Source organism: Amphiura filiformis, chromosome 14, assembly GCF_039555335.1.
Source record: "Amphiura filiformis chromosome 14, Afil_fr2py, whole genome shotgun sequence".
Classification (NCBI taxonomy): domain Eukaryota; kingdom Metazoa; phylum Echinodermata; class Ophiuroidea; order Amphilepidida; family Amphiuridae; genus Amphiura; species Amphiura filiformis.
The window spans coordinates 20,894,563-21,034,629 of NC_092641.1; the positions used below are offsets into that span (position 1 = coordinate 20,894,563).

The 140,067-nt window shown below is 37.1% G+C and overlaps 3 protein-coding genes and 1 long non-coding RNA gene across 5 annotated transcripts; 1 reads left to right on the forward strand and 3 right to left on the reverse strand.

The window, feature by feature from the left end:
• Positions 1 to 41,267: 41,267 nt before the first annotated feature.
• On the reverse strand, positions 41,268 to 88,165 carry LOC140169820 (cholinesterase-like). Of its 2 annotated transcripts, none has more exons than XM_072193123.1 (8): positions 85,816 to 88,165; positions 84,931 to 85,090; positions 84,110 to 84,187; positions 83,499 to 83,617; positions 82,116 to 82,283; positions 81,223 to 81,860; positions 80,591 to 80,772; positions 41,268 to 41,497 (listed from the first exon to the last, which is right to left on the reverse strand). In XM_072193123.1, exons 1-8 carry the CDS (start codon positions 86,167 to 86,169, stop codon positions 41,352 to 41,354), a joined length of 1,845 nt encoding a protein of 614 aa, XP_072049224.1. In that variant the 5' UTR covers positions 86,170 to 88,165; the 3' UTR covers positions 41,268 to 41,351. The 2 variants fall into 2 exon arrangements, with proteins under 2 accessions (XP_072049224.1, XP_072049223.1); XM_072193122.1 differs by lacking the exon at positions 41,268 to 41,497 and adding an exon at positions 79,193 to 80,028.
• On the forward strand, positions 42,225 to 48,219 carry LOC140169819 (uncharacterized). Its single transcript, XR_011861411.1, has 3 exons — positions 42,225 to 42,308; positions 46,122 to 46,295; positions 47,767 to 48,219. It is a non-coding gene; the product is annotated as an uncharacterized lncRNA (long non-coding RNA).
• LOC140170470 (cholinesterase 2-like) lies at positions 65,491 to 75,168 on the reverse strand. Its single transcript, XM_072193831.1, has 6 exons — positions 74,824 to 75,168; positions 71,848 to 72,007; positions 67,519 to 67,596; positions 66,699 to 66,817; positions 66,250 to 66,417; positions 65,491 to 65,943 (listed from the first exon to the last, which is right to left on the reverse strand). Exons 1-6 carry the CDS (start codon positions 75,166 to 75,168, stop codon positions 65,491 to 65,493), a joined length of 1,323 nt encoding a protein of 440 aa, XP_072049932.1.
• LOC140169268 (uncharacterized) lies at positions 85,919 to 109,734 on the reverse strand. Its single transcript, XM_072192525.1, has 25 exons — positions 109,707 to 109,734; positions 107,489 to 107,542; positions 103,469 to 103,612; positions 103,133 to 103,276; positions 102,550 to 102,693; positions 102,085 to 102,228; positions 101,849 to 101,992; positions 101,399 to 101,542; positions 100,817 to 100,960; positions 100,352 to 100,495; positions 100,116 to 100,259; positions 99,477 to 99,610; positions 98,621 to 98,702; positions 98,391 to 98,534; positions 97,924 to 98,067; positions 97,694 to 97,837; positions 97,112 to 97,255; positions 96,644 to 96,787; positions 96,408 to 96,551; positions 96,021 to 96,164; positions 95,633 to 95,776; positions 95,231 to 95,374; positions 94,599 to 94,742; positions 91,312 to 91,997; positions 85,919 to 86,012 (listed from the first exon to the last, which is right to left on the reverse strand). The coding sequence occupies exons 1-24, from the start codon at positions 109,732 to 109,734 to the stop codon at positions 91,450 to 91,452; spliced, it is 3,582 nt and encodes a 1,193-aa protein (XP_072048626.1). The 3' UTR covers positions 85,919 to 86,012; positions 91,312 to 91,449.
• Positions 109,735 to 140,067: the final 30,333 nt, after the last annotated feature.

The window sequence follows — 140,067 nt, forward strand, 5'->3', positions numbered from 1 at the left end:
TCTTTCTCATACAAATGTATGGTCCCTCGTTATTGAAGCATGTACCGGGTCGAAAATTCAGAAATTTTGAAAAGAATAAGTAATTGAAACATAGAGCAAGTACTAAATCATAGCTTTTATACTTTTTGATATATGACGCTAACTAGTTCATCTCCTATATCTACAACACAGCGCTACCAGTAGGGGTCAATTGCCTATTGTGATTGCCCCTGTGTTGTGTACATACATGTAGGCAACAATAACTGCATGATGCACCGAATAAACTTTGAGATGAGTGTTGTGTGAGATGTGTTCAGTCCCACACAGTGTGTCCTGGGCTGTCCCACAATCTTGGTTCGGTTCCGTCTTTGGATAATGGAATGATACATAATTACATACGACCTATGAACAAAAAGTTCTGTAACCCCATTAACCCGCCCCAGTTTCAAATTCCGCTTCTAAAATAGGCCTACTCCGTGCCAAAAATCCATTCTTCTTTCTCCACAAATCAATGTCAATGATTACACACACTGTCGGATCATGCGGCGATCTTTTGTGCGTAATTATAGAGGGCCATGGGATTTACTTTATTTGAAGAAATCAAACAGCCCTAGAAATACAAATTGTAGTGTAATGATTGACAGACACTATTATTTCTTTTAATGAAAACAAATTGTAATCGAAAACCCAGTAACAAGTAACCAAACATTGAGCTGATTAATAATGTTACATAGTCTTCATTACCAGTCATTATCCACGGATCCGAGTGTAGAAGGGTCTAAAAGAAAGCCGGTGGACTGTGATGAAACGCGGGAATAAATTGCATAGAAGAACGAATAAAAGGAGAGAAAACGTAGAGATATAGGCCTAAACAAAGAAAGAACGTGATGGTTAACGTATAAAGAAGAGGGGAAGGAGAAAAGAGAAAACGGAGAGAGACAGGGCGGCCGTAAACAAAATGGACTCTGGTCGGACATAATGACCCCACCCCTTTAGAAGAAAAATGACAGCCCCGTGAGACCACCGCTTCCGAAATTTTATCGGCGCTTGATTCAATTTCGGACTGTATTTTGTGAAAATTTGGGTATAATATTTAGGCCTACATTGTTGACAAATATGAAAAGCACATGAGGCCAATTTCATGTTTAGCGTACAGTCCTTTTAGAAAACAGGACATTGACATGGCCCAAAATGGGGTTAATTTTAAGTCTAAAATAAACCAAAAGGAAATTGCAAACTGTATTTTTTTCACATTTCTGTCGACTGAGCAGGAGAGGGGAACTTGCCACTCTGCCCCAGGGCGATACTCCATTGGTGCTGATTTAGGGTGTGGTGCGGAGGGGTAATCGGACACGCACGTATTTTTTCAATGTTGCTAAATTATTACTTCAGTGTCTATTTCGTGTAATTGATCTTTTCGGTGAACCCATAAGCCTTTGCGATTACACCTGATATGTCGTCATTTGACTTCAGTACGCGTCAGGCCGATCCGAACATCGTTTAGCAAACATCGTTACTGCGATATTGTATATAAGTCGGCGTGACGTCAAGTAACGACATCTCAGGTGTACTCGCAAAGGCTTATGGGATTTACCGAAAAGAATTGGATGTTGGGATATGTTTTTAAACATAAGATACATTTTTATAACTGGTATTGTTGATGTTTGGTTACACATTTTATGTTGTTTCAGTTATAATATGCTAGCATATTAGGCCAAAAAAACTAAATTGTTGTCTTGCCCTCCCAAGCCTAAAATCTGGTGGTACAGCCGGCCGGATTGTTTTAACCAACTCAACCATTTGATACCTACTACAGGGTGTCCCAGAAAAAATTACCGGGCAGATGAATTTGGACGTAAGTCGAGAAATAGACATCAGAATTAGACAATCTAAAAATCAGTGTGCAGCCCATGCTATTCTGCATCTTATACGCTAATTTGACTGGAATCATTTGACTGATTGCGAAGAAATTAGCGATTACATAGCGCATACGTCAATTCACTTCATTCCAAGTTTGAAAGAAAGATCGTTCAACACAATGCGCACTAGTGGTTAACTGTCAATGGGCTTCATATTTTGTTCGGTGAAATCCTTTTCGTTCTTTTTAAATAATTTGTTTCTTGCAAAACATTTCATTAGGGTTTGTTCAAATTTGAAAACTTGCATGATAAAGAAAGCTTGCATGCGCATGTAAGATGATGATCGGTACTTTTTTCGTTAATGTTCATAAATGTTGCAAAAATATAATAGCATAAAGAATTCCATCTGGCTTAAAAAAATTCTCACACACAATAATGTTTTTTGGGATATTTCCAAGAAATTGTAATGCAAATTTAAAAAAATTTAAAACACCAACATTAATGTTACATGGTGTCATAAATCACACGTAAAGCTGAAAAAACTTGTTCATTGTCATTCTTGGTTGTAATGTTTTTTGCACAACCTAAAGAATTAAAGTTGGGAAGCTGTCAGTTGCAGAAAAAAGTTTTCTCAGAAAAATGTTATTCATCTTCAGTGAAAGCATGAATTACATAACACCGTCGGATTATAAAATAGATTGTGTGGACTAAATTTAATGAGATACAAAAGCTTTAGGAAGCGGTGAGCGAGTATGAGAAAAACACCTTTTGATCAAACTTGGAATGAACTGCATTGATTCGCGCATTATGTAATTGTTAATTTCTTCGCAACTACTCAAGCAAATCAAATAAATGATGTCCAGTTCTTGACTTACGTCCAATTTTATTCACTCGGTAATTTTCTGGGACACCCTGTACGTAGCTATGGGTCTTCTAAAGAGACCATCTGCTATGAAGCAGAGCAACTGGGCCATTGACATGATTGGGCAAGTTCCTGAAAAACTGTCAATTACTATGACTTAGTATCTTATATTTTCGACTGACTGCTGACCGCTATACATGTATATGCATTGATTACTATTTGGTCGAACATACTGCAGTTACTGTCCATTTTCCTATACACAATACACAGTGCTCTCACCATTGAGGTGTGACCTCTACAAATAGTGTATGTTAGAAGTATAGGCCATTGCCTAGTTAACGTCACTGTGTGAAAAATAACCGGCCAATATTTAAAGTACTCTCTGAAATTCTAGAAAACATAGTTTTGTAATATTTCCCAAATGTTTAGCTAATTTAGGTGTTTGGAAATATTCGCACTTTGGTGTTTTAGGAAGGATATGTAAACGACAGATAACACCAAAAATATGAAGAAATTATATCCAAACCGTGTTAAGTCTACAACCATTATGTTTCTCATTTTCAAGAATGCTGGTTAACAATATGCAGAATATTGTCTCATTTCGTAAACAAAGGCCCACCAGTATTGTTACCTTGCGTTTGCTTTATAATCGGTTACCCAACTGAAACTATAATACCAGCTCATTACAATACCGCACAGGTAAAACAGAAACATGTGTAGTGTGGATTTAACCAGAGAAGATCTGATTTAACATAGTTGAGCCGTTTCACTGAGTGTTATCTTGGTTTAATAGCTTTAAGTCCTGCAACGTGGTGAATTCTACTGTAGACATGATTTCATCATGAGAAACAATTACTCTTCGTATAAGGGCATTGCCCGAGTGTTTACATTATACGAAAGTTAGATATAAAATATTAATAATTTTGCACAGTACAAATTCACACACCTGGAAAATACACGGGCTGTAATAAAATGGATATTTTACACAATGTCACTTCTATGATATTAGCTCTTTATTGTTGATTTAATATGAAATAGCATTTAAGCTGAAGTATTTATGAATATTATCAATCATCCAGCAGGGGCGGATCCATGAATTTTCAATACGGGGGAGACACCGCTCTGCAAAAATAAAGTCAGGCGCCGCTCTGCAAAAATTAGAGGTGGCTCGTGCCGGTTGCGCACCCTCTAAATCCGCCCCTGTCTAGGTAGATCAAATAGTTGTACTAAGGCTATTTAGTATAGTCACCAGAGGGGGTTCCCATGCACCGAGTGCTTTTTTTTCTAACTTACATTTTTGTAATCCTGAAGGTGTCTAGTAAATGAATTTTGATGTTCCCAAAGTTAAATATTGTCCCATGGGGTTCATTTGGCGGCCATCTTGGATTCCGACAAAATTCAATTAAATTGACATAACTTTTGAACTAGACATCATAGGAAGACAAATGACCCCATTTTTCGGGATAATGCGGACATGAGCAATCAGTTAAAAGGTTTATTTTCATGATTTAAACATGTTGGATACATTAAAATGCAAAATAGTATGTCCCATGGCGTTCATTTGGCGGCCATCTTGGATTCCGACAAAATTCAATGAAATTGACATAACTTTTGAACTAGACGTCATAGGAAGACAAATGACCCCATTTTTCGGGATAATGTGGACATGAGCAATCAATTAAAAGGGTTATTTTCATGATTTAAACATGTTGGATACATTAAAATGCAAGATATTACTAAAGAATAGTATCTTCAAGGCATACTCGTCTGTATATAATAGGAGCTCTTTTGGTACATTGAGAAGGATATTTTGATGTTATTGATTTATTTACTATTTTCTCTTCTAGGTGCATGACTTAACTTATTATTAGCTAGAACTGGTGTTAGTGAACTAAAAATCGTAGCATAGTTATAGTGAAGTGGTGGATAATCATGCCCAAACGCAAGGGTGATAAAGGTACCGAGTCACACTCACTGCAGAAACGTCCACCTGTAAATTGTATTTTACATGTGAGTAGTATTGAGCATCTAGATTATACGCCGCTCAGTAAAGTAAGGGGCTCCGCCACTGACAAGCTGGCTCAGCTACATGACATTTGCGACAAAAGACACATTGGACCTCATGATTCACCCTATCGCATGGATGATGTCTGTAATCACATTCCGGAGAGTCTTGCTGGTGTAGATTTATATAGAAACAATTATCATCGAGGCTGCTACCAAAACTTTACTGAAAATCAATATCGTTTGAAATGTAGTGCAGGAACTAATGAAGCTTCAACATCACAATCCTCTCGTAACCGTAAATTACAATTATCAACTGTCATGCGACTGTTCATCTAGGTGACAAAAGGTATATCACCAACAACCTGGTCTACAGCGGCAGCATCTCTGTCGCAGACGCGGTGACTGGAAACTACCAAAGCACATACTGCTCTGCACTATCATCCGGCACCTCTACAGAAGCAAACAACTCGCCACTATTCTCAGTAAGCTGGTTATAACTGTGTCACTGAGACATATAACTTCGCCTTGGAACTTGAGACAGTGCTGGCCAAGGATCTTGATGAGGTTTCCACATCCCTTACTCCGCAGATCATTACCGGCGAGGGAACGGATGTGTTTCATCTCGAATGGGACAATCTAAACAAAACAATGACAAATATTCATGGGCCAAACGTGGTAAACAGCACTGGTGGGATAATGATACAAGATGTGAAACCCGGCTTTGATACCACTACTAACCAGGATCGGACTATCCCTCTCTACAAGCGTAGATACCGAGACCATGGCTTCTGTTCATATCTGTAGTCAAGTCGGGCCCAAATTTCCTGAGGGAACCGTGTTCACTCCGCCCATGATAAATAGCGAAATGTACTCAACATGCATCTCAAAGAATATCGTGTCTGGTCATTTACACGGGAAGCAGTGGGGAGAAGCAGCCTGTCCCAGGGTTTGGTGGCTTCCTCTCAGCTACCGGTGTGAAACCCCAAAGAAAGTCAACTATCGACTATTTCACCCCTACCCATCACCCCTTCACCATCAAAGTGGGTCAGGAGTATGTCCGTGTCTTCATATGTGACATACTTCACATGCATGGAAAAAGTGGAGGGGTCCTGTAAAGCGAGGTCGAGGGTCTGTACAAGATTCAGCAAGGTCTTGGGGTTGGTGACCTCAACGTTCTCCTCCTCAATGAATCGCTCAATTAACAAGCGCTTCACCGACTTTTTAGAGGCAGAACAGTGCTTTTGCATATGCCTTCCCTGTCAATACACTACGTAGGCAGCCACTGGTAATGAGATCAGCCACCAAACCCTGGGACAGGTTGCTTCTCCCAATAGCTTCCACAGATGTGAACAGGATCAGGAGCCATGGTCTCGGGTGTATCTACCTTTAGGGAACGCACCTTGCTCCGCGCGTAGAGAAGGAGAGTTTGATCCTGGTTAGTGGTATCAAACCCGGGTTTCACATCTTGTATCATTATCCCACCAGTGCTGTTCACAACATTCTAGCCATGGATATTCGTCATTGTTTTGTTTCGATTGTCCCATACAAGATGAAACACGTCGTTTCCCTTGCTGGTAATGATCTGCAGAGTATTATGTGGAAACCTTAGCCAGCACTGTCTCTAGTTCCTAAGGCGAAGTTGCATGTCTCGCAGTGACCAAGCTTACTGAAGATAGTGGTGAGTTGTTTGCTTCTATAGAGGTGCCCGATACTAGTGCAGTATGTGCTTTGGTAGTTTGGTAGAAGAAACAGGGCCACATCCTTATACTTATCTTTGAACCCCAGCTTATATGAATAAATCACCGCGTCTGCGACAGAGATGATGGCGCCGTAGACCAGGTTGTAGCCTTTGTCACCCGGATAAAACTTGGCAAAGGTGATCGAGTCATGAATATCATGGTTCTCAAGTCGGACCTTCAGCTTGTCACTTCTGTACTCTGGATTGGGGAAGCCACTTCTTTTAAACTCTTGTATGATTGTGCAGAAGACTCAGCGATTTAAGTAACATAACCTCCTTCTGCCCAACAACTCGGTCTTGAATGAAATCAAGGACAACAGTGAATGCCAGCAGATGTGCAGCAGCTTTACGATCCTGCTCTGTTTCAATTGTCGCTTTCGCTTCATCACGCAGGTAAGTTGTGTACTTCGTGTTGAAAGAATCGCGACAGGAATAGTGGAAATTCGCCTCTCTTGCAAACAGGTCCTCACCTTGCACCATGCTATGTAGACGATGTAGTCCTAGTTCTAGTGCCCGAGGCTCAATCTGTTTCCAATTAGGCTCCTTAAATGCTCCGTCTTTGTCCTTGAATGCTGGGAATTTGATGCATCTCTCAGTCTTTCCAGACACTTTCATTTCCAGTCTTTCACAAAAGATACATTCTGGAGGGAACAGTCGCATGACAGTTGATAATTGTAATTTACGGTTACGAGAGGATTGTGATGGTGAAGCTTCATTAGTTCCTGCACTACATTTCAAACGATATTAATTTTCAGTAAAGTTTTGGTAGCAGCCTCGATGATACCCAATTGTTTCTATATAAATCTACACCAGCAAGACTCTCCGGAATGTGATTACAGACATCATCCATGCGATAGGGTGAAACATGAGGTTCAATGTGTCTTTTGTAGCAAATGTCATGTAGCTGAGCCAGCTTGTCAGTGGCGGAGCCCCTTACTTTACTGAGCGGCGTATAATCTAGATGCTCAATACTACTCACATGTAAAATACAATTTACAGGTGGACGTTTCTGCAGTGAGTCTGACTCGGTACCTTTATCACCCTTGCGTTTTGGCATGATTATCCACCACTTCACTATAACTATGCTACGATTTTTAGTTCACTAACACCAGTTCTAGCTAATAATAAGTTAAGTCATGCACCTAGAAGAGAAAATAGTAAATAAATCAATAACATCATAATATCCTTCTCAATGTACCAAAAAGAGCACCTATTATATACAGACGAGTATGCCTTGAAGATACTATTCTTAGTAATATTTTGCATTTTAATGTATCCAACATGTTTAAATCATGAAAATAACCCTTTTAATTGATTGCTCATGTCCACATTATCCCGAAAAATGGGGTCATTTGTCTTCCTATGACGTCTAGTTCAAAAGTTATGCCAATTTCATTGAATTTTGTCGGAATCCAAGATGGCCACCAAATGAACGCCATGGGACATAATATTTTGCATTTTAATGTATCCAACATGTTTAAATCATGAAAATAAACCTTTTAATTGATTGTTCATGTCCACATTATAGCGAAAAATGGGGTCATTTGTCTTCCTATGATGTCTAGTTCAAAAGTTATGTCAATTTCATTGAATTTTGTCGGATTTCAAGATGGCCGCCAAATGAACGCCATGGGACATAATATTTTGCATTTTAATGTATCCAACATGTTTAGGCATGAAAATAACCCTTTTAATTGATTGCTCATGTCCACATTATCCCGAAAAATGGGGTCATTTGTCTTCCTATGATGTCTAGTTCAAAAGTTATGTCAATTTAATTGAATTTTGTCGGAATCCAAGATGGCCGCCAAATGAACCCCATGGGACAATATTTAATTTTGGGAACATCAAAATTAATTTACTAGACACCTTCAGGATTACAAAAATGTAAGTTAGAAAAAAAAAGCACTCGGTGCATGGGAACCCCCTCTGGTGACTAATTCAACTGGACTTACTAGTTTGATGGCTACGGTATCACGTCATATCCATGACGCATCATCAGGCCGACTGGTCTTAAATACGCGGATTTAGGGTTTCCCTACCGGAAGTCAATTTGTACCGAAATTTCTTCCCACAATGCAATAAGCGTTTTGCATAACAATGAATACAGTTTGGAGGTTAATCAATATTATTTGTTATGCAATTGATTTCCGATAGAGAAACCCTAAATCCGCGTATTGGCTCTGTATTCTTGACCTGTGACGTCACAGGTCAATAATACAGAGCCAATTCTCGCGTTTCACAATACGATGCGCCGCCAGCGGTTGCTCTTGGCAGTCAAATTTTTTTGACTCCAGAGTCGACGTCGCCGTTCTAGCTGCTATTGAGCAATGTTTGGCAAGACGAGAGGGTGGGGGACAAGTGATTTTTTAAATGAAACGCTCTAAAAAGGCTTAGGAAAACCTAGACTAGTCGAATTTTGATTTAAATAAAAAATATGTTATTATTAATCATGATGAACGCATCCTGTTGGAGCTCAAAATTATACTGATGTGTATAATTAATAGTAAAATAGTCATAAAGAGTATATATAATTAGTGACAGTAAAAGTAAATATACTTATGTTATTGAATGCAACATAATTATGTTGAATAATGGTTCACTTTAATACTGAACAATTCTGATTTGGGAATCTACCAGTTTATTTGCGAAGGCCCGATTAAAATATTTGACCATGTACTTTGACTTTTAAGCAGAACTTTGCTTCGGGACTTCGTTCTCTAAAACACACTGTCAATCATACTTGTTTATCAATTAAATCTAACCACAAGCACAAAGGATGGTGGTACAATACGCGCTAGATACGTACATTCATGAACCAACTTTCGCGCCAGCACAAAAGCGCTCGCAACATGTATATAGACCATTTTAAGGTTTGCAAATTGGAATCTCAAAAATTTGGCATGTGCAAGGGGGAGGGCAAGCGATTTTTGGCAGCCTGAGAGGGGGCAAGCGATTTTGGCGAGCCGTTTGAAATTTACCCCCGAAGGGGGCTCATAATTATTGCACAGCCACTTCATATTCTTCATGGTCAGTTCATATTCTGAATACCAAGTCTGCGTTTCAAAGTAAAAGAAGGCAAAAGAAGAAATAAAGCAAAACTAACACAACAAGTGTTAACTATTGACTGCGCTTCTCCGTTTTGTGATTTGTTTTTAAATTATTTTCCAAATGGGGCAAAGTTTAAAAAAAAGCTGTGTGGGCATTTTTAAAACTTATAAGCTGTTTTCTTTCCGTTTGCAAAATCATCAGGTTATCAAGTAGTTTAAATTAATGAAAATTAATAAAAAGACAAATTGATACTTGATTCGAACTGGGGACTATACACATTGAGTTTATTTGGCATCCCCTTAGCATGTTTTTTTTTCCACCCCTTCATAATAATTATATTCTTCTTGTTTTCAAAATCTACTGAGTTACTGAGTATGTCCAAATGTATTGTTAATTGAATAGCTATTTAATCATAACATATGTTCTATGTAAATATTTGATATAAACTCGTTTTAATATATGATTTCGGAAATTGTATTTGGGATGGCTATTTAAACATGTACTTTTGTATTATGCATCAGATACATCTCATATTTAATTTGAATTTTTTATTTTTATTTTATTTACATAGGCGGCGAAAAACAAACAAAAAAACCTAAATAAGACAAACAATAAGGAAGCGCAGTTGGTATATGTTTCTAGTCCGGGGGGGGGTCACTCCCATTGTGGCCTGTACACCTTCCGCGGTAATGAAAACGCGTAAAAAGGGTAAATTTTTCGTGGGTAGGCACGATACGCGCGTAACGCGTTTAGGGTGTCAAAAACATGAAAAATTGGAAAAAAGGGTAGCAAAATTGCAATTGCTAACACGCAGAAATGAAACTTAGGGTATGAAATTTGATGCAAATAATGAAATCCCTGTTTAGGGTATCGTTTTAGCCAAGGGTTAAATCCTTGTTTAGGTGCTTTTCAAAAGTTGATTATCGCGGATGGTGTACAGGCCACAATGGGAGTGACCCCGGGGTTTCTAGTTACCCTGTGATTGACAGATGGATTTGATCGACATTGTGTTTCTAATTCCAACTTATTATCCCTGACTTAAACGTAACTTTAAATCCCACCAAATGATTGCTCTTTCAAACTCTTCCATGACGGTTTTACTTTACCGAAGAAGTTAAAGGGGTCTCCGGCAAGCATAACGTTATGCCTTATATGTTAGAAAAATAATTATCAAGTACGAATCACGTGGTTTTATTTGAAACAAACTCATATTGATCATAAAAACGAATAAAAACAGGCGGCCTTTCAACACGCGATATTCAAAATTCCCGCGCTGAAATTGTCTAAGTGTAATGACGTTATGGTTATTTGTGCTCAATTGTCGTCAGTCTTTATTGTATTACAAGGACGTCATCGCACTCGACAATTTCAGCGCTCGGGAATTTGAATATCGCGTGTCGAGAGACGGATGTTTTTTTTTTCGTTTTTATAGTCACTATGAGTTTGTTTTAAATAAAACCTTGATAATTATTTTTCTTACATATAAAGCATAATGTTGTGATTGCCGGAGACTTCCTTTAAATCAAAAATGCAAATGATGGTCAGACAATTACATGAGCCTTTTGGCGGTTTGTTCCGGAAAAGACTTTGACAAGAAAAGACTTTCTTTAGACAGGGGTTACCTAATTTTTGGCCATTTTAGGTCACTGGGTCAGCTGCCACTAGAGCAAGTCCAATACGAAGATGTATCTTTAGACCTTTGAGGAGCCGAAACAATTTGTTGTCGAAACTTTACCACCTTCGATTATTATGAGTGTACAATTTTCATAAATATTACGTAATCAAGTTTATTTAGGATAAAAAAAAGCCCGAAAAAAGGACCCAAGGTTCCTGAGGTATCTTGAAGTTCGTGTTGCTGAAATATTTTGGTAAATATCAAAATAATTTAAGAATTTGCATTCACCGTAGTTCAAACATGATTGGTAGATGTCGTCATGTCAAAATACAAAATAAATTTGAGCGGGAGACAGACAGGAGGACGATTAATTTGGATGATGCATTTTGTTTTCAAACAATTTTAATTTAATTTTAATTTTAATTATAATTTTAAAAAGCACCTGCATGCAATATTATTAGTATAACATTTGCATAACCTTTTCGGAATAAATAAATGCATAGAGTTGGGTTTAGTTATTAGCACTTTTAGATTTCGTCAAGTAAGCAGCTCTAGTGCTGAAGTTCAGATATCAGCTTTGAGTGGTGACAGTGAAAATGAAGACATTGTCTGTTCTTCTGTTTATCGGCGTTCTGGCCTACGCTGCTGCCCAAAGTGATGGTGAAGGTAGGTTACAAATTTGCTCTAAATTGTATAATAAATCAAGAACAAAATTGTGGCCAACATAATTATGATTAAATTGTTCTGTTAATTTATATTACATTTATTTTATGAGGAAGTTTATAAATTTGTATTTGTATTTTTATTTTAAATTTTATAAATTTACCCCAAAATTGCTTATTTCTCGCAAATTTTCCCATATTCAGATCTCTAAAACGGATAAAACTATATAGATTATTAAGATGCTAAATGACCAAAAACCGTAAATATAACGTACTGAACCCTAAATACCTTAAAATATAAGTGTTTCCTCGAAGCTGAAAATTCATAAGAAACTTATGTTATGGAACATCTTGCACAGTTTTCCACTTCAGAAAATAGCTAAATAGCCAACAGAGTAGCTATACTGCATTTCCATTCAACCAAATGCAGAATTACCATAGCCAGTGTGGCGGCACCAGGATTTTTTTTTGGGGGGGGGGATTTCAGGAGGGGTAAAATTGCCTAAAAAGTGGAAATTTACGTAATATTGAGGGGATTGCCATACTTGGAGTATGTGGAAGTGGGGCACAAAGTGGGTCACGGTAATTTTAATATTTTTTTAACATAAATATTGAACAAAAAGGGGTGAAAATACCCACTCTGGGCCTTAAATAACCTTAAAATCCATGAGCTTCCTGGGCGCTGACCTTTGGAGCCCCTATGAAGCATCACTGCGAGGTACAGAGTCCTCCCTGGACATGTTGGCACTTCATGAATACCAAAATTGTCCAGTTGGCACTAAATCTAAATTATTTTATATCAAAAGGACATTTTCGTATTCAGAGGAATTTGGTGTGTCTGATGTGCTCTCTGATGTGGTCTTACTGTGCAAACGCTGCTATCCGATTCCTTAAGCACGGTTAAGCTATCAAAATAATTAATAAGCTATTAAATTGAGGTTAGCAACTATTTTAAACTGTTGCGATTTGGTAGTTCACAGCATCTTGCGAATGGTAGTGAGCTTTGGCAAAATTTGAAATGATCATTTTATAGCGAGTGTGTAGAAGAATTCAAATATCACGGATATACTCAGTGCATCTTAAGTTAGGTTGTAAAGAGGGCTGAAACAACAACACTTTTGTAAAACACATCTCATTAACAACAACAAATCAAGCAAGTTTTCAAGGTATATGATTTGTAGAATGAACTTTTGCAAAACATCAAATTGTTATTTTTCAATAATATATTGATTTAGATAATGAAAATCGATCATTTGGCTGCTTGAACCAACAATACCACCCTTAAGCATGTTTTAATAATGCAATAATGCCGAACTTGTACCTTAAAAGTTACAAGTTTGACATTATTGCATGAATGAACACGGACACGGAAAAAATGCTGTTTCTTGTTGTAATATCGTAAAAAACCGTCTACAAGCATATAGAAGCGCCTGTGATGAAAGCGAAATTCATGCAAACGCCCTCCACAATATCACGCCATTATGGAATTTGAGCAAATCAATTACCGACACAAGCAGGTATACAGTCCCTCATTTCAAATCTTTAGTTTTGGTTTCTCAAGGGATTAAAAAGTAGAGCAGATCTGTTCTGCAATCATAACACTATTATGCTGGGAGGACACAATATAGGGTAAATAATATAATTATTATCATGATTGATATCGGAAATCTATCCCGCGGACGACAGTTGATGCTCTCTGTCGAAGGTGGCATATTACACTCACGAGTTCTAGGCCTAGAAATCATATACAGCCTGTCTCAAAAAAAATTGTGCAAGTGAAAAGCGCCCTCTTTGGCAATTACAAAATACAGTTGTGACATAATGCTTACATCTACGTCAAGGGCATAGTCCTAGCTCTCAAATACCGTTTGTTCTGTTCAATTTGCTTTTTTAAATCTCGAGATATGTTTAGTTAACAACGAAAGGGTAAAATCACAATTGTGCCACTTTTACTAGGGAATAGGGCTGTTACATGTAAATCAATGATAGCTGATGTTGATGCGTCTAAGGGAACAACCCAAAAGTTCGATGAAGCCCTATAAACGAAAGTCCTTTCGTTAGAAGGCTAACCCCCTCCCCCCTCCCCTCTAACGTAAGTGACAAATATCGAAAATTCCAACCCATATATTCATAGAGGATACAGGAGCCGTCGCTATATGGTGCATGGGGTGTGGAGGGGGTGCGACAATGCTAGGATATTGATCATGTTTATGGAAGAAACGAATATTGCATTCTATTTTAAAATATGTGTTCATTATCTTTTTGGCACGGAAAAAAATAGGACTTGCTGGATTTTCAAATAAAAAAGAATGTGGTATGAAACACAAAACGTTTTCGACATCATTCGCCAAAGGTTAGAAAAAGTGATCAGAAGACGTTTAAATGTCGGGTTATATAAAGGTATATAAAGGGTAAAAAACATTTTCATATTAAAGATTTGAAAACATTTTGATAACCTCCTGCAAATATTCTAACATAATGTTCTTTAAAAAATATTTTACAATAACTTGTTGAAAACATTTTAGAAATAGTTTTGTGGTACGTAAGTTCATACATAACGTTTTTTCATGACGGTAAAAATGACCTTTATATAACCAGGGGATGAGACTGCTCAGGTTAAATGTCGGGACCTAGGTCACAATTTGAGAAGAAATGATATGCCAAGTTCGAAGTTCCCTAATCGGGCCATGAGTGACCAAACCGTTCCTGGTAAGCCGTATACTTCTATTACAGTATAATGCAGTATACATGTTCTTTGTTGACAAGGCGCAGTATTCAGTGAACAGCTCTCTTTTCCAGAGCCAAATAAACCTTTAAATTTAGCAGATCGGTGAGGTCTGCTTGTTTTCTGTTGACAAGGGGCAATCTTCAGTGAACGGTTCTTTTCAGAGCCACCAAACCTTTACAATCAGCAGATAGGCGAGCTTCTGCTTGTTTCTGTAGACAAGGGGCAGTCTTCAGTGAACGGCTCTTTTCAGAGCCACCAAAACCTTTCAAATTAGCAGATAGGCGAGATCTGCTTAATCTTTGTTGACAAGGGGCAGTCTTCAGTGAACGGCTCTTTTCAGAGCCACCAAACCTTTAAAATCAGCATATAGGCGAGGTCTGCTTGTTTCTGTAGACAAGGGGGTAGTCTTCAGTGAACGGCTCTTTTCAGAGCCACCATAAACCTTTTAAATTAGCAGATAGGCGAGATCAGCTTGTTCTCTGATGACAAGGGACAGTCTTCAGTGAACGGCTCTTTGCAGAGCCATCAGTAGGCAAGGGGGAGGTATACATGTCTCATTCTTAGGCACCGTTGTCATGAAGAAGTCAGAGCTACTCCTGACGAAAGCTTGACAGTTCTAAACTTGTCCGACGGCGAACCCGCTAAAAAAACCCACCAATGTTATGAATCCCCGTAGTAAAAGCCTATCCCACAATTTCCCTGATATAACCCGACATTTTAATGTTATTAAAACGTTTTTACCAAAACCAAAACCCAAAAATATAACATGTTTAAAACGTTTTAAAAACGTTTTGTGTAATACCCGGACAGTTGCTTTAAAATGAACTTACATGACGTTGCACGGTTGCGAGTACTGCACTCCATATTGATTTGAAATAATTTTGAAGAAACCACTGTAAAATCTAAATATCGTAGTACTTCGGAAACTAAAATGTTAAAATTATATTTTAAATCCTTAAAAAAAGATAACCTTTGACCGATGTTTTAACTACTTTTTTTACAAACGTAATCGGACTTTCTGACCCCCTCCCCCCCTAACGAAAGGACTTTCGTTTATAGGGCTTCATCGAACTTTTGGGTTGTTCCCTAACTCTAATACCACTCCCCCAATCGGGGCTCGTGCATTAGATGTATCAACATCAGCGCGCGTGCATTATTTTGTTTAATTTCATTAATTTGTCAAATTGCATGAACTTATCTAAGTTCATTAACCTAAAAGTGTGCAATATCTGTGTGTCTTGAGTGACACAAGAAAACTGTTTTTACAATGATATAAAATCATTGACATGCACATGTATTTCATTTTACAGCAGAATGTGAAATGTTTATTTATCTTTTAATTTGTCGTAAGTGGAAAAAGAGAATCATTATAAAACTGTCAAAACAATCTTGTATTCTTGTGTAATTGATGCATTCTTTTGATTTCCAAAAGGAATTCTCGATAAACTTGATGCTATCATTGATTTACATGTACAGCCCTCTTCCCTATAGTAAAAGTGGCACAATTGTGATTTTACCCTTTCGTTGTTAAGTAAGCATATCTCGAGATTAAAACAAGCAAATTGAACAGAACAAACGGTATTTGAGAGCTAAGACTGTGCCCCTGACGTAGATGTAAGCATTATGGCACAACGGTATTTTCTAATTGCCAAAGAGGGCGCTTTTCACTTGCACAATTTTTTTTGAGACAGGCTGTACATGCGCGTATATTGAAGGATGGGGTGGGGTGGGGGCTTTGTGGGGGAGGGGGCAAGGGGGTATGGGCCGGGAGAAAGAGAAACAGATGAGAGCGAGCATTGGAAGTGAAAGAGAAGGGGGAGTAGAGCTCGAGATGAAGATATCGAATGTAGGGGAGGAGGAGGGGGGAGAAGGAGTCACTTAGGGAAGAGGTGGTTATATGAGGAGGGGAGCCCCCTCTTAATGAGGTATGGGTTGTGTTTCCCGGGGATAATAAACTAATTCATAATCAAATCATCTCCATGCATCGTTTATGTTTCATACAAACAAACAAAGCCCCCACCCCACCCCATCCTTCAATATACGCGCAGGGAATCCCGCATTTCAAATCTTTAGTTTTGGTTTATAATATTTGTTGATCTATTTTGCAGAGAGAGCAGCTCCTCCTATGCATCCTGATACCGAAGGAGGTAGGTGGATTTATTAATTGTTTTATTTGTCCGAGTCTGCTTTTCCTGAAGCTTGTATATACGATTGTTTATTGCTATAGATGAACACACTGAATATAAGGACACACAAGCTGTTAAGTTTCTTCTGCGGCAATCCTGCTTTCTTTTGACTGCCATGAAGCTTACACAATGTTATAATTTTTGGAGCCAAATTGAAAGTTCAGCTTCATTGCCTGAAAGGACACGGAGCATAAAAAATGTGATTTCTTGGTAGTGGCGGCACCAGGATATTTTTTTCGGGATGGGGGAAAAGTGAATTTCAGGGAAGGGGTCAAAAGCAACACATTTTGTGGACAATTGCCGCAAAAAATGAATTTGGTGGTATAAAGGCTAAAAGTTTGGGCAAACTTGGGGGCGCAAGAAAACTATTCGGGGTGGGGTGGGGGTGGAGGAGGGGGGAGGGAAAATTCCTCTTACCCGCTAGTGCCGCCACTGATGCTTGGTTTCTTGTTGTAATAATTACATTACATCGTATCATAGTGATTTTGCTGATAAATTTAATTTCCATTTTTTTCCTTTTTCAGGGAGACGCACCAGTAAGTATACTTTTTGTTATATGTTTCCGTTTCTTTGTAAAGATTAAAACATTGTTTGTTGTTTTACAATATAAATAAAATAGGGCATCGGAAGTTGCATTGTAATCTCTTGACAGTTAAGTTTATAATAATTTATGATCTATTTTGCAGAGAGAGGAGGTTCTTCCGGAGAGATGCTCTCTGATAACGCAGGTAGGCAGATTTATTAATTATTTTAATTGCCTGGGTCTGCTTTTCCTGAAGCTTGTATACACGATTGTTTACACTGTATACACTGAATGCAAGGGGCCACACATAGCAAATAATAATTAACCTATTTGTCCATTTTCTTCTGCGACAATCCTGTTTTTTACTGCCATGAAGGTGACACAATGTTTTACTATCTGGAGCTAAAGCAAATTAAAGTCAGCTTCATTGCCTGAAAGAACACTGATGGGATTGCTTTATTTCTTGTTGTAATAGTAACATTAGATCGCGGCCATATTGATTTTACTGATAGATTTAATTTCCATTTCTTTCCTTTTTCAGAGAGACGCATCAGTAAGTATACTTTTTGCTTTATGTTTCCGGGTTTTTTTTTCAAGATTAAAACATTGTGTTTTACAATATAAAGCAAAAAAGGTGATCGGAAGTTGCATTTGATCTCTTAACAGTATAGTTTATAATAATTTTTGATATATTTTCAGAGAGAGGTAACGTAAATTGAAAGTTCAGCTTCATTTCCTAAAAGGACACGGAATTCTATTCTGGTAAATGCGATTGCTTGGTTTTTGGTTGTAACAATAATAATTATTGGATCGTACTATAGGGATTTATTTGATAGATTTAATTTCCATTTTTTTTTTGCAGAGGGAAGAGGTCCTACCGGACGCGACAGTAATTCTAATTTTTGCTATATATTTCATAAAGACGTTTGTTGACGTAAAATCGAAAAAAAAATATTTGAATTCAAATACAATTGAGCTGCCATCAACAATCACTCGTTCGAATCAAAGAATGAATTCAAACATATTGAATAACGTCGAATACATAGAGTATGAATCGACCCTTATACTCCGATGAATACCACACTTCCATTGGTTAGCTCGTTTATAATCGTAATACGACATTAGGTAACAGAGTATTGTATAATTTAGATATATTAATTATAACATAACATATATAACAACGCGCTTGATATAGCGCAAATACCAAAAATATGAATATTGCGCTTTATAGTCCTGGCCCTGTCCTACAGACCCGTATACAATTTTTCAAGAGGAAAGTTTGAATGTTGATTCGAGTAGGGTATGCATAGGTCTTTCAAATTCTACTAGGTGGAAAATTCCAAAACCGGGCAAACTCTGTATAAACCTTTTTCTCAGACGTCACCAATCAATCGATATTGGGGTCCAGCATTCGAGTCATCAGCACCCAAACGCAAATACCGCGCCGGCGCGCGCGATCAACTTTGCGCCACGCTAGGCGTCCTGCGCGGAACTGTCAGCTCGCAGTACGCGTTTAGTTCGCCACGGTGTAAAAAGTAAACAAAAATGTAAAACAAAACAAAAATTTATTTTCAAATAGCATGGCGGTTTTTCCGTATCTTTTGTATTTTGTGGTATCAAAGCAATCTGAAACAAAGGTAACCAGTATATAGTTCCCTTTAAAAAAATATTTTATGGAAGCTATTATGTGAAAGATGACAAAACAGAGGAGAAAATACGCAGTATTTGGTGTTTTCGCACTGTGGGCACGTGGGAAACGCACGTGTTGTTTGTTTACATCTGAGACCCCAATATCGATTACGTCATCAGAAAAAGGTCTATATGGCCGTTTTTCAAAATGGCCGCCAAAATGTACTTATGAACCAGGTATAATGACAATAATGACAATGACAAATTAAGGCTGTCTAATTGAATGAAGGGGTTTCATGGTTGTCTGAGGTCTAGGACACCTGAATCCAAGATGGCCGCCCGTAGCAACCATAATCATCATATTCGCCAGATGAAATGACAATAATTCGGAATCTGCTTGACCTACAAGGGTCATTAAGGTGTCTATCCCCACCACAGAATTAAAACCAGAGAACCAGGACTCGACCGCCATCTTTATACAGGCATGGAGCTAAAATTGGGGGTATTCGGTTTCCCTCAGAATGCGCTCGAGGCATTCGTTGTCATGCAAGCGCGACATAGATGATGGGCGCATTTGAGAGACGCACTTGAAGCGACCTGCACGCGAGTACCAAGACGCTTCAGATGAGACGCAGAATTGTTTTCGTTCGTCTCCGTGCACCGTCGGCAAGGACCCGAATATCCCCAATTTTCTCCCCATAGCTAATTCTGTGATCCCCACTAAATCAAGGCTTTCTGAATGAATTAAGTTATTCAATTAGACAGCCTTAATTTAGTGGGGATAGACACCTCAATCACCCCTCTAGGTCAAATAGTTTCAGAGTTATTGTCATTATAACTGGTTCATAAGTACATTTTGGCGGCCATTTTGAAAAACGGCCATATACAGAATTTGCCCGGGTTTGGAATTGTCCACCTAGTAGAATTTGAAAGACCTATGCATACCCTACTCGAATCAACATTCAAACTTTCCTCTTGAAAAATTGTATACGGGTCTGTAGGACAGGGCCAGGACTATTACAAATATACAAAAATAACAACAGCAAAATACATTAGAAAATATACGTTTTAAGACCCTTTTTAAAAGATTCAACTGTGAAGTGTAGCCGGTAACTGCAACCTTGGCGAAAAATGTTGCCACACCTGAGCGTTAATTGGCCAACATCCTTCCCCGCTCCCCTATTGCAATGTTGATTTGGACAAAATCGTCATCATTTCTACATTACAGTCTCCCAACATTGGAAAATGGGGGGTGGGGAAGGGGCGAGTGTAATTGCAACTATTATACAAAATAATACGAAACTATCACGTATTTAGCTTCGATTGCGTGCTTTTAACACCAGAACGTGCTGGTGTGGCAACGAATTTCCGCCAGAGTTGTCTGAAATTACGTTTTCGTTCATATCTTTAGAACGGAATGCCGGATTCACGTGTAATTTTCACAAAGTCTTAGCCTGTTTATGCACTCTGTACTAAATATAATTATTTTCATGTAATTTATACATGGCTTGGTCTATGTGTCCTATTATTTATAAAGATGCCAAAATAATGCAAAATATGTGAAAAATATCAATCGCCATTTACATGCTGTCTACTGATAGTACACGCACAATTTTACAACTATTTTAATGATGACGAAATAGCATGAAGTTTAAGTATTAGACCTAACAATAATAATAGCAAGAGGAAAATTATAATGATAGAAAAGTCGGATTCGAACCCCTGATCTCACTGATCTATAGATTTCAAGGCGGTGACTTAACCGCTGAGCCAAGAAGAAGTCGTTGAATTCGTGAGCATTTCTAATGTATTAATGTTAATTTAAAATTATGCAATGCGTATAATGTACACTAAAACAGGTGATTTAATTCTCATTCACCTACAATTCTCGCTATTCGCAATAAGGGCGCCGCCAGCGGTTTGCGATGTAATCGTGATGTATCATGGGAAAGGTCGACATCAAGTCCGCGCAATACGAATATTACCATGCTATTACATAGGAACACGTGACAATATTTTTTAGTTTGTCAAAATAAAGGTGTTACACGCGAATCGATACTCAATAATACTTAATAATGTGATTTGAAATGTGCACAATTAATTTTTTCTCTATCGATTTGCGTGTAATACCGTTATATTGACAAACTAAAAAATATTGTCACGTGTTCCTATGTAATAGCATGGTAATATTCGTATTGCGCGGACTTGGATGTCGACCTTTTCCCATGATACATCACGATTTTCCCATGATACATCACGATTACATCGCAAACCGCTGGCGGCGCCCTTATTGCGAATAGCGAGAATTGCAATTGTTATGCCGTTCTGGTTGGTTCCAGAGGGTTGGACCAGACACACTAAATGAACCATCACCAATTTTTCTCTTACTCCAGGGGATGACAAGGCGAGTAATATCAAGCTCAGAGCGAAGTCCATTCCTAGGTGGAATGTAGTCAGTAAGGTAACGATGTAGTCAGTGAGATATATCGGTGATAGTCCATTTAGCACTTTGAATACGTGAAGAATAATTTTAAAACGAATCCGTTTATCAACCGGTAACCAGCGAAGCGAGTTTAACAAAGGAGATGTAGAATGACGGCGCGGAACTTGGTAAACTATGCGAGCAGCCCGATTTTGTACGCGCTGTAGACGAGCAAGATCTTTTACGTTGCATCCAAACAGGAGTGCATTGCCATAGTCAAGTTTAGATAAAATAAGTGCCCGCATACCATTTGAGGAAGCATCATGATCTATGAATCTGCGTATCTTAGCCAAGTTCCACAGTAAGAAATTAATTGATTTGCACATGGATGTGATTTGATTAGACATAGTCATAGCAGCATCAAAAATGATACCCAGATTTTTAATGGTGGGGGATGGAACAATATCAGCGCAACCAATTTGTATTGTGATCTCAGACAATCTGGTGATATGTTATATTTCGAAGCAGCAATAAAAAATTCTGTCTTAGAGTCATTCAGTTTTAGCATGTTGTTCAATAGCCAAACACGAAGCTCCTCGACACAAGATGTTATTTTGAAAATTGCGCACGCTGCATCCCCTGGTACCTTAGGATTGAAAACCATGTAGGCCTATATCTGAACATCATCAGCATAAATATGAAAATTTAGCCCATGACGACGAATTATGGAAGCTACATATTGTGCATACATGGTAAAAACCCTGGGGCCAATTATAGACCCTTGTGGAACACCGCAATTTAAAACAAATTTATCAGACATTATGCCAGCAAATAGAAACTCTGAAATGACGATTGGTTATATAAGACTGGAACCATTTTAGGGCTGTGCCTTTGATACCAAAGCCATGTTCTAAACGATGAAGCAGGATATCATGGTCAATGGTATCAAAGGCAGCAGAGAGGTCAAGCATAATCAGGAAGGCAGCCATATCATCATCAAGGGCAAGTGTGATATCATTCTTAACTTTGAGCAATGCCGTTTCAGTGCTATGCTTAGTTTTGTAAGCAGACTGATATACTTCTTCAAGATCGTTTGCCTGCATGTGCTCATTTACTTGGACGATGGCTGCCTTCTCAATTATCTTACCCATAAAAGCTATATTTGAAACAGGCCTGTAATTCTTAAATTCATTCCAGTCCAAAGTGATCTTTTTAAGGACTGGAGTCACAATAGCCTGCTTTAAATAATCAGGAAATACACCACAAGTGATAGAAGTATTTACAATCTGGGTAATTCTTGGTAAAACAACATCAATATTTTCTTTAACATGTTTAAGTAACCATGTTGGTAAGCAATCCATATGACACGATTTGTTGGTACAAACCATAATGATATTACGGACTTCCTTTTGCGTAAGCTTTCTAAAGCAAACTAAGTCATTCTGAATAACAACATCATATCATCAGTACAATAGAAATTACTATCAACATTACTATCAGAACTAATACTGGCTCTTATGTTGTCAACCTTCTCAGTAAATAAGTGACCAAACTTATTACTCAGCACATCAGGGGTGTATAATGTAGGCAAGATTCTAACACTTTGATTTAAAAGAACACCTATTATCTGGAAGGTTTCTTTAGCCCCTGCTCCAAGCAACTTTTCATTATAATACTGTTTCTTTGAAGCCTCCACCACTTTGATGTAATGAACGTGTTGTTTTCTGTACGCATCTCTATCCACATCTTGTTTACTTTTCATCCACTTTCTTTCGAGCCTACGTTGCTCTAATTTTGTTTCTTTTTCTATCTTTCCTTTTTTTTAGAGAGAGGTGGACCTATGACCGGATGAATCAGTAAGGGTGATATTTGCTCTATTTTTTGTCTTGTTGCTTTGATTTTTCTTTTGAAATACATGTACTGGTGTGTTGTTAATATGGAACGAAATTGGACGAGTGACGTGTACAGTAGTAACCCACATATTAAAGCAATAATGTGTGACTTGCATAAAGAATAGATTCCTATTTAAATGTTTGTTTTCACTGATCACATTATCCACTTTTAATTTCGAGCCAAACAAATGAGGTTTCATTCCAGCGACTATAATGCGTGCAATACGCTCGCCGATCGTAGTATCGCTCGATGTGTGTACATATCCATGGGACATGAGGGCGTCGCTGTGAAGCAAATCACACATGGTTTTATGCGTGAATACGATTAATGGTTGTATAGGAAGCTAGGCGTATTTAGAACGGCTGCGTTACTTTTTGTGAGGTTTTTAGATAATAAATCTTTGCGCAAGGAACGCTTTGATTCATATAATTTATCATCTTAATTATTCTAATTTCAGAATACAAACGTTGTTTTCATACAGTTCTTCAGGAGGAGCGGCTCCCGGACAATCATTTCATATTAACATGATTAAGTACAGTAAAATACAGTGATGACCAAACTTTTCGATACGATTACGATTTGAAATAATATGTTATATTTGTTATTTTTTAGGAGCTATGTAATAATTATCTGTCCCGCTCTCCGCCTGCCAAGTATTTCATTATTGGGATCCTAATTTGCAAACCTATTGGTCTAAAGCAAGGATATTGGGCATATTTGAAAGTTTCCGTGCTATTTTCCAAAGAATTTTGAATCGCTTTCCCCTTATGTTGAAAGGTTTCTAAAAGTGTTGCTATAATAAAATATGATAATGCTAATTTAATGCTGCGGAAGCCAGATTACCGTTTAGAAATAGCCGATATAATAGGGATATGAATATAGCGTATTGTACATCATAATCTATTCATGTCTACCTTGTTAAATTGAAAATGAAGACTGAGAAGATGGTTAAATATATGTGTAAAACTCTAGAGGGCCCACGAAAGATTATGGTAATCTAATATTTTAATTCATATAATTAAGGGGTGGGGTATGAACCTTTGGACAGTATTTATTGTGGGATATTAGAGCACATCAGACATATCGAATGGCATTCTGAATACAAAGAATGTCCTTTTGATATCAAATAATTTTGATTTTTTGAAATTCACAATGTAATACACATTTTATGGCAAAAGATTAAAAATTGATATTTTTGATATTTAAAAGTACTCGAAGTAAACTTTATAAATCCGATAATATGTACTTAAAGTGTATGTAGGTGGGATGAAAAGCCGACGATCAATTGAAAATTTTGACCTTTCGTATTGAAGATATGGATTTTTTCCCTAAAATAAATAGGTCCTTTTGGGAAAAAAATCCACATCTTCAATATGAAAGGTCAAAATTTTCAATTGATCGTCGGCTTTTCCTCCCAACTACATACACTTTAAGAATATATCATTAGATACTTCGAGGACTGTTATATATCAAAAATGTGAAAAATATCAGCTTTTAATAATTTGTCATAAAATTTGTATTATATCGTGAATTTCAAAAAATGAAAATTATTTGATATCAGAAAGACATTCTTCGTATTCAGATTGCAATTCGATATGTCTGATGTGCTCTCATGTCCCACAACAAATACTGTCGAAACGCTCTTTCCAGATCCCTTAACGTTGGGCCGCAATATAAAAGTAAGGGACATATGTCGAGTGGATCCGGTGAACCTATTTGGAAAAATCATTCTAGGGAAATCAGGCTAGTCGAATTAAAGCATGGCGTAAGATGGTGTGCGATCAATTCACGTTCAAAAATGACTTATAAAATGTCTACCATTACAATAAATTTATGTGTAAAATTTAGTTAAAGATTACTTAAAAGTAATACGTTGATTGGTAATTAAGAAAATAAAACACATACGCTGGTTGGTAATTAAGGAAATAGAACGCATATTATATAGTGTGTGACTCGTTTATATCTCTACATAATCGGTATATACTTGGGTAATTGCGTCGTTCTGCGAGATCTGGTTAGTAAGTTACCAGTGTACTTCGGTTGTACAGGGTGAGTAAAAAAAAGTGCAATAGAACAAAGAATCGATATTTATGTAAGAACCAAGTTGAATTTTCCCATTATTGAAAGTTTTTTTTATAAATGCCACACTCAATAGTCACCTTCTGTGAAAAAATGGAGTGACCCGCTAGTACCGTTTAATTTTTATGAGTCCTTTTGCTGCGATACCCAATTTCATTATTTGATAACGAGGTACCATGTATTTTAAATGAGAGCACACAATGCACGATAAAGGCACCAGCTCTGAAACTGACTTTAATTTAAATAAGGTTGATTTTTGCGTTACTTTACTTTCTTTTTTATGTTCAAAGAAGCTTTCTAACTTTAAGTCCTCATACCTCACTCGACTCCAACTCCAGTTTTTTTTTTCCAATATGTCCAACTTACTGGATATTTTGTAATTCACTCCACTTCAATTTGCGCGCATTTTATTTCGACATTTAAAAAACAAATTTATATGATTTTGAAAGAGAATAAACATCTTTAAAGTAAGGGGAAAATTAATATAACAACAAATAATGTTTCTTCTCCTTAAACAAGACCAATAACAATAACACTTTGGGTGCTCCATTTTATTTCAATGCCAATAAGGTTAAGAAAATGGAAGTTGTTTCAAATATACCTTACACAGAGTGGGCTGACATTCAAATTTTGGATGTCTCTTGGACAGACATTAAAATTGGGTAGCGTTATAAAATGTATCATAAAACAAAACGGTAAATGCTAATTCCTTGATTGTTTCACACAAGATCACTAATGAATATGCTATTTATAAAAATGTTTTAAAACCTAAAAGGTTCAACACGGTTCTTAAATAAAAATGGATTCATTTTACATGCGAAATCAAAATTGTGTACAACTCTATGGAGTAGGCAAACCTAAGTGATGTGTTGAAGCCATCGAGACCCCAAGCCAATATCTTTCAGAAATGTTGTCCAAGGACATATCTTCAACATACCTGAAGTTGATGGTGGGGCAAAATGTCTGACATTGGTTTTCAGGGGTCAAAATGTGCAAAAAATGTACAATTGGGGTTTTGCATGGGTAATATCTCAGCTAAAAGTATTCTAATAGGCTCAATAATAACCAAAAACAGTCTGACGCACGCACAAACTTTGGACCTCAGTGTGTGAGCTCATCGTTCTGGTCAAATTGGCAAATTATAATGAAAGACAAAGATAAAAAGACTAGTTTGCGTCTGACGTCACTGTCAATCAAATTCTCTACGATCCTTGATTGGCTAATAGCGCGTATAAGGAAGGTCGATTCATCTGACTGGTGCCGATCGGAGAAAAGGAATAGCAGTGAATGGCGACAAATTCGAAAAATTACGTACTCTTACAAGACAAAAAGCAACTTTTCTGGCATTGTTGACATGGTCCCTTCACCAAAGAAAGTTTCCTAGTATAAAGACCTAACTTTTGAGATGGTTTGTATGTTTAAAGGTGCAAAATTAACAATAAGGCGCCCGGTTTTACCGCCGAGTTCAGCAACTCATATCATCACAACAAACCGTGGTCGGAGTTTGTTTGACAGATGACGTCAGACGCAAACTAGTCTTTTTATCTTTGTCTTTCATTATAGGATATGGCTCTAATCCGACACACCGCTAATCAAACAACACCAAATTCCCTATACTTTCAGGCGCGTCAGTCGAAAATGGAAAATATTGCACCGTATGGGACGGTAGCAGTGCACTTCATACCGTAAAACCTCGTTTACAAGCATATAGTGTGTTTTTGATGAAAGCTAAATTAAAACGAGACAGCCGCATATATGCCAATACTATAGATTGGTCTTACAATAGTACTTGTTTGTATATGTTTGTATCGGTAATTAATTTGCCCAAACTCAGTAATATTATAATTTTATCGATGGATGACGTCTTTTAGCTTTCATCAAAGTACCCTATATGCTTGTTAGAGTGCTGGAAATAACAAGCATTCACTACAAAATTAAAGATTTTTTTTTTTCTGTAAAGATTTTTTTTTATTCGATCTTTATTTTCGAAGATCAATATTTGACAAGATCTGATCCGATCAGATCAAAGTCGGCATTAATGAAATTGAGATGAAGACAAAACTAATAATAATAACTAATTTAGTAATAACTCAACTTGCAAAATTTTTGGACTTTGGTCTCGTTGGATAAGACCGGGTCATATAATCCTGGGTATTGCTATTCAAGAGTACTGTAATAGGGTTATACCTTCACGTAAGCATTATCATAAATTCTAATGCTTGGTTTTAGGGTTTAGGGTTAAAGTTTCTGGTTTGAATTGAGGTTAGGGTTGATATTAGGGTAAGGGTTATGGTCAGGATTAGGATTAGGGTTAGTGCTAAATATTTAATGATGCTTCCATGAAGGTAACACCAGTAAAATGCAAGTTAAATTGACAATGTGAAGAGTAACGTGTCATAATGTTTATAATTATACGGAATATCACGTGTTTCTCAATAACTGCTGCATTATACATTGAAGTATATTGTGACCAGTGAGTTTATCTTGACTCATTGTCTGCAACAAAATTGCAGAATGATATTCATTGTCGACATGAGATGGCTGACTCTAGAAAACAAAATAACCAAAAACAAAACCAAAAAAAGAAACCACATAAACAAACAAGACAAAATAACAACATCAACAACAACAACAACAACAACAACAACAACATAGGCGCAGTGATTTATAGTGCTACACCTGATTAGGCATTCATCTACAATCCTCATCAACATCACGGCTGTGTTTATAATCTTGTAAGAACACCATCCTGTATTCTATATAGAATAAACAATGTTATCAACATACTGGTGTACTCCAGATAGACAGAACGACCAGGGTCTCATGTTTACTACAATTTAATACTATACCTGTATATTGCGGGGACTTTTACACCTACCTTTGGATTTGGTGCATAAACATTAAGATGCAGACAATCCTCACTAATATTGAAAGGCTCCGTAGTCGTTTGTATTGTGATGTGCCCTGAGTAATTTAATTTGATGATTTATCTTTGTTTACAAAGTTACATGAGTGATGACATTTTAGGGGAATTCCCCTCTCAAATTGAGCAAAACAAGTTGAATCATATCTAATTTGGAATATTTGGAAACCCCCTTCAGATTGTAAAGAGATGACATCATATATGGGATTCCCCTCAGGAAGTGATGTAATGGGATATCCCCTCAGGAAGTGATGTCATGTGAAAGGTTAATGTTATAATTAAGACTTTGGAATTTCCCAGATTGAGCATAATGTGAAGGTAGTAAATGGCCCATAATAGAATGGGGTTTTTCCCATGCTTGATATATAAGAAATGTAAACACAATTATTGACACAGTTGATAGTGTTGATCTGGGCTATGCTTACAGTCCAATTCCTTGAAAGAAAGGAAATTACAAACCAGAATTAATTTATGTAGTCAAAGTACTACTATTTACCAGTGTTGTCGGAGAAGATAAGAATACGTCAAAGAACGTTATTCTTCCAAGAAAGGAAATATATTCTTCTGTCGACTTGCTGAAGTCTGGTATTTTGATTCAACGCAACTGTCAAAATAAGTGGGGACAACTGCATCGCAGTCCTGCTTCCTGAAGATATTGTGTGAAAGGTGGAAATAGCACCAAGTTTGGAGAAAGCAGCGCAAGGAGTTAAATTTGGAGAACTGCGCAAGGAGTTTAGCATAGGAGAACGGCGCAAGGAGTTTAGCATAGGAGAACGGCGCAAGGAGTTTAGCATAGGAGGACGGCGCAAGGAGTTTATAGTTAGGTGAAAAAGTTCAAAAGTTCACTTTGGTGACCACTCTCTGGCTAGTAAGGTTTCACGATTGATTCGACTTCTATGGACCATTTAGAAAAAAATAGCCACCATGTCCCTCATCAAAATCCGGCATTTTCGCTAGAGTCAAAATCCAAAATGTAAGCCACCACCATTTTGAAAATTTAAGTTTTGAACCAGAGCACCTATAATCATGCACAAAGACACTTTTTCGGATATGTCGAGTACGAGGATTCCGATTCTGACATTAGTTTGACATTACGGCATCATTTTCACCCAGAAATCCAAGATGGTGGCCGGCACCATCTTGAAAAATTTAGTTTTGAACAAGAGGACCTTAAATCGTGTACAAAGACACTTTTTTGGATAAGTCGACCACAAGGATGTCAAATTTGACATTACTTTGACATTACGAACTCATATTTACCCAGAAATCCAAGATGGTGGCCGCCGGCGCCATCTTGAAAAAAATAAGTTTTGAACCAGATTACCTAAAATCGTGTACAAAGACACTTTTTCCGGTAAGTCGACCCCAAGAAATCCGAATCTGACTTTAATTTGACGTTACAAAATAATTTTTGCCAAGAAATCCAAGATGGCCCCCATTTGGTCTGGGGTTTATATGCCTTATCTGGGTTTAGACTGCGATATGCTAAGGTTAAGGCATCTTAGCCACAGGTAAGTGAACGTAAACCCAGGATAAGGCCGTCTAAACCACAGATAAGGCGCCTTATCCCTAGATAAGGGATGTAAACCCAAGATAAGGCAGTTGAAACCCCATATAAGAGACATGAACCCCAGATAAGGCGGAAATGACACATTTATGCATCTGCTTTCATTCAAAAATCACATTTACGCTCTACCAAATGGGGGCCATCTTGGATTTCTTGGCAAAAATTATTTTGTAACGTCAAATTAATGTCAGATTCGGATTTCTTGGGGTCGACTTACCGGAAAAAGTGTCTTTGTACACGATTTTAGGTAATCTGTTCAAAACTTATTTTTTTCAAGATGCCGGCGGCCACCATCTTGGATTTCTGGGTAAATATGAGTTCGTAATGTCAAAGTAATGTCAAATTTGAAATCCTTGTGGTCGACTTATCCAAAAAAGTGTCTTTGTACACGATTTAAGGTCCTCTTGTTCAAAACTAAATTTTTCAAGATGGTACCGGCCACCATCTTGGATTCTAGGTGAAAATGATGCCGTAATGTCAAACTAATGTCAGAATCGGAATCCTTGTACTCGACATATCCGAAAAAGTGTCTTTGTGCATGATTATAGGTGCTCTGGTTCAAAACTTAAATTTTCAAAATGGTGGTGGCGGCCATTTTGGATTTTAGCCTCTAGCGAAAAATGCCGGGATTTTCGCGAGGGACATGGTGGCTATTTTTTTTCTAAATGGTCCATAGAAGTCGAATCAATCGTCAAACCTTACTAGCCAGAGAGTGGTCACCAAAGTGAACTTTTTCCCCTAACTATTAGTATAGGAGAATTGCGCAAGGAGTTGTAAACGTGTTTGGAGAACACCATTTTCGTGTAAGGATTTTATACGCAAGGAGTTATCAATGCAAGTGTACAAAGGACTTCGCTGATTGTCGCAGGACAAGTGAATAGGGATATATTACATCAGCCGTCCAGAACATTGCAAGAACTTTATGATCACCAAGAAGAAGAATGCTGGCTAAGTACAAAATAGATAAAGAGTGATTATATTTGATTAATGTATATGTGCATTTGTAGTCATTATATTGTACCAAACGAAACTTGCTTTCAATTAAAGACTTAGATTTTGTTAGCTTAAACGAACAGTGTATTTGTGTTGTGCATTCGTGTGAGTTCGGGGTAAAAGGTGATTTTGGCCTTGAGTCAAGTACGACTCGTAACAAAATTGGGGGCTTGTCGTCCGGGAAGTACACTGTAAAAAAGTTGACATTAATATACTGAGTCTTGAAAGTGAAAGTACAGTATGGCAGAGTTCAAAGCAGAAGAGTTTCTTGAAACTATAAATTGGGAGAAGTTTGATGAGTTGAAGAAGCCTGATTTATTGGCATTTGCCAAACATTATGACTTGAAAGTAAAGCAAGCTACAAGAAAGCAAATAATCAAAAATGCCTTGATTGATGTTTTGGTCGGGAAGACATTTTTGATGAATCCTATTTGGAAGAGAAACTTGCAGTAGAAACTGAAATTGGTGGGGACTCAGCATTTAAATTGAAAGAGTTGGAAATTCAATTAGAAATGAAGAAAATGGAAATGGACCAAAAGAAAATAGAAATGGACCAAAAAGAAAAACTGGAAATGATCAAGTTAGAGAATGAAAATAAAGAAAAACAAGAAAGGCTAGACATGGAAAACAAGAAATTAGAAATGGAAGACAAAGCACGCCACGAAAAGATGGTGCTTGAACAACAAAGATTGGCTATGGAAGAAAAGGAAAAACTAGCTAAAATTGATATGGAAGCACATTTGAAAGAAAAATAAATTGAGTTTGAACAAGAGAAGTTACCAAAACTAGGTGACAAATACTCATCAAGTTTCTCCTCAAAGTCAAAGTCAGGGTTTGATGTTACAAAGTATGTAAAGCTTGTGCCTAAATTCAAAGAGAAAGAAGTTGACGAGTACTTGCAACATTTTGAAAAGGTAGCTACAAATTTGAAATGGCCTAAAGAGCATTGGACCCTACTTTTGCAAAGTAGTTTTGTGGGGAAGGCCAGGGAGACTTACTCAGCTCTACCAATAGAGAAGTGTAATAATTATGAAGAAGTCAAACAAGCAGTCCTGAAGGCCTATGAGCTGGTGCCTGAAGCATATAGACAAAAATTCAGAGATTCAAGAAAGCAAGCAGATCAAACCCATGTAGAATTTGCTAGAGTAAAAGAACAAATGTTTGACAGGTGGCTTGGTTCAAAAGAAGTCAAAGATGATTTCGGCCAACTTAAGCAATTAGTTCTTATAGAAGAGTTCAAGAAATGTGTCCACGTTGACATTAAAACCCATTTGGATGAAAGCGCTAGCAAAATTAAGACCCTAAACGAGGCGGCGACAATGGCGGACGACTATGGCTTAACTCACAAATTGAATGCGAGTAGATTTAGTCATAACAGAAGTTATTCAAAAAGGTTCAGCCATAACCAACCTAGAGCAAATCAGGGTGGTACACAAGAAGGGAGATCTCAGTCTAATCACAGATCCTGGTCTAATTCACAGCGTAGTGCTGGTGGTAGAGGGACCCCATGGAGTTCAGGTACCAGACCAACAGGTGGGACTGAATTTAAATCCCAATTATTTTGCAATTTCTGTAAGAAACCAGGACATACAGTGACCATGTGTCGGAGCTTAAAAGCCAAACAAGATGCACAAAAACAGCAGCAAACTGCTAGTAATACTGTAGGATGTGCAGTGTCACTTGAGTCAAAGAAACAAGTCAGTCAAATCAAAAAACAAGAATTCCCACAAAAGGGAGGTGAGACAGACAAGGTGTGTGAAGAATTTGAACCATTTGTGTTAGAGGGAGTAGTATCACTTGGTGATAATGGTAGTCCAAAGCCCATTAAGATTGTGCGAGATACGTGTTGTGCACGGTCTATGATTCTGGAAGGAACTTTGCCCTTTAATGAGGATAGTTCAGCTGGTAATGCTTTGATCCAGGGTATTGGGATGGAAATACTTAATGTACCTCTCCACAAAATTAACTTGACATCTGACTTAGTTTCTGGTCCTGTAACCATAGGAGTTAGACACGAATTGCCAGTCAAAGGAGTGTCCATGTTGCTAGGAAATGACTTGGCAGGGGGGGAAGGTTTTTCCTGACCCAATAGTTACAGATAAGCCCTGTTTGCAGGATGATAGTAGTGAAGAAAAGGAGATATTTCCTGCATGTGCAGTTACACGGGCAATGAGTAAGAGGGCCTCTGTAGAAACAATTGAGGACAACCAAATTGATGACATAGGCTACAGTTTGGAAGACACATTTGTGTCAAAGTTAAATGAGAAAGAAGATAAACTTCCTTCTCCAGGGGATAAAAGACCCCTCAAAATGACACAGCCTCTGAGCATGAACAAATTGGGGAAACATTGAGAGACCCATTAAGTCATGACAAGCTAATTCTGGAGCAACAAAATGACCCAGAACTCAAAGAGATCAATCAAAGGGCATTGACCCTAGAAGAAGCAGAAGAAAATTCTGTCTGTTTTTACAAACAAGATGATGTGCTAATGAGAAAATGGCGGCCCCCTGATGCACCTGCCGATGAAGAGTGGAAGGTAGTGCACCAAATTGTGGAACAAAAGTCTACCACACTGAAGTTATTAACATAGCACATGATAGTCCCATGGCAGGGCATTTGGGTGTTAAGAAAACTCATGAAAGAATTCTGAGACATTTCTGGTGGCCCACTCTCAGAAAAGATGTTTCTGAATATTGCAAAACATGTCACATATGCCAAGTAGTAGGGAAGCCAAATCAGAAAATACCTCCTGCTCCATTAAAGCCAATTCCAGCCTTTGATGAACCATTTAGTAGGGTTATTATTGATTGTGTAGGCCCCTTACCAAAGACTAAGTCAGGTAATCAGTACCTTCTGACAATTATGTGCGCGTCAACACGCTGAAGCCATACCATTGAGAAATATTAAAGCAGTGACCATAGTGAAAGCTTTAACCAAGTTCTTCACATTTGTGGGGCTCCCCAAGTCCATACAGTCAGACCAGGGATCAAACTTTACTTCTGGAGTATTTCAGCAGGTCATGTATCAATTAGGTATAGAACAGTATACCTCAAGAATCACAAGGTGCACTAGAAAGGTTCCACCAAACATTGAAAAACATGATCAGGACATATTGTTTGGAATTTCAGAGGGACTGGGATGAGGGAGTACACTTGTTGTTGTTTGCTGCTAGGGAAGCAGTTCAGGAAACTTTAGGATTTAGTCCTTTTGAGTTAGTGTTTGGACACACAGTGCGCGGTCCCTTAAAGTTGTTGAAAGAAAAGTGGCTCAATGAGAAATCAGATATCAATTTATTGGATTATGTCTCCAATTTTAAGCATAGGCTTAACAGAGCAACTGATATCGCCAAAGAAAACTTGAAACAGGGTCAGGCCAAAATGAAACAATGGTATGATCAACATGCCAGAGAAAGAGTGTTCAAACCAGGTGACAAAGTTCTAGTATTGTTTCCAATTCCAGGACACCCATTACAAGCCAGATATCATGGCCCATGTGAGGTAGAGTCAAAAGTGGGTGAAGTAGATTATATTATCAAGACTCCTGGTAGACGCAAGAGCAGGCAGTTATGCCACATAAATATGCTCAAAGAGTATGTTGAAAGAAGTGACAGTGGCATTCCAAAACCTGTGTGTACAGTAAAACATGCTAATGTAGACAAACATGCCGATGTAGACAAAATCGCCAATGTAGACAAAAGTAAAGATGACAATTCTGATGTCACACTTGACAAGGATAAAGAGCTGGAGCACAAAGAGTATAATGTAAAATTGAACAATTCTGATGTGCTCATTAATTTGGACTCAAAGTTAGGTCATCTTTCTCAAGATCAACAAAGTCAAATTGCAAATTTGATTCACAAATTTGACAATATATTTCCTGATACGCCAAGTAGAACAAATGCTGCATTTCATGATGTAGATGTTGGTGATACAAAACCAATCAAGCAGCATCCTTACAGAGTCAGTCCATTGAAAATGGAACATCTCAAAAATGAGATCAATTACATGCTAGACAATGATATCATAGAACCAAGTAGTAGTGAATGGAGTTCACCATGCATTCTTGTTCCCAAGCCTGATGGTTTATACCGATTGGTGGCAGACATGAGAGCTGCAAATGTTCATTCAAAGACAGACTCGTACCCAATTCCAAGAATTGATGATTGCATTGACAAAATTGGGAATGCAACATTTGTTAGCAAATTTGATCTTTTGAAAGGGTACTGGCAGGTTCCACTCACAGACCGTGCCAAAGAGATTTCTGCCTTTTGTACACCATTTGGTCTTTACCAATACAAAGTTATGCCATTTGGGTTGAAAAACGCACCTGCAACATTTCAGAGAATGGTAAATCAAATTGTGGCAGACATAGAGGGATGTGAAGCGTATGTAGATGATTTGATTGTTTACAGTCAAACTTGGGAACAACACATGGAACAACTCCATCAATTGTTTAAGAAGCTGTCTGAAGTACAGTTAACAGTCAATCTGGTAAAAGTGAGTTTTGCCATGCCACAGTCACATACTTGGGATATGTTGTAGGTCAAGGTCAGGTGAAACCTATCAAAGCCAAAGTTGAAACAATTGAGCAATACCCCACACCTGTAAACAAGAAGGCACTCATGAGATTTCTAGGAATGGTTGGCTATTATAGAAAGTTCTGTCCAAACTTTTCAGAGATAGCAAGTCCTTTGACTGATTTGTTGAAGAAAGATGCAAAATTCATTTGGTCAGAACAGTGTGAAATTGCTTTTCACAAAGTCAAATCTATACTCATGAGTTCACCGGTGCTTACTGCACCTGATTTTCAGAAGCAGTTTAAGTTGACTGTTGATGCCAGTGACATAGGCTGTGGAGGTGTTGTGATGCAAGAGGGTGAAGATCAAATAGATCACCCCATTTGTTACTTTTCAAGGAAATTCAACAAGCACCAGAGAAATTACTCCACAATTGAGAAGGAGTGTCTAGCATTGCTATTAGCATTGCTACATTTTGATGTGTATTTGGGTACCACAGTGTACTATGTGCTTGTTTTCACAGATCACAATCCCTCACCTTCATCAACAGGATGAAGAACAAAAACCAAAGACTGGTGAGGTGGAGTTTGACCTTGCAAGAGTACAATCTGGACATCAAACATATTAAGGGAAAAGACAATGTAATGGCTGATGCCTTGTCCAGAATTGCATAAAAAAAACCTGACACACAAAAATTCCTTTAAAAAGGAACCTGTGTGACAAGTAGTCACTGTGTATGATGAGTTAAATACTCAAAGTTAATATTATGTTGAAGTTGATGTAAAAGAAGAAAACATTTAAGAAAGTTTTCATTACATTCAAACTTTCTTCTTTTAAGGGGGGAGGGTGTGATGTGCCCTGAGTAATTTAATTTGATGATTTATCTTTGTTTACAAAGTTACATGAGTGATGACATTTTAGGGAATTCCCCTCTCAAATTGAGCAAAACAAGTTGAATCATATCTAATTTGGAATATTTGGAAACCCCCTTCAGATTGTAAAGAGATGACATCATAATATGGGATTCCCCTCAGGAAGTGATGTAATGGGATTTCCCCTCAGGAAGTGATGTCATGTGAAAGGTTAATGTTATAATTAAGACTTAGAATAGGTTTTTTTCCCATGCTTGATATATAAGAAATGTAAACACAATTATTGACACAGTTGATAGTGTTGATCTGGGCTATGCTTACAGTCCAATTCCTTGAAAGAAAGGAAATTACAAACCAGAATTAATTTATGTAGTCAAAGTACTACTATTTACCAGTGTTGTCGGAGAAGATCTAGAATACGTCAAAGAACGTTATTCTTCCAAGAAAGGAAATATATTCTTCTGTCGACTTGCTGAAGTCTGGTATTTTGATTCAACGCAACTGTCAAAATAAGTGGGGACAACTGCATCGCAGTCCTGGTTCCTGAAGATATTGTGTGAAAGGTGGAAATAGCACCAAGTTTGGAGAAAGCAGCGCAAGGAGTTAAATTTGGAGAACTGCGCAAGGAGTTTAGCATAGGAGAACGGCGCAAGGAGTTTAGCATAGGAGAACGGCGCAAGGAGTTTAGCATAGGAGGACGGCGCAAAGAGTTTAGTATAGGAGAATTGCGCAAGGAGTTGTAAACGTGTTTGGAGAACACCATTTTCGTGTAAGGATTTTATACGCAAGGAGTTATCAATGCAAGTGTACAAAGGACTTCGCTGATTGTCGCAGGACAAGTGAATAGGGATATATTACATCAGTCGTCCAGAACATTACAAGAACTTTATGATCACCAAGAAGAAGAATGCTGGCTAAGTACAAAATAGATAAAGAGTGATTATATTTGATTAATGTATATGTGCATTTGTAGTCATTATATTGTACCAAACGAAACTTGCTTTCAATTAAAGACTTAGATTTTGTTAGCTTAAACGAACAGTGTATTTGTGTTGTGCATTCGTGTGAGTTCGGGTAAAAGGTGATTTTGGCCTTGAGTCAAGTACGACTCGTAACAGTATACATATATCTCTGTTGTAAGTAGCATTATAGACATCATCCTTACTCCATGGTTCCTTGGGTAGTGGTGCTTTAAACCGTCTCTCACCAACAGGAGGTTCCGCATATGGGATACCTAAAACACATCAATCTCTTTCTGGATACCGAGATAGTCATTCTCAAAACGAACGGTCTCTCCCAGTATCTTCCCTTGTTCTACGATTACTGTTGGTTGACTAAAGACGAAGAGAATTTGACACAGGATGCACACAATTATAACGGACGTAGTCATCGTGATTAGCTCGATTACTGTTATTTTAGTCTAAATATGTTTAACAAACGGGGTTTGCTGGATATGGTATGTAGAAAAGGCAGACGTGACATGAAGAAGATCTAAGAAGATCTGGTTGAATATTAAGAAGACCTGGTTGAATATTAAGCAGAGTGAAATCTGTTCTGGTAGTTACTAAGCATTTACAAGGACTGTACGGTTGTAGTGTGTTTACTTACTTATATGTGTGTGTTTACTTACTTATGACAACATAGATTATTTAACTAAACTACACGGTGTCCCCGAAAGAACTGTATCGTAGTAAACCTTTAATTTTACGTATTTTATTGCCCAAAACAAACAGAACTAACAAAATGATTTGATTCAGGAATGAAACAGCTATCACATACTTTTTGAATTTTGACAATTGACTGATCCGTTCTTGCAATATAAGAGCCTATTGTTATTGATAGATTTTTGAATCCATGGAACGAATTTTTTAAAAATAAGTCATTTTCGTAATTTCTTATATTTCAAGACCGGAGTTTCAAATGTCAAAATTTAAAACGTATGTAATATCTCTGATATTCTTCAACCACAGTCACTATTTAATTCTGTTTAGTCCTGGCATTAAAGTGCCCATACTTTATTTTTTCGACGATACAATTCTTTCAGAGACACCCTGTAGAGATCGAGATAATAATATACTGTATATGCCCCTCAGTGAACAACATCACTGTGATATAACAGAAACTTATGCAAGCTCTCCGATAGTTTGGAGAATTTTGAAGAATATTTGATCCAAAGCAAACCCAACACATTTATTTAAAATATTAAATTTGGCCATGGAACTTTAGTGGTCGCCATTCAAAAATAGAGTTTGCGAATTGAAGTTTTGACAATTTACTGCAACTTCAACGGCAACTTCACATATTTCTTGCTTAGATTTACTTCAACTCAAATATCTGAATGGTTACTGCACCAATAGTGTCTTGTCGCTTACATTCGACACATATATGTATCAATGGGCAATCAAAGAAGGGCATGTGAAGGCGACTGCTGCAGAATTTCCCCCTTTTGTTTAGTCAAGTGGGTTCTGGTCACACTTCAAGACAAAAAACAAATGACGTTACAATTATGCGAAATACATAAAACGCTTGTTTGGGACAATTTGTCAGCAACCAGTTTGAAAATACCTTGAAGTTTTACTTAACCATTTTTCATGCAACGAAATCGTCTTCTGTGCAAATCACAATATTACATTTGTTGTAATATCATATGGGAGAGCCCGGCTCAGTGGTTAGAACTATCGCTTCTTGTGTATGAGGTCCGGGTTCGATTCCAGGCAGTGTAAAACTTGCTTGGATATTATCCAGAAAAAGTCGCAGAGTCCATACTTTAATATCGCCTCTCCCTATGGTGCGTTTAGAGTTGTGTTAATGCACCATGAAATCATCCCGTCATTAGGAGGGGACGATCCATTGTATAAGGAACTATACATGTACATCTTGCTCGCAGTCAATTCCGAGAATATTTCAGTGTTCAAATAGACCCCATCGGAAGCTTTCTTGGTCAAACTCGAATAAAGCAAATCACGGAAAAAATCGGAATTATCATGATTCTGAAACCTTTGTGCAAATTCTAAACGCTATGAGTATAATATGTACAGTATTTGGCTATAGGTGTTGGTATTTGGCTAGGTTTGGGTGTACGCATAGATTTAGAAACTGGATCAAATCTTATTTTGGTTGACATACGCTCAGAAGTTTTAATATTCATTAATGTTACAGTAGGGAGCGCATCAAATTCAAGATATGCATGTATGTTTTTAAATGTCTTCAGGGTAATGCACCAGTTTATCTCACAAACTTTCTCACTCATAAACTCAAACCTGCTACAGGACCCATGACACGTTCTTCTTCCGATACTACTCTTCTCACCGCTCATGTCGGGAAAAATCGCATTGGAGATAAATCATTTTATGTTTCGGCACCCACACTCTGGAACAGCCTCCCAAGAACCATCAGGGAGGCATGCACACTGCCTAGTTTCAAGAAGGTGTTGAAGTCTCATTTTTATCCATCATATTGACTCTGTTTTTGTTATTGCTTTGTTTTTACGGCGCTTTGATCAAGTTGGAAAGGCGCCCTATTAAATGTTGTTTATGTATGTATTTATGTATGTATAGGTTGAGGCAAAGTAATCAATTATATTGCAAGTATATTGAGTGTTATTCCAGTTGAACGTTGCTGATTTATTAAATTGATTAAATTATAAAATCCTTTGTATTTCATTGTTAGCAACGCGATATCTGTTGTGTTTTTTTAAAATTAATTAATTTATTTCCATGAATATTTAGAGCTATTAAATAGCAGTCTTTTTCTTTTATGACATGCACATGGTCTGTTTATGCATCATTGCTAGACGTAGAAAACTTGGAGTGAGTACCAAATAAATAATTAAAGGAATCGGATTTCAACGTTTGCATAGTATTTTTTGTGGGACCTGAGAGCACATCAGACATATCGAATTGCATTCTGAACACGAAGAATGTCCTTCCGATATCAAATATTTTGATTTTCTGAAATAATATAAATGATATAATACAAAGTTTATTGCAAATTATGAACATTTGATATTTTTGATAATTAACAGTCATCGAAGTAAACTTTATAAATCTAATGATATTTACTTAACCTGCTTAAAGTGTATGTAGCTGGGATGATAAGCCGACCATCAATTGAAAATTTTAATTTTGACCTTTCATATTGAAGATCTACATTTTCCCCCCAAAAACTAATAATTGTTGGCGTTTAAAAATAATATATTTCGTCAATACGAAACGTCAAAATGTTCAAATGATGGACGGCTTTTCATCACAACTACACACGCTATAAGTACATATCATTAGATTCCCAGCAAACACAAAAACGTTTTAAAAACGTTTAAAAAAAGTTATATTTTGGCTTTTGGTTTAGGTAAAAACGTTTTAATAACATTAAAATGTCGGGTTATATACAGGTCATGATAACGTTTTAAAACGTTTAGCATGAAAAACACACTACAACAATATTTTTAAATGTTTTAAAAAAATGTTATTGTAAACTATTTTTGCAAACATTTTTGTCAAATATTGTGTCAATACTTAAATAACATTATGTTAAAATATTTGAACCCAGCAAACACAGAAATGTTATTAAAATGTTTTTTTCAAAACCGTTTAATAACATTTAAATGTCGGGTTATATAAAGGTCATGAAAACGTTTTCAAAACGTTATTGAAAATATTTTGGGCAAAAATTTTCGCAAAATATCTTTTCAACCCCAAAATAACATTCTGTTTAGAATGTTTTGTGTCAAGTTTTCAAGAATGTTTTTGGAATGTTATTAAAACGTTTTTATACCCTTTTTATAACCCGATATTTAAACGTTTTCTGCAAAACATTTTTGTTTGCTGAGCAGTAGATTATCAAAAATGTTTTTAAGGTTATGAAAACGTTTTATACTCTTAATATACCCTTTATATAACCCGACATTTAAACGTTTTCTGACAACCTTTTATAACCTTCTGCGAATGATGTCGAAAACGTTTTGTGTTTGCTGGGTTGATACAATTTAACTCGAGGAGTGTAAATTTGAAAAACACACATTTTTATTCATTTGCCATTTCAAAAACACAAATTTATTTGATATCAGAAGGCCATTCCTCGTTTTCAAAAAGCAATTCGATATGACTGATTTGCTCTCGCTATCGTCACTATCTGAACCCTTAATGTGGACAAGAATACTATATAATAATAAAAAAACGTCTTCATGTTTGAAACAAACATTTTAATGAGGAACAATGCACCTCGCTAATGTTTGAATGTGTCCATGTTTACAATTCATCTCGAGATGACAATATATTCTTGCTGCCAACTACGGCCTCATATTCATCAAAGGCATCTCTCCATTCCTCCATATCTGTGTATTTCCAAGTGTAGAACTCTTCTCTCCATTGTCGCTCTGTCTCTACAAGGTCAGCTGTAAATAAACAGACGTTCAGATAATGATAGAATTAATTATTTACTTCCATATCTTACTTTTTTCTGTATGTTATATTCATGAAAGTTATTATACACCAGGAACAAAACGAAACTCATCAGTTATAGTCATCCTTGCTGTTCAACCAAGAGCTGTAGGCATTCTTGTATTATTTGTGATATTTGTACAATGTGTGAAATAAAATACGTTTTTAACAAATATATAGTGTGAATCTGTCTGATTTTTTACCCTTTCTGATGTTTTAATAAATTTATAATTAGAAGATATCACAAAATATTGTTCATTCCACACAGTAAATGATCATTTTAAATGGTATTCATTTACTTGCCCCTCTCCCCCTGAGAAAAGCACAACCCGATAACCGTGCGTAAGCAGTTGAAGGACTGGTGGATCAAGCCTACACTATATACACGTAGTAAGCGCCATAAACATGATACGATTTGATCGGATGATTTTAACGTGACGATAACATGCATATTCATGATCGATGAATGATGAATTATTCATAGATAGTATTTATTTCCGCATTTTAAATAGAGAAGGGGTGTGCAACACTCGCCGATTGACCAATCAGAGACCCGCATTATCACCTTTCAATTCTGACAACAATGTCACACCGATGACCTCTCAATATTTTGTGTGATTTGCGTGACCTAGAAATTCGAACGCACTTTCACCCGCGATTTTTACAATTTCTTGCCGGAAGTGGAGCAGGTGGGAATTTCACTTTGTTTACAAGTGAGATGCGATCGTGAACAACCGGAGATTCGGATGATGTTTTCTTAATTTTGTGAGTAATACTGTATATTCCAAATGAATTCACTGGGGACTGATACATGAAAATACAAATAACCAACTGAGTAAATTTCACCGAACTGAATAAAATCATGAAATTATTCAGAGACACTGACAAATTTCAGTACAATACATCACTGCATCCGATGTAAGCTTACAAATAAATAAGTGATAAATATAACATAATGGAAATGCTACCGGCCATGCGCGGCGAAATCGACGGCATTCACAATTCTACAAGTAGTCATGGTAGTGCCACTGGTGGTAGTGGCTGTCATCTATGCATCACAGATCCTGGCATGCATGGGCCCAAGCCGCCTACATGCATGCATGGTAGTTCAGTCAGTAGGCCTATAGTCTGTCCACATAGAAGTACAAACCAAATTTGTGGCACCTGGGGTCAATGCTTTGCGTCACATGCACTGCGTGTTAAAAAAATGTGACGCGTAAATAGCGTGGTGCGCTCGGCAAGTACAAATTGTGCAATAGTTGGCGCGCCAAAGAAGCAATTAGGCGCATTGCACTGATGTCTGAAGAATATATTCTCATACCTCCAGTTTCCGAGGTCTATTTACTTTGTACTTCTAAGTGGACAGACTATACCCCATAGTACGTACAGCCACAGCACAGAATAGTCCGCCATGCCCGACTATAGAAAAATTATCAAATTCTTGGACATCGTGGAACATTCAACTACGCTTGTTACTCCGCGACTAATCATGCTAACTACACGCGAGTACAACGCTACTCTACGCGTCCATATTAGCGAGGCTATCTGCGTACAACTGCTTACTACGCACAGCCACGCAAAGAGTATGTTCCACGATGTCCACGAATTTGATAATTTTTCTATAGTACAAGGAACTTATACGATGTCCTCATTCACAAACTGATACTATCTGTGGGCATCGTATAAGGCTATTACCGTACGATAATGTGCTGAAGGAATATTACACAGTCAAGAATAGGCTCCATCATTTTTTTGTTCTGATCCCTCCCAGTCTCCCAAAACATCAAAACAGCTAAAAGCATTGCACATTTACTTACTTAAGACTGTCCTTTTTCATATAACACAGACAAAGTAGGGCAAAGCTACCTAGAAATGGTCAAATTTTGGCAAGAAATATCTCTGTGTAATCCTATGTAAGTCCCATATCACATCGTTATCGGTAAGGCAGTGACTCAAGCCCGGATATTCGAGTACCCGCCCGTTTTTTCCCTACCCGGATACAAATTCCATTTACGGATTACCCGAATTAAAAAAAAAAAAAAATTGAATTTTGCACATTGTTTTGTAATTTTAATATGAAAATTGATACATAGTTTTCATGTCATACTCTATTAATGATATCAAAATGCATTCAAATTTTTTTTTTTTTTTAGGTCAACCATGATCCTAGCATTTAGGTCTAGGTCCAGAGACACTACAAAACCGAAAAAAAACTTTGGAAAAAAAAAAAAAAAAAAAAAAAATATAATAATAATTTTATTTTTTTTTAATTTTTTGAAATTTTTATTTTTTTTGCAATTTTTGGTACCCAGTTACCCGCCCGAAATTTACCTCGGGTACCCGAATACGTCATTACCCGATAGGTCACAGCCTTAGTTATCGGCGATCGTGATTTTTTTTTTGGCTGGTACCCACTAGCGTCATGCACGTGACGCGACACAGCTAAAATAATCGACCGGAAATCGGGGATCATTAAAACGTCAACAAATTTCAAAACACAGAAAGCAGTAAACTTAATGGCGAGCGGTCCGAATTTTGAGCCATACAAGTTTACGTGGTGAACTAATGCCCGACTGTACATCATGACATGTGTATGACTGCCGCAATGCAATAATGATAGTATTATGAAAGTATACATTTTCAGGAAGGAAATTAAATAAAAGTTGTTATGATTATGAATGATAGGGATGTTCATAAAATTTTGAAGTTCAATATTTTTAGCTGAAAGTTCTTTCATTTGAAAGAGAATTGAATTACCTAAACAATAAGGGGTCAATCATGTTTCTAGTGCATATACTTTTGAAGTTACAGACAAAAATAGTGTCATCAATTTGCCCAAAATTTTGTGTGTGACAGCCATGCAGCAGGCACATGTACAATGCACACTACTGTATGTGACCCCAGATGACCTCCTATTCTTTACTGTAAGAAAGCTGTTTTGGATGGTCTTGATTTACACACAAATTGCTTTTGAGCTAAATCAAGCGTCGACTTGGTGGAACATGGATTGCACTATGTGATAGTTTATGAATCCAGTATCATGCCAGTACCAACATATTAAGTCAACATCACTAAAGGTTTTGGTTGTCAAAATTAATTTTTACTGATTTTCTCCAATGAGCCCCACAGTAAAGCCATTTTTGGACCGTACATGCACATTCCACTTCCCTATGGATGAATAGCGCCACCTATAGTGTGTGATGTGAGCTGGCCTATGAATGACCACCACCGCCGCCGTGGTTCGGCGCCCACACAAGTCAGGCGCCGCTCTGCAAAAATACACAGAGTCAGGCGCCGATCTGCAAAAAATAGAGGGGGCACGCGCCAGGTGCGCCCCCTCTAAATCCGCCCCTGATAGAACTTAATAGGACTAATATTTCAAAAAATCACTTTCACCTCGCAAGCTTTGTAAACCTTAAATAGCTCAACCATTGTCTACGGTCTATGCACTGGCACAGCAGCACAAAAAATAGTAAAAACAGTCTCTACAACTACATGGTCTGTATGTACAGACAAGCTCTAGTCTCAGCATAGTATAATTTGGTTCACCTCAAGTTTGGTAGTGATGTCAATTGTCAATGCTTTTGTGCGGTTAGGCCGCAAACGTGTCGACAAGTCACACCTGAATGCGGGCATGTACATTCAGTGAGTTTAAGTTAATGTGCGCGATTCGAAATATGCACATATGTCGATCACTGCCATGTGTACAGTCTTGGGGTGGTCATAATTTTGGTTGCCCTCAGAGACCGACCCAAAAAATTAGAAATTTTGGTTGGGCTTTTTTTTTTTCCATTCACTCTTTTAGAAGCAACCTTAAATTTGGACAGTATTAAGGACATTTTATAATTGTTATTCACTCATTTTATCTATTAAATGCATATTTGATAAAAAACACAAAGTATTTATGTACATTTAAATTCAGTCCAAAAACACACAATTTTTTTCCTTAAAATGATCGAGCATTTGTCAATTGGAGGAAAAACACATGGAAAAAAAAAGATCGATCAACCAACCCTCGAAATTTTTGTCTTGGAAGGGCAACCAAACAATTTACTTTGGCCTCACTAAATTTTGATACTCCTACTTCTATTTTTGGTTCATTTCATTTTATTAGAAAAAGGTATTGAAATCTTTAAAACTAAATACCCAATTACAGCAAAAGTATACATATTTGGAAGCTTATGTTCCAAGCAATGCAACTGTGCAAAATGGAAGTTAGTATTCAGGGTGTGTAAGAAAAAATATAGTGTGATATCATGTAAAAACCCTGGTTTTACTTGAAATTGATAATTTATTGCATTTGCTATTTAGTACTTGTATGAATGAAACAACTCAAAAGAAATCTAATTTTGTTACAGGCCACACTATGAGCTTTAATAAATTGTATCTATAGTTAGTTAGCTACGCAATGAATAACTAAAGTGGTGATACAGGGTGTAAAATAATAAGTAAGTTCATGCACTTACGGGGTACTACACCCCTGCCCAATTCTGTGCCTATTTTTGCATTTTTCTCAGTGCAGAGTGTACTTCCATCATGTATTTAATATTCAATTTCCTGTAAATTTCATGAATACAGGTAATAGTATCATCAACGACAGGCACAATCATGGTCAACCAGAACCAGCACGATGACAGTACATTGTATCTCAGCTGAGCTGTTGAGAATGAACATCTGCAGGGACTTCTTGCTATACTTCATGGATGATGACTTCTGTTCAAAACAGAAGCAGAGGAAGAATACATGCAACAGGTACTTTATTTTTTATGTGTTTTTTTTTGGGGGGGGGGGGGTTGTGAAGGCAAGCATGACAGTGGCATATCACTGGGGCAGAGTCAGAGCCCCTATTGCCCCGAGCTGCCAGCATTTGAATCTTGGAAAAAAGGAGATTTTCTGTTGCAAACCGGGAGATTTGTCAAAATGTGTACATCTTAATGGATGAAACCATTTCCTTTTCAGGGAGATGACCAAAATTAAGGGTTCTGAAGGTTTAAAAGTAGGGAGTCTCCTGCGAAAAGAGGGAGAGTTGGCAGCTCTGTATTGCCAGGCGGTTGATTTAAAGTTTTGGATGCCCATCCTGGGATGCCTATTTTCAAATCACCCATAATATATCAGTTTCTGCTCAAGTTTGTCTGTAGCACTGCATGATGTTTTCGGCTTTGTAGTGTCCCTGGACCTAGAGCTAAATGCTAGGATCATTCATGGTTGACTTATTAAAAAAAAAAAAAAAAATTGTAGGCCTATGTCATTTGAATAAATTTGTACTCATGTCATACTCTATTAATGATTTCAAAATTGATACAAATTCAATGAATGAATAAGTGAACAATGAATTATCCTAGCATTTAGCTCTAGGTCCAGGGACACTACAAACCCGAAAAAATAAATATTTTTTTTTTTTAAATTCGGGTAATCCGTAAATGGAATTTATATCCGGGTATGGAAAAATTTTGCCATTTTGAAATTTAACTGTTGAAATATGGTGCAAAAATGGAATAAATTTGCATGAAGTACGAAGAAATTTGCACTTTGGGGGCTACAATGGTCAAATATGAGGTTAATTTGGTCAGAAACCCACATACAGGCATCAACATTGGGGGATGATTGTATGGACCATTTCCCCTGGCAAAATATTGGGGGGATTTATCCCCCCCATCCCCCCCGGGATCTACGCCTAATCGCCTATGATATATATATTTTTATTCAATGACTTTTTGTTTATTCTTACCAAAAATATACGACTGCTTTTTACCGTGACAGTAGTACTACTTCCAAGCTCTTTCGTGCTCAATCTTATGATGTATACTACATGTAGTAGTTATTAGTTTGACAGGATGTACCCTTCTTAGGTTATAGCAGAGAAAGTCAAAGGTCACATTTTTGGTCTTAGGGGTCAAAAATATCAGAGTGCTCTGATTTGGACAAAAGGTGTATCAAAATGTTTGTTTTCATACAACAATTCAAATAAAGATAGGATTTAACAATTTAATTTCACTTTCTATGTGTTGCAATAGGTGCAGGTTAATAGGCCTCAATGGTACTTGACCTATTTTGCTGTGTTTTGAGAAGCTTGATGTGAAAAAAAAAATGCAGTACTTGGTCAACTATATAGCTTCAACTTGTTTGTGAATGGTGTGTGCCAATGTTATACTGAAAATTTCAACACCTTCTGTAAATAGATTATAATTCCCCCTCTCGCTTTCTCTCTCTCACTGTTTTTCAGAGTCATAGATCCACCATGGATATCCACGTGAGTTCTGATTGATCAGCTCAAGAGCAAATTTCCCTGCTTGTGGTATTAGAGGGTGCATGTGATACATTGTTGTTTGCTGCATTCTCTTCAACATCAGCCAGGATGACTTAAAATGCAGGACCTTACGATTATGTCGGCCATCAATGATGTGGAAGCTTCTGATGCTGATGAAGTAGACCTGATGCCAGACCTGGTCCAGTGCGCTGATGTGACTGACTCTCCATAGTAATAACCAATTGCACTACCCCGCCCCCAGGAACTGAGACATTGTTATTAGCCCTAAGCCCTCGAATTAAGGATCTTAAGGAACTTTTTTTAGGGCAAGTTGGTAATTGCCTTAGTTTCACTGAAAAGGCAAGGCAGCACAGCACTTTGTAATATTTCAAGAGGGCATCATGGGAACTGTTGAAAATTTGAGAAGGGCACCAAGGCAATTTCTCAAAAGTGAAAAACACACAAAACATCAACTTCATTATAGGGCACGGCAAGTAAATTGCCTTGGGTAAAGGACATATTTTGAGGGCATTACGGCAGTAGGGATGGGCACCCACGGCAAAATGCCATGGGTGCTTTGGGTTAATTCGATGGCTGATTGTTATTACCAAGAACAGTGGAAACTTGTTGATATCAAATCTGACAGCATAAAATTCTTGATAACACACTTTTTTTCTAGCGTACATACCGTACATTTAGGGATTCAATCATGTTTCACCGTTGTTCATCACCGATGTGAAATGGATGGGATTCTGTTGCAATTACTCCAGATTCTAGAAAAATGCAACACTATTTTTTTTTTAATTAAAGACAATATCTTTGCCAATTGCAACATAGCTAAATCCTAATCCAGAGGTGTAGCCAGGATTATTTATGGTCCCCAAAGTCAAACCCCAAATTTTTGTCCCCATTTGTCAATTTTGCTATAGTTTGGCTATTCCCTGTCTTAATCCACTTTAGTTAGTTCTATACTTCTAACAATAATGTCCTTTTTTTTTGTTGACAATTTGAGGGGAATTAGCCCAAAACATGCAATTGTCCATGTTTTCTGTCAATTTTAGTCACAAATTCCAAAGACATGGTAGAGTCTAAGTATTCAAAGTCTTTAATACAGACTAAGAGTGAGCTCATAATTAAAAAGTTAATGTTGATTATTTGAGTATAGTTAAGAACAGAAAATCTGTTTACTAAAGAATAGAATGCATTATTAGTCTTTGTACTTGCAAGTCTTTGGCAGGACCCTCCATATATTGGGAATGTGCAAGCTCGGGGATGAACTCTGACCCTCTGCTTTTGGACCTTACTCCTATCCCTGACTACACTGCAAAATATTTTTCACCCCCGAGAATTAATTTTCACCCCATGTATTTGGATTTTCTGCAAGCTCGGGAGTGAAAAACACGGGAAAACAACCCCCTGACTTTCGGGCCTTAATGCTACCCCTGGTCTTTGGGCTTTATTGTCACAGCCAATGAAAAATGCCATAAACATGCATTATTTTGGCCCTTAAATTATTGCCAAAAATTGACCAAAATATTTGAATGATATATAGCAAAGGTGTATCTTGTTCATTTGATCCATGTTTGATCAGATCATGGAAGTACTTACTTCCATGATCAGATATTGATTAATCCAAATTTTTAGTGGTCAAACCTTTTTGAAACAGTATTGCTGATTGATTAAAATTGATTGATTTATTGGGAAAGTCTATCCTGATCAATAATTTTTCTACTACAAACTTTATATTTATTAAATAATATAAGAATTAATTTCCTGAACAATAACCTGGTTTTTGGTGTGAATTTATTTTGCCTCATCATACATGTACATAAGGGTATCAATAAAGCACCATTTCCTTTTGCCAGCCATCACTACGAGGCTGGTCGAGTGCAGATCCGTCGGAACACGCTTTTCAATATGGAATAAATGCTAACCTCATCGTGACATCATCCAAGCAGCAAAGTTCATCCCATTGGAAAAGCGTTATCCAACGGATCTACAGTCGACCATTCTGCTACCCATGGCCAGAAAATTGCTTATCTAAGTTTGTTGCACAACATATATTTATTACTGCAACCACTCGGGTATAAGCCCACCCACCCTAGACGGCAGATTTCACTTCGAAAATGGGGGTGGGCTTATCGGGGAAGGGCTAGTGTTTGAATTTAAAAATAAGAACAATCACCCCCCATTTGTATATGTCTAATGTGCCAGTAATTTCTATCATCTATGTCAATTTCTTAAAATAATAAGGGAATGTTAATTATCAACTGATACTTTTTTTTATATTTGTTCTTAAATATGAGAGCAAAGCATTGATTTGATTTAAAAACTTGGCCAAAATTTAGTAATGGGCTTATACCTGAGTGCACCCTTGTTCCCAGAATGTTTTGAAAATAGGGGGTGGGCTTATAGCTGAAGGTGGGCTTATACCCAGGTGGTTATGGTATTTATCAAATTCCCCAAACTCCTGGTCTGTGACATAAACTTTGACATAATGTGGGAATTGTCACACAATGTATTAAAGCTCATGTAGTGTTGTGTACTTTGCCAATTTTGAAATACCTTGGGATACCGGCTTTTTTTAAATTTGTGATTTTTCTCGCAGTCCTATACATGAATGAACATAATTATTTGAGGATTTATTATTTACGTGGCATGTGTGTTAAGCGGGAAAAGCACAAATATTAATGTTCTGTGAAAATGCCCACTTTTACAGTATTCATGTGCCATGAGGAGGGCTAAATTGGGATGAGCAAGAAATAATTTCTGGCAGGAAAAAACTAAAGTATATGGGATGCTATACAACAGGCTGTATGATTGATACACAAATAGTTGTGATATTTGCAACATAGAATTCTCTTGAAATGACAAAAGTTTATATATTGATCCACAATTGGGTTATTTTGTGTTGCAGTCTTGTACATACTTGTACTTGAAACTTGGGTAATAATCATTTTGATACAACCTTATAGTAGGCCAACATATGGCTATACATAGAGAATAAAAAAACTACCAAATACAAACAAAACTAGCAAAGTTTTAATTTAAAGCATGAGCAAATTTTGGGAGTTATTTTATTTATTACATGGAGACTTCTGGATACACAATTGGAATTTAGAAGTTAGTTAAATCCTGTTAAAACCGATATCAATGTATTGTTCTCATCAAAAGGTTTCAGAAAAAGAATAGTTTAATCTGCCTCCGACATACAGTTCCCGAGTTATAGGCAAAAAGGTCAAATTTTGGGGTCCACAAGTGTCCACAATTGAAAAATGCTCCTTTTTTCATCCAATACATTGTTTTGGATGTTTTGTTCCATATCAATAGGTCAATGGTCAAAATAGGTCATATAATATCAACATGCAGGGCTCAATTGATTTTGATCTTTTTTGCCCATGTTACTAAGATAACAAAGGGGTAACAAAGCACCCGAGATATGGTAAACTTCTTTTTTCCTAACTGTTTTTGCAAGCAGAGCACTCTGAGACCATTTTTATTAAAATCAGAGAATTTTTAAATGTGTGTCCCCCCTGTGGAATCCAAATTTTGACATTTGACCTTTTCCACTATAACTGTACATCTGAGATAGGTCAACCTAAAATTATCCTTATGACAAGAGGAATACATTGACATGGTTTCTAACGAAATTTGACCAACTCTGAAATTTCACCCCTGCATAAACAGCCTTTTTGGATTCATGCAAATTAGGCACTGTTCCACGCTCCTGTGAGATGTTGGCCCAATGGAGTAATATTCTAAGTCCAACATGCTCCAAGAGCATATTTTGAATGCTCCTGGAGCAGTGTGCATTCAAAACATGCTGCTGGAGCATGTTGGACATGCTCCTGAGCATTGTGCATTCAAAACATGCTCCTGGAGCATGTTGGACTTAGAATATTACTCCATATTATTCATGCTCAGAGCAGCTCTTCCTGGAGCATAATTTAGGACCAAAATCTCTTTTGAGATTTTGGCCCAAAATTATGCTCCAGGAGCATGAATAATCTGGAGTAATATTCTAAGTCCAACATGCTCCAAGAGCATGTTTTGAATGCACACTGCTCCAGGAGCATATATATGTTGGACATGCTCCTTGAGCATTGTGCATTCAAAACATGCTCCTGGAGCATGTTGGACTTAGTTAATTACTCCAGATTATTCATGCTCAGAGCAGCTCTTCCTGGAGCATTATTTAGGACCAAAATCTCTTTTGAGATTTTGGCCCAAAATTATGCTCCAAGAGCAGTTGCTCAGGAGCATGAATAATCTGAGTAATATTCTAAGTCCAACATGCTCCAAGAGCATGTTTTGAATGCACACTGCTCCAGGAGCATATATATGTTGGACATGCTCCTTGAGCATTGTGCATTCAAAACATGCTCCTGGAGCATGTTGGACTTAGTTAATTACACCAGATTATTCATGCTCAGAGCAGCTCTTCCTGGAGCATAATTTAGGACCAAAATCTCTTTGAGATTTTGGCCCAAAATTATGCTCCAAGAGCAGTTGCTCCAGGAGCATGAATAATCTGGAGTAATATTCTAAGTCCAACATGCTCCAGGAGCATGTTTTGAATGCACACTGCTCCAGGAGCATATATGTTGGACATGCTCCTTGAGCATTGTGCATTCAAAACATGCTCCTGGAGCATGTTGCACTTAGTTAATTACTCCAGATTATTCATGCTCAGAGCAGGTCTTCCTGGAGCATTATTTAGGACCAAAATCTCTTTTGAGATTTTGGCCCAAAATTATGCTCCAAGAGCAGTTGCTCCAGGAGCATGAATAATCTGAGTATTCTAAGTCCAACATGCTCCAAGAGCATGTTTTGAATGCACACTGCTCCAGGAGCATATATATGTTGGACATGCTCCTTGAGCATTGTGCATTCAAAACATGCTCCTGGAGCATGTTGGACTTAGAATATTACTCCAGATTTATTCATGCTCGGAGCAGCTCTTCCTGGAGCAGCTGTTCCTGGAGCATAATTTAGGACCAAAATCTCACAGAAGTACAACTACTTGGATATTGTGACATTTGATGTTTTTGCAAGCTTTTGGGAGATGGACGCATGTGAAATGGATTCTGTTGCATTTAGTAGTGGGTAATTTCATATTTAGACTGACCTATGATTACACTAGGGGCTATTTTAACGTGCCTCACTGTCACGTTCGTGCAATGAGATAAAAGTGTTGATGAAGTAGAGTGCGTTTCAAAAATAAAAATATTGACATTTTTACCTGCATGTGACCGTAAGAAAGGCTCTACCATTGTCTACTATTAAAGCATATCTACACGGATTGTTAATTGTCACTGTACAAATATTTTATCTCGGCACGTACGTGACAGTGAGACACGTTAAAATAGCCCCTGGATTACACAGTGTATAGTGCTATCTACTGAAGATAACAGACACACTGATCAGCATGCGGTGTAAAGTGCTATCAACTGCAGATAACGTATATACCACTGATTACAGTGTATGGTGTTATCTACTGAAGATAACAGGCACACTGCTGATCATGCAGTGTAAACTACTATCAACTGAAGATAACAGATATACCACTGATTACATACCGTATAGTGCTATCTACTGAAGATAACAGACACACTGCTGATCGTGCAGTGTAAAGTGCTATCAACTGAAGATAACAGTGTACCGTACGGTGCTATCTACTGAAGATAACAGACACACTGCTGATCATGCAGTATGAAGTGCTATCAACTGAAGATAACAGTGTACCGTATGGTGCTATCTACTGAAGATAACAGACACATTGCTGATCATGCAGTATGAAGTGCTATCAACTGAAGATAACAGATATACCACCGATTACAGTGTATGGTGTTATCTACTGAAGATAGCAGACACACTGTTGATCATGCAGTGTAAAGTACTATCTACTGAAGATATTAGATATTACAGTCATCTTGGGCTATTTAAATGCAGGCACTTAATTTAATGCCCCTGTGGCCAGATGGGTGCTGACATTACAGGTTGCAGACAGGATGGGTCACATGGGCATTAAATTAAGTGCCTTAAATAGCCTAGGATGACTGAGAGTGCTGATCTACTGAAGATAGCAGACACACTGCTGATCATGCAGTGTAAAGCCTCAACTGAAGGGTTATTAGTCAATAAATACAGCAACTTAGTTTTAATCCATAAACCTTACCCTAAATGTCACCCTTACCTGTAACCTAAGCCCTAACCCAGACTCTAAAATAGCAGTCAGTTGGTCACTTTTAGTTCCATTCCATGCATGTTTCAGAATTACCACCTACCAGCCCAGTCTACTAAAAAAATGCACCAGAATCTATTACATATTCACCCATCTCCTAAAAGCTCACACAAAAATATCAAAAATTACAGAAAATCCAAGTGGAACATTGCCTAATTGGCATAAATCAAAAATGGCCACTTATACAGGGGTGACATTACAAAGTTGGTCAAATCTTGTTAAAAAGCCGACGATACCAATTTATTCCCCTCGTCATAGGGATTGAGTATACAGCTCTTGAGTAATAGGGAAAAAGGTCAAATGTCAAAATTTGGGTACCACAGGGATAAAGATGTAAAAATTCTATGATTGTGAGAAAAACAAACTCAGATTGCTATGCTTGCAAAAACATTTTAAACAAAGAAAAGTTTGTCATATCTCAGGTGGTTGTTACTTTGGTAACATGCAGTGGGGGTAAAATCAACAAATTATGCTGAAATTTGCCCCTAAAAGTAGACAATTCCCTAATTTTGGGTTTTTAATGGGGAACAAGGGGAAAGAGTTGTGACTGGGGAATAATTTGAAACCAGTTTCATTAAAATTAGAATATTTTTCAACTGCAGCTGCCTGTGGACCCCAAAATTTAACCTATCACCTTTTTGCCTATAACTCAAGAACTGTATGTTGGAGACAGGTCAAACTATACTTTTCCCCATTCTTATATGGATATTATCCAGAGTGGAATAACTTTGAAATCTCACACATGCATAAGTGGCCATTTTGGATTCATGCATAAATTAAGCATTGTTCCACTACTTTGACTTCTGGTGAATTTTATTGATATATTCTTTAATATGTTTTTCTGAAAAGAATGGATGATAAATAGAACTTGCCCAATTTGCAAAACCGCAATGCCCCTCAAATAGCGAGCTAGTTCTATTCGCAAAACGTGATACCCCTCTAATAGCAAGCATCTTAGATCATTGTATGAGGGCCTGCTTGGAAAGCAGTGGTTGCCACTGAAGTAGTTTAAAGATTTCACAAATCAAATCAAACCGGTATAGGAGTCGAGCTCACAGCCTGTCTGTACTAGGTGGTTATATGAATTATGTTGCAATTAGTGGTGGGTTATTCAGGTTAAGCCCTTATTTACCTTTGACTGGGCTACCTCTTCCACAACAGTTTAAAAAAACACAATACAGTTTCATTCATGTGAAGTCACAAATTTAGCACTCCAGTTCTTAAATATAGTCTGATAAAATGTCACTTTAATATATTACCAAAGATAATTCATTTCACCTCTTGATTTTTGCTGAATACTGGTACTTTACATTATACTATAACATTGTTTGCCAAATGTGTAGATTGAATGACCAACAAGAAAATGTACGCTCTATACAAAAAGCATATTTGTTTATGGCAGCTATCATTCATGAGATGCATTGTAGATTGATGTCCTGAGGTCCCTTTTTCAAATCATCATGCCCCTGTGAAACAAAAAAATAAGAAGAAGAACATGATTATTTAAAAAGCTTGAATTATAAAACCATTTGATGTATGAGCAATATTATTGCATGCAATGCATAGATGAAATCTACCAACATGAATTTCAACCAATGAATTTCTTGGATCTTGTATTCTATATCTACCTGTAGAAGTTTAAACTGGAGCTGGAGGTATGATTGGGAGGTCTATTTTTGGAGTCAGGGTACTGTGTCAGAACATTCAGAGCTAGAACAGATTTGAAAGCTGAAGTTGTCTGATGAGTAACGGGGGAAAGGTGGCGCAGCAGTACAGGTTCTACCTCAATAATCAGAGTTTGCAAGTTTGAGCCCCAGCAGTGCCATCGTGTTGTGCCATTGTATTGAACAAGGCGCTTTACTTCACTTGCCTTTCTCTACCCAGGGGTGAAATGGGGAGCTGTTAGGAATATTGTCCATTTAGTGCCGTCCAAAGGTATGAGCATGCTTTAGGCATTGTATGGCAGCTGACACATTCTAACAACAGCGGAATAAATTTAAAGCGCTTTGTTACATGTGAAAGGCGCTGTATAAATGGCAACATTTATTAATATTGGATGTAAGCAAGTTGTTCCACTCTTTTACTGAATGAAAGAATTGAACATTGTACAATTCGTATCGTCTGAACATTTTCCCCAATACTTGACTTGGCTATGAAACTGCTTAACCCTAACCGCCTCAGGGTTTTTTGGCAACAGGAAGGGAAAGAAGGAAGGAATAAAGAGAGAAAACAAAGAGAGAAGTTGTTTGCTCTGGGTGGGATTCAATTTATCCCAATTTTCAACAATTTGTTTTCTGTATTTAGTTTTGATGTTGACTGTAGTCTACTTACCAATTTACAGCAGCAGATCAATTGTATCTTCACAGACTCTTTATAGAGACTAGCGGGATACCCGCGCTTCGCGCGGGTCCCCGCTAGATGAGTAAACGGGAGCGTTCACTATAACAGGAAGAATTACTGGACAGGTAGAATCATCGAAAAGATACATTTTGATTTTTCGTTTCCATGTTATTTATTTATTTAAACCCGTTCCCATTTTTTTCTAAATCTGTTATTTGTTACATTTCCCTTTTAGCTTCATTTTTTATTTGCTGCTTGTGATTTCCCGTTTCCATGTTTTTTATTTAATTCTGTTATCATATAGCTTCTTTTTTTTTTTCTTACATTTCCTGATTAGTTTCTTTCCTTCTTTGTTTCGTTCCCGTTTCATTTAGTTAATTTAACCCGTTGGCCTAATTACTCGTACCTCTTTTGTCATTTTAATTTCATTTTTCTTTATAGTATAGGTCTACCGCTTCATTTTGTTTATACAACACACATATTTTTCCCGTATACGTCCTCTCAGAGCGTGTATGCGGACGTGTTCATCTTTATCATAATCCCGTGACCCGTCCATGTACCTTTTTGTCCTTTAATTTTATTTATTTTTCCTTCTTTCTGTATTATCATGTCCACTGGTCTCTGGCTCGCAAGTCGCGTGGCTCTGCGCCGTTTACTCGCGCATTGGCGTAGTGCGCATTACGCTCGCGCGCCGACGCGCTGCCTGCCAGCTGCAGTGACGCGCAGGCTGGTAACTGATTTTCATAACAAAACCCCGTTTTTACCCATATTTTCACTGTTTTTGCAGCCAATTCTTGACCGATTTCAACCAAATAAAGTCGAGGCAATTTCCCGTATATTCCTCGATCTCCCGTATGAATTTGGCGACATGTGGATCGAAACTGACGGAGCCTTTTACATAAACCACATACATACACACACACAACATTAGCCTATTTATAGTAAGATAATTAATCCATTTCCACATTTCCACACATTGATAAGCTAGGTCAACTGCAAACCAAACACACACAAACATAAAAGCATTTAATATAAAATATGACTAAGGGACCTATCGTTATTTACAGCAGGGGGGAATGGGCGTTTTGGAAAAAAATATCGACAGGAAAATTCGCGTCCACTCAAAAGTTTCGGATACCCCCTTGTTTTCCTGGGGTGCACTGCTCAGTCCGACACGCCGCTAGTCCGACAACACAAATTTCCTATACTTAGAGGTGCGTCAGTCCGAAAATGAAAAGCACGGCGCTAGTCCGAAAAAAAGCATGCGCTAGTCTGAAAATGAAAACCACTGCAACAGTCTGACACGCCGCTAGTCCGAATCTGAAAACAAAGTTTTCATTCCGACACGCCGCTAGTCCGAATCCGAAATACACTGCGCTAGTCCGAATTTGGAAAACACTTCTTCAGTCCGACACTGCGCAAGTCCGAAACTGAAAACCATGGCGCTAGTCCGAAACTGAAAACTACAGCGCTGAAAAACACTGCGCTAGTCCGAATATCAGACTAGCGCAGTGTTTCCCCAATTCAAATTCGGACTAGCGCAGTGCTTTTCAAATTCGGACTAGCGCAATCGTTTTAAGTTTCGTACTGGTGTGCAGTGATTTTAGATTTGGCGCAGTCTCAGACTGAAAGAGTGTTTTCCAGATTCGGACTAGCGCAGTGGTTTTCAATTTCGGACTAGCGCAGTGTTTTTCATTTTCGGACTAGCGGCGTGTCGGACTGGCAAAGTGTATTTTAGATTCGGACTAGCGGCATGTCGGACTGGTGCAGTGCATTTCAGATTCGGACTAGCGGTAGACCATTATCATACGATCATCAAGGATCTACAAGTGTGCTGCTGTTGCGTGTCGGCGCATGCGCGCTGTCTTATGCTGGTTTCATACTTGCCGCTTTGAAGACGATTTTGCTTCACTGCGCAGTTGACACGTAATCGGCCAATCAGATTATCGGTCTGTTGTTATGATTGTGACTTGCCCACTTCTGTGTTTACGCTCTGTAAGCTCTCAAAATGTAAACAAATGCCGTTCTTCTCTGACAAAAACTGTAGTTTGTACCATGGACGAATTAATTTTCAAACATTTTTTTATACCAGGCATTTAATACACAATACCGGTACCTTTTACAGTTCCATGCATCCTTTGATTGCGTGTAGTCATGGTAGTGTTAGTGTTAGGCCTATAATTTGGTTCATCAAGTTCGGTAGTGACCTAGGTGCTTATTTTGCTCGCCGCCCCAGACAAACAAGTACCTAGACCAGTGACTTTGCTTCGTGTAGTGAAGCCGTCGCAGCCGACACTGCTTAGCAACGACTTTGACAAGGACGCATACCCGGACGCAAGCAAGCAGATTATGTTCACGTCTACAGAACATGTTGCATTTGACGCGAGCAATAATGGCGCAACAATCACGCAAACGAGCGTGTCTTTCTCTCCAGACATGCACGCTTATTTCTCCGCGTCCGATCACCCGACCAAAATCACCTTGGATACGTGGCTTCACTTACTGCCATGGTTAAGTATGGGCACTCATAGGTCTAGGTGGTATGTCTATGCTTGCCGCAGTATCGAATCGCGTGCGTAAAGTTAAACGCCACGTACACGCATGCGCAACAGGGGCGATTTGTCAGCACGCTTGCGGCACAACCGCGAAAGAGCATTGACATCACTACCAAACTTGAGGTGAACCCACAGAATTAAAAACAGAGAATCGGGACTCGGCCGCCATCTTGATATATGCATGGAGCAAAAATTAGGGGTATTCGGTTTCCCTCGGAATGCACTCGAGGAATTTGTTGTCATGCAAGCGCGACATGGATGAAGGGCGCATTTGAGAGTCGCACTTGATGCGACCTGCACGCGAGTATCAAGACGCTTCAGATGAGACGCAAAATTGTTTTCGTTCGTCTCCGCGCACCGTCGGCAAGGACCCGAATACCCCCAATTTTCTCCCCGTAGCTAACGGCGCGATTGTATGTGGCGGTAGAGGGAGTCCCGGTTCTCCTTCTGTGGGTGAACCAAATTATAACTTTTCAATTAGAGGTAGTCATTGACATTGTGACGTCAACGCCGCCATCTTCTTGTGGGTATATGAGTACCTTGTCCTTGTTGCTAAGATCACCGCGTTGACGCTTGCCTTGACTGAAGAGGTGCGCAACGCGTTGCGACTACCGCGTAATGACGACGTAATGTCTATCGCATGGCATGCAGTACGGCAGGACCCACTAGATGGCGGATCCCGCGGAAAAGGCTATTGCTGTTGCCGATTGCTCAGACCATTTCGTTCTAATTTCCGGCAGAAACCTAATTAATTAACCATTAGTCAAGGACAATGTCAGGAATACGTGTAAGCTCATGAACATATTAAATGAATACATGAATTACGTCCATGTTAACATGTAACAACTAACATCACCACATGATGAACATAAGTTCATAACATGCCAGTGCATCTCACAATTACAAACATGTAAGCTTACAAAATTAAACATTGGCCCGGGACCGGGCGGGACTCAGTCAGGCCGATCAGACAGTCACATTCTCTCAGAATTCAGCCCCGGCTTCAGCTCACGACAGGCAACTGCAGACAACAAGGCTAGTGGAAAGGTTTGTGTACTCAAAGGAATGATCAATCATGATTTCGATCATACATCAGGCGACAGGAATGCACATCCGTAATAATTTTACCTTCCTTGGCATGACCCGGAAGTTTTTGACTGGTTAAAAAAAAACAAAAAACATTGACAACATCCGATGTCCTCAAAATTTACCCGCAAAAATCAGTTTCTAATTTCGCTTTTATCAACATACGATTCCAAAAACAAGTATAATGTTTTAAATACCTTGTTTCTGCCGTGTGCCCGATTCTGCAGCAATAAAATATAATCCATTTGGCCCGGCCATTTGGTTCATCTTTGTTGACAAACTCCGCTGAAATTGAAATCCGTCGATGTGTGTGCCTGCCAAATCTCTTTGTGTTTCGCCGCCGACCCTTCGCCCCGCCCACAATTTCTTAAAACTTTTTACAGATTTTTATCTGCCCAGGCTCCGACGTCACTCTGCCCTAGCGACCAGGCTGCCCTAGCGACAGTGTGACATGTTGGTCAGATAAAAACTGCCTTCGTTGCTCACCCCATCTATCTAAGAGATCAAGCATTAATTATGCAGAAAAACGTTAAGAGTCCCACGTTACATCGCATGGTAAAAATTGTAAAGAAACTGAACAAAAAGGTGTTGTTCAACGATGTATTTAATATAAAATAATTCACTGACGTTTCGTACAAAAGTACTTTATCAAAGTGATGAAATAGAGAATGTCTGCGAGCGCGGAAAACAAATATGAGAAACGCGATGTTAAAAGGTGCGTACTAGAAATGGCGCAACACGCAAATTAAAGCAGCGCGAGCATACGCGATCGCAGACAAACTCTAGATATTAAATGAAATGCAAAGAAAGAGGAAGAGAGAGAGAAAAATGAAGGAAGAAAGTAAAGAATGAAAAAGAAAGAGAAAAGAAAAAAAAAAAGAAAGAAAGGAGGAAAGAAAGGAAGGAAAAAGAGAAGAAAGAAATAAAGAAAGAAAAAAGAAAAGGAAAGAATGAAAGTAGGCCTATGAAAGAAAGAAAATAAGATAAGAAAGAAAGAAAGAAAAAGAAAGAAAGGGAGGAAAAGGAAAAGAGAAGAAAGAAATAAAGAAAGGAAAAAGAACTAAAAAGGAAAGGAAATAAAGAAAGTAGGCCTATGAAAGAAAAGAAAGAAAAAACGAAAGAAAGGATGAAAGAAAGTAAGAAGAAGGAGAGAAAGAAGGAAGGAAGGAAAGAAAGAAAATGAGAAAACACAGGAAATTAATACAAAAAACTGCTATAATGGAGAGAATGAAGATCTACCAAATGAGTAGGGCGTGACCAAAAGAAAATTAAAGTTTGAATGCAGAAAATTGGACATTAAGTCCGATGCTATCAGGGCCAACAAGGGTGCCGTAATGGTATATAGTATGTTGTTCCTTCAACCAACGCTGGTGATCTGAACCTGAGGTTTGGAGAAGGCCAGTGACTCTGAGATCAGACGGAATATGGGGAATCTCGTTGTAGTGGCGAGTGATGGGCGTGTCACGGTTGTTTTTGGTAGTGTCACGGTTGTTTTTGGTTGTGTCACGGTTGTTTTCGGCCACTCCAACCCTAATTCCAGGATTAGCACAACGATTCATTACAAATCTACAGACTCTCACTCATACTTGTCATACGACTCAAGCCATCCTCGCAAATGCAAAGACTCGATACCATACTCTCAACTTCTACGTTTACGACGTATTTGCTCAGATGATGATGACTTTGTCACTAAGGCAGATGAGATGATGACATTCTTCAAACTTCGTGGATACCCTGAACATGTCATTCAAGCAGCACGGAAGAGGATCTCCAACAACTCCAGTACTGCACACACGGAAAACGCCAACAACACCAGAATCCCGCTTGTTATAACATATCATCCCATCAACAGCTTGGTTGTCAAAACATTGCTGAGTAATTTTAAATTACTTCAGCAATGTAGAGACACCAAGGACATCTTCAAAGACCCACCCCTTGTGGCCTATCGAAGGGACAAAAACCTGTCAGATATGTTGGTTCATTCGGCAGACCCTAAACCTACTTGCCAACCAGGTACCACAACATGCGAAAGACGGGTCTGCAAGACATGCGCACACATTAACTACGCCCCTAGTATTAATGGAACAACTGGATCCTTCTACATCAAAGATTCCTTCAACTGCACGTCTAAGAACATAGTATACGCAGTCACTTGTTCCAAATGCAACAAAGTATATATTGGAGAAACCAAGCGTCGCCTTGGAGACAGATTTGTAGAGCACCTGCGGTATGCTACCAAAAACAACCGTGACACGCCCATCACTCGCCACTACAACGAGATTCCCCATATTCCGTCTGATCTCAGAGTCACTGGCCTTCTCCAAACCTCAGGTTCAGATCACCAGCGTTGGTTGAAGGAACAACATACTATATACCATTACGGCACCCTTGCTGGCCCTGATAGCATCGGACTTAATGTCCAATTTTCTGCATTCAAACTTTAATTTTCTTTTGGTCACGCCCTACTCATTTGGTAGATCTTCATTCTCTCCATTATAGCAGTTTTTTGTATTAATTTCCTGTGTTTTCTCATTTTCTTTCTTTCCTTCCTTCCTTCTTTCTCTCCTTCTTCTTACTTTCTTTCATCCTTTCTTTCGTTTTTCTTTCTTTCTTTCATAGGCCTACTTTCTTTATTTCCTTTCCTTTTTAGTTCTTTTTCCTTTCTTTATTTCTTTCTTCTCTTTTCCTTTTCCTCCCTTTCTTTCTTTTTTTCTTTCTTTCTTTCTCTTATTTTCTTTCTTTCATAGGCCTACTTTCATTCTTTCCTTTTCTTTTTTCTTTCTTTATTTCTTTCTTCTCTTTTTCCTTCCTTTCTTTCCTCCTTTCTTTCTTTCTTTTTTCTTTTCTCTTTCTTTTTCATTCTTTACTTTCTTCCTTCATTTTCATCTCTCTCTCTTCCTCTTTGCATTTCATTTAATATCTAGAGTTTGTCTGCGATCGCGTATGCTCGCGCTGCTTTAATTTGCGTGTTGCGCCATTTCTAGTACGCACCTTTTAACATCGCGTTTCTCATATTTGTTTTCCGCGCTCGCAGACATTCTCTATTTCATCACTTTGATAAAGTACTTTTGTACGAAACGTCAGTGAATTATTTTATATTAAATACATCGTTGAACAACACCTTTTTGTTCAGTTTCTTTACAAGCATTAATTATGCATTCAGAACCGGCAAGACTGATTTACACCGAAGTATTCTGATTGGTCCGCAATGTGAATATGAATATTTATCGCGAAATGTCAATATGAATATTAAGTAGATATCATGCATACTTAATGAAGTTCGGCCATCTTTCATCTTGATCATGTCAAGTATATAGTGATTTATGAAAGGTTCGATCGGGAAAAGTGGTGGCGCTATATTAATAATTAATCAAACCAGCAGGGACACGATACGATGATTCGATATTTATTGAATATTTTTTATGATATTTTCTGATTACTTGTAACAAACAGAAAGAGACAAAAATAAGATAAATGAACACATAATATTTTAAAGATGTATTTTATTTGACAAAACATTTTACAAACAATACAAGAATGCCTACAGCTCTTGGTTCAACAACCTGATAATTTTGTGATTATTCTGAAATATATATTTTGTTAATTGGACTTTTGCTTTCTCATTTGACACCTGTTTGTGAAAATCGAGCGTGTTAAATGAGAAAGCAAAGTCCAATTAACAACATGTATATTTCAGAATAATCCAAAATGATCATGTTGTTGTACAGCAAGGATGACTATAACTGACGAGTTTATGTTTGTGCCTGGTGTACATTGTAAAACAATTCGTATTACATAAGCACACATTATGTAGAATTAAGGCATTTTCCATTTTCCGTTTCACCACCATCCCTAAAAACGGTATTGCAAATTATTTAAATAAAGAAAAAGAAAAAACGAAAAAAAAACACATTCATATCTTACCTGAAAACGTTGTCAGCTGTTTCAGATAGTCGTTCCAAAAGTGGCATTCATCTGCCCTTACTCCTCTACCATTGGGAAGATTCACAGCAATTTCTTTGTATTCCAAGTTGGGGAAGGTGTACGCTGGCCAAGTTCTCTCGTCGTCGTAGGGAAGTGATGCTTCAGTTTCTTGGTTTGGATTTCTGTAAAAAATTTTAAACTTGTTAAAACAGTTTGAAGTTTGAGGAGCGATATACACATAAAACGTTTGTTGGTAGAGCATTACAATTCGGAGGTACCAGAATATGTGACCGTACAGCACGAATGAGCCGTAAATGTCCTCAATTGTATTCTGAGTTACAGTGTAAAATGGGCATGAAGGTCATATTCATAGGTATTTCAATTTGGTGCTACGTGTATCTCATTAAATGAGGTACACGTAGCACCAAACTGAGGTACCTATGAATACGACCTTCATGCCCATTTTACACTGTAACTCAGAATACAATTGAGGACATTTACGGCTCATTCGTGCTGTACGGTCACATATATTCTTTACTATTCCGTGTGTTTAAAAATAGACAATAGAAAAACATTTTAGGGTGATATGGTTAAACGATCGTTATCATTTGCACACTTGCAAATAAATGCGCATGATGGGATGCCTCTTTTGCTCTGGTATTTTGGGGTTATCATTTACTTCGAAAGGAGGGGTCATGAATAGACGCGTGGTCATACAATAGCAAAAAGGGGGTTATTATTATCCCTCTTCCTAAGAAAATGACATCCCGCTTAAAGCGTGATTGATATGACTGAATTATATTTTCAGACCAACGGTTAGGATATTCGACTCAAGTGGCATAAATTAGCCTGAATCCTTCTGGCTTCTAATGGCGACGCCTTTTTAAACCACAATCCTTCACATTGCTTTATGCACAGTGGAGCGGCCGTGCGTGAGTATTCGAGGACTGGAGGGTAAAATGGGGACGTATGGATAGTCATACCAGCACCGTTGGCAGCCAAATAAACTGTGATACCCTAGTAGCAGCAACATGCAAAGGCCGTTGGTATTCGTTTAATTACGGGTCTGTGACGATATAATTATAACATATTAATACATTAATTTAAGTTTTATTTCAAATAATTAGAAAAAAATGAGTATGACGAAATTTTTATAAAATAAATTGTACAAAAGCATTAGTTGTATTGAACATGATCTTTCCCCAAATATTTTTTCAATCAATGCTCTACAGACTTATTGAGGAATTATTGCACCAATTTATACGGTGTAGACAAGAGTTATTCTTTGAAAGGTTTAGATACTATCTTGATTTATATGGTTACATTGCAGATGGCCAAGTATTACGACTATATTGTTCATAACTCACCCAGTTTTGGCAAAGTTAGTCCAGTACTTCATCATATGCTTCGACAGAGACACATCTTCGTCGGCGTACTCATGAAATTCAAGAAATTCTGGAGGATAAAATGGGTACCCGAACACATGTTGAAGCTCTTCGGCGTGACCTGCACCCAACCATCCTGGACCAAAGTTTTCGGTTTGAAACACACTTATACTCGGGACATGCGTAAAAAGTACTGGTAAATATCATATTCACCAGCCATTGCGTGTGGTCGTGTTTCCATTATAGCTGGGCACACAAACTGAGCGTCTCCGGCGAGATAATTGCTGGGGTCAAAATAATCTGCATCCGGGTTTTCAGCGATTGCCCAATCAACGTATTGTTGTTTGATGCTGTCCTCGATAAGATCATTAGTGTAAAATCCCGAAAAGGTAAGAAATTCGTTAACTCCTTTTTCAAATGCTTCTTTAGAAGCATAAGGTTGTGTGGAGCTGTTAAAATATGGACCTCCAAATTCTGAGTAAATCAAATACAGTGTGCCTTCATCTCTATTGAAGCCATCGATTAGGGGACATTTTTTGTAGTTGTCCTTTTCAATAGAGGTCAAAGGTAACTCTACTAGGAAATTGTTGTCGACGCAAGGTGCTGGCGCATATAAAAGCTATTGAAAAACAACAGAAAATGATAAAATTATAATTTTAGCCTAAATAACAACCAGATTGAAATCACGACACTTTTTTCAGATGAAGATTGTATGATTGTTGTGTCTGTGTGTGTGTGTGTGGGAGGGGGGGGGGAGGTGGTATTTGGTGGAGGTGGTATTTAGGTGTGGGTGTGCTAACATTAATCTGGTCATTATGAAGTCTTATCGTTTATATAAGGTGATCTTTACACTGGTATGAGACTGTATGCATATACCCCTGGCCCGAGTCAGTTTTGCGGAACATGTGTATTAGATATTACAAACCGTATTTGCTGCCGTGTCGATTTCTTGGGCGTCGACTTGCCGCATACATGATATGAGTTCTTGGGTGTTAGATGCGGGACATCCGACTTGTTCACCAAACTTGAAGGCCATTTCGCGCTGAGCGTCCAGATCGTTGTGAAAGGCCCATGGAGATAAAATACTGCCACTCTGTGATAATGTAAAATACTTCAGTCGTTTACAGCAGTAGGAGTAACAACAACAACAACAGCAACAACAACAACATAACAACAATAACAACAATAACAAGAGCAACATCATCATCATCATCATCATCTTCATTATCATTATCATCATCATCATCATCATCATCATCATCATCATCATTTTCGGGTCACCACCACAGCCAAATGGCGTGGTTGTGACTGTACAGTGACACCTGTCATACCTGTGCCACAAACATTATTAGTTTAATATTATTTTGCCCTCACTTCTAAAATCGCCTGGTTGAAAAGGTCACGACTCAGTGGAGAAAACAAATGTGCAGACACACTCGACGCGCCTGCGCTTTCACCAAATATGGTAATCATATTAGGATTTCCACCAAAAGCTGACAAGAGAAAACAAGACAGAAAACACACAAAGTTATATCATTCTAGTGCAACTTTCTATGCATATTCCCTACAAGTCACAATGCACAAAAAATGAATTAGGGGTTCATTCATAGGATTGAGGGCATGATCGCTGTTTAATAAATCAACGACCATGCCCGAAATCCTATGAATGAACCCCGTTCATACATACCCAACATTCTGAACATTGTTAGTAATTCAATACAAATGAAAATAATGAGGGTTTACAAGTTTAAATAACATTTCCATACCGTTTTCCTTCAAAAATTGGGAGAAAATGAGTAGGCCTACTTGCAGGAAGCAGCTCGGCTCATAAGGTCAACGGCCGGGAGTCAACGCGTTCATCTTTTGCGCTCCGCGTGAGATGGGCGCGGTGACATGCGCGTGTACGCAACACTAGCAAATCGTTGATCACGTTAATTGGGTTCCAACGCTGCGTGACGCAGCTTGTTTATGCCCTGCGTACTGGTCATAAACGGTATTTATGACCAGCAAAAAAGGGCCCAAATCCAATCAGAAACGTCGTTATATCGTGAGTATGTATGAACTATTATTGAAGACCGAATTAAAAAGACTAGTTTGCGTCAAAAAACAGATGTATGAGTGTTTATAATACCACAACTACCAACAGATACAGTTGTTCGGCGTATTTAATAAAAGTTTAACTATAAAACTATACCTTGTATGTTAGTTTTAACCCATCGGAGAGCTTCTACTTGATCCAGCATTCCATAATTACCAGGCGAAGCTTCGTCACCTGGAGAAATATGAAAAAAAAATAGTTCCCGGGATTCAGTTTTGTGGTATTAATGACTTATCACAGAAAATGTATAGAAACAATGGCAATCACTTTAATACTAACTGAAATGAAAGTGAGACGGCGGTGGATGCTATCATGTGTATTCGACTAGACAGATCGACTGCTCAGTGCCAGAAGTGGGTAAGTGAAATAGCTGTCATGTGTAATTGAGTACAGTAAACTGTGTGTAAATTGCCAAATGTTCACAGGGCAGCTATTGCACTTACCCACTTCTGGCACTGAGCAGTCGATCTGTCTTTTCGTATGTGTAATGAACCCTCTACCACTAGAAACTTTTAATGTAAAAATTTGAATTAACGATACATACACGCACAGACCCCCCACCCTCCCTTAATACTTTTTCGCAAAATTCCAAGACTGGTCTGGTAGAGGTCTGCATAAACAGCACGGGCTAAATATAAATTGGGGTGTGTCGGGAGATGATGTAAAATAATTGTTTGACAGAAAGAGTGCTTTCCATTAGTTTATATTATGTCGCTCATAATGTAGTAAAATAGCCTAAAATGGCGGATTTAAGGAGACTGAATTTGAATTTTGTGGGGGTAAAATTTCTGAATTTGAGCAACATTATTCTGATATTATCAAATTTATTGAGGTTTGAGGCAATTTTATTGAACCTAAATACCAATAAGTGTTCGTTAGAACTGAAATGCACATGTGATCTACCAGTTTTGAAAGTGGGAGGAGCTTTAAAAATATGGCTCTATAAAGTGGGATGCACTTAGACAATTTGAATGGTCCCCTGGGGCCAAATGTTATAAACTTACTGTACACAAAGAAACAGTGTGAGTTCATTGGACAACCAAGATTTCGCACAGTTGTTTTTGTAACGTAAGTTGATAATATTTGACCCCAGGGGCCATTCAAACTTTCTGAGTACGTACAGCTTTTAAGAGCCCTATTTTTAAGCTCCTCCCCTGTTCAAAACTTGGTACATTGTAAGTGTATTCCAGCTGTGATGAATGCCAATTGCTGACGAAGTTTAAGAAATATCACCTCAACCCCCTATAAATTTGATAATAACAGAACCACGTTGCATAAAGTCCGAAATTGTGTCCCCCATAGAGCTCAAATTCAGCCTCCCTAAATCCGCAATTTTGGGCAAATTCGCTACATTATGAGCACCATAATGTAAGCATATCGAAAGCACATTTTCTATCAAACATTTATTTTACACCATCTCCTGACACACCCCAATTAATATTTAGCCCGTGCGGTCTATGCAGACTCCGTCCAGACCAGTCTGGGAACTTTGCGAAAAATATTCCATATTAAATGTCAAGTCTGTATTAGTAGCTAGAACATAACATCGGTTTATGATACTAAAGGGTTTCGAATAAAGATATAAATTTGGTGATGCGATCAAGCAAAATCAGTCGGAACTCGGAAATATTGATTTTGAGATATAGCCAAACAAAGGAATTATTTCCTTTTGTTTCCTGTTGTTTTGGAAACTCTTTAATAATTATTGTTCACATCTTTGGAACTGGTTGTTCAATTTAAATAGGGTTTTCTGGAAAATGCAGCTTTAGAAATGTTTTTTACTCTGATTAAGGGAGGTGTAATGAGCGAACCGTGGTTTGGATTCCAGAGGGAGAGTGTCTGTAAGAGGCACAGTCATCAGAAAATGAATAACTGAGATCGCGCGCCAAATAAACTTACTGCAGTAATTTTCCAAGTCTTTAAAAAAATTAGGCATAGGTGGGAATCGAACCCGGCACCTTTCGGTTCTGAATCAACGGATAGTACCACTAAGCCAACTTTCTATCTGCACTAACACCTGTGATATTAATTCTTGATCAATACTAATGTACGATGTCATTCAAAATCAAATAGAAGTCCCACAACTTAAGTACAATAAATCTGCTGACTCAATCATCAAATAATCATTCGAAAAATAAATAAATAAATAAATAAATAAATATGTAAATTCTCTAAAGCCCCAAAACGTCATTAAATAAATAAATAAATAAAAAAAAAAAAAAAAAAAAAAAAAAAAAAATAAATAAATAAATAAATAAATAAATAAATAAATAAATAAATAAATAAATAAATAAATAAATAAATAAATAAATAAATAAATAATACAAAAAGAAATTATAAATTAGTTTTTCTAGGCCCTTCGCTGGAAAAATAAAGCAGCATAAAAAAGTGATAGACGCACGGTTTCGAACAAGCGACGCTCAGAATTGCAACTAAGATATCACAACGCCTTAGACGAATCACACAGACGAATCAATGTCAAAGAAATATATCAACCTTTAACGTTACGCAATATTGGCACATGACACGGGCACATGTCTGCGGGTAAAGATTCTGCATAATAGAAAGGCGCACAAAGGGTCTATCCCTGAAGTCATTACTAACCAAATGGTCATTGACATGTAACCAATTCTTTGTATACCAGCTACATTCAACACATGAAAAGAAGTATATTATTAGGCGTTGACGCAATCATCAATGCGGGAAGTATAAAACCATAGTCGCCACTCGTGCACTTGTTTGAGTCCACGGCTATTACGAAAACAGCCTTGAACCCGGAATTCATAGGTAGATTTGGGTTGTTACATGCAAATACAAACTAATTATATCATGAAAAAACCCACCGAGAGGACTACGATACTTATTCAGAGCCAATCTTCATTCTGTTATTTACAAAAGCCGACGATCAAAGTAAAATTATAAAAGGGGCAATATCATACAACTTTAAATCACGGTAAGCCTAAAATGGCATCGAAAACGCGAAAATGCAGTCACAAAATTTATAATATTACTGAATCACCAAAACGAATTGTAACGTAGGTATGCAGAAAAGAGTTGTATTAGCAATAACAAAGTATGTGCAAAAAGATTTGTCTTTGGCATGTCGCTTTTTTGTAATATCACCAAAAATATCAAATTTTGGAAAAACGCCCCAAAATTCAAAACAAACACGAACCTTCCAAAATAAATATATATTAGCACTCGGCGGCCCAGTCACTACAGTCACTACATGTGATTTGGGGTAACTCGTTGCTTCCCTTCTCCAGATACCTGTACTTCAAGTTCGCTCATACCCCATGCCTTAAGAAACTAAAAATTTATTAATTCCGAGTTCCGACTGATTTTGCTTGATCGCATCACATATGAGTAGGTGTACCGACTATCGTCAGGTTAAGTCGGGTCAGAGGGGAGCATAACCCAACGGTGTTTGCACTCAAATTTAAGAGGAACAGCAGATGCGGGCGGCATGTAATATTGGTAATTAGTCTTTTGCGTGTGAGCACCAACCCTCACCATTACGACATCGGCAGAACAAAGGGAATACATTTTGCTGCACTCACTTACAAAACGGTTCTTATGATCGACCATCGAGTCCAGAGTTTAAGTGAGAACACGCTGTTAGTGTGTCAATGTCTTTGGGCTACGTCCAGAGGATGATTTAAGGAAGCCCCACCATGCACTGTAAAAGTGTTATCACTAGAGTTTCAACTGCCGCTTTACTTTTCAAATCCCATTGAACTCTGTGCAAAAGATGTTGTTTTGGAATTGCCCGTGTGTCATTATTACTTGGTCGATTTCAGATCTAAAGTGATGTATGCATGAAGGATAATTCACCCCATCTGTAGATAACATAAAATGTGAAATCAACCAACCTTTTGAATGTGTTTTTATTGTAAATATATCTGTCCAAATTCAAATTTAACCATGCACGTGTGTATGCAGTGGGCGGGCAGTGGTGTCATGCTCACTCACACAGCTGTGCTAACCGCAAGACTTGCTGGGAAGTGCTTAAATCATCCTCTGGGCTACGTCCTATGCGTCATTGGCCCCTGAACATGTTTAAAGCAAAACCTCTGGGCAGTTTTGTTTTAACGAGGTTTTTCATGCCTTACGACCATATATGAAGTTTGCATTTCGTTAGTGACGATATTGACGCAGACTTTATCCGCTATGTTTAAAATGTGGATATCACAGTCTTTAAACGAATGAGATGAGAACCAAAAACGGTCTGACGCACACAGAAGCGTTAGACCGCAGTGTGTCAGCTCATCTTCCTGGTCAAATTTGTATATAGTCCAACAACACAAAATTTACTATACGTTTAGGTGCGCTAGTCCAAAAAAGGCGCGTTAGTCGAAAATGGAAAACATTGTAGCGTGTGGAACGGAAGCAGTTCACTTCATATTCCTCAACTGACTAATATACCTGTGGTAAGATAGCCAAAAGCTGACAGTCGGTAATTTAAAGTAACGACGATGACATCTCCTACGCTTGATAGAGGTATTCCACTGTAGGACCCAAAATATCCATTACCGGCCGAATAGCCACCTCCGTGGATAAAGACCATCACTGATGCATTAGTGGGCTGGAAGTAACAAGAATTCACTATAAAAGTAAAGATCAATGGTTTCTGTAAAGAAAAGCATATTTTCGATCTTTATATTTGATCAATATGTGACACGATTGATCAGATATCTTAAAACAATTAATAAACTGCATATGATACAAAAATCGGTTTCAAAATTTGTTTAGCTGTTAATTCGTTCACAAAAGAAAATTGTGATTTCTCTTTCTAGTTAAATATAAGGGCAATGTAAACATTTTAAGTTGCTTCACATGTCAATGAAAACATTGTTTTGTTCATATAAAATGCACAATTGTGAAAAAATGTATAAATTCAGCATAATTTAACTAATTGTAAACTGATAAATAAATGGCTGCTGTGATAAGAACCATGTAATTGGGTTTATGATGTGTTTTTATGGTAAAAGCATGTTACATTGTTTCAAATTCTTGTTTCTTATGATAAAACATTTCATTGTTTTAACAAGATGGGATTGTCAAAAGCATGCTAAAATGCTTTAAAGAAATGAAATGTGACTGTTGATTATGTAGGTATGTAGATACCTGGGAATATGGCAGTAACCCGTATTTTCTATCACCATAAACATCCAACATAAGATAAGCAAAAACATACTGAGTAGAAATGAGGGCACAGTGCAAATGTTGGCACCAGGTATTTTGCTTCTCAAATAGTACAATTGGGCCAGAAATCGTCGGCCGTATTACATAGGGACGTATTTGACATTTTTAAAACTTTTGAGAAAATTGGGACATTATGTTATTATGTTCTGCTCTATATATTCACCAAAACCATGCCTTAAAGTGGCTTAAAAGGTAAGATATTAATTCATTTAATTATGTCATATTTGCAAAGCCTTGACATTTCTGTATCACATAGCGACCTATTAATTTGTCTAGTATGTCGTGTCTGCAATTGCATAGTGACATATTTGCGCAACTGTTTCACATAGTGACGTATTTGCACGACGTATTTGTCATTTGAACGGCGAAATTGTCTTTACATATGTAGGCCTTTTCACATAGTGACGTATTTTATTCAATATTGATTTTTTGCAGAATAAGTTATGCCCTGATAGTGATAAGTAAATTACATTAAAAATATGGTATATTTGCATTACCTTTAACCAGGGTTTAACCGGCAATAATGATTTAATCAAGATTATGCAGCAAATGGAATTCGTTTAGGTTTCAAAGTCGATTTTCTCGAAATGCGTACTTTGCAAATACGTCAGTATGTGATACGGCCGACGAAATATTGTTAAGTTAAGTTCTATATTCACATACACATACACACACTCCACCTCCAAACACATAATTTAATGATTCAGAGACTCTTTAGATAAAGAACTTTTGAGACTTGTTATTTAAAGCAAAAATGTTACAAATAATGGGGTAATTTAAAATAAAAACATTTGATAAAGTCGTTTGCCATTATTGAAAATTGATTTAAAAAAGTCAGCATTGATGAAATCGAGATGAAGGCAAAAATAATAACTAAAAAAGAATTCTCAAAACATAAGAAAATGGACAGCAAAGTAAGGTCACAAATTTGCAACCAGTAGGCTTACGTACTGAGTTAACTACCCAGGAAACCAAAAATGTTTTAAAACGTTTTGAACAAGTTTTAGTTTGGGTTTTGGTTCAGATAAAAACGTTTGAATAACATTAAATGTCGGGTTATATAAAGGTCATGAAAACGTTTTAAAATGTTTTGTATGAAAGCACACTACAACAATATTTTTAAAATGTTATTGTTGACTATTTTTTGGCAAATATTTCTTGGCAAATATTTTTTCAACACTTAAATAACAGTATATTAAAATATTTGCATTAGGATATCAAAAAGGTTTTTGAATGTTATGAAAACGTTTTATTCTCTCTATATATCCTGTATATAACCCGACAATTAAACGTTTTCTGACAACCTTTTATAACCTTTTGCGAATGATGTCGAAAACGTTTTGTGTTTGCTGGGTAGTAATAAAACCCAATTAACACAATTTCCGACTTTGGTCTGACAATTATCAAAGTTGGATGTGGTCAAAAAAGTCACCTTTTAAACATTGTCCCTTCGGAAATATTTGCATGTGAAAGATGAACGTTTTTCCCTTCCAGTAAAAAAAAAACAACTTGCTTTTTGCACCCCTACATACATTATTTGTAACCATAGGTCGTAGTTGACATTGGGTTTTCACTAATGTGGAGCTTTGAATACGCTAAAAATGAAATGTAAGAATCCTAAACTTGACCTGGGCCTACTTCAGACTGATTTTGCTTGATCGCAACACATATATCCTGAGTATTGCTAATCAAACCAATCTACGTAGTACTTGCGTAAAAGCTAGTAAAATGCATTTAAATTTGATGCGTTGAACATTATCGCATTTAATAATTATAAAATAAAAAAAATAATACGGAATATCACGGGCAAGGGCCCCAGATATTTCTTGCCCCCTCCCCCCTACACACACACTTTCAAGGTTTCCAATTTACACAAATTTCCACTTTTTGCGGCAATTTTGTGCAAAATGTGGTGATGTTGCCTCCTCCATGCCCCCCATGCCCCCATGCCCACCCCACCCCGAAAAAATTCAAGGTGCCGCCACTGCACAACGGGTTACCGCTGATGACCACTACGGCCCCATCAACATCACTGCCATGTTTTACAATCATGTGAAAACCTCACCCCGTTTTTTATATAGAAAGGTTGTAAACATAAGGGTTGTACTTTCGGGGATGTACTCCAGAGGGACAGAATAAACATGGTGTTTTCTACCATTTGATACTACTTATTATATGGGGACTTGATACACTTACTTTTGGATTGGGTACATAAACATTAAGATGAAGACAATCCTCACTCATAGGAAAAGGCTCTTCAGTTGTTTGCACACATATATCTCTGGTGTAAGTAGCATTATAGACCTCATCCCCACTCCATGGCTCCTTGGGTAGTGGTGCTTTAAAACGCCTCTCACCAACAGGTGGTTCTGCATATGGGATACCTAAAAACACGTCAATATCTTTCTGGATATCAAGATAGTCATTCTCAAAACGAATGGTCTCTCCGAGTATCTTCCCTTGTTCAACCATTACTGTGGGTTGACCAAAGACGAGGAAAATTTGACATAAAATGCCAACAATTATAGCGGATGTAACCATTGTGTTTTCCTCTATTACTGTTATTTTAGGCAACCTAACTCCGTCGATATAGAAACAAAGAATGGCTGAATATGCTAGATATGGTCTGGAGACAAGCCAAAAGTGATAGCAAGAACAGCTATGAATGAATCCCTGGCCATTCTATATAGTTGTAATCTAATCTGGTATTTTCATAAGCGTTTAAAAGGGCTGTATCAGGGCTGTGTGTGTTTACTTAGTTTACTTAGTTATGATGATATTAGATAAAGATCATGTAACTAACGTGACTAAGTAACCTTGCTACCAACTGTAACATAAAATGAATTATGTAAGTTCTCCGACAGTTTGGATAATTTAGAAGAATAGTTGAACCATAGCAGACCCAACACTTTAGTTTAAAATATTAAATTTAGCCAAGCAACTCTCGTGGTCGCCACTTAATAATCATCATAAATATACCTTAACCTTACCCCTAATTTAAATCCTGAAACATAACACTAATACTAATCATGGCCATAAAACTTAACACAATCCTAAGGGTTGCAGTTATTATCAAATCTTAGCATCAATTATTTTAAATTAACAATGACGTTACAATTATGTGAAATACACAAAACGTTTGTTTTGTCAAATTTGTCAGCAGCCAAACAATTGCCACGGCCTTTTAATTGACCGATTTTTATGCAACTGAATCGTATTTTTATGCAACTGAATCGTGTAAATCAGAACGTGACAGTGGTTAGAATTCTTGTTTCTTGCGAATGAGGTTTGGGTTCGATTCCAGGCGGTGGAAACTTGCTGTGATATTAACCAGTAATTTAAATACATCTCCGCTCTCCCATGGTGCATTTAGTGTTGGGTATAATGGGCTATTACAGAAATCAAAGGCACATACCCTATAGAAGACAAATTTGACACATCTGACCTCGTAAATCAAACTTTTTTGGGGGGAATCCCATGTCTTCTAAAGGGTAGGTGCCGTTAATTTCTGTAATAGCCCAATTTATTATCCCCCCCAAAAAATATTTCATAATGCAGAACCATTTCCCACCACGCTAGTAGATGCCATAGTTAAGTAGTGTTTGAGTTGGTGTGGGTGGGGGTGGGGGAGGAGATATAATTATAGATAGTCGATAACCGATAATCAATGATCAATCAGTTATCAACGTTCAGTTAAATTCTAAACCCTAACACGCAAATGATGAAACAGACTCTCATGTTCAAATGGCTAAGGATGATATCCTTGTGGATACTGGGGGTGAGGGGGTATTGCTTATCGATAATCAATTATCGATTATAGATAATCAATAATCGATAATTAATCATTTAACAATTATTCAATGTTGAAACATTTATAGGCCTACGCGACCGACAAAACTGGGAATCGCTAAGGATGATTTCCTTCTGGGTATGGGGGGGGGGGTTTGTGCGGGGAATTAATTATGGCTAATCAATTATCGACTATCGATAATCAATTATCGATTATTGAGAATCAATTATCGATTATCGAGAATCAATTATCGATTATCAATCATCAATCATTAGTTTATCAATATCCAATGTTTAAAAATGTATAGACCTACGCAACCGACAAAACGGGATATCTGCATTAATTTGAAAATATGATTTTCTCCAAAGTGCTAGAAAAGCACACTCTTTGACCATTTCTATGCACATCGTATCTCTTGCAACCTGAAGGAACGAAATTTGTTTCCGTTTTGGATTTCAACAGCTTAAAATTGACATTTTTCGTAAAATGCACATCAAATATTTTGTTCTGAATTGGAAAATCTCTCTTTGTATAAAATGAAAAATATTTCGGATTTTGGTTGTCAATTTCAAACTTTTTTATATCAATCATCATATCCGTGGGCACGTGGTACTCTATTTTGAAAGCCATCCGAGTCTCCATTTTGACAAACGGATAAAAACAAAAATAGTTTTAACATTGTCATCTATGGAAGAAAATCACAAAACTGCCTTTTTCTCAAGAAAAAAATTGGGACTCGAAGATAAATTTTCTTCAAACTCGTTTTTTAAAATCTTTATATAATGCTTAATAAAAAAAACGAAAAAAAAAATCTAAGTTGATACTCCATGTAAATGATTTCGTATACGCTAATCCGAATCCAAACCTAACCATTATCCTTCTAATAACCCTAACCCTAACTCTAATCCTAATTTCGTGTAAAATAAGGCCTACATGATGAAGAAATAACCAAACTATATTAGAATATTGGAAACTAACTCAATAATAGCCTCATACCCCAACTCTGCCTGCTGCTTTAGCTTCACTCTTGAATCTCTGTTATGGAACTGTGACAGAAGATTGATATGCAACCTCTCAGAGCGTCCGAAGTTTTGTGTCACGTGACCCTGCTCTGTATGGGCTATTACAGAAATTAAACGCACATACCCTATAGAAGACAAATTTGACACATCTGACCTCGTAAATCAAACTTTGTTTTATTTTGGGAATCCCATGTCTTCTATAGGGTAGGTGCCGTTAATGTTTGTAATAGCCCAATGAACCATGAGATAATTCCGTTATTCGGAGTGGACGTTAAGTAGTTGAGAGATAAACCTGTACATGTACAGTTTCCAGAAGATTTTCGTGTCCAAATCGAACGAAAATAAGATATTTCAGAAGCTTTCTTTGTCAAACTCGAAAGAATCATATTATTGAAAAACAAACAAACCGGAATTATCATAATTCTGAAACCTTTGAGCGAAACGCTATGATTATATGTACGGTATTTGGCTAGGTTTTGGTATTTGGCTTGGATTCGGATGTACACGTATAATATAACTGATTCGAATCTTATTTTGGTTGACATAATACGCCCGAAAGTTTCCATATCCACTAATGGTACAGTAAATCAAGGCAAAGTAATCAATACAAAATTGCAGCATAAAGATTTGAGTGCAAGTACACTAAACGACATATATCAAAAAGGAGCAAAGTTAATTTGGGAAAATTATTAATTTGAATTTAAACCAAAATAGTTTCTTCTGTAGGGAACAAATTTCCAAATTTAGGATTTTCGACATCATTCGCAAAAGGTTATAAAAGGTTGTCAGAAAACGTTTAAATGTCGGGTTATAAATTTATAAAGGGTATATTAAGAGTATAAAACGTTTTCATAACCTTAAAAAACATTTTTGATAATCTACTGCTCAGCAAACAGAAACGTTTGACAGAAAACGTTTAAATGTCGGGTTATATAAAGGGTATAAAAACGTTTTAATAACATTACAAAAACATTCTTGAAAACTTGATACAAAACATTCTAAACAGAATGTTATTTTGGGGTTGAAAAAATATTTTGCGAAAAATATTTGGCCAAAATATTTTCAATAACGTTTTAAAAACGTTTTCATGACCTTTATATAACCCGACATTTAAATGTTATTAAAAGGTTTTGAAAAAATATTTTAAGAACATTTCTGTGTTTGCTTGGTTCAAATATTTTAACATAATGTTGTTTAAGTATTGACAAAATATTTGGCAAAAATGTTTGCAAAAGTAGTGTACAATAACATTTTTGCAAACATTTTTTTCATACAAAACGTTTTAAAACGTTATCATGACCTTTATATAACCCGACATTTTGATGTTATTAAAACGTTTTTACCTAAACCAAAAGCCAAAATATAACTTATTTTAAACGTTTTAAAAACGTTTTTGTGTTTGCTGGGGGTGATTTCTGTGCTCGGCCTTCCCTCAATCCACCTCTCCTGTGAGACGTACGGTATCAGAAGACAACTCCCGTTATGTCAACATACTGAATCAAACATTAAATATTGATTGCAATTGATAGAGGATGGGATTTAGTAATGACTAATGCTGATCAAGAGTTTTATTTGCTCATGACCTTCACATGGTAGCGACAGATTTATATCTACGGCCTGAACAAATAGGTATAAAAAAAGGGGGGGGAAGTGCATTGATTTATCCATAAGGTTCGATACCACTAATTACACAGTTTTTAATGGCTAATTTTGGTGGCATTTTCTCATATTCAGAACTCTCACAGTTAACGCCACTAATATCAGATAAAACTAGATGATTTAGATGCTAAATGCACAAACTCAATATAGGTTGACCTGAGACTTTTCTTGTTTTATTATCGCACTGAACCGTAAACATATTGAAATAACAGTGCATCCACAAAGCTGAAAGTTACAACTTGGTACAATTTAGTATTTACTAAACACCGATGCCGTTGTAATGAATTTTAGTAATATGTCAACAAAACATATACCATTTCGAAGCATCAAAGCACAAAATGTACATTTTTTGCTATATAACCTCATTTCAGGAATTTCAAAGCAGCCTTTTCAGATGCCAAATAAAGAAATAGTAGTTTTTCGTCGTATTTTTGCATCGCCCAGGCTTATTAGTGGTATATAACCACAAACCTTAACACACTAGACAGGTTATAGAGGTATAAGATATTTTAATATCTTAAAAGCTTTTTAAACACTGTAAAGCTTTTGCATATTTTGTTTTCTTATCAAGTTTGATGTTGTTGTTATCCATGATGACAAACAGTATTTTGTGGTCATGAATATACTAGGGGTCATAGAATTTTAACTAACTGGCCTTAACTTGTATCCTGTACTTGTCGACTCGTGTATGTTAAAAATAGTAAAGGTCTTCATGTTTGAAAGAGACATATTAATGAGGAACGATACACATTGGTGATGTTCACTAGTTTGAATATGTCAATGTTTACAATTCATCGCGAGATGACAATATTTTCTTGCTGCCAACTACGGCCTCATACTCATCAAAGGCATCTCTCCATTCCTCCATATCTGTGTATTTCCAAGTGTAGAACTCCTCTCTCCATTGTCGCTCTGTCTCTTTCAGGTCAGCTGTAAATTACATATACAGATGTTTAGATAATAATAAAAATTATCAAACTGATTACTTACTTTTATACCTCATCTTGTTTCTGGGCTTTAACTCGTTTTACTCTTTTAAACTTCAAAACACAGACCTAATTATTATTAAATACGACATCTCCACCTTAAAATAATAAGATGAATAACTGTCAATGTTTACAAGGCTCGTTTGTAATATATCAGAGTTGTGCGGAATTACAAAAAAGGCAAAACATTTTGCGAATTTATAAATAAGAAAATAAAAAAATCCTAAAAACCACACAACCCCACTTTTCAGATTTTTGGAAAAGGGCATTAAACGAATGCAGCTCTCACATTATGTTATAATCATGGAAACTACCTGGCAGTTATTGTAAAAGCAATTAATACGGAAAAAATACACTAAACAAAATATTAATTATATTATATAGGCACACATAGCTATTTGCCAGCTTAAGTCGTTATTGAAGTTATCAATCTATTCCATTTTCCATGAGTATGCCATCCCCTAGAATGCAAATTAAAAAAACACAAAGAGAAAAAAACATCTTACCAGTAAACGTTGTCAGCTGTTTCAGATAGTCGTTCCAAAAGTGGCATTCATCTGCCCTTACTCCTCTACCACTGGTAAGATTCACAGCAATTTCTTTGTATTCCAAATTAGGAAAAGTGTAAGTTGGCCAAGCTCTGTCGTCGTCGTAGGGAAGGGATGACTCAGTTTCTTGGTTTGGATTTCTATAAAATATGTTAAAAACAGATTGGGGTTTGAAAAGCATTGTACATATCGAATTTTCAATATACGATTAATTCATAACAAACATTATTGACAAATGAAAAGCTAAGCGCAAGAAGACCGTAAGTCCACTTGGCCCTTCAACGTGTATACACTAAAGTTGCGTATAGTTTCGTATAGTTTGGTAATATTTTATACATGTTCAGGGGCCAAAACAAATCTTTCACAACCTTTCATGATGTTTTCATCCTGGAACACGTATTAAACATTATAAAACCCTAAGAAACTATACGTAACTTGAGTGTACATATGTTGAGGGGCGAAGTGGACTTGCGTTCTTCTTGCGCTCAGGTCTTCATGTTACGTTACCCATTGCATTTCTTGGTAGGGCATCACAAAGGAATGGTTACATTGCAGATGGCCAAGTATTTTGGCTATTGTTTATAACTCACCCGGTTTTGGCAAAGTTAGTCCAGTATTTCATCACGTGTTTAGACAGAGACAATTCTTCTTCGGAGTACTCATGAAATTCCAAAAGATCCGTCGGATAAATTGGGTATCCGAAAACAAAAGCAAGCTCTTCTGCATGACCTGCACCCAACCATCCTGGACCAAAATATTCGGTGGCAAACACACTTATACTCGGGACATGTGTGAAATAGTACTGATAAACGTCGTATTCGCCAGCCATTGCGTGTGAGCGTGTTTCCATGGAAGCTGGGCACACAAATGAAGCGTCTCCGGTGAGATAATTCCAAGGGTCAAAATAATCTGCTTCCGGGTTTTCAGCGATTGCCCAATCAACGTATTGTTGTTTGGCGCTGTCCTCAATAAGATCATTTGTGTAAAATCCCGAAAAGGTAAGAAATTGGTTGAGTTGTTCTTCAAATGTTTCTTCAGAAACGAACGGTGGTATGGAACTGTTCAAATACTGACCTCCTAATTCTGATATGGAGATATATAGTGTGCCTTCATCTTTATTAAAGCCATTGATAAGAGGACATTTCTTGTAGTTGTCCTTTTCAAAAGAGGTCAAAGGTGACTCTACTAGGAAATTGTTGTCGACGCAAGGTGCTGGCTGGTAAAAAAGCTATTAAAAACAACAAGAGATTATGATCAGTATTTTAGCAATCAGATTGAATTCCTGAAACTTTCCTTCGACGAAGCCTATTATGATGACAATGATTAATTAACCTGATTGTTTAATATGCAGAATTGTCTTCGATATAAGATTATCTTCTCATTATATTGAGCCTGAATATTTATCTACCCCAAGCTCCTGCCAGTTTTCCGTATGCCTGACATTCATGATCGCATCATTTGTATATTATTAGATGCAACATACCTTGTTTGCAGCCGCGTCGATTTCTTGGGCGTCCACTTGGCGCATACATGATATCAGCTCATGAGTGCTAGTTGCGGGACATCCGACTTCTTCACCAACCTTGAAAGCCATTTCACGTTGAGCATCGAGATCGTAGTGAAAGGCCCATGGAGAAAAAATACTTCCACTCTGTGGTAATGTAAAATAAATCAGTAGTTTACCACAACAACAACATCAACAACTACTACAACAAAATGCTATATTTGATAGCTGAATCAACATCTTGTCCTCCTACAACTTTAAAATCACTGGCGTTAGACAAATAATAAGAACTAAATGGCTATTTAAAAAAAAAATTAAAATCAAAACAACCACTTTCTTTACAGTGATTGACAGTCTTAGCCTAAAACATGGCCACCATTTCTCTGTATGCCGATTTCAGCTCTCCTTAACATGGCATCAAGTTCACACCACGCCTAATGAGAAGTCTGTTCTGCCTGAGGATGTAAACATGTGCAATTATGCGTCTCTGGTCTGCAGGTGGACTTAGGAAAACCTTTAATTTCAGATAGCCTCACAAGAAGGAATCCAGTAATGTAATTTTAAAGATCGTGAGATGTTGGGGGCCATGCTACCACGGTGATTTAAAACTGCATTTATACTCGGTTCACAAGAATAGACTTTATTGATTGTCACAAGCCAGAAATTGTACAGTTGTGTTGATTCAGCGATCATTCTCATACTTTTTAATCTAGTGTAATTTTTCACACTGTTTACTTTATTTTGATACACCTTGTAGTTGTAACAGTGCACTGAAACTTTGTGTTCTAATGCTTAAATACAACTAATTATGCCTGGGCGATAATACGACGATGAACTATTTCTTTGTGAGGCATCTGAGAAGACTGCTTTAAAATCACTGAAATTGACCAAGTTTATAGCCAAAAAAGTACATTTTGGGTTGTGATGCTTCGAAATGGTATATTTTCTCTCATTATATGACATATTTGTTTCAAAATTACCAAACTTTATCAGCACGGCATCGCTTTTTAGTAAATATGCGCCTTACTTTATTGTAACTTTCAGCTTCGAGAGCACACTGCCATTTTAAGGTCGTTACGGTTCAGTGCATTAAAACAAGAACAGTCTCCGGTCAACATATATTGAGGTTTTTGATATTTTGGCATTTAAGTCCCCTAGTTTTACCTGATGTTTGTGGCGTTTAACTGTGAGAGTTCTGAACATGAGAAAATACTGCCCGAAATTAGCTATTTTCCCATTGAAGACAGTGTATATTTAGTGGTATTTAACCTTTAAGAATGCGCAATTAATTTGCCTAAAATTAGCGAGATTTCAGACGAGACTGTCACAAACATTATTGATTTGATACTATTTTGTCCTTACTTCTAGAATTGCTTGGTTGAAAAGGTCACGACTCAGTGGAGAAAATAAGTGTGCAGACACACTCGCTGCGCCTGCGCTTTCACCAAATATGGTAATCATATTGGGATCCCCACCAAAGGCTGAAAAGAAAAATACATTATACAGGAGAAAGAGAAAAAGTTATACAATTCTAGTGCAACTTTCTATGCATGATCATTATCCATGTAAAGGAATAAATGGTACAAAAAGTAACTGATGCGTTAAAAGCCACCGTTCTTCGTAATTTGTATATTCAATAAAATCAGAAATAATATGTTTAATAAAAGATGTCTACATTAATTTGACACCTTACTTGTGAAAATCGAGCTAGAAGGACAGAAAGTTCGTTATTGTCTAAATCAATATTACACTTTCATGAGATTTTCAATTTTATATCATCTCACACAAAAATGTTTAAGAATATTCGTAATGAAAAATAGACTGGGAATTTTCTGGATAAATCTCGCGAAGATGTGTTCTCAGACGGCCATGACCTTTACCCAGCCAAAACTTACTGTTGCTGCGTCTTATATACATAATTGGGTCTCGTACGTTGTTGTAAGATATCACAAAGTCTAAACATAAAACTATACCTTGTATGTTAGTTTTAACCCATCGGAGAGCTTCTACTTGATCCAGCATTCCATAATTACCGGGCGACGCTTCGTCACCTGGAAAAAATAAAAATAAAAATACTAAAGACACTACATTTCTTCGAACCCGCTCTATATTTTACATTTTAGTGCGTTAATCCTTCAAATAAATACGGGGCGCCCAATGGGAGCTTTGATGCGATGTGATGAAATAGCTTGAAATGTATCCGTCTAGGATAACATTTACTTTTTTTAAATAATTGTAACATTATCATGGTAAACAAAGAAATATTGTGAAATGCAAGGAATGTAGATTGCTGTGGGGGATGTGCACAATGGTACTACATCGGATGCCGAGGATTGGTTTCAAAAGAAATAAAGCTTAGGTTACCATTTCGGTTACTATTGTTATGCAGTAGTTGATGGAAAACATTGCAGCGTGTGGGACGGAAGCACTATCAGCTAGCACTAGCAGTGCATTTCAAATTCGTCAAATGACTAGTAATTTCCATTGGGTTGTGGCGCCCAGGGCTAAGGATACATAATGACGCCCCCCATTCCTTAAAAAATTTAAAACTGCACAATTGAAAACAACGAAAATTGCACCGTATAGGGCCTACCACTAATTAATTTGATTATAATGACGTTGAATATCAGTCTTAAATTAATCTTTAAAGTGATTGTATGCTGAAATGCGCACGGATTTTGGCTGTCAACGCTTGGAGGGGCGAAGAATCGAGGCTGAATTGGTCAATTCGGCGCCCCCTAAGGGTGGCGCCCCCCGGTTGCTACGCCACTGGCAATTTCGTTGCGTAATATACCTGTTGTAAGATAGCCAAAAGCTGACAGTCTGTAATTTAAAGTCACGACGATGACATCTCCCACGCTTGACAGAGGTATTCCACTATAGGAACCAAAGTATCCGCTTCCGGTCATAAAGCCACCTCCGTGGATAAAGACCATCACTGATGCATTAGTGGGCTGAAAGTAACAAGAATTTACTTCGAAATCAATGGGAAACACATACTAGTGCTTATATCGTATTTATTTCGTGCAAAGATGTATCGAGTTCGTTCACACTATGGCTTTGGAGTTGTTGGTTTTAATGGGTCCAAGGTTAACAATCATGAGAGAATAGCATGTCCCTCGCAATTAGATATACGCCAGTATGTGAAATCCAGTTGTGGGTGATCTTGTCCCGATTTAGGGAATACAGCGCATATGCGACACTATGTGAAAATGCTTACGTGAGAATATGGCGATCGAAATTGTGTTCCAATATCTGTGGTTTGAAATACGACACAGTGACGATAGTATATGAAACACAAAAGAACATAATTAATATTCCACTAATTAGACCATGTTTAGTTTTCGAATTTGGTGTATTCGTAGTACATAACAATAATAATATATGCAATATATTTCGAAAATTCAAAAGCGTTAGATACAACAGTATGTGATGCTAGTGACAATGTGAGAACATCGTCCCGCCCGTATTCTATACAGAGTAATAACACTGTGGATATAGGCTGACGCACTCCAGAGGGCCAGAATAACCAGGATCTTACTACCACTTTATACTTTTTATCGTCGTTGAGCAGGAACTTAAACCATCCTATGTGGCCCCTGAACATGGGAAATTAATAAACCTCTAATGTAGCCTCTTGGCAAATTTGTTTTTGCCCAACGACACTCGATACACTTACCTTTGGATTGGGTGCATAAACATTAAGATAAAGACAATCCTCACTCGTTGTGAAACCGTAAGATTGTAAGCTACGTTTTTGAACACATATGTCTCGATAGTATGTAGCGTTATATATTTCATCCTCACTCCATGGTGCCTTGGGTAGTGGTGCTTTAAAACGCCTCTCACCAACAGGAGGTTCCGCATACGGTATTCCTAAAAACAAATCAATGTCTTTCTGGATATCGAGATAGTCATTCTCAAAACGAATGCCCTCTCCAAGTATCTTCCCTTGTTCAACTCTTACTGTGGGTTGACTAAAGACGAAGAGAATTTGACACAAAATGCCAACAATTATAACGGATTTTATCATTGTGTATTGTCTTAGGCTACTTAATTTCGTTAATATAACAGGTTGGGTTTGCGGAATATAGTGTGCTGACGAGACACAAGTGACTAGTAAACCAAGTATTAGAATGAATTAATTCATGTAGTATATATACAAGGCCTATATCAGGGTGTGTGTTTACTTCATTATGATAACATACTTCAGTCATAGATAAAGATATACAAAGAAGATAGAGACATCCTTATCGAGTTAATCTTTCAAATACATACTTCTCATTTAGCAACTGTGATATAACAGAAACTATGCCAGTTCTCCAGTAGGTCGAGAATTTGAAACAATATTTTAACCAGAGCAGACCCAACCCAAGTTTCACCCAACACTTTAATTTAAAACATTAAATTTAGCCATACAATTTTAGTGGCCATCACCCGACAATAATCATAACTATAACTCGAACCTTAGCCTAATGACACTGATACTAATCATAGCCTTAAAACTTAATTTGATCCTAAAGGAGGCAAATATTGTACAATGTTAACATTAATAGTGTTCAGACGGGAATGATCTTTTAGGATTACAACCTAGAAATGCAGAAATTAATTTCTATATCACTTTGAGGTGTGTCCACACGGTTTGCCAGCAGAAATCCCTGAGCCACACTGAAAGTGACTAACATCTGCTTTATGGTGTAGAAATAGGAAATGACCAATCACTATGCCCAATGTCACATTACAGTGAACCTCTCAAACCCCCCATATTAGCTTTTACACAAAGGCAGATATAGTTGTTACTGGTTCTAGTGAAGGCCAGACTGCCAAAATAATAAAAGCCCAAGCTTTCGAGGAACTTCTTTGTTACATTGAAGACCATCGAGCATATGTCACTGTTTTAACCATGGCTATATCACATTTTGTGATAAGCGTCTTGTATCTCTTGGTTATCCTCTTCGACAAGATATCGTCAAGTTCATTCCTGACATCAAGAACATACAAAGGTCGTCTTGTTGCTGGAATCTGGTGTTTAATGAAGATCCCAGTGAAGCAATTCAGGAGATGAAGGACAGCTCCTCGCCGGACATGATTAATTTGGTACAGACAGTTTTCGGGCGCTTTCTCAAACACCTCAGACATGTCAGAAACAGACTCTGCTGTTCCAACATTGAAATATTTTCTACATACATACTATATATAAGACTGTGTTATCATAGAATCACACCATCATGTACAACTCTGTATGCAAAAGATCAGCGAATCCCCAGAGTGTACCACATCATTTGCGTGAACGAGAACCGATTATCTCTTATGATGGCTATGAAGGTGCACATAAAATTAAAAACGGGTAAGGAGAGACTTTTTGACATGCTGGCTGAATGAGGATTTGACTTGAGCCAGAATCTGCTTGGAGATGGTTGAGGAGCGACAGCATTCGGCAGGAGAGGATCGAGAAAGACCAGTAGCAGTAACGTGCGTCAACTCAACATATTAGGTATAGACCTTATTCATCAGAATGTAGAGAGCTGTGAATGATACTTGTTGCACATATCAAGTCCAGCAGATATTAGATGCACCAATGAAGGATTGTGGTATCCCACTAGTAGCCACACCACTGTTTATTATAACTGCACTTCAACCAGGCACCTGAAACTGTCCACATCATCTTTTCAGTGGGCATGGCCGCAAGCATGATCAGGTACTTGTCTTCAGTAATGTCTGCCACGCATCTGAAAACATCCACTGCAGACGCTTTGCAAGTGTGTACAGTGGCTGATCAGCCAGCATGGCGGTTGTCTCTCCTGGATTGAAGTACTCAATGGCACGTTTGGTGGTCATTATACAGTGACGCATTGTAATGGGTACTGTTTGCTGATTCTGTCAGCAGTGTGAGCATATGGGACTTTGAAATGAATGAGGGAGGATCTGAACACTCTGCGTGGTAGGCAGTGATGGAAGTGGTGGAACATGAGCAATTCCATCCTTAGGCTCAATCATTAAGTGTATGACACTGGCAGTGGTCACCCAATCTTTTGCTGCATTATGGCTGCTTGTTTCTCCGCTAGATTTGATGCGAAGTGTTACAAGATGCTGATGCCACCCCTATGTAAAAAAGACTGTAATGATGCATGTGTTGATGTTTATCAATCTCACCAGTCGGGAAAACTCCTTTGGTGGCTTGTGAAGGAACTACAACACATTCCCGTTCCCAGTGAGTAACGACCGAGTTGGCAATATCAATGCCCAGCTGACGTAGCAAGGGATATGACTCACACATGCCTCGTTCTGAACACATTTCAATAAGGCTCTCTTTACTAGGCATGCGATCCATATAGATCCAAGCAAATGGTCCGAGTTGAGGCAGTCCGAGCCGAGCGGTCCTTGCAAATATTATTACTCATTTATACCAGTACCATTGGAACATTAAAAACCATATTACCACAAAATCAAATGTGCATCTACGATTTGCGGTACCGGTAACGAAGATAATTGCTTTGCTCAAGTGGCCAATTGGTTTTGGTCACCACTTATTTTGATCGAAGAATCTAATTTAATCTTGACTCAGATTGAGTGAAACAATTTTTGACAAATATTAATTGCTAGCAAAGTAATAATAACGATAATAATAAAAGATTAAAGAACAATAAATAGTTGCATTGTTAAGTTTCTCTCTCTCTCTCTTTGATTTCTAAAATGATTTCGTAAATGACCAAGATTTTTACCAGATTCGCCGTCGTAAATAATACAGGAGGCAAACAGAAAAAGTGATCCTGCCTGGGAATTAAACCCAGAATCTCAGGTTTACGAGACCTGTGCCTTAACCACTCGGGATCACTTTTTCTGCCAGTCTCCTTTATTATCATTAACCCATTCTCATTCTTATTTTGTACATATGATACAAATGGTCAAAGCAGTTAAAATGTATATAGGATACAAATTAGACCATGCGCAAGAATGGATGCGCAGTAGTCAAGGATCATCATCATCATCATCATCATCAAATTATACGGCAGTAAATAGCACCCTCTGTTGATCAAAATTCACTTTAGTAAGTACTTTTTAAGAGAGTTAATTAATATTTGAGTTAATAAGTGACACTATAAAATATAAAAAGCAGAATTTTGTTAAGTTAAAAACTGAAATGAGGTATGGGGCTGGCTGGGGTGGCTACGGGGCGTTAGCTCAAGGACAATATTGTTCAAGGTTGCGCTCGCAGGCCTATAAAGAAACAATGTTGCTCCCAATACAATAGCAAACAAGCTTAAACTGTAAATTAGCCGCCGATAGAGGGCAGGGCCTGAAGAATGAGGGAAATTATGGGGTAAAAAATTTACCATTTTCGTTATCGACAGCCCGTCACCTAGTAGAGACAGCCCGTCACCCTTAAGGTTACACTAGCCCTAACCCTAACCTTCGGGCATACCAGCCCTTCTGTATTTATGTTTTTGTTGATACTGGGACCCTAACCCTAACCCTCACCCTAACCCTAACCCTAATCCGTAGCCTAATCCTAACCCTGACCCACTAACCCTAACCCTAACCCCTAACCCTAACCTTAACCCTAACCTCCTAACCCTAACCCTAATCTCCTAACCCTAACCCTAATCTCCTACCCCTAACCCTAATCCCTAACCCTAACCCTAACCACTAACCCTAACCCCTAACCCCTAACCCCTAACCCTAACCCTAACCCTAACCCTAACCCTAATCCTAATCCTAACCCCTAACCCTAACCCTAACCCTAACCCTAACCCTAACCCTAACCCACTAACCCTAACCCACTAGTCCTAACCCTAATCCACTATCCCTAACCCTAACCTTAATGTATCATTAACCAACAGTAACCTTAATGTATAAAATTGGCCAACAGCAATATTAATGTAACACAGAGTGCGCTAATTACTGCCGTGCTAAATATACAAAATAAGCATCATCATCACTTCAGTGAAATGTGCAGAAGTCAGATTTTTCTTAAAATGTAATATATATACATTTTAATCTTTCTATTGCGCATGCCTTAAAATGTATCATATAAACAAAATTAGGTGTTCACGATTTGTAACATATGTACAATTCATCATCATAATCATCATCATCCAAGTCATTCTCTAGCTAAATTGTATATATTTTACAAATCGTGAACACCTAATTTTGTTTATATGATCCATTTTAAGGCATACTTAGAGAAAGCCCGTCACCCATTTCACATTTTCTACTTATTTTACATTTTTACCCCATAATTTCCCTCATTCTTCAGGCCCTGCCCTCTATCGGTGGCTAATTTACAGTTTAAGCTTGTTTGCTATTGTATTGTGAGCAACATTGTTTCTTTATAGGCCTGCGGCGCAACCTTGAACAATATTGTCCTTGAGCTAACGCCCCGTAGCCACCCCCAGCCAGCCCCATACCTCATTTCAGTTTTTAACTTAACAAAATTCTGCTTTTCATATTTTATAGTGTCACTTATTAACTCAAATATTTATTAACTCTCTTAAAAAGTACTTACTAAAGGTAAGGTGGCACATTTAAGCTTTCATATTAAAGCATTTTTCAAAGTGTCTATAGTGTTTCTATGCCAAATGTTCGTCATTAACGATTTAAATAAAACTTTCCAAGTTTACGTTTTTGGCGATTTTGGCCACCTTTAATAGTTTGTTTAATCAGATTTTGGTAAATTCATAGCACTTGGTTAAAAATAATTTTACGACCAATAAACAAGAGAAGACTTTCTTCTGGTGAGGCGTTTATTATTTATTACATAATCCTACTGTTTTGTGAACTGAGCCGTTTGTTTCCAAACCACGCAGAGGTACATCGTGGGAGACTACCTGCATGGATTTGTGTACAATAGAGTATAGATCCTGAAAAGAAATAGGTAACCTACTTTTATTTCAGTTGATTGTGGCATCAAACACAACCATGTATAAATTGTCGCGTGATATTGACAATAAATCAAGGTAACCTACTTTTAATTGAGTTGACTGTATGGGGTCAAACATTTATTCCTTCTTCGCGTAATAATAAACTTCACAAAAAAGTTTGGAAACTTTCAAAAACGGTTGTATATCAGGAAATTTTGAAATATATCTCCATATTGTTTCATATCAGTGAAAACATTGTTCTTTCCTATAAATGAAGAATTGAACTTTTGTTCACAACACATAAAGTTGCTCACCTGAAATTTTCGGTTGTTAAGACTACAACCTTCTTCAGCAGACTGATCCATTTCGTTGATCGATTTGACGACTCTTGACTTGTGACGTCAGAACTGGATCGTAGACTCTTGCTAAGTTGTAGCGCCCCCCGTCCTTATTCAAAGAAGGTTGGTTGGCCCGGATGTGAATGGCCTCTTTGACTCCTCTTTCGAAGTACCGCGGTTTTGCACTTTCTCTAGGTCCACGTGATGTCCTGGGGATTCTATGTGTATGTGCTGAGATACCTCGGACGAGGTGGAGCTAGGCCCCCTATGCTCAAGGAAACGTGTTTTTAGAGACCTGCCTGTCTCTCCTATGTATGATTCCGAGCAGGGGCCCCGGGTGGTCTGACCCTGACAAGGAATCAGATATACGGGACCCGTGACGTCCTTTTTGTCCGTTTTGTCTTTAGGCGCAACTAACAGTTGACGTAGTGTGCGCGTTGGCTTAAAACACACTCTTATTCCGTATGAACTGTAAATACGTTTTAAGGCATCGGAGATGCCTTTGACATAAGGGATAACAACTTGTCCTTTGTTGGTGTTCGTACCGTCCTTTGTCGGTTTACTTTTGTCCTTAGGTTTGTTGAGCCTGTCAAATGCCCACTTGGGGTAACCACACTTAGATAGGGCTTCAGTGATGTGCGACTTCTCTTCGTCACAGTGACCTGAAAATAATAATAAAAAGCATGCATATATAAAGTGCGTCCTCAGTGGTGCTAAAAATTAAGGTATGTTCATAAAAAAAAGTTTGATGTTCATTCATCTACAATATAGTCACTGTCCTTGGAAATCGCTTGTAACTTTTACAAGTCACATAAACAGTGCCAGAAATGAGTTTCTCAGCTACAAATAACTACACATCGATATGTAATACAGGTTTGTAGCTCTAATAATTCAAAATGTGTAAGAATTGATATTTAAAAAATGGCGACCAGTGGCCATCGTGGATTTGAGGGTCTAAATGGCCACATTTTTTGGGTACTAATTAGCATATTTTATGATAATTAGGAGGTTTTATACATAGAGACAAAGTGTCTCTTTGGATGAATCTTTTTCTCTCACCCCAAGGAGCATCCATGCCAAGTGGGACATTTGTACTAAGAAATACAGTGTCCATCCCCCCTATTAATCTTTAACCATAGACACCGCGATTTTTAAGGTATTTGATCACTGACCGGAAGTAACCCCTTAATTGCCATCTATATACACTGGGTATTAACAACGCATAAGGCCAAGTAAAATATATAACATGTTTAGACGAATCTATTTTCACGCATTCCTACACCTCAATGACAGCCATAGCTGGGTCCCCCTTTGGTCTATCCCACCTAAAATATGAAATGATGTGGCCTTGGCGGGGATATTAAACTGCATTCAATCACCCGTGTTACACGTACACAAAAGAATGATGAAAGATTACAGCACAATACAATTCAACATTGATTTTTTAGCGGATTTAATCCGCCCAATTGGTCAGTAACGGGTGCAGACGGGACCCAGTAATGGCCAACTGAATTCTGTCCATCACCTGGCTCGATGGATTCGTCTATATCGTCCGGATTTTCTCAGAATTTGATGATTGGGGCCTTCATTTTTGTTAATTTGTTAAAAATGTACTAACGCAAAGGCTTCGTCAACACATTATAAAAACAGGGAGGCCCTAATATACCCCTAGCTTGAAGAAAATGTTTGCATTGAGTTTATTAATGATAATCAATAAGTTTTAAACATGTCTTTTCATCACCACCACCACCACCACCACCACCACCACAACAACAACAACAACAACAACAACAACAACAAAAACTAAAGGAGCAAATAAGAAAAATAACAAAGATATTGGAAAATGTCCATTAATTGGTGAGGGCGGGCGTTATACATGTTATTTACTAGCCCTAATGATGAACTATATTATTATACTCACGACATGTTTGCAATTATCTGACCCACTCGACGATTCATTAAAAGCCCCCGTTACCGAACATGTCCTAGTTCTAGTCTTAATTCCATGAGATCCACGAACTAAAATCAGGGCCATTGCCATGTGGATGTGGGGTGCGACACCCCCTGACGATCCCTAAAAATGTAGAGATAAAGGGAGAGAGAAAGGGGAGAGAAGGGGAAGAAAGAACACGAGGGAGAGAAGACGAGAGAAGGGATGGAAGGGTGGGGAGAGGTGAGGGGAGACGTGGTAGAGGGTTGAGAGTATGTGTCTCTCATACCATGTGAGACAGAGAGGGGTGGGGGTAAAACTAAGACTGTTGGGCCTAAAATGATGTTGGCCAGGCGTGTTGATACGTTGTCTTTAGAACTAGTGATTTTGCATGGTTGACAAAATATGTGCGCGTCCAATAGCTCCTCCGCGTCGCATCTTTTACCAGCAGTAATGGATTATCGACCTGGGTCATGGTGGTAAGTTCCCCTCCCATGCTCAGTCGACAAAATATTGTGATATCACTTACGATTTGCATCTTCCTTTTGGTCTCTTTTAAACCCAAAATGAACCCCAATTGGGTCCATTAAGCATTTAAATGCCACCCCTTCTATTAGAAAATCATAATATGAGTGCTGGGACATCTCCCCTGAATCTTGGAAAAAACCTCAAACTCGTGAATTATAAACTGATCTTGAAAAGAGTACAGTATTGCTCTAAGCTGAGACAAACACCTATAGAGTACTACTCCCCATTCCAGAAAAATACAGCACTATTTTTTTTGATTAAAAAAATATTATCCTGTTTTGCCAAATGAAACATAGTTAATTCCTAATCCTTTAGTTAGTCCTAACTGGCCATGAAAGTAAAAAAGTAAAGAAACGGTGCCCAAAATATCTGTGCCAAAAATTGCTTGGGAGTACACATCATTATTGCACCACCCCTAAAGATTCATATAATGGTCCTATGGGTCTCTTTGACAAACCTTGAATTTTAGACACAAACTAAAAGTTCTCTCCCATCAAAATTCCCCCAGCAAATAAGTGCACGTACCCTTAATTCTTGTTGGGATTCTCAGAGGAGGGAGCTCTCTATTTGTGCATGAAATTTACCCCCAAGACAAAGGAGCCAATGTGCGCCATTAGGCGAACCTTTAAGGTATATCATACTCACGAGAACTTTGCTTGTAGCAACCATGTGAATCACTTGATGATCCACTACATCATCCACTATCTGAATACATCCTGGTTCTGATGAACTCCATGAGCTACATTGACTGCTTAAGATATGTCAGTTAAATTTACATAATTGTGAATTGTATTATCGTACTCACGACATGTTTTCGTGTTGCAATTATCTGACCCACTAGAAGATCCATTACATGCCCCTGTTACAGAACACGTCCGGGTTCTAGTCTTAGTTCCACTACCACAGGATTGACTACAAGTACCCCATAAGCTCCATGATCTCCAATATGCTATATAAATGATAAAAGTCCGTCAAAGAGGTGAAGATATATTTATGTACATATTATCAGCCCATGTTGTCTGCGGAGGCAACATGGTATCCCATAATGCAAGGTTTGCCATATTTCAAATAGAGCATCCTTTAATAGACCGTTATTTTCTTGGTTTAGAATGAAGAAGTAAGTAATTATATAACATTATCAATGGATGAACAATCAGGGGTATTTTTCCATCAATTCTAATTAAAATAAAGGTAATTTGCATATTATTTAAAATAAATTTTCAAAAAACGGTTGGAAATTGTGTGTAAAAGTAAACTTTCCATTGATCTTTCATAAAAATCACCGTGAACAATTTAGGGCTTAGTCTGCCAAATTCGGAGAAAGTCCATGTTGCATGCGCTTGCAAAACGCAACCTGGCGAGGCAATGTTTCTCAGGGAAAGATGAATTTATTATAGTGATATTATATGCTTAATAATTCTTGTATGTCATACTCACGACAGCTTTGCGTATTACAATCATCTGAATCATTCGTTAATCCACTACATCCTCCACTAGCAGAACAACTCCTGGTTCTAGTCTTAGTTCCACCATTACATGAACGACTACAAGGACTCCATGAACTCCATGGTAACCAATATGCTGAACAAAAGGTAAAAGTAAATGACACGGATACTTTAATTCTGTGATTGTTCTTGGTTTGTTTCGTTTGATTGTGTTTTATTCTCTTGTTTTATTATATGAAGTTGATATTTAACAGTTACTAAATAAGGCAGACTCTTTATATGGATGTTGATATCAATTCACAGTGTCCCGCTACTCAAAGTATACATAAATACTTGCTCATTCACCTACGTCAGTGAAATACACATTAATGATGAATGACACTTTTATACTCACGGCATATTTGCGTGTTGCAAATATTTGACCCACTCGATGATCCACTACAAGCCCCTGTTACAGAACACGTCCTGGTTCTAGTCTTAGTTCCATTACCACATGATTGACTACAACTACTCCATGAGCTCCATTGACTCCAATATGCTGTATGAAGGTTGAAAGTTCAGTCAAAGAGGGAAGATGTATCTAATTATTACTGTTGCATTTATTCAATCACAAGGTATATGTGCAATTTTTGAGCGCCCCCCATTATTGATGCCAATTCGCAGGTGTCACACCTGCTTGGGGCTCTCACTGATTCAAGTAGACTATAATGTATTGCTCTTTCACCATGTGATTAAAATAAGTAAGTGAAATTCACATAATGATATGGTTTTATTATACTCACGACATATTTCCATGTTGCAATTATTTGACCCACTCGACGATCCACTACAAGCCCCTGTTACAGAACAGGTCCTGGTTCTAGTCTTAGTTCCACTACCACAGGATTGACTACAACTACTCCATGAGCTCCATTGACGCCAATATGCTGTATGAAAGTTGAAAGTTCAGTCAAAGAGGGAAGATGTATCTAATTATTACTGTTGCATTTATTCAATCACAAGGTATATGTGCAATTTTGAGCGACCCCCATTATTGATGCCAATTCGCAGGTGTCACACCTGCTTGGGGCTCTCACTGATTCAAGTAGACTATAATTTATTGCTCTTTCACCATCTGATTAAAATAAGTAAGTGAAATTCACATAATGACATGGTTTTATTATACTCACGACATATTTCCGTGTTGCAATTATTTGACCCACTCGACGATCCATTACATGCCCGTGTTACAGAACACGTCCTGGTTCTAGTCTTAGTTCCACTACCACAGGATTGACTACAACTACTCCATGAGCTCCATGAACTCCAATACGCTGTATAAAAGTTGAAAGTTGAAAGGTCCGTTAATATCTACTTGTTATTGCCGAATTTATTAGTGATATAATATGATTATTATCATACTCACGACATCTTTGCGCATTGCAATAATCTGAATCACTCGCTGATCCACTACATCCTCCACTAGCAGAACAACTCCTGCTTCGAGTCTTAGTTCCACCATCGCATGAACGACTACAAGGACTCCATGAGCTCCACATATTCCAATATGCTAAACAAAAGTTAGAGTGAATGGCAAAGACACATCAATTCTGTGATTGTTCTTGGTATGTTTCTCTTTTTCGATATTAGTTATATTCTATTCAAATGTGTACACTAACTCATACAGGTATTACCATTGCAGTCATCTTTTTGATTTTTGATATATAATAGGTACTAACTATGACAGGCTCTTTTCATTCATATTGATATCAATTTGCAGTGTCCCGCCTATTTGGGACTGATCTAAGTATAACGTAAATTTCTGCTCTTTCACAATTTAAACTGTAGACGTCAGTGGAATTAATTCCACGATAAATTACATTATTATACTCACGACATATCTCTGTGTTGCAATTATTTGACCCACTCGATGATCCACTACAAGCCCCTGTTACAGAACACGTCCTGGTTCTAGTCTTAGTTCCATTACCACATGATTGACTACAACTACTCCATGAGCTCCATTGACTCCAATATGCTGTATGAAAGTTGAAAGTTCAGTCAAAGAGGGAAGATGTATCTAATTATTACTGTTGCATTTATTCGTGCAATTATACATTATATAGAACATTACAAGTAGATGCATTTAAGTTGTACCATTAAGAACAAAGCGGTAGTGGGTAAACCACTGTCATTGTTTTGGAAGTTGTCTAAAGTAATGCTAATAATATCGGGATCCAGATCTGAAGTTGTATTTATCATAATATTAATAATTAATTACCAACCACAGACACTGGATAATCACAAGGTATATGTGCAATTTTTGAGCGACCCCCATTATTGATGCCAATTCGCAGGTGTCACACCTGCTTGGGGCTCTCACTGATTCAAGTAGACTATTAATTATTGCTCTTTCACCATCTGATTAAAATAAGTAAGCGAAATTCGCATAATGACATGGTTTTATTATACTCACGACATATTTCCGTGTTGCAATTATTTGACTCACTCGACGATCCACTACAAGCCCCTGTTACAGAACAGGTCCTGGTTCTAGTCTTAGTTCCACTACCACAGGATTGACTACATCTACTCCATGAGCTCCATGAACTCCAATACGCTGTATAAAAGTTGGAAGTTGAAAGGTCCGTTAATATCTACTTGTTATTGCCGAATTTATTAGTGGTATAATATTATCATACTCACGACATCTTTGCGCATTGCAATCATCTGAATCCCTCGCTGATCCACTACATCCTCCACTAGCAGAACAACTCCTGCTTCGAGTCTTAGTTCCACCATCGCATGAACGACTACAAGGACTCCATGAGCTCCATATATTCCAATATGCTAAACAAAAGTTAGAGTGAATGGCAAAGACACATCAATTCTGTGATTGTTCTTGGTATGTTTCTCTTTTTCGATATTAGTTATATTCTATTCAAATGTGTACACTAACTCATACATGTATTACCATTGCAGTAATCTTTTTGAATTTGATATATAATAGGTACTAACTGTGACAGGCTCTTTCTATTGATATTGATATCAATTTGCAATGCCCCGCATATTTGGGACTGATCTAAGTATAACGTAAATTTCTGCTCTTTCACAATTTAAACTGTAGACGTCAGTGGAATTAATTCCACGATAAATTACATTATTATACTCACGACATATCTCTGTGTTGCAATTATTTGACCCACTCGACGATCCACTACAAGCCCCTGTTACAGAACACCTCCTGGTTCTAGTCTTAGTTCCACTATCACAGGATTGACTACAACTACTCCATGAGCTCCATGAACTCCAATACGCTGTATAAAAGTTGCAAGTTGAAAGGTCCGTTAATATCTACTTGTTATTGCCGAATTTATTAGTGGTATAATATGATTATACTCACGACATCTTTGCGCATTGCAATCATCTGAATCCCTCGCTGATCCACTACATCCTCCACTAGCAGAACAACTCCTGCTTCGAGTCTAAGTTCCACCATCGCATGAACGACTACAAGGACTCCATGAGCTCCACATATTCCAATATGCTAAACAAAAGTTAGAGTGAATGGCAAAGACACATCAATTCTGTGATTGTTCTTGGTATGTTTCTCTTTTTCGATATTAGTTATATTCTATTCAAATGTGTACACTAACTCATACATGTATTACCATTGCAGTCATCTTTTTGAATTTGATATATAATAGGTACTAACTATGACAGGCTCTTTCTATTGATATTGATATCAATTTGCAGTGTCCCGCATATTTGGGACTGATCTAAGTATAACGTAAATTTCTGCTCTTTCACAATTTAAACTGTAGACGTCAGTGGAATTAATTCCACGATAAATTACATTATTATACTCACGACATATCTCTGTGTTGCAATTATTTGACCCACTCGATGATCCACTACAAGCCCCTGTTACAGAACACGTCCTGGTTCTAGTCTTAGTTCCATTACCACAGGATTGACTACAACTACTCCATGAGCTCCATTGACTCCAATATGCTGTATGAAAGTTGAAAGTTCAGCCAAAGAGGAAGATGTATCTAATTATTGCTGTTGCATTTATGCGTGCAATTATACATTATATAGAACATTACAAGTAGATGCATTTAAGTCGACCATTAAGAACAAAGCGGTAGTGGCTAAACCACTGTCAGTATTTTGGATGTTGTCTAAAGTAATGCTAATAATATCGGGATCCGGATCTGAAGTTGTATTTATCATAATATTAATAATTAACTACCAACCACAGACACTGGATAATCACAAGGTATATATGCAATTTTGAGCGACCCCATTATTGATGCCAATTCGCAGGTGTCACACCTGCTTGGGGCTCTCACTGATTCAAGTAGACTATTAATTATTGCTCTTTCACCATCTGATTAAAATAAGTAAGTGAAATTTACATAATGATATGGTTTTATTATACTCACGACATATTTCCGTGTTGCAATTATTTGACCCACTCGACGATCCACTACAAGCCCCTGTTACAGAACAGGTCCTGGTTCTAGTCTTAGTTCCACTACCACAGGATTGACTACAACTACTCCATGAGCTCCATGAACTCCAATACGCTGTATAAAAGTTGAAAGTTGAAAGGTCCGTCAATATCTACTTGTTAATGCCGAATTTATTAGTGATATAATATGATCATGAGTGAAATTCCATAGCCGTGGAGTGGCTGCTTACTGTTGCATTTATTCAATCACAAGGTATATGTGCAATTTTTGAGCGACCCCCATTATTGATACCAATTCGCAGGTGTCACACCTGCTTGGGGCTCTCACTGATTCAAGTAGACTATTAATTATTGCTCTTTCACCATCTGATTAAAATAAGTAAGTGAAATTTACATAATGATATGGTTTTATTATACTCACGACATATTTCCGTGTTGCAATTATTTGACCCACTCGACGATCCACTACAAGCCCCTGTTACAGAACAGGTCCTGGTTCTAGTCTTAGTTCCACTACCACAGGATTGACTACAACTACTCCATGAGCTCCATGAACTCCAATACGCTGTATAAAAGTTGAAAGTTGAAAGGTCCGTTAATATCTACTTGTTATTGCCGAATTTATTAGTGATATAATATGATTATTATCATACTCACGACATCTTTGCGCATTGCAATCATCTGAATCACTCGCTGATCCACTACATCCTCCACTAGCAGAACAACTCCTGCTTCGAGTCTTAGTTCCACCATCGCATGAACGACTACAAGGACTCCATGAGCTCCACATATTCCAATATGCTAAACAAAAGTTAGAGTGAATGGCAAAGACACATCAATTCTGTGATTGTTCTTGGTATGTTTCTCTTTTTCAATATTAGTTATATTCTATTCAAATGTGTACACTAACTCATACATGTATTACCATTGCAGTCATCTTTTGAATTTGATATATAATAGGTACTAACTATGACAGGCTCTTTTCATTGATATTGATATCAATTTGCAGTGTCCCGCCTATTTGGGACTGATCTAAGTATAACGTAAATTCTGCTCTTTCACAATTTAAACTGTAGACATCAGTGGAATTAATTCCGCGATAAATTACATTATTATACTCACGACATATCTCTGTGTTGCAATTATTTGACCCACTCGATGATCCACTACAAGCCCCTGTTACAGAACACGTCCTGGTTCTAGTCTTAGTTCCATTACCACAGGATTGACTACAACTACTCCATGAGCTCCATTGACTCCAATATGCTGTATGAAAGTTGAAAGTTCAGCCAAAGAGGGAAGATGTATCTAAGTATTGCTGTTGCATTTATGCGTGCAATTATACATTATATAGAACATTACAAGTAGATGCATTTAAGTCGTACCATTAAGAACAAAGCGGTAGTGGCTAAACCACTGTCAGTATTTTGGATGTTGTCTAAAGTAATGCTAATAATATCGGGACCCGGATCTGAAGTTGTATTTATCATAATATTAATAATTAACTACCAACCACAGACACTGGATAATCACAAGGTATATGTGCAATTTTTGAGCGACCCCCATTATTGATGCCAATTCGCAGGTGTCACACCTGCTTGGGGCTCTCACTGATTCAAGTAGACTATTAATTATTGCTCTTTCACCATCTGATTAAAATAAGTAAGTGAAATTTACATAATGATATGGTTTTATTATACTCACGACATATTTCCGTGTTGCAATTATTTGACCCACTCGACGATCCACTACAAGCCCCTGTTACAGAACAGGTCCTGGTTCTAGTCTTAGTTCCACTACCACAGGATTGACTACAACTACTCCATGAGCTCCATGAACTCCAATACGCTGTATAAAAGTTGAAAGTTGAAAGGTCCGTCAATATCTACTTGTTAATGCCGAATTTATTAGTGATATAATATGATCATGAGTGAAATTCCATAGCCGTGGAGTGGCTGCTTACTGTTGCATTTATTCAATCACAAGGTATATGTGCAATTTTTGAGCGACCCCCATTATTGATACCAATTCGCAGGTATCACACCTGCTTGGGGCTCTCACTGATTCAAGTAGACTATTAATTATTGCTCTTTCACCATCTGATTAAAATAAGTAAGTGAAATTTACATAATGATATGGTTTTATTATACTCACGACATATTTCCGTGTTGCAATTATTTGACCCACTCGACGATCCACTACAAGCCCCTGTTACAGAACAGGTCCTGGTTCTAGTCTTAGTTCCACTACCACAGGATTGACTACAACTACTCCATGAGCTCCATGAACTCCAATACGCTGTATAAAAGTTGAAAGTTGAAAGGTCCGTTAATATCTACTTGTTATTGCCGAATTTATTAGTGATATAATATGATTATTATCACACTCACGACATCTTTGCGCATTGCAATCATCTGAATCACTCGCTGATCCACTACATCCTCCACTAGCAGAACAACTCCTGCTTCGAGTCTTAGTTCCACCATCGCATGAACGACTACAAGGACTCCATGAGCTCCACATATTCCAATATGCTAAACAAAAGTTAGAGTGAATGGCAAAGACACATCAATTCTGTGATTGTTCTTGGTATGTTTCTCTTTTTCAATATTAGTTATATTCTATTCAAATGTGTACACTAACTCATACATGTATTACCATTGCAGTCATCTTTTGAATTTGATATATAATAGGTACTAACTATGACAGGCTCTTTTCATTGATATTGATATCAATTTGCAGTGTCCCGCCTATTTGGGACTGATCTAAGTATAACGTAAATTCTGCTCTTTCACAATTTAAACTGTAGACATCAGTGGAATTAATTCCGCGATAAATTACATTATTATACTCACGACATATCTCTGTGTTGCAATTATTTGACCCACTCGATGATCCACTACAAGCCCCTGTTACAGAACACGTCCTGGTTCTAGTCTTAGTTCCATTACCACAGGATTGACTACAACTACTCCATGAGCTCCATTGACTCCAATATGCTGTATGAAAGTTGAAAGTTCAGTCAAAGAGGGAAGATGTATCTAATTATTGCTGTTGCATTTATGCGTGCAATTATACATTATATAGAACATTACAAGTAGATGCATTTAAGTTGTACCATTAAGAACAAAGCGGTAGTGGCTAAACCACTGTCAGTATTTTGGATGTTGTCTAAAGTAATGCTAATAATATCGGGATCCAGATCTGAAGTTGTATTTATCATAATATTAATAATTAATTACCAACCACAGACACTGGATAATCACAAGGTATATGTGCAATTTTTTGAGCGACCCCCATTATTGATGCCAATTCGCAGGTGTCACACCTGCTTGGGGCTCTCACTGATTCAAGTAGACTATTAATTATTGCTCTTTCACCATCTGATTAAAATAAGTAAGTGAAATTCACATAATGACATGGTTTTATTATACTCACGACATATTTCCGTGTTGCAATTATTTAACTCACTCGACGATCCACTACAAGCCCCTGTTACAGAACACGTCCTGGTTCTAGTCTTAGTTCCACTACCACAGGATTGATTACAACTACTCCATGAGCTCCATGAACTCCAATACGCTGTATAAAAGTTGAAAGTTGAAAGGTCCGTCAATATCTACTTGTTAATGCCGAATTTATTAGTGGTATAATATGATCATGACTGAAATTCCATAGCCGTGGAGTGGCTGCTTCATGGCTTGATCTGCAATTGACGTTTTTTTAAGGACGTGTACAGATGAAGCAAGTTGTTGTTTGCTGTATAATACTCACGACAGCTTTGTGTGTTGCAATCATGTGAATCTCTCGATGACCCACTACAAGCCCCTGTTACAGAACACGTCCTGGTTCTAGTCTTAGTTCCACTACCACATGATTTACTACAACTGCCCCATGAACTCCATGAACTCCAATATGCTATATAAAAGTGGAAAGGTTCGTCAAAGAAATGAGGACGTATCAACTTATTATAGTTGCGTCTATTTGCTCCAGTTATAGAACATTGATGTAGATATATATATATAAATGCTACATTGCCGGCATGCATTTCTTTGGGAGATGGTCTCGATAGCTTTAACGCCATCAAGGACATCGATTGGAGGTTGTTGCAATGACTTGTGGGATTCAGGGAAAGCAGGCTTGATTTCGATCAGATTTATTATGGTTAACATCCCAGCAAACACAAAAACGTTTTAAAAACGTTTGAAATAATTTATATTTTGGGTTTTAATAACTTTAAAATGTCGGGTTACATAAAGGTCATGAAATCATTTTAAAACGTTTTGTATGAAAACACACTACAACAATATTTTTTAAATGATTTCGAATGTCATTGTAAACTATTTTTGCAAACATTTTTGGCCAAATATTTTGTCAACACTTAAGGCATGGGGTATGAGCGACCTTGAAGTACAGGTATCTGGAAAAGGGAAGCAACGAGTTACCCCAAATCACAGCGACAGGTAGTGACTGGGCCGCCGAGTGCTAATATATATTTATTTTGGAAGGTTCGTGTTTGTTTTAAATTTTAGGGCGTTTTTCCAAAATTTCATATTTTGGGTGATATTTCAAAAAAGCGACATGTCACAAAGACAAATCTTTTTGCACATACTTTGTTATTGCTAATACAACTCTTTTCTGCATACCTACGTTACAATTCGTTGTGGTGATTTAGTAATATTATACATTTTGTGACTGCATTTTGGCGTTTTCGATGCGATTTTAGGCTTACCGTGATTTAACGTTAATATCTGGTCTTGCTCCTTTTATAATTTTACTTTGATCATCGGCTTTGGTAAATAACAGAATGTAGATTGGCTCAGAATAAGTATCGTAGTCCTCTTGGTGGGTTTTTCATGCTATAATTAGTTTGTATTTGCATGTAACAACCCAAAATCGACCTCTGAATTCAGGGTTGAAGGCTGTTTTCGGAATACCCGTGGACTCAAACAAGTGCACGAGTGGCGACTATGGTTTTATACTTCCCGCATAGGTTGACTGTAGCTGGTATACAAAGAATTGGTTACATCGTCGTCCGTATTCCATAGTGGCGTATAGTGGGGCGCCGCGAATAAACAACTTTTCGAGAAAATCGGGTTTGAAGAAATGTCAATTTAAAATCGAGTTGTGTAAATCAGACATTCATTATATTTTGTAAATGATGTGAAATCTCTGTAGTAAACTAAATAGATTTTATTGTTATATATTTTTCAAAAGAAATAAATACATACTATTGCTGGCAAACTGAAAATAAAACTATACGTCACTATGGAAAACGAACAAAACGCAATACCCTAACCTAACGTTAACCGTACGCCACCTCGGTCGCGTGTAATCCCTATGGCGTTACTTTTCGTCGTTCGTATTCCATAGTGGCGTATAGGTCCGATACGTGTACGCCACTATGACATACGATTTTTTTCATTTTGCCGATATTTCATAATTATAAAATGTGTATAAAAAGTGGCGTATTGTCGCTACGCCACTTTGGCAAACACAAAAGTTAACTTTGTAACTGTACGCCACATTTAATTAATTAATTACGAATTAATTAGCTAATTATGACTAATGAGACTTAGAAAAAATGAAAGAGAACATCATTAAAAACATATGTGCCAATTTTCAAAAAAATGACCAAAAATCACTATACGCCACTATGGAATACAGCCGACGACATGTCAATGACCATTAACTTCAGGGATAGACCCTTTGTGCGCCTTTCTATCATGCAGTATCTTTACCCGCAGACATGTGCCCGTGTCATGTGCCAATATTGCGTAACGTTAAAGGTTAATATTTGACATTGAGTAGACTGTGTGCTTCTATGGCCGAGCGGTCTAAGGCGTTGTGGTTTCTTAGTTGCTGTTCTGAGCGTCGCCTGTTCGAAACCGTGCGTCTGTCACTTTTCTTATGCTGCTTTATTTTTCCAGCGTAGGGCCTAGAAAAACTAATTTATAATTTCTTTTGGTATTATTTATTTATTTATTTATTTATTTATTTATTTATTTATTTATTTATTTATTTATTTATTTATTTTACTTATTTATTTATTTATTTATTTATTTATTTATTTATTTATTTATTTATTTATTTATTTATTTATTTATTTATTTTTCGATTGATTATTTGATGATTGAGTGAGCAGATTTATCGATTGCTACTTTAGTTCTGGGACTTCTATTTGATTTTGAATGACATCGTTATTAGTATTGACTTTTTCCGTTAAGCATTATCAAGAATTAATATCACAGGTTTTAGTGCAGATAGGAAGTTGGCTTAGTGATACTATCCGTTGATTCAGAACCGGAAGGTGCCGGGTTCGATTACCAACTATGCCTATTTTTTTAAAGACTTGGAAAATTACTGCAGTAAGTTTATTTGGCGCGCGATCTCAGTTATTCATTTTCTGATGGCTGTGCCTCTTACAGACACCCTCCCTCTGGAATCCAAACCATGGTTCGCTCATTACACCTCCCTTAAATAACATTATGCTAAAATATTTGCACCCAGCAAACACAGAAATGTTCTTAAAATGTGTTTTTACAAAACGTTTTAATAACATTTAAATGTCGGGTTATATAAAGGTCGTAAAAAACATTTTAAAAACGTTATTGTAAATATTTTGGGCAAACATTTTTTGCAAAATATTTTTTTTTTTTTTTTATAACATTCTGTTTAGAATGATTTGTACCAAGTTTTCAAAAATGTTTTTGGAATGTTATTAAGACGTTTTTATACCCTTTATATAACCCGACATTTAAATGTTTTCTGTAAAACATTTGTGTTTGCTGTGCAGTAAATTACGAACATATGTTATTTAATGTTATGAAAACGTTTTATACCATTAATGTACCCTTTATATAACCCGACATTTAAACGTTTCTGACAACCTTTTGTAACCTTTTGCGAATGATGTCGAAAACGTTTTGTGTTTGCTGGGATGTCCAGCATGAGTTTCGACTTCCCAAGATGCATTTCTACAAAAGGGATTTTCGTAAGTTCTTGCACTCTTGACGACATTTATCGACCTTTTCTTGTTTTAAACCAGTACATGGTTGCGTTTGCATCGATGTTAATTGTGCGTAATTGATTCCAGGTCTCGGATGGTAATCGAGGAAAACGATTGTTTGATAAACACTTTGTTTTAAAAACATCAACATACATACATGATCGGTGTCATAGTAAAAATATACATAAGTTCTACAAATGGTGCGGAATTCAACAGTTTACATCCGCAATGCAGTACATATAGCGTAGAAGAGTCAAATTATACTACTACTACTAGTACAACTACTACTACTACTACTACTACTAATAATACCACTACTACTTATAATAATAATAATAATAATAATAATAATAATAATAATAATAATAATAATAATAATAATAATAATAATAATAATAATAATAATAATTAATAATAATGATAATAATAATAAGAAGAACAAGAAGAAGAAGAAGAAGAACAAGAACAAGAAGAAGAAGAACAAGAAGAAGAATAATAAGAATAAGAATAATAAGAATAATAAGAATAATAAGAATAAGAATAAGAATAATAATAATAAAAGACACCCAGGCATTAAATATTTGATTTATTACAGACACTGGGATTTTGGTAATGGTATTTGTTTACTGACCAAAAATGGGTAATAAAAATGCACGTGTGTAATTGGTATCACTTGCATGGGTATGTCACTGATTAAATTATATTAAAATTTCTTACTCTTTCACCATTTGATTAAAATAAGCAAGTTAGATTCACATAATGATAAATGGTTTTATTATACTCACGACATGTTTGCGTGTTGCAATTATCTGACCAACTCGACGATCCACTACAATCCCCTGTTAGGCCGTGTAAAATTAATATTTTGGTTCTCGTCCCTCCTCCTCAATTTCTGGGATTTGTCAGATTTTTTTTTTTTTTTTTAGATTTTTCAATTTTTAGACTTTGGAATGATTTATGAAATCTTCATACATATAAATAAGTTTATTAGAGAACAAGCATCACTTCCAAGTCTTTTTGTGGTACTCTAGGGGTTTATCCTCAGAATCTCACATTTGAAAAAAAAAAAAGGCCTCATCGTTTCCTCGAGCACTGTTGGAGAAGACCGAAAACTACTGACAATGCTAATTTTACATTGGAAAAAAAAAAAAAAAAACACCTCCTCCCTCATCAATTCATGAAAATCCTCTGGACGAGAACCAAAACATTAATTTTATACGGCCTTACAGAACATGTCCTCGTTCTAATCTTAGTTCCACTACCACAGGATTTACTACAACTACTCCACGAGCTCCATGAACTCCAATATGCTGTATGAAAGTTGAAAGGTCCGTCAAAGAGACGAGGATGTAGGCTATCTACCTATCATTGCTGTATTTATTAGCGATTTATATAACACCTAAGTTGATCCTTGTCATTTGACTGGTTGATTGTTGGTCACATGTCATTCAATAAATAAACTATTTTACGGCCTACGTCACTACCGTGGAATTTGGTTATATGCGCCGTGCATTTTCGTTATATGCACCGTGCATTTTTGTTATATTCCGTACGTTCTATTGCACGGCTAGTCCGATCGGCGAACAGTATAACATAGGCCCTACCGTGTTACGGGATATTCAAAACAACAAACTTAATTTGCGGCAATTCTGGATGAATATTTTTGAAATATAATCCACGTCTACAAGTATGGGCGCGCTCACATTATGACGTCATAGGGACATTATGTGGGCAATGTTTGTACTTTATATTTTGGAATCTCTGAAGACCCATAGGTATACCTTGGTATCAAATATGTGACCCCTCGGCACAACTGAGCCCTGAAGTCGCCAATCATCATTTTTGAGATATTCAACCAAAATATTCTGCTTGAAATTAGCTTTAAAATGATGTATTTCATGTCTATAGTACTTGACATTTAAGTAGTGAAAAATCAATAAAACAGTCAATAAATCCTTTGTTTCCTATTGTTTATTGTTAAGTTCGATGGAGCATATCTCAATAGTGGCACTGGCGACATCCGGGCTCAGTTGTGCCGAGGGGTCACATATAACAATATAATGACGTTTATAATTGAACATTATAAGGACATGCACCAATCACCCTGGCTGGGGCTATGGATTAGAGGTAGGAGGGTGGATTTGGCCCAGAGATTGTTATGTTTACATTTATAAGAATACTTCAAGTGATATTGATATCAAACTTGATTATTAGATTAGATTTTGTTTTCTATACAGCCAAACATACAGGGAACGTCGAATGATTTTAGGTATTTTTAGCAAACAATCAAAAATGTCGCCTATACTTTGTATTATTATTATTATTATTATTATTATTATTATTATTATTATTATTATTATTATTATTATTATTATTATTATTATTATTATTATTATTATTATTATTATCATCATCATTATTATTATTAGTGTTATTATTATTATTATTATTATTATTAGTGTTATTATTATTATTATTATTATTATTATTATTAGTGTTATTATTATTATTATTATTATTATTATTATTAGTGTTATTATTATTATTATTATTATTATTATTATTATTATTATTATTATTATTATTATTATTATTATTATTATTAAAAAACATTTCTGTAGCGCTCCACAAAGCATGGGCGCCTTACAAGAAAACATATAAGCCTACATAAACATTTCAAGCAAATATACAAAGCAACAATTAAATCAAATAATACCAAAATAAGCAACAATACTAAGCTGGATAAAGATGAGTTTTGAGCACTCCACCTCTTTAATGAGTTTGGATCCATAGCTGAGATACTCCAAGTTTCAGAAGGCGCACTGAAATAAGGATATTATAGCGTGGGGAATGATGGTACTTATTGTCCCATGACAATGGGACAATAAGTACCATCATGGTACTTATTGTCCCATGACTGGATAGAAGATACCCATAGAGATCAGTTGATATCGAGTAGAACAGCTAATGTAGAATTTCAGACGGGTAAAGCGTGTAAAATACGGTCTATTGCCATTTGGTCTAATACCATTTCGTCTAATTCCCGCTTAGTCTATATTCGATTGGTCTATTACCAGAAAGGCCAATTGCCACTTAGTCTAATAATCATATAGTCTAATGTCCATTTAGTCTAATATTGTTTAGTCTAATATTGTTTGGTCTAATAACCGGTATGTCTACTAACCATATAGTCTAATAACCATTTGGTCTAATATTTTTTAATAACCATTTGGTCTAATAACCGTTTGGTCTAAAAACCATTAGGTCTAATACTCGTATGGTCTAATAACCAGTTAGTCTAATATCATTTTGTCTATTTATTAATAAACTAAATGCTTGTAAGACTAAATGGTGTGTAGACCAGATGGGTATTAGACCAAATGTTTATTAATAGACCAAATGAGTATTAGACTAAATGGTTATTAGACTTAATGGTTTTAGACTTATTGGTTATTAGACTAAATGGTTATCGGATCAAATGGTTATCGGACCAAATGGTTAAAGGACCAAATGATTATTGGACGTAGTGGATATAGACCTAATGGGTTTAGACAAAATGGGTGTAGACAAAATGGATATAAGACCAAATGGTATTAGACCAAATGGCAAATCCCCTAAAATACAACGTATCACACATATTATAAACACATGTGAAAAACATATTTACCTGTATCCTGTGCAAGTCTTCCATGACCATAATCCACAACTGTAATAATACCTTTGAGAGTAAGAGCAAGACCCCGCTCTAAAAAGAAAAGAGGATTGTCTTAAGGGAAGGGGTATGAACGTTTGGACAGTATTAATTGTGGGACATTAGAGCACAGCAGACATATCGAATTGCATTCTGAATACGAAGAATGGCCTTTTTTGAAATTCGCAATGTAATACACATTTTATTTAAAATTGATATTTTGATATTTAACAGTACTCGAAGTAAACTTTATAAATCTGATGATTTCTACCTAAAAGTGTATGTAGGTGGGATGAAAGGCCGACGATCAATTGAGAATTTTGACCTTTCGTATTGAAGATATGGATTTTTTTCCCAAAACACCAAAAAAAATTAGGTCTTTTGGGAAAAAAAATCCATATCTTGAATATGAAAGGTCAAAATTTTCAATTGATCGTCGGCTTTTCCTCCCAGCTACATACGCTTTAAGACTATATGGTTAAATTTATAAAATTTACTTCGAGGACTGTAATATCTCCAAATGTGAAAAATATCAAATTTTAATAATTTGTCATAAAATTTGTATTATATCGTGAATTTCATAAAATGAAAATTATTTGATATCAGAAAGACATTCTTCGTATTCAGAATGCAATTCGATAGGTCTGATGTGCTCTCATGTCCCACAAACAATTCTGTCGAAACGCTTAAAACGCTCATTCCAGATCCCTTAACATATATAAATAAGTTGTACCGAAAACAACAACAAACAAAATAGCCAACACCGCAAAGATACATAAAATTTATAATACTACTTGGTAAATATTGCATGTTGCCAAAGCTCGAAAATATTCATTGTTGAATATCTTCTTCTTACCTTACACTTTCCTGATACTGCAGAAAGATCACGAACACAAGCACATATTCCAACTGCGTCACAATCACTCTCATCATGGAATACTGATGAAATTGTCAAAACATGACACACCTAAATAACGTATTGTAAAGAGGTATTACTTATCGAAGTCTTACGCAACAAGGTGACTATACAACAGAGACAATGACAGTGAAATATATTAAAACATTAAGGTATAAAGTTTTTCCATGCAAAAAAGAAATACACCGTAGATTCTGACTACTTAGGTTAAATCGTAGATTTACTTCCTCGTTTACATGTACACCAGGTCTGTAAGTGATCGTACATACTAAATACCAGCGGTGCTTTATGTTACTACTTTTAATCATGGAACATTAATCTTACGTTCAATCAAACCTGTTTTATATACTTCTTTGTTGTATGTTCAAGGGGAAGTCCCATCTGAGCCCCGTATTTGCCTATTATCATTATGTGCACCTTAAAGACTCGGTTACCGACATTTGCACAGTATTTATTGTGGGATCTGAGAGCACATCAGACACACAGAATTGCATTCTGAATACCAGGAACGTCCTTCTGATATCAATTTTTTTTTTCTTTTTCGAAATTCGCGATGTACTACAAATGTTATGGCAAATTATTAAAAATTGACATTTTTGTCATTTAACAGTCCTCGAAGTAAACTTTATAAATATAATGATATATATTTATTTTAAAGTACGTAGCTGGGAGGAAAAGTCAACCATCATATGAAAATTTGGACATTTCGTATTGAAGACATACATGAAATGTCATAAAATACTGTGCAAAGATGGGTCACAGAGCCCACGATAAATGCAATAGGCTCATTTGTTAGCGTAGAATTCACGGATCACATATTTACCCAGCAAACAAAAAATGTTTTTAAAACGTAATACGTGTTATAAACGCGCTTTGGTATAATTGTTCAGGACGTTTTGATAACGTTTAAATGTCGGGTTATATGAAGGTCATGGAAACATTTTAAAAACATTTTAAATGGAAAAACACCACAACAATACCTCAAAATGTTATTTTTAGGATGTTTTCTGAATGTTATTACAACGTTTTTTCCCTTTTATATAACCCGGTTAAGCATTTCTGTGTTTGCTGGGTAGTACGTGATTTGGTTACTTACAAACAAGACATTACGTCAATTTCAAAGTAAGTGGAAAGTTCTGTTTTATTAACGGATACATTAATGAAGAAGGGGAGTAAAGAGAATTTGTCAGAAGCGGATACGAACCGGTGATTTCTAGATTGCTAGTTCTGGTCAGAGCCATGAATCTGTGTTGATGCCGCGGACCACGCCCACATTACGATATATCTGGTAATCCATAGTAGAGAGGTTGATTGCAGATCATACTTTGAACTTTTAAACACTTGTAGTAAAACAATAAAATAAAACTTAAAACCTGTGAATAGAGAAACCTTTTCTCTCTACCATCTTAAAGTTTTCCCTTCTCAAGATCATTTTTCATTTGTAAAACATAATCACATTTTCCAAAATTGATGCTTTCAGAACAAGTTCGCAAGAAGAGATGAAATTTACTTGAAAATGGTACACTGAAGAGTGCACACCAGTAAATAAAAGTCTCCTACACCCTGGGAGAAAAAAATCAGTGTTTCAAACGAGGAAACGTGCAATACGACTGAATTAAATCCATTAGAAAAGGCTTAAAACCCAACTATTAGGCCCTGATTCATATTTAATCCTCATTTAGGCCTGGGAAATAGATTGTCTGTGAAAAATGAGCAGGATCTGACTTTTTATTACAATTTGGCTAAACTTTCAAAATGTGTTACATTTCAGAAACACCAAGCTATTCGTAAGGTGGCGTACGCTGTATGGGCTATAGGGTGATCTAGTCGGCATTTTTCTGGAAAAAATGCTGGACTCCGTATATAATTTCTACAATAGATGACTTCATCTGACCTTTGACTTGTAGAAAGGGTAAGTTTTGAAGAACTGAGTCGCTCTGGAGTCAAGAAAACAACGTTTTCCTGGACCCTGTTTGTACAGAAAGTCAATGGGAGCTATTTACTGGTGTGCACCCTGTAGTATTTGCAGTGAACAAGAGCGACGGCTCTCTTTGATAAAGTCGTACACGTCAAAGAATAAATGGCCACCATAGATTGGTTGAAATAAGGTTGGATGTCAGTATCTCGTAACTGCAACCAATCTCTTGTGACCACATCATGATTGTTAAGCCTCGATCACTTTAGATCCAGGTTCACAATACAAGATGCTTCAGCCTACCCATGACAGGTAAATGTTCAACCTTTAGTAGGGTGGCCACATGAAAATTTCAAACTCACCAGCATTGTTCCTTCTGCAAAATGATTTTCAAAACCTTTTGAATCGCCTGAATCGGACGATCCGTTGCGAAGATACGGCCTTCTAAAGATTCACAAAATTATTAATTTTTACCCCAGTTTTAGGAAAATCCTGATCTTTTAAATACATTTGCATATTCATGGAGAGATAATTGTGTGAATAAAGCTAAAGAAGGCATGAGATGTATTGTTTTTTGTTTATTTAGTGTTCTTTTATGCAAACATTAAAATCCAGGGTCATAATTGCTATATTTTCTTCTTTACAAACATTTTAAAAATTGCTGAAATCACAACGGAGAAGTTTCACTACTTCAAAGATTGAAAAAGGAGTACACGTACCATGCATGATATCAGACATTCCTCAATGATAACTTTATAAAATAACAACTTTATTTAGGGAATGGACTTATACCGGTAAGCCTATGGGCTATGGATTTTGTCATTAACTTGTCGGCAAAATGGATGTGAGATGGTACTTCTTTTGTTATACTTGTAATTACTTAATACTTTCTTGGATATTTAAATGCCTTTTGTTTTATTATGTTTCTTACTTTCTTACTTTATTGTTTCTTACTTTTTTATATACACCATGGGTCATTTCTCTTTTTGGAATAAAGGGTAGCCCTGAAAAGGGCTGTTTGACTTTTCTCTGGTTCTTCTGAAGTGAGTTTACTGTGCTGCTCTGCCCTCTACCTGGTTGCCTCCTTGACAAATACATGTTTCAGCCCTGGTCCCCATCGCATCAATTGCCTTGCGTACCATTCTTGTGCGCCGGATACTTGCGAATGCAGCAGTAATATGGTTGTCAAGAAGCCTTATGCTATTATCTTTCCATATCTTTAACCATGTGTTTCATTTTAATCTTTGATGTGGACAGAATAAAAAATGGGTACATTTCTTTAAAATCTTCAAAAGTTGTGAGCCAATTGAAATAATTGTTTTAGTTTATTAAAGCTAACGAGTAAAGGTTTTTTTCACATACAAAAATATATTTAATAAACTGTTCAAAATTAGGAGAAAAAGAGGGTGCAATGAGGGTTCTGTTTGTTGTTGTTTTTTTGTTTTTTTGTTTTTTGTTTTGGGGGGCACCCTGTACAATAATACTTAATTAAGGTGGCTGTGTACTCTCAGACATGCATGTAGTAAAAGTGCAATAACTTTGTAATTATTCGCGCAAAACATATAAAAGTATACATTTTTATGAAGGCAAGACATCAATAAATCTTAATATAAATACAGATTTGGGGTAAAAACAACAATTTTGAAGAAAATCACAAAAAGTGAGTTTTTGGCAATATTTGTTAGGTACATCATAACAAAAAACACTCTTTCCAAAATATTTTATTTTGTTTTTAGCTCAATCTTGAGGCTCCATTCCAAAAACGGTTTTTTTATTTTTTTGATATTGGCCTTATTTTTTGAGATATTGACCATATAAGGCATCAAAATGAACTTTTAAAATTCAAAAACGCCTATTTGCACAAAATGATGCCCAAAATCGGAAATAGACCAAAATATAAAAAATGAGAAAACCGTTTCTTGAGTCGATCATGCTTTTTACGATGATCATATTTGCTTACCTATAGATGCTGTATTTATTGAGTTATCGTGTTACCTAAATCGTCATTTTACCGAGAAAATGAACATTGAAATAATGGCCGTTGAAGTTTAAAGTGGTCACATTTTGCACTTTCATCGAATCTCACAGGAGAATGCGACAGTTTTCGTTTTGAAACTTATATTACGTGAACATCGGGTAAATCCACAGCCCCTTGAGAAGTTTGAGCGAAATCCATTCATAACTTGATATTTAAATCGGGGAAAGAACTTGAAAAAACCCACATTTTATCAGCTAAAACGGAGCCATTTGACCACTAGGTTTTTGTGAAATCAGTGCTTCCGTGGTGTTTCCATAAGATGCGCCGCGCAAGCAGATAAGCGTCGCGTATGCGTCGCGTATTTGTGCGTTAACAAATTGCGCGATACGCAATGCGATGAGTTGTTGCGCGCGTGTACCTTGCTGGTTCAACAAAGATTTTCTTTCCTTTTCAATTTCAAACACGAGTGGAATAGTGAAATAAAATCCTTAAAATATTGCAGTTGGAGTTTACAAATCTGGATTTTCATTCCTTGTATTTATAAAAAACATAACAAGGTACAAACATATCATAAAAACTCAATTTTGAGAAAGAAACAATGGCTAGAGTACACAGCCGCGTTAAGCAAAGGAAGTCGTTATGTGTAATTTAATATATTAAGGAAAAAACAAGCCTTTTAAGTAGAAAAATTACAAGTTTTATAAATGCGAAATTCAACAATAATATTCAGGTGCATACAATAATAAACATTTTTTTATTAACATTCTTGTAATTTTAGGGGAGAGTTATTTTTGAACCCTTTATTACACTATATACAGATAATATTTATTAATGAAGGGGAGCAAAGGAAAAAATGTTGAAGCGCTTTCAGTGCTCTAGCATCTGAACTATCCAGCTCTTTGAGGGAAGGCCACTACCAATACCTATCGTCGGGCGGTGAATACGCCCGGGAAGCGACAGTAGTGCAGATGCGGCTTTTCAATACTTAAAACACATCACAAAAAGTAACAACCCCCTTTATTACGAGACATTAACTCAAAATCTATGCATGTTGAAACTTATGTAGCCAAAAGAAACCCCTCTAAGTTCTTCAAATGTTGGTAACTTATTTGCCTTAATAGTTCAAAATTTATAGCCATGGCGGCTTCTTGAAAGAAAAAAAAAACCACGCAGATTCAAAAGTTGTTCTAAAAGTAAAAAATTGCTGTTGCACCATTGACTTTCTCCACTAATAGCGATGCCAGACACTCCGTTTCAATTGTGGAGTAATTTCCCTGGTGCTTGTTAAAATGACTCACAGAAGTATGATATTCCGTAGGTCGTTTATCATGCAACATCATAAGCAAGTCTTTACCATTGAAGTCTCCGCGTTCGACACTGTCGTTTCCTCACGCATGATTGATGTATGAAATGGTTACGAACTGTCTCTAACGTAATTGGTATTGTTTAACTTGACAAAACGTTATGTAACCTGAATGAATTTGACTAAACCTTGCGTAACCGTAATGTAACGACACTAACCACAACAGAGGGCGCTATCACTGCATAGCACCAAGGTGCTCAAAACCCGTGTGCCTTGCTTAATTTGAGCACTTTAGTGGCGAAACTGAGATATTAACCACCTGTAAGTGTGATGGTCGAAATATAATCACAAGGTGATAGATAGGATTGTTCCATTCCACGAGCCGGAACGCACTAGTAGAAATTTATAATGAGAATTCTATGAAAGTGATGAGAATTGGACAGTAGTATGAGAAATGAACATTTTCTTATTTCTATGAAACTTTCTCATCCAAATGAATGAGAAATACTAATTACCTTGTCAACCACCAGTCACAATGTTTTAAATGAGAATATTTAACACTTGTGACAGGTAGTTAACACATTAATTAGTATTTCTTATTCATTTGGATGACAAAGTTTCATAGAAATTGGAACAATTATAATCTGCAACGAAGCTGTAAACAATTAGTTTCTTAAGATTTTTGCCGTGTTTTTTGTTGTTGTTGCTTTTGTTTGTTTGTTTTTGTTTTGTTTTTTGTTTTTGTAAAAATATGAACATTGAAATACAGATTTAGATATAATGATGGAATCTAGAAAATTGTTTTGTAAATTACTTATTTTGCGAACGAGACAAATCTTATTCTGCCAAATTTTATTTGTGCAGCAAACTACTTAACACTATACTATTATAAGCAATAGGGGATGACATTGGTAAAATATTGATGCCAGCATTTTTATACTAACATTACTTTCATAAAGTAATGTTTACTTCCATAAATTAATATTATAAATGTGAATTATATATACAATACAGTTAGACATCGAACGTAATAGTACAACATTATTATACTAACTATACATTTCATAAGTTGGTCACATCCCTTATCATGTAACTCTTTCGGATTGCGATATATTAAAGTTAATTTTTTATTACTTCCGTGGTCCGGGTACGCGCTGGTGAATTGCGATCGCGTAGTAGAAGTGACAAGGTCGCCTACTATTCGCCGCGCCGAAGACCAATGGGTCAACCGGCTTGTTGTCAAGTGCGTTGATCAGCCAATCAGCGTGATTGTTTATTTCTTCTGTGTGCATGCTGGTCCACGCTAGGCGCACAGCTCGGATCACGGAAGTAATAAAAAAATGACTTTGGTGCAATACATTTCCGTAAACTGGCACTACAATCATGGAAATCATGTAGGTTATAAAAGTCAAAACCTCAAGTGTTCCGTACGATATTTTACTTATATTGTCTATATACTAGCGTCATTAGAATGAGCAATGGCCAATTCTTTTTAAATTACTATGTTCGCCTGTTTTGTCATATGGCACGCAGGCCCACTAGATGGGTCCCTTATACACACACCAAATAAAAGAACTAAAATTACACAGTACATATTATAAACATTTAAAAACCACTATAAAATACATTAAAACTACAATATAATACTGAAATTGAGTTTCCAAATATAGAGTCGCAGAATTCATAAAAGCAATAGTGAATTGCACTAAGTAGGTATACTGACAAGTTAATTTGAGATGTAAGAAGCTCAGATTTGAAACATTTGAATATTTGAACATTCCTAACGTCAGCAGGGACATTATTCCAGGAGTTGTACACACGGTTAAAAATGCCTGCTTGAAAATATTGGTATTGCACTTATTTTGTAGGCGAGTCAGTAGATCTTAAAGAAAGTGCCGCGGAAATTCACTAGTGTAATGAGATAAAAGACAAGCCATGTAAACACTTGAGAGCAGCATGTTATCTTTAATACCATGTTTTCACTTCTGCAACAAAACATTCAAGAATTGTTTATCCTATTTTTGTCGTGTCGTGTCGTGTCGTATCGTGTGTTTTTTAGGTTTTTTTTCATTTCTGAAAGAAACTCTTGGTGCGAATGAGACAAACTTAAATTTGTCAGTACGGGATGAAATTAGTAAAATATTAATACGGAGTGTGTTACACTAACATAACAATTATTGTGAATTTAATATGTACTATGCACGGTGATACATCGAAAGTAATATTAAACAATAATGATTGTACTAGTTATGAAAAAGGGGCACATTATATAAGCTGGCCAACACCCTCTTATTAGGATCGGGGATTTCAATTATTATGTCTTCATGGTGGCATCACGAAAACCATTTTGGAAGGTCAAAAGTGAACAAGCTGTTTTAGATCTTGACTTGACTTGACTTGATCCAAAAGCGTAAAAAATCAACAGCTTTACGAGAACGTTGAAATACATGTATGGCAAGTATTCTGCTTGTTAATTATATTTGCTCACTTCCCATAATCAGTTACTTCCTGCTTGGAATTCGGGTCCCTTGGGTGTAAATGAAACGGGCAGGGAATTATTTTGAGACAGAAGTGGAGGATGCTCCCATGGCAAGCTATTTTCAGAATTCACACCCGTGGGATATAATTATACAGATGATGATTTAAGCACTTCCCTCCACGCCACTGTGTTGACTTGCGGTTAGCACAGCTGTGTGAGTAAACATGACACCACTGCTCGCACATTGCATTGACGGGCATGGTTAAATTTGAATTTGGACTGATATATTTACAATAAAAACGCATTCAAAATGCTAGTCGATTTCACATTTTATGTTACCTACAGAAGGTGTGAATTATCCTTTATGCACTTTTGTTCTGAAATCGACCAAGTAATAATGACACACGCACAATTCTTAAACAACATCTTTTGCACAGAATTCAATGGGATTTGAAAAGTAAAGTGGCAGTTGAAACTCTAGTGATAACACGTTTGCAGTGCATGATGGGGCTTCCTTAAATCATCCTCTGGGATATAGGAAGAGTTCAGATGCGATATATGCCATTTTCAAACTTTTTGCGTTAAGGTCACCAACATATGCCATATAATGCTAGCTATTGACTTTATGATAAGATAATCATATTTTAGACAAAGTTCACACAACTAAATTTCTAGGCATATTAATTGATGACGATGTTTCATGGAAATCTCACACTTCCAATGTATCCAAAATGGTCTCTAAATATAATGGTATTATCCGTAAGGTTCGCCCCTATCTACCTCAGGAATCATTACATACACTTTATAACACCTTTGCTCTCCCCTACTTATCCTACTGCAACATTATCTGGGCTGACAAAAATAATTCCCATATAAATTCATTATTCCTTATACAAAAAAGAATTATTCGGACATGCACCAACTCTCTTTGGCTTGCCCATACAGACCCGCTTTTTAAAGAACTCAATACTCTCAAGGTGCAAGATATTTATTTCCATCAACTCGGAACATTTATGTTCCAATACCACCACAATCTCCTCCCAAAAGATTTGTCCATTAATGAGTTTTTTAGAACTAACAAAAGTATTCAACATCACCATACTAGGCAAGCCAATGATTTCCACGTTAAAATGTCCAACACCAATTTGGCTGATAATATAATTAGTATTCAAGGAGCCCTTTATTGGAACTCACTTCCCCAGTCTATCAAATCTTGTAGTTCAGTACCATCTTTCAAATCCAACTCTAAAAAAATCCTCATCAGCACATATGTACAACACTGATTAGCCTACACCTGCAGTTGTTGTTTTTGTTTGTTGTTTTTTTCTTCTCATTTTTCAGGATCTACTTGCATAAAATTAATTCAGTATGTTCCACATCAAATCGGACCCGTGTGTCTGTCTGTTTGTATTGTCCCAGTCTTTTATAGTTATTATTACATGTATTATTATTATTATTTTGTTATATTAAAAATAAGCTATTTGATCAATTTTGTTAGCTCGCTTGGCCTTGTATGCAGACTATCACTTTTGCATTTCATTGTTCTTGCTCTGCAGAACTATACACCATTTACCATGTTAATTTATCGTTGCATTAAATATCTTGGTGTAGATTTAATTTACAAAATATTGCATTAAATAGTGCAATCATGTGCTTATGCTTTCACCCGGGCTAAATACATTTTGTTATTATTGTACCGTAATACTTATGCCATGCATATTATAATGGGATTTTACAACCCTTTTACACCTTTACACGTTTGGTTGTTATTTTCACCATCATTACTCATTGATTTATAATTGAAAGCATAGCTCTTGTGATAATAAGTTTATACCTAACCCACAAGGCATATATCTTGCTATTGTATTTACTATTCTTCTATAATTTTGTTTATCATAATTATTTAATACTAACTTTTGTAAAGGGTGCCACAACAACACGCTCTGCGTTCAGTGGCATCCTCATCATTTTCACCATATTATACGATGTTTGTAAAAGCTTTTTTATATTGTAATTATTTAATGGATGGAATTTTATGAAATAAGACTGAACTGAACTGAACTGATGACACTAATTATTATACACTGTATTAATAACTTAATATTTGACGCGTCATACATTTTCCACTCCAAAATGAAATAGGAATCCACAAAAGACCTATGCGAGGTTTTCGAAATCATCCTCAATACAATTGCATCTCTATCAATTCTACCAAATTAAACAAGTATAACCTATGGACCTGCGGCCTGAATAACGCTCCTTGGATTTACCGATTATAACCTATGGACCTGCGGCCTGAATAACGCTCCTTGGATTTACCGATCTTAATTGTAGAGTTGAAGAGACTGTGTTACTAGAGGACTCCTTTTCATCTGAACGGCACCAGCGACAGCAGATGACTCTGACGAATGCTGATTTGAAGAGTGGATTACCAGCAGCATAACAGAATGGATTCAACATACTCGTCAAATAGGAAAGCACAATCAAACTCTGAATGTAAATGAGAATAAAATTAACACAAAAATAGTAACATTGGTTAGTCAAATGTTATAGTCAGGCTAGCTTAGTAAGCATATCAGTTAAAAAAGAATACGGGAATAGAGAATTATGGGTGTACCTCATGTTCATAATTCAAACTTGGTTGAAAGAGAGTATGCATGAAAAATAAAGTAGCGAGCGCTTTATTTACCAGACTCTGCTTTCAAATATCAATTTGTCATTATACAACTCAAAAAGGTAATTTATTACATGCTAATATTGATAGAACTGAATGCACACTGTCAATCGCTGAGCGACAAGCGAATAATCAATCGCTGAGCGCCGAGCGTGGATTATTCTAACTTTGATCACAACATCCCAAAGTCATCTAATAAATAACATTTGTTGAGATTATTTCACATTTTTAAAAGCACGCTCGGACGCTCTCTGAGGCACGTCTGCTTGTACAAACACATTTCAATGATATACGTAACACCTAAAGGACCGTTTATACTACGTTGCACTTGCGTTGCGTTGCGTTCCCGATTATCGATTACTTTTTGCCGTAACTCAACGCAACTCGTCGCAATTTAAGTAAAAAGTAAAAAAAAATTGTTTAACTTTATTGTGATACCGCAATACAATATTTTGCAATACGGCACCGCACTACAAAGCAATTACAGCATAGTATGAACGGACCTTAACGCCTAATGTACGATACAGATTAAAATTTCTATAAAAAGTATTTTAATCTAACGTGACTACTAGGCGCAACCATAACGTGACCACCAAGTAACTAAATACTGTAGTGATGGTCCCCAATCCACAAAAGAATAGCACCTTTTCAGACAAACATCACCAAGGATACTTAAAAATTATATTACCAAAAATTATTAAATATAGGGAGATTTTTGTTGTCAACAGCTAAATAACCAGACCATTGTCTTCTTACCTGATACATATTGAAGGGGATCCCGCACTTTACAGGCCCACATATATTTTGCACGAAAGAGAAAATAGACCAAGGCAAGCGTGATACAATCATTACAGCGACGATCAGTGATAACACCCTGGTTGCCTTGATGTTCTGTTTGTCAATTTTTTGTCGCTGTGCATTCTTTAATTCTGCTGTATAATGCCGACGTAAAGAATTTCGGGGTTTGGTTATGACATCAGCCGTCGTCGGGCCCTCTTGTATTTCAAGTCCGGGATTGTCGATACCAGATTCTGTAATTTCATTTCCATTATTATCATCACTATACCGACTCAACTGTAATTCGCGCTTCTCAATAGTTGCCGAAACTGTCGCCATGTTCTGTTGACCTGCATGTACTTTCAAATTCGCTTTGCTTTGGTTCCTTCCACTGAAGCTGAACGTTGTTTCAGAATTCGGTAAACTAGGATATACATAATGCAAATTAGAAGAAAGGGTAGCCAGGCAATGTAGAAAATAGCAAATCGCGCAAATGGTTTGACTCTGCCATAATGAGGGTAACATAGCAGAGTTGTGTGTTGAGGAGGCACTCTTTTACCTACGCGAGGCCAAATTATCAAAGGTCCGATCCAAGACAATACTGCTATTGCGAAAACCGCTGACATTGTAGAAACAGCACGAAGTTTAGATCGCTGTCGTAAATGTTTGAATGGCTGTGAAAGGGCTCGGTAGCGATCGACGCATATAACGAGAGTAAAAAGGTAACTTGTAAAGCCTATGACGTGATTTAGGAATTTGTAGGCTTCACACAGTTGCTTTGAAAATGGCCAGAGTCCAACAATCCAATATATTGAGAATAAAGGCAGCACCGTGGACCCATGGATGAGATCTACAAGAGCCAATCCACATATGAAGTAATTGGCGTAAGTGCGCAATTGTTTCGTTGTGGCGTATGAATATAGTACGATTAAATTGCCCACGACTGTCAAGAGTGTGAAAAATCCGCACAAAATGGCCATGCCAATTTGGACTTCAATGGGAAATTGCTGAAAGTAAAGTAATGTTCTAGTTGGTGGCCACTGTGGCGGATTCTGTGCGTCAGAACTCATGTTGGTAGAATCAGTCATATATTGAGATGACATATCTTTGCTATCCCAGTTGGATGTGTTCGCCATTATTTCATTGAATGATACTGTATGCAACTTCTGATAGGTTACAAATAATGAAATCACTGTAAGGTAAAAGCTGATATGATTTTGTGCAGCAGTAAAGGTGAACTGACAGTATACGTCGATATATGACGATTTTATATCGTCTTATAATGTTAGTGCACGACAGCCCGCATTGTCATATCTCAGATCAAACTCGGGATTCTACGTACAGTCAATCATTTTATTCGCATTTTTTGTCAAATATTCAATCCATGTATTTGAGAGAAATCTAAAAAATAATTGACAATTGTAATACCAGTAGTTTCGCTTCACTTCACATCATTTGACAGTGAAATCCACAATGCGTGAATTAGTTGGATTTCCTATTTGAAATTCGACAACGGACAATAGGTCAATGGTCGTTTGATCCTTGTTTTAGTCCTATACCATGTATACCTTGGCACATTGTAATGCTGTTAACTCACTTCATTGGGGGCATTTGACCTTAAAGTAACTTTTATTTTACGTATTATACAATGTATTTAATACCCACACAGGTCGTTGGTCGTTTCATCCTGTTTTAGTCCTATACCGGGGTACATTATAATTGATTGATGTTGTTAACTCACTTCATTGGATATTACTTTTATTTTATTTTTTATACAACGTATTTAATATTCACACAGTTCAATGGTCGTTTCATCCTTGTTGTAGTCCTATACCATGGTTAACTTATTTCATTGGGCATTTCACCGTTAAATTACTTTTATTTTACGTATTATATTTGATTATTATCCACGCAGCTATATTACGGTGTAAGGGTAATTCCTATCATGTCTTTGCTTGCAGTTTTCATAAATATTTAGTTTTGGCAAGTCACTATTAAAGCAAATAGCCCAGCACGTATATAATACACAAATGTTTCCTTTATTTTTCACATAATCACACGAACTATAGAGTATCTATATAGATACTATCTAGAAAGTGCATTAACAATAGAACAATCAGACATCGGGGGATTCCGAATGTGTAATATGTTATCAAAAACAACATTTTGAAAGTATTTGACGACGCTAAAAATATTCAACGACGGAGACGTTTACAATATAATCACAAAGTTGAACAAAATAACAAAACAAAATAAGACAAATTTTGCTGCACAGTAGTTTCATGTTGTTCCGCCTTTGCATTCAAATGTATAGGAATACCACCCTCTATGTAGAAGGTCACTTCGAGACTTACTATCTACAAGCTGTTATGGCAGCGCGGAGGTGGTCACGTGCGTATTTATGAAAGCGCATTTATAAATATAACATAAGTACACTGTTGACATATTCCTAGATTTCTATTTACAAAGACAACTAACCAAATGCTATGTTTTCATTTATACAACACAATATCTAAATATGAAGACCTGAGCGCAATAAGACCGTAAGTCAACTTGGCCCCTCAAAATGTATACACTCAAGTTGCGTATAGTTTCGTATAGTTGGTAACGTTTTATACATGTTCAGGGGCCAAATCAAATCTTTCACAACCTTTCATGATGTTTTCACCATGGAACATGTATTAAACATTATAAAACCCTACGAAACTATATGTAACTTTAGTGTATACATAATTGATTATATTGGAAACACGAAACTCTGAACTTTTGCATACATAACACAGACATGTATAATCATAATCTCCAACAAAATAAATTAATATATCAATGTCAATGTGAATTTTATGTTCAACACGGTGACACATCGAAAGTAATATTAACAAATAATGGTTACTAGATACTAACTATATTATAAATTGTCAACGTGTAACTCTTTCGGACTACCATGATTACGATATATAGCCTTCTGGTGTCAACAATAATAATTATACACCATAATAGTATTATTAATACATGTACATGAAAAAGCAAACTCGGAACCTCTGGTTTACAGGCCAGATGTTGTACCAATTCAGGAAATTGAAGAGATTCTATTGGTCGCTGACAATAAGGGTATGTAGAATAATCATATACCGGTATAAAAAATAGAGACTACTCATGAGGGTGAGATGGTGAAAACTGATTCCCCAGGGTGATCTTTTTTTTTCATCTGATTGGTTAAAAAAAGTTTTGCATTCGGGTCCTTGACTTGGAAAGTATAGCCCTGCTGAAAACGCAAGGAAATGGGTCAAGAGACATATGCCTAGCTAGGCATCAGTAGGCTAAGCTTACTCAAGACTAGGCCGGCTATCCTTGATTTGTTTTGTTGTGTGAACACACACGGTTGGAAGACTAAAGATAAGCCTAACCACACTTTGATATGAATTAAATTGTTGTCCAACACCGCCGTGACCGTAAGACGAGTGGGCTGTTTTCTGGGCCTGTTTGCTTCCAAATAAGGGTCAATTTGAAGACTCTTTATGCACATTTTATTTGCTTTTTGGTGTCAGCACTAAAAGTCTCCTATAATTCCGAACCAATCCTCACCCATTAACAGGCTAAAACGGGAATAACTGGTCGATTGGACTGCACTGGAATTTTATTCTGCGATTCTGTCTTCATGATTTGTGTTGTGGCGACATCTCTTCCACCGACTGTCCTCTTTCACATTATTATTTACGTTATGTTACCCATCGTAGGTCCGTTCATACTACGCCGAAATTGCGGTGCGGTGCGGTGCCGATATATCGATTACTTTTTGCCGCAACTCAACGCAGCTCGTCGCATTTCCGAGTTGCGATGAAGCCCTATAAACGAAAGTCCTTTAGTTAGTGGGGGAGGGGGTCAGAAAGTCCGATTACGTTTGTAAACATTTTTTTTAAACATCGGTCAAAGTTGATCTTTTTTAAGGATTGAATATTAATCAATTTCAAATTTTAGTATTTTCGATAATGACATTTTACAGTGGTTTCTTCAAAATGATTTCAAATCAAAATGGAGTGCAGTACTTGCAAACTGCAACGTGGGGTTTAGGTTTTGGTAAAAACGTTTTAATAACATTAAAATGTCGGGTTATATCAGGGAACTTCGATATCTGGGAATTGCGACTGAAAAAGGTCACGATTCACACAAGTGGTATAACATCTCTACGAACTGAATTGACTTAGGGGTGGTGCAATAATTATGTGTACCCCCGGGGGGGTGAATTCTCAAAATGGTCTGCCAAAAATCGCTTGCCCCCCCTCTGGCCGTGCCAAAAATCTTTGCCCCCCCTTTCGACGTGCCAAAAATCTTTGCCCCCCCTTACACATGCAAGATTTTGGAGAACCCGAATTTAAAACCTTAAATTGTCTTATCATATAGTGCGAGTGCAGCGAGCAGGAAATTTTGCATATTTGAACGTGTTCCTAACGTTTTCCTACACCTTTTTAGGTAGACATATAGAAACGGTGCCCAAAATATCTGTGCCAAAATTGCTTGCCCCCCCCTTTCGACCTGCCAAAATTGCTTGACCCCCTTTTGACCTGCCAAAAATGCTTGCCCCCCCCTTTTGGCCTGCCAAAAATCTTTGCCCCCCTATAATTCACCCCAGGGTACACATAATTATTGCACCACCCCTTAGGTCAGTTTATTTCCCGGCATTGGTCACATTTAATCAATATGATAAAATATTTTAAATATATTTCATGGTATAAGAACTATTCTATAGAGGAATCCAATTTCACTCATTCCTAGACCTCAATGGCTGCCATAGCTGGGTCCCCGTCGGCTCAATCTCACCTAAAATGTGAAATGATGCGGCCTTGGAGGGTATTTGAAACTGCATTCTATCACCCGTGTTACACGTAGACAAAAGCATGATGACTGTTTACAACACAAAATAATCTAACATCGATTTTTAAGCGGCTTTAAGCCACCCAATTGGGCAGTCACAACACCAGTTTGGTGTTGCGGGGACCCAGTAATGGCCGACCAAATCCCTACCATGACTGATATTAAACATCACAAGGCGTGGTGTGGCTTTTTATTTCCGCAAATGGCCGTAGTGGTATACCATCTCTTCTCAAATTGTGACCTAGGTCCCGACATTTAACCTGACTCGAGTAGTCTCACCCCCTGGTTCCGACATTTAACCTGACTCGAGTAGTCTCATCCCCTGGTTATAATTATAAAGGTCATGAAATCGTTTTAAAACGTTATATATGAAAACACACTACAAAACTATTTCTAAATTGTTTTCAAAATGTTATTGTAAAATATTTTTTAAAGAACATTATGTTAGAATATTTGCATGAAGTTATCATAAAATGTTTTTAAATGTTTAATAATGAAAACGTTTAAATGAAGACATTTAAATGTTTTCTGGCAACCTTTTATAACCTTTTGCGAATGATGTCGAAAACGTTTTGTGTTTGATACCACATTCTTTTTTATTTGAAAATCCAGCAAGTCCCATTTTTTCCGTGCCAAAAAAGATAATGAAGAAAAATATTTTTAAATAGAATGCAATATTCGTTTCTTCCATTCCAGGATCTGTGCTTCCATAAACGTGATAAATATCCTAACATTGTTACCCCCTCCACAACCCCATGCACCAATTGCACCATAGCGACGACCCCTGTATCTTAATACGGGTTGGAATTTTCGATATTTGTCACTTACGTTAGAGGGGAGGGGGGAGGGGGTTAGCCTTCTAACGAAAGGACTTTCGTGTATAGGGCTTCATCGAACTTTTGGGTTGTTCCCTTATGTTCCAACGTATAGACCCTATTTCTGGACCGCACAGCTCCGACAGACCTCCACGTCCACATTTTACCCAAATACAGCCGTCACAGACCGTTAATTGTGATTAAAATTGTTGATTAAACCCTTCAAAATTGCTCACACCTCTCAATTTTGGTTTGTTTCAAGACTATTGTCAACAGGAAAGCCAAGAAATGCCCTTCATTTTCATAGTTGAAGCTCCGAAAGCCCCCTGTTACCGATAACGAACTGGTCCATTTCCAGTTCCGCGTGTGACATAACCACCAAATATTACACTATGCACCCTCCTACTCCTTTTTCTTTGACCAGGCATAGACGGAGAGGAACCCATTGTTGGCAGGTCGAAATGGGGAAGCGGGTTTTGACACACTTTCTGTGCCACCTTTCTGATGAAGACTTCATTTTGACAGTTCGCGGATACGCCGTTAGCTCAGAAAGGACATACCATTTCCAATGTTGTGGGGGAGCATAACCACCAAAAACTATGCTTTGCACCCTCCCGGGCTTTCCTTGACAACTAAAGAGGGGACGAAGCAACAATTTTGGCAGGGCGAAAGGGGAACAGGAATCGATTTTTGACACAATTACCGGTGACACCTTTAAAAAAAAAACCTGAAAATTAAAACACGGCAAATGTCCTGCTCGTTGAATACCGTTACACGCATTGCATAATTATCGACTTCAAGGTTTGGTATGTGGGTGGAAGGGGATTCGCACCGCATTATTAGCTACGTCAAGGTTTGCAATATTGTGTCTCCCCCAAATAAAATGGGTATAAAGGTGTAAATACTTTTGGTACGTTAAGAGCGGGGTTGGTTGGGGCATGCCGGTGACAGCTTTGGGTAGACAACTTTATAATTCATACCCGTAGGGTATAAACACTTAATTATGGCACATAGCAAAAAGCTTTTGATCTCTGACCAAAAAAAATTCAGATGAACTTGATTGACACAAACGTTCGACACCAAATGTAGAGTGTATTAATGACTTGATATTTGACACGTCATAAGTTTTCCACCTCAAAATTGAAATTAAAATCCATAGAAGATATATGCGAGGTTTTTGTAATCATCCTCATATACAATGTCAAGATTATATATAGCATGTTGACTACTGTTTGATCAGCTCGAAATCGGCGGGCCTTATAACATCGCAGATTAATATATATATAAATATTTTCTTTTGAGAATTGTCACGAATTATTAATTAAAGTCTTATACTTTGCCTACTTTATTGAACACAGACAAAACACACCTGACAGGTCACTATACAGGGTGTCCCAGGATGATTTATACCGGAATATTAGTAGTATTGTTTTTCGTCCATTTTCAGTAATAGTAACGTCACTCCAAAACGAATCAAGCTATTTCCATGAAAGTCACAGAATAAGTAAGAGATATATGTGTCATTTGTATTGCACTTATTAAAATTAGATACAATGTAGACTATATATTTTTTATATTTTGTTCAAACACGGTATAAATCATTCTGGGACACTCTGTAGCACTCTTATAATGTGGATCTATTTTTCGGCGTAGTGGGAAAAGCCCAACATTTCCCGCCGATTACGAGCTGATCAAAGTATATACACCTGAAGCCTAACTTATGCTCCTTCTACTTGTAGAGATGTCTTTAATGTGTTTAAGAAACTGGGTTACTGGAGGACTCCTTTTCATCTGAACGGCACCAGCGACAGCAGAGGACTCTGACAAATGCAGATTTGAAGAGTGGATTACCAGCAGCATAACAGAATGGATTCAACATACTCGTCAAATGGGAAAGCACAATCAAACTCTGAAAGCGAATAAGAATGAAATTGACACAAATGTAACATGGGTTAGTAAAATGCAAATGCCATGGTGAGCTTAATCATAATACCAGTTCACAGGAAATTCAGGAATACTGAATTACGGGTGCACCTCATGTTCATAATTCAAATTTAGTCGAAATATGAGAGCACCCCAGCAAACACAAAACGTTTTCGACATCATTCGCAAAAGGTTATAAAAGGTTGTCAGAAAACGTTAAATGTCGGGTTATATAAAGGGTATATTAAGAGTATAAAACGTTTTCATAACATTAAAAAAACATGTGTTGATAATCTACTGCTCAGCAAACAAAAATGTTTTACAGAAAACGTTTATTTATATGTCGGGTTATATACATGTAAATGGTATAAAAACGTGTTAATAACATTCCAAAAACATTCTTGAAACAGGGGCGTAGCAAGAGTCTCGGGGGCCCATAGACAAGGATCAGTGTGGCCTTTTAACATCTCCTTTATCAGCCATATCTTTAACCCATATAATAATAAATTTTATTTGTTTTTCCAGTCTCATAAATCATCTAAATTTTCGAATGTTGTGCATAATTGCATAATTGACTCCAAATTACCAGTGGCGGTGGCAGCATTAAAATGTAGGTGGTCAGGAGACAATGATTGTACAATGTACAATCATTGTACATTGTACAAAATAATAGGAAAAAAGTAAAGCAATACAATTGAATGTACATGCATGGAATAATTTTCATAATTTTTCCGTCATACTAGCGGCCTTGCTTCTATAAATATCACAAAGATGGAAATGTTAAATTTGACGAGTATCATTTTGACGAACTTGATTGAACCCTAATAATTGCCTTATGGCGAATCTTACAGGGGGCCCCATCAAGATCTGGTACTAGGACAAAACCGCTGTTGTGTTTAGTTTCGTTAATTAAATAGTGAATATAATTGAGAATACACTGCACTTAATTAGAGTTACATGTTTTGTTTTGTTTTTATTTCTCTTTTCCCCTTATTTCATTTTCGCTCGGGGCCCCTCCCGCTTGCTACGCCCCTGTCTTGAAAACTTGATACAAAACATTCTAAACAGAATGTTATTTTGCGAAAAACGTTTGACCAAAATATTTTCAATAACGTTTTAAAACGTTTTCATGACATGTACGATGATGTTGTACATGTACGATACAGAGAAAATATGTACTATAATAAATTATATTATTAGGTGCCATTATCATCTCATCCATTTACATTCATTACGCCATTGTGCAGCGGTAAGCGGTAAGACTCTGAACTAATCGTAACCAGGCAACCTGTGATGCCTCTCTGTGAAAAGTCTTGCCCCCCCCCTTAAGGCAAATAATTACTTAAAAGTTATGTAATTGCTCAATTATTGAACATTTTGAAAATATTTTATCGGAGCCGAACATTCGTTAAAAGCAACAAACTGGGACCTTAGTATTCTTACCTGATACATATTGAAGGGGATCCCGCACTTTACAGGCCCACATATATTCTGCACGAAAGAGAAAATAGACCAAGGCAAGCGTGATACAATCATTACAGCGACGATCAGTGATAACACCCTGGTTGCCTTGATGTTCTGTTTGTCAATTTTATGTCGCTGTGCTTTCTTTGATTCTGATGTATAATGTCGACGTAAAGAACTTCTGTTTTCGGTTATGATATCAGCCGTTGTCGGGTCGTCGTGTATTTCAAGTCCGGGATTGTCGATACCAGATTCTGTCGTTTCATTTCCACCATTATCATCATTATACCGACTCAATTGTAACTCGCGCCTCTCAATAGTTGCCGAAACTGACGCCATTTTCTGTTGACCTGCACGTGCTTTCAAATTCGCATCGCTTTTGTTCCCTTCCACGGAAGCTGAACGTTGTTTCAGAATTCGGAAAACTAGGAGATACATAATGCAAATTAGAAGAAAGGGTAGCCAGGCAATGTAGAAAATAGCAAATCGCGCAAATGGCTTGACTCTGCCATAATGAGGGTAACACAGCAGAGTTGTGTGTTGAGGGGGCACTCTTTTACCTACGCGAGGCCAAATTATCAACGGTCCAATCCAAGACAGTACTGCTATTGCAAAAACCCCTGACATTGTAGAAACAGCACGAAGTTTCGATCGCTGTCGCAAATGTTTGAATGGTTGTGAAAGGGCTCGGTAGCGATCGACGCATATAACGAGAGTAAAAAGATAACTTGTAAAGCCTATGACGTGATTGATGAATTTGTAGGCTTCACAAAGTTGCTTTGAAAATGGCCAGAGTCCAAAAATCCAATATGTTGAGAATAACGGTAGCACCGTGGACCCATCGATTAGATCTACAAGAGCCAATCCACAAATGAAGTAATTGGCGTACGTGCGCAATTGTTTCGTTGTGGCGTATGAATAAAGTACGATCAAATTGCCCACGACCGTCAAGAGTGTGAAAAAGCCGCACAAAATGGCCATGCCAATTTGGACTTCAATGGGAAATTGCTGAAAGTAAAGTAATGGTCTAGTTGGTAGCCACTGAAGTGGATTCTGTGCGTCAGAACTCATGTTGGTAGAATCAGTCATATATTGAGATGACATATCGTTGCTATCCCAGTTGGTTGTGTTCGCCATTATTTCATCAAGTTATACTGCATGTGACTTTTGTTAATTAAAACAATTGACAATAATTGATAATGATTTTGTGGAGAGGTATTAAGGTAAATTAACAGTGGATGTCTATGAAGATTCCATGAAGATTGAGTGAAATATTTCCACTAAAGTCATTTATTTTATACTGGGTACTGTAGCAAGCAATGTCATATCTAAAGCCGGGATATCCAGACTGTCACTCATTTTAATTTTTACATATTAATCCCACGTGTTTCCGAGAAATATGAATATTAATTAACAATTGTAATATTCATCTGTCTTTGAGAGTGAAATCCACAATACGTGCATAGCTGGATTTGCTATCTTACATATGGGGAGTCAATTTCATTCGGGGCGTGTATGGCAAATGGGACAGCGCCATCAAAGATCATGGTAAAAAAGAATTAATATGCTTCAGCGACCAGATTTGAACATGGAAGAAAGAGATAAGAAGGAACCACAACGAACGCATTCACTTTGTCCACTCCCTTTACCGACATTTAGTTGACATTGTTATTCATGAGGATTTACTTTGATCAATACCCCGCGTTAAATAGGTGATTGGTATTGTATTCCATGTATTTGCATGTCTTCTAGAGCGTGTGTGAAGGATGATTTGAACTAATGACCTTCCGTGCAAGCACCCTATAGGATTTTCTGTGGTGACGTGATCATCGGTCATTGATGGCCTACATCTTTTTCTTCCATTTTGCCCAATTTTTCCGAACTTTGATGACTTTTTTCTCAGAGTTGGCAGTCTTTGGCACTGAAACAAGTTAGCTAGTTACGATTATACACATATAAACTATTAAATTAAACAGGTTTTATGTACCGGACTCAACCGGAACATTGTGCATTATTTAAGAACATTTTACATCTATTTTTCATCGAAAAAGTCACCAAAATCTTACCTTATTTGCTAAAGATGAAACTCAGCAAAAAAACGGCCGATTTTTATTACCTTTTCGATGTTTTATAGGACATTTTCTACACAACCCGATCAAGAAAACAGTTTGACTGTAGATCCCAAAACAAAGCTACTATACATGTTCAGAGCATCAGTGAAATTCCATAATCTTATCTTTTTTCAGTAATGATTTCGCCAAGCATCGATCGCGGTAAATGGATCATACATGAAAGGAAGTACCATTGATAGCTTTTCTTTTCATGCGTCAATAGATAAGCGGATTAAAACTTGGGCGATCGAAGTCGTTGTGGTTCCTTCTCGTCTCTTTCTTCCATGATTTGAACAAGGCAAGTTTGCATGTCCCTCATGGTACACCCTACAAGAGGGTGAAAGGTAAATGGATGATTCGCTATGCCATTCGAATTTTGGCATTTAATATCCATAATTATAAGTACATAAACCACGTACTACTGTCTGTTCAATTAGCTTAGATTCTTGAATTTTTAAGATATTTGAAAAAATACAAAATTGTGGTCAAAGTCATCAAAGAAAAGTGTTAGCACAGCCTTAGACCTAACGTGATTTATACTTTTCAAATTCTAAAGTTCAATTTAAAACCCCATTTCTTTTCAATTTTGGTCTTTCCCCGCGATATTTTTATAACAAGCCGTAGAACGTCGGGTACCATAAACCTTTTTGAATCAATCCATTTAGAGCAATGGGGACCAATGTCATAATGCGCTGAGTTTTTATTCGACCATCCGCATCAAGAAGTATTGTCCAGCAAAATAGCTATATTTGCCAGAATGCCTATTTGTGTTGAAATCCTACTGTTAAAACATTACGTTATTATTAAATAGGCCCAGCTTATACAAATACATTCCTTGCGTGTTTATTTGTTTAACTAAGTTTTCTAAAATAGGCCCAGCTTATATAAATACATTCCTTGCGTATTTATTTGTTTATTTATTTATTTATTTTGCGAATGGGTCTGAGAAGGTGTAGGCCTATTAGGCCTATTATAAATTGTTGAATATATACAAACTATGAGAAGGACATTTGGAAACAAAAGAACTTTTGTACAAGAAAATATTATTTAAAACAATCAGGTTACAGAAAACAATTCTTGTACAGTCACTGTATCTGAAAATGTCAAGCGAATGCTGATATTCTTGGGAAGGAATGATGGTATTAAACAAAACTCAATTTACATTGTAAACCAGTTGAAATATGAACGAAATCCATAATTTTAATGTCATTGTTTAGGAAAAAAAATAATGCTCAGAATAATGTTATGCATAAAACATAATCGCGCCATATAATTTCGTGTAACAAAACCGGTGGACCATCATCACCTATAGAACCTATCCAAGAACCGGAACAGTATAACAATTGAAATGGCAGGACAGATTGGTGGACAGATTGTTTTGCTAAATTGGATAGGGTCTATGCCCTAAGTTGAGAATGGACCGTCCCACTCGATTTGTAAAAAGGTCGCGAAACCTTTCGGTGGACCCAAGTAACTGCCTAAAATGAGGCAAAATTGAAAAGAAATGGGGTTTTAAATTGAACTTGGGAATTTGAAAAGTATAAATCACGTTGGGTCTAAGGCTGTGCTAACACTTTTCTTTGATGACTTTGGCCGCAATTTTTTATTTTTTCAAATATCTTAAAAATTCAAGAATCTAAGCTAATTGAACAGACAGTAGTACTAAAATCCTTAACAAAAGTTTTTCCAAGCATCAATATCTAAGTTTTTTTGCGACATGTTCATATCGTGTTGCATATCAATGAACAGCTAATTTATCATGTTTAATCCCCTTTACAATGACACCTCTTTCACTTGTGAAATAATGCCCGTTTTTATGACGGAGTACACGCCCGGAGTACACGTCTTGTGAATATAGTGGGGTCTCAAACAGAATGCACTAGTTTGGCCAATATTTAGTGCAGCAAGCTACAATCCCATATCTTCGCAATAAGGATCCTGACGCAATCCTCCTAGATGACAACGCTCTCCCCACAGAGTCATTGTAATAACGACTACCAGTACTACCTAACGAGTAGAGAGAATGGAATGGCCTGCCATCAGCCCAGACCTCAACCCGGCTGAACATCTGTGGGAACGGCAGGTGCAGGCTGTTGTAGCAACGTATACTTTTTCCATTCATTATTGAGGTTATAGTGAGTAGTGAGGTTAGTGTTGTTTGAGCACAGAATAATGGTGAATTTAGCAGAGCCCCCACTACATTCACAAGACGTGTACTTATCCGTGAAAAGGAGATTGTTTAAAATTGGTTGTCATTGTAAAGAAAAATAAATTAGTATAATTATGAAAATAAAAAATAATGTAAATTGTTGTTATAAAACCCGGGGCTATATATTCTCTTTTGCTTTTGTTTAATACAAATGATTAAATATCAAAGATTTGTTTTCAAATAATGACATTACGGTCATATCTTCGATATGGGGAGTATGGATTCTACTGGATCCAGAGACAGTATATAAAAGGATTTTTGTTGCAGTTGTAGTTGCTGACAGAGCACCTTGCAAAAATATACAATAATGTCAACAACAAGACAAATTCAGAAATTGACATGCAAGTAAATGTATGTAATGACCCACCGCTAATTGAACCAATTTCACATGTACCCATCTCGAAAAGCTCACACAAAAACATCACAAGCCTCGTTACTTGCTATAGCCCCAATTGAAATTTAAACGTTACCTGGGATGGATGTCTTGGTGAGCTTCCACAGGATCATGAAACGTGTATATATAACATAATAACATATTAAAGCTTAAATGGTCAAATATGGTTTACATTGGAACAAAATTGTGGGAAGCGCACCTAAATTTGGTTTTTAAAGCTAAAAAATATAGATTTAAATTTCATTCCTGCATGGAAATTAAGCTGTTTCTATTCAGGGTTGTTTTCAAGCAAATAATTGGAATCAGGCAAACATAGCAGCGACCTGTCGGATAATCATACATCAAGGTAATGGCTACCTTCTTTAAGTCAACAAATAAATAATCGGCTTAATATGTTATTGTAATTATATTTGATATTATCTGTTATTTTAGTTGCTCGATGTTTCAAATATTGTACGTTTTATTGGTGATCAATGACTGATAGTGCCATTAAGAGTGCTGTGCATTGTAAAATATTTTTCAATACTGAAGAAACCCTATATCTGATTGTAAATTCATCCAAGCGACAACATCCAACATATGCCAGGACAACGACTCTTCTTTACTATAAGTGTGAAACACGATTGCCATTATAATAGTAAATTAAACTGCGGACGATATTTTGTGCTGATCCAGAGAGGCAGTACCGTACGTAGATGGTAGGGGAGGGGATACCTCCCCCCATGTTTGTCACTCAGTCGGGGGGAAGTCCGCCCAGTTGAGGGAAATACATCTAGTAATTCACCTAGTCTGGGGAAATAAATGCATTTAGTTAGTTTAGGATAAAATGTATGGGATTAGTAGGAAGTAGTAATGATGTACAGTTACAATTTTTGAAAACAAATCTGATTGTAAATTCATCTAAGAGACATCATACCACATATTCATAGATTCATCAGGTTGAAAACTGTTCGTTTCAGACAAGTTGGCATCTTACTTCTCATGATATCATTGGGCACACCAACCAGCCCTAGTCCTCCTTTTTACTTCATCCATGTTATTGTGAGTCTTGTTACTTATAATATAAGTATAATACTTGCCAAACTTATCTTTGCTAAATCTTTCCAATATGACGGTGATTTTTGAGAAATCTACGTACCACATTTAAACATCTTCCTCATTTATATAGCGATTTGTATGTCGTTTATTCTTTGCGCAAATGTAATCTTAGACTAGCCACAGACTATCCGGTGGAATACTGAGCAAAGACGGACCATACGTTAATAATTACAGAATGGCGGGTGTGTGTATGCTAGGTTGGACAGTGGCGTGACCGGAAGTCTCGACATTGCCCTTATGAACTCTCACCCTCCTTGTGAAATCTAGTTGGGAAATCTCGTCGAGGTAAAATGTATGGTGCTCCGCTTATGAACAGGGCCGTCTCGCTAGAGGGGTTAAATAGGCAATAGCAACAGGGTTAACAGTTTTGTAATAATGACCAATTCAACTTTTGCCACATATACAATAAATCCGATCTTCCATTTCTCTATAGCTATTCCAATTCACGTCACTTGTTCTTTCCACCACTTTTTTTTGGTTAACCGTGAATGGCATTTCACTCTTCTTGTGGTCCATTTGATCAACGTCCAAGTATTCAAGTGAACCCAACGGAAATCAGAGGCTTGTTATCAATGATGGACCTGAACAAATCAAATCATATCAAACTGTATATTTCTCTTTTCAAGTAATTGTTAAGCTTCCAGTGCCCTTTTCTTCCTTTCTCAGACCCCCCATTAAAATTAAACCTCGGATTTGCATCTCTGGACGGACCCTCTTCTATTTTGCTGACAGCACCCGTTCCATTAAATCCACCTCTGGCCAAGTATGTAAATGGATGCTGGTAAATGCTGCAAAATATTTGGTGTGCGGAAGTTGTCCCCCAGGTACATCCCCAAGAATAAAGAAGATGCTTCAGACATACAGGGTGTCCCAAAATAGAGGCCCCTCGTTGGACCCTCTTTTTCTCCTATTTCAGAAAAGTTCATCAAGTATATGTTGATATGTAAAGAAGCCTTTATTCGCTAGCTTTAATTAATAAACCGAAACAATTATTTCAATCCGCTCATAACTTTTGAAGATATGCCCTTTTAAAGAAATGTATCCATTTTTCACTCTGTCCACGAAGGAGGTTTAGCTACTTCAAAGACTGATAAGGGAATGGGCTTTACGGTAGGCTTATTGGTTATGGATTTTGTTAAGTGTCAGTAATTTGGGCAAAATTGATGTGGGATGGGACTTCTTTTGCTATACTTGCAAATACTTATGTTTTTCTCGGTTATTTTATGCCTTTTTGTTTTATTAAGTTTCTTACTTTCTTTCTTTATTGTTTCTTGCTTTCTTTTCATTGACAACATAAGTCATTTCTCTTTTTGGAATAAAAGGTAGCCCTGAAAAGGGCTGTTTAGTTTGTCTTTGGTTCTGTTGAAGTGAGTTTACTGTGTTGCTCTGCCCTCTACCTGGTTGCCTCCTTGACGAATACAGGTTTCAGCCCTAGTCCTCATTGCATCAATTGCGTTGCGTACCATCCTTGTGCGCCGGATACTTGCGAATGCAGCAGTTATACGGGGTTGCGAAGATGTTTGAAGTTAGCTGGTGATCCTCGCTTATAGTGAATGCTTTCCCAAGCCTAATGCTATTATTTATCCATGTCATTAACCGTGTGTTTCGTTTAAATCTTTGATGTAGCCAAACCTCACCCGTGGACAGAGTGAAAAACGGGTACATATCTTTAAAAGGGCATATCTTCAAAAAATTGTGAGCCGATTGAAATAATTGTTTTGGTTTATTAGAGCTAACGATTTAAGGTCTCTTTTGATCAACATTTGATCAACTTTTAAAAAATAGGAGAAAAAGAGGGCGCAATGAGGGGCCTCTTTTTGGGACACCCTGTACAACCTTTACCTTTACTAGCTTTATTCAAGTGTCCCTGAAAGAATTGTGTCTTCGGAAACTTATCATATCGAGTATTTAAACAAACATATCTAAATACTTATTTAATTGTGTTTCGTCAACTTTCTGTCTACAAATTGATCTAAATACTTGATGCGGTTAAGGAATAAATCAGCTCTCACATACTGTGTAATTTGACAATTGAACGCTTCGTTCTTGAAATATAAACATTTTGTGAAAATACCACGTTTTTAATCCGTTCCACGGATTCAAATATCAATCATGACAATAGACGCCTCATGTACAGTAAAATGGGTACTCCAGATACAGATTACTAGTTGATATTGTAATCCGCGGAACGGTTTGAAAATGAGGTATTTTCTTAAAATGTTTATTTTTCAAGAATGGTGGATGCAGCGGTCAAATGTCGAAATGCAAACACGTATGCGACAACTCTTTTATTCCTCAACCACATCAATTGTTTAGTTCCGCTGGGTTAGGGAGTGTTCATTAATACTTTGGTGGGGTGGGCTGGTCTTCCTCAAATTTTTCACTCAAAAACGTTTTGACCCCCCCTCGATGGACCGCTAATCTTTTTTGACCCCCCTCTTTTGACAGACAAAACTTTTTTGACCCCCCCCCCCCATTATCGTATAACAAACATTATACTTAATAGTGTTGTTTCCAGAGGTGTGGTATCTGGGTCACATGTCATTGATTGAGGGAGGAGAATGTTTGAAACATTCCCGGTGGGACAATTGCGCATGTAATACAAGCACAAGGAATGTTTCATTTTATACTTAAAATTTAGATTTATCCCAAATCAGGATGTTTATCTGATTTTAGAGGATTTATTTGGAGGTTCCGTGCATGGGCACATCAGCATAATTGTGGATCCGTGGCATTATGATCATG

Excerpts from the sequence above, each read along its gene's own strand:
- LOC140170470 (XM_072193831.1), bottom strand. The coding sequence starts at position 75,168 with ATGGTTACATCCGCTATAATTGTTGGCATTTTATGTCAAATTTTCCTC. Across the intron at positions 67,597-71,847 it reads TTTTGGCTATCTTACCACAG|GTGACGAAGCTTCGCCTGGT; the intron begins GTATATTAGTCA and ends ATATTTCTCCAG. Across the intron at positions 66,818-67,518 it reads GGTTAAAACTAACATACAAG|CTTTTGGTGGAAATCCTAAT; the intron begins GTATAGTTTTAT and ends TTCTCTTGTCAG.
- LOC140169820 (XM_072193123.1), bottom strand. The coding sequence starts at position 86,169 with ATGATAAAATCCGTTATAATTGTTGGCATTTTGTGTCAAATTCTCTTC. Across the intron at positions 85,091-85,815 it reads TTTATGCACCCAATCCAAAG|CCCACTAATGCATCAGTGAT; the intron begins GTAAGTGTATCG and ends TGTTACTTTCAG. Across the intron at positions 80,773-81,222 it reads ACTAACTTTGCCAAAACCGG|AAATCCAAACCAAGAAACTG; the intron begins GTGAGTTATAAA and ends CATATTTTATAG.
- LOC140169268 (XM_072192525.1), bottom strand. The coding sequence starts at position 109,734 with ATGGTATTAGACCAAATGGCAATAGACC. Across the intron at positions 103,277-103,468 it reads TTGCAACACACAAAGCTGTC|CGTATTGGAGTTCATGGAGC; the intron begins GTGAGTATTATA and ends ACTTTTATACAG. Across the intron at positions 100,961-101,398 it reads TTGCAACACGGAAATATGTC|CATATTGGAGTCAATGGAGC; the intron begins GTGAGTATAATA and ends ACTTTCATACAG.